The sequence below is a fragment of the Rana temporaria genome, chromosome 11 (genome assembly GCF_905171775.1).
Source record: "Rana temporaria chromosome 11, aRanTem1.1, whole genome shotgun sequence".
In the NCBI taxonomy this organism is placed as follows: Eukaryota; Metazoa; Chordata; class Amphibia; order Anura; family Ranidae; genus Rana; species Rana temporaria.
Window position 1 is genome coordinate 61,792,361 of NC_053499.1, and position 144,179 is coordinate 61,936,539.

The 144,179-nt window shown below is 44.9% G+C and overlaps 1 protein-coding gene across 5 annotated transcripts; it reads left to right on the forward strand.

The window, feature by feature from the left end:
* The first annotated feature begins 5,859 nt into the window (after positions 1-5,859).
* On the forward strand, positions 5,860-97,871 carry LOC120917390 (palmitoyltransferase ZDHHC1-like). Of its 5 annotated transcripts, none has more exons than XM_040328654.1 (13): positions 5,860-5,967; positions 23,705-24,027; positions 42,420-42,822; positions 44,694-44,912; positions 48,695-48,870; positions 53,053-53,154; positions 66,525-66,649; positions 68,723-68,881; positions 74,268-74,383; positions 80,520-80,602; positions 81,005-81,095; positions 89,109-89,205; positions 97,311-97,871. In XM_040328654.1, the coding sequence occupies exons 4-13, from the start codon at positions 44,694-44,696 to the stop codon at positions 97,802-97,804; spliced, it is 1,662 nt and encodes a 553-aa protein (XP_040184588.1). In that variant the 5' UTR covers positions 5,860-5,967; positions 23,705-24,027; positions 42,420-42,822; the 3' UTR covers positions 97,805-97,871. The 5 variants fall into 5 exon arrangements, with proteins under 5 accessions (XP_040184588.1, XP_040184592.1, XP_040184590.1 ...); XM_040328658.1 differs by having other exon boundaries at positions 89,112-89,205; XM_040328656.1 differs by having other exon boundaries at positions 23,705-23,933.
* Positions 97,872-144,179: the final 46,308 nt, after the last annotated feature.

Sequence of the window (144,179 nt, forward strand, 5' to 3'; positions counted from 1 at the left end):
TAATTTTTGCAATCCTCCACCTCACTCATTACTTTCTGCTCTCCAGCTAAATTGGTCGGGGCCCGGGGGAGGGGGGCAGGCTCAGAGAGGTCATACTGTTAGGTCCCATGGCTTAATGAGAATTTCTAAGGAGAGCACCTGTGTACTGCTCTGCCTGTGCGCGGCTCACCAGACTACTTTTCCCGAGCATGCACCTTCGCTCTTCGGCCACCAATCTCATCGGGACTCTAAGTGTAGGCACAGATTGGAGGGAGATTGGTCATGCAGCCCTGTCATCACTCGCCCCCAGCTTAAATCCACTCGCCAAATGCTAGTAGGCGAGTGGAAATTTTGAGGGCTGGGCCGCTTACCTAATAGGTAAAAATCATCCATGGGAGTTTACTTCCACTTTAATTAGATGAAGCTCTGCTGACTTCCCTCCCTTACATTTGCTAAGCTCTGAGGCAAATTCACTTGCAAAGTGAACAGCCACTTTGCCTTTAGTAAATGAACCCCAATGTGCAGATTTGTATAAGCAACCTTTTTTCAATGCTTGAGATGGATTGTTTACCATGGTACTGTAGCGCCTGGTTACTTCAAAGTACCGGTGCTATTTCAATTTAGGGGGAGATCAGAGTGTAGTTAAACTCTGATCTGTTTAAAATGTTTAAATTGGGTCACTGTCTCAGCTTGCCTGTGCTGTGGGCTCATTCTGTTGTACTGGGGTGTTCTTCCCACCCCAGTGCAGTAGGTGGCAGCAGTGGAGTCAAGGTTTGGGTGCTCTTCCCCATCAGGAGGGTTGAGCCTCGCTGTGCATGCTGGGGGAGGGTATTTATGGGACAGACGCCATTAGTTCTGGGTCGTCTTCAAGTGCGGCATTCCACCTTTAGGGTGTCTGCACCACGGCACCCCAGCGTTATAGCCTACCTAGGGTGACCACATTTCCAAACTACCATTCAGGGACACCCCCTTCCCAAAAATCAGCTTGTGCTATAACGAATCGCAGCACAGTGATTGGACACAAGAGGCGGGATTTATGATTTCTCCAATCACAAGCAGGGGGGCGGGGATTGTGCTCCTCCAGACATTCCCGGCCAGGGCAAGTACTGTCAGTGAGTAAAGCGGTGATGTGGCACCCTTTTTTGGGGGCATCAGATTGGCCCGGGGGGGTGGCTGTGTCAGTTTTATTCCGGGACACTGTATTGTCCTGGAATGAAGGTAACCGGGACAGACCTGCAAAATGCGGGACTGTCCCGGGCAATCTGGGACACGTGGTCACCCTAAGCCTACCTGGCCGGGGCGTACGTGCCACGCGGAGTTCCTGGTTCCGGGACTATATGGGTCTGGAACATTTGAGTCGTGGCGGGGAGCCCAGTGGTCGACTGGGTTCCCAATCCTGAAGATCCCAAGCGGTATAGCTGTTCGGTGGGGAGTCCATCTGAGGAGAGCCAATGAGAGGCTGACGATCCAATAGGGTCTCGTTAATCCACCGGGGATCGAGGTATCCGGACACTGGGAGGCTGGTCAGCTGTCAGTCGGTACCTGAAAGAAATTAGGAGATCCAGGCATAATTTCACTAAGGAGGTACATCTCTGTAACTATAGTCAGGAGGGCCTGTGGCAGAGGTTTCTTACTGAATTCATCCTAGAAGGGTCTGTGGCAGAGACTTCTTCTTAAAAGGTTTGAGCGATACTCTGGCTGCCAGGTCAGTGAGAGGCCTGTCCAGGTACGCTATTCCCACTCAGGCAGGAGTGGCGCAAAGAAGTATTACATGTGGGAGCAGGACTGTTTCCTATTACTACGCCTGAATTTGCTATTCTTCCTTCAACTTTACCTTCTTCACCACAAGTTTATTGTTTTTGCCTGGCTGAGTAATAAAGAGCACAGCAAAGAACACCTGTTGCGGACATTCCTTTACTTCTGCTATATGCACCATACACCCCTAGGAATTTGGAGAGCCATGAGGTAAATGTGCCACCAAAAACAAACCAGCAGCTCCTCCGAGGCTAGTGCTAAAGTACATAAATAGAGATGGCCTGGCGGTTCGCCCGGCGGTCATTTTGCGGTGAACTTTGCTCGTTTGCGGTCCGCCAAACCGGCGGACATCTGGTGGTGATCGCTGCGGTCCGCCATTTTACATGGAGAAAAACGTTGACCTAAGTCAGTCGCAAAATTGCAGACCTCAAATGCTGACTCGTATAGCAGCATCCTGCATCTCCTAAAAGTGATCCCAGGGACGCAAACTAGCACTGTCGGCATGCATCTGCTTCTGTGCTTGGCATGGTCAGTTTGTAAAAGGCCCCAGGGAGCTGGCAGAATCCCCAGGTACTTACCCAGGACAGATCAAATAAATATTAAGAACCTAATAACTAAATCATCATTGTTAGGGTAACATACAGTAAACTTTAATAATGAAACCATGTGGGCACTTTTGGGCTGAAGATCAATTGTTGGGCGAGTGCCTGCTAGAAGGCTGCTTAACCACTTCCAATACCGGGCTTTTATACCCACCTCAATACCGGGCCTATTCTGGCACTTCTCTCCTACATGTACAAATCATCATTATTTTGCTAGAAAATTACTCAGAACCCCAAACATTATATATGTTTTTTAGAAGACACCCTAGGGAATAAAATGACGGTCATTGCAACTTTTTATCTTGCACGGTATTTGCGCAATAATTTTTCAAATGCCTTTTTTTTTTTTTTTATTGTTTCATGAATTAAAAAATAACAAAACAGGAAAGTTAGCCCAATTTTTGGGTAAAATATGAAAGATGATGTTACGCCGAGTAAATAGATACCTAACCTGTCGCGCTTTAAAATTGCGCACACTCATTGAATGGTGCCAAACTTCGGTACTTAAAAATCTCCATAGGTGACGCTTTGAAATTTTCTACAGGTTACTAGTTTAGAGTTACAGAGGAGGTCTAGTGCTAGAATTGTTGCTGGCACTCTAACGCACATGGCGATACCTCACATATGTGGTGGTTTGAATGGCGTTTACATATGTGGGCGGGACTTGCGTGTGCATTTGCTTCTGAGCGCGAGTTACCGGGGACAGGGGCGTTTTAATTTTTTTTTTATTATTATTATTTTTTTTTACTTATTTTTATTTTGACACTTTTTTTCACGTTTTTTATTTTTTGTATCACTTTTATTCCTATTACAAGGAATGTAAACATCCCTTGTAATAGGAATGATGTGTGACAGGTCCTCTTTATGGAGAAATGCAGGGTCAATAAGACCCTGCATCTCTCCCCCAGGCTGGAAAGCATGAGATTGTGAAAAAAAATTCACCGATCTCATGCTTACTAGCCGCAATAGCGGCTTTGTTTACTTCTGGGTACACGGGCATGACGTCATCACATCGTGTCCAGGCCTCCGACGGTCATAGAGATGACCATCTGGTCACCAGTCATCTCTATGCTTCCCAGCCGGCGCCGGACGATTCTTTCTCCGGGCCCCACGATGGCACAGGAGAGCCCGGAGAAGCACCGGATGGCGGCGGGAGGGGGGGATGTCCCCCCAAATATAAACTCCCCCCAATATATACATTGCTCTGGTCGTGACAAAAATTGTCCTTAAGGCAGTGGTTCTCAACCTCGGTACCCCCTCGGGGGTCAAATGATGATTTGCAAGGGGTCAACAAATCCTGGGCTGTTCTTAAAGCCCGCACCGCTCTCCGAGCCTTTTTGCAGACGCCCAGCAGGGTTGTCCCTGGAGCCCACAGCCGCCCATTAAGTTCACGACATGCCTGGGGGGCAGAGACTAGCGGTCAGCTGACTGGTGAGGAATGTGAAGTGGGAGGGGCTGGAGGAGACCCTATCTCCTGATTTCGGCATAGGTGTCACTGCTACAAGACACCACAAAGTCGGAGACACAGTGAGTAACACTTCCAGTGATTATAGTTGCTATTAAAAGTCCACACTACAGTTCTCAGATCAGCAGATGACCTTGATCAAGAGCACCTAAGTTGGCTGATCAGAACCCCCCCAATGTCCATGGTTTAGGGGCGCAAATTACTTGTCTTGCCTTGTGTGCTGACACGCTACGAAAATAATTTTACTGTTAGGGGTCCCCACAACTTGGGAAATTTTATCAAGGGGTCACGGCACTAGAAAGGTTGAGAACTACTGCCTTAAGGGCTAGTTTAAACTTGCCTCAAAACATGGCTTTGGACAGGCTTTGTTAAAGCTCTCTAAATGCCAGTCAAAGCCTCTGTCACTATATAAAATGGAAAGCGTACAGTCCTGTTTACACCTTGCTTATGGGATTATAGGCTGGATGCCCGGACATACCAATAACTTGAGACCACACACTTTAACGTTTAAAATAAATTAATTTAATAATTATAGATAAAACACTCAACTTTATTTAAATAATTTACTATAACTATATATTTTTTTTTGGATAAAATTAGGCCGCGGCATAACCATTGGTTTATTTAAAATAATCATTAAAATATTGACATCACATATTTCACCTTACACAAATCAACTGTACCAAATAAAATGACAGCTCAGCCACTAAGACTCAAGCTGCATGAATTACCTTAAATTATTCCATAAACTATCCCTTTTTTCCAACCTGCAAAATGGACTTACCACATGGCTATAGTCGCGACAAGGGAAGGGGGGGTGGAGAGATCCGCTGTTGGTCCTCCCCTGGAATGGCTGGCCCCGATCCAATGGAACCAGCTATTTAAATAGGGATTTTCCCAAAGCTGGAAAGTTCTGGAAGGTCAGATGACCTTAACTGACCTATCCTGAACCCCTAAACCTCACAATCTTCCCCAGTAACTGAAATGCCTTAACCAATCCTAACCTTTCCCGCCTGACCCAAAATAATGACCTATCCCAGCCTCAACTCTTACCCCTAGCAACTCACTGGGCTTAACCAATCCAAAGGATTCCCGCCTAAACACCTAAGGGAACCTAAAAACTGCTCCCTAACATGAATCCCATGAGGAAAAGGGGGGCCTTGAAACAGCCTAATCCCCCTTTTCTCCATATGCTTGTTGCTTTGATGAGGCTTCGGTGGGATGTCGATGAGGCTTCCATGAGACTTCGGTGGGGCTTCAAGCGAGCTTTGCCATAGAGTTCTATGGAGGCTTTGAAGCATGTGGCATGTCAGGGGGCAAGGAGTGCTTAAAGCGGAAGTTCTACTTTTAGGTGGAACTTTGCTTTAATGGAGCCGGCGGTTCATACATCTCTGGGGCGGCCACGGAGCGCACAGCAGAAGGGTCCTGTGTGTCTTTAGCTCAGTTTCAGATCCGAATTCAGGCATAAATTTGGACCTGAAGCTGTGATTGGGTACACATTGGACCCCTTGCTGTGCCCCGCGCCCCACATAGTGTGAACCCAGCTTTAATGGTTCTATAGCTGGCAAGTGGCCCATAAGGGGTTAAACAGCTGTGAAAGCTGAGGGGGTTAATGACTCTTACATTCCGCTCTATCACATTTTCAGCCTCTCACTGCTCCAATTTAATGGCGGAATGTCACAAATTTCACACATTACATGTGTCCAGCATGTTTACATGGTAATTACACCGTGAAATACATCAGTCTGCTGCTGATTATTCCACAGAGGAGTCTGAGCTCCTCTGAGGAAAAGCAGTTTCACCATCTGCCTGTGTGATGATTATCAGCATCCATTCACAGCTTTCACAAGGCTCTAAGATGTGACGTGCTTTGTACAAACTGGAAAATAAAAGCAGGCCACCTTTGTTTTTTTACAATTACTTTATAAACATTGCTGCATGGGGAGGAAGGATTTGTTTTATTGTACAGGAGGAGGATAGATACAAACATAATAGACTCCCACCAGAGGAAGGCTGGAAAAGACACACAGAGGGAGGCTCTTGATTGGAAGCTGTGGGGTCACATGACTGGCAGCATCACTCGCAACCAGGAAGTGGAGGAGAAGGGTAAACACAAAGGAGAGGGTCTGTTTCTGTGGGATAATAAGGACGGTGATCATAGAGAAGGTATTGTATACTTTGGAGGGGATGGAATGTGATGTGTGTTATACTGCAAGCTGAGATATAAGACTGACTGGGATGAGTTAGACTGGTCACCATGGCAGCACTTCTATATAGTGATGTAAGAGGACTAGGCAGAATTCCATCCAGGAATACAGGTGAGCTATAAATAGGTGATGATCATCAGTGCCTGGGGGGGCTTGTACTCAACCTATGGCCCTCCAGCTGTTGTGGAACTACAAGTCCAATCATGCTTCTTCCTTTGGAGTCATGTATGTAACTCAGCCTTGCAATGCCTCATGAGACTTGTAGTCCCACAACAGCTGGAGAGCCACAGGTTAAAGGGATTGTAAAGGTAAATTTTTTTTTACCTTAATGCATCCTTGTAAATAAGTAAGTTTTCTCTTTCAATTACGGGCACTTATATGGCGGCACTGATGGGCACCGATGAGGCGGCACTGATGGGCACCGATGAGGCGGCACTGATGGGCACCGATAAGGTAGTACTGATGGGCACCGATGAGTGATAGGCGGCGCTGGTATGCGGCACTGATGGGCGCTGGTATGCGGCACTGATGGGCACTCATGGGCTGCATTGATTGGCACTCATAGGCGGCACTGAAGGACACTCATAGGCGGCACTGGGCACTCATAGGCGGCACATATGGGCACTCATGGGCGGCACATATGGGTGGCACTGATGGGTACTTATGGGTGGCACTGATGGGTGGCACAGATGGGCACTGATAGGTGGGCACTGGGCACGGGGTGGCACTGATGGACACTGTGGGGTGGCACTGATGGACACTGAGGGGTGGCACTGATGGATCCATGTTGCCAATCGGTGCCCATTTTTTTTTTGTATTTTCTCCGTGAGAGACACTTTACCTAGATCAGTGTTGCGGGGTGTCAGACTGACACCCCGCAACAACGATCGCCGCGATGCGCGCCCCCGGGGGCGTGCAGCGGCTCAATATCCTGAGGACGTCATATGACGTCCAGTCAGGATTAGACAACCACTTTGCCGCCGTCAATCTGTCATTGGCGGGCGGCAAGTGGTTAAATAGGTTACTAAAGTCCCGAAAATTCTTGTACCACAGAAAAAAAAAAAAAATCAGAAGTGATGTCATGTGTTGTAATGCATTTGTATTTGTATTTTTGGACAACAACTATACTGACTAAACGAAAATCGTACGATCTGGTATTGTCCGAGGAAAATTTTCATGCTTGTCCGTTTGAATAATATCGAATGAATTGTCGGGGTCGGCTCTGTACTAACGACCTGATTATCATACGATCGCGTTGAACGCAGTATTTTTCGTCCCATTTTTGGATCGTGTCTAGGGGCCATTAGGCTGCATTCACACCTGAGCGTTTTGTCGCCTGAAGCGCGACGCCCCAAAACGCTAGAGGGGAAAAAATCCATTATTCTCTATGGAGATGGTTCACATCTCCACTACAAAACGCCTGACGCCGAACGCCTGAAGCCTAAACAAGTTCTGGACCCTTTTTTGTCACTCAAATTTGGGCGTTTGGGCGTTTTACATTGGTGACCCTAGATCTGTAAAAAACACAGCGTTTTGTCGCGGCAAATCGCGGTAAAAAACGCTGCAAAACGCTACGCTCAGGTGTGAATGCAGCCTTAGGCCATTTTACCTAGGGTACTATTAGTCGGCAAAATCGGAAATCTGTGGCGCTTTTTTTAACTTGCCAGACAGCCCCGTCGCATTGTTGGGGCTGCTAAGAAGTGAATGGGGCCACGCTGCTACCATGTGCCAGAGTGCACATCCATACAGGCCCGATGTACAGATCAGAACTGCATCAGACCCGCATGAGGGTACACTCTGGGATGCAGATCGGTGCAATCGCTGATTTGAACAGGTTGGCTGCACAGAAAACATCTGGCCATATGTATTTTTTTCTGTTCAGCCAGAGATGGATGGAGGAGTCAATAGCTCTTGTCATGTAGTTTTAATTTGCTCCACATTTGCTTACATTTAGACCCCTTTCTGTGGGTATAGGATTGTGTATATGGGATTATATGCTTTTTTCTTTTTATTGGTTGAACTACTAGATGGACTTTGTTCTAACTATGTAACATTGTGGCCCAACACCTGCTAAAAAACTAAATAAAATACAGTTTGTATACAGATTTTGCAAAAGTTTCTCACATGCGTTCTTTTTTTTTTTTTTTTTTTTTTTTTTTTTATATATATAAGTGTAAATATATACGGGTATGTTTCCACTATCTGCTTAAGCATAACAGACTAAGGAAGACCTCGCAAGGTATATCCTTCTCAATTTTTACCCCCCCTTCCCCTCCCCCCCCCTCCCCCCCCGTCTCACCCTAGACGTGCTCGCAAACCTCTAATTCTTTCTGATTTCTTCTAGAAAATCTTTTAGGCTTCTTCCCTTAACTTTTCTGCGTAACTCCATGATCTCTTAAAGGTCCTCCAGTTATCCCATTTTATACTTTGTAGTATGTTATTTCCCTCTAAGCTTTCTTTCAGTTCTTCCATTTTGTATGTTTCTTCGACCGCATCGATCCATTCCCAGGTTTGGGGGCACTCTGTATCTTGCCATCTCCTTGGGATTAATCTCTTGGCGGCGTTTAAGAGATGCGGTGTAAGTGTTTCCCTATACCTTTTTATGCCTTCATCTCCCCCATGGAATAGGACCACCCATGGGTCTATCTTAATCTTTTTCATTGTAATCTCTTCCACACAACCCAGTATGTTTTCCCAGTACTTTTTTATCTTTGGGCATTCCCACCAAAGGTGAGCCATATTTCCTGGTGACCCACAACCCCTCCAGCATTCCCCTGTCTGCTCTTCGTCAAATTTTTTTAATTTGTCTGGTGTCATGTACCACCCCGCGATACATTTAAAGCTCATTTCAGCCGTACGGCTATCTACCGCGGAGGAGTGTGTCAGGGCCAACATTCTCTCTATTGTGGCCTTATCTCTCTGTGAGCCTAATTCCCTTTCCCACTTTTCAATGAAGGGGGGTATACTCCGCTCTCCTATTTTCAGTAGGATCTTGTATAGTGTAGAAATGGTTCCTTTGGTTCTTTCTATCGTACAAATTTTTTCCAATTCCGACAACTGATCCTCTGATCTCAATGGATGTGGGAGATCCTGAATGAAATGGTTTAGCTGCTGATACCTCCATTCATTAATTTCCATTAAATTTTTATTGAATTTTAACTCCTGCAGTGTTTTAATGTGATCCCCATTCATTATATCCCTTAATTGTGCCGTGTCTTTTTTGATCCAGTGCCCCCCTATTTGTGTCTTACCCGGTGCGAAGTAATCGTTATCTTTCAGTGCTAAAAGGGGTGAATTATATTCCTTCACCGTTTTTTTATAAACTATATCCCATATTTTGAGTGCATTTTTTGTTATCTCATGTGCATTAATATCTAGTGTCCTAAATTGGGGAGGGTTCCATATAATCTTATCCAACCTTACCTGTGTTATTTCGTTTTCTAAGCTTACCCACCTCTTTTCTGTGTTGACTCTGGCCCACTCCACCACTCTTGTTAACATAACCGCCTCGTAGTATCTCCTAACATCCGGAACAGCAAGCCCTCCCTTTTTTTTTGGTTGTCTTAATGTCTGAAGTGATATCCTATGTTTCCTATTTTTCCATATATAATTCATAATTAATTTGTTGAGGGCTGAGAGCAGCGTTCTTGGTAGGGCTATAGGGATCATCTGAAATTTGTATAAGATCTTGGGCATGATAACCATTTTACAGTAATTAATTCGTCCTATCCACGATATTGCTCTGTTTTCCACCCTTTTTGTTTCTTTCTTAACTTCATTTAACAATGGGATAAAGTTTATCGCATAGGTTTTTTTAATTGATTTAGCTAGTAGAATCCCTAGATACTTCAGTTTCCTTACCCAAGCAAAACGATAGTTCTCTTTCAAGAGTTTTTCTTCTGTCTTTCTTATATTTATACTCATGATCTCTGTTTTAGTGATATTTAATTTAAAGTTAGAGAGTTCCCCGTATTCATTGCATAGATTTAATAGGTTAGGGATTGATGTTTTGGGTTCAGTTAGATAGAAGAGGACATCGTCCGCGAAGGCTGCGAGCTTATGTTCCTCCGCTCCTATTTTAGTCCCTTTTATTTTTTGGCAATTTCGGACCTTAGCTAGAAATGGTTCCATTGAAATCACGAACAGTAGTGGTGACAAGGGACAACCCTGCCTCGTTCCATTTCTCATTTGGAATGCTTGCGAAAGGCTACCGTTTATTTTTATTTTGGCCCTAGGGGACTGATATAGGGTATCCACCCAATTTCTCATCTCCTGGCCAAACCCCATGTCCTTTAGGGTAGCTAGCATAAATCCCCAGTCTACCCTGTCGAACGCTTTCTCTGCGTCTATCGACAGGAGTAGACCTGGGGATCTCATTTCTCTCAGTCTCCGGATTATCAAAAGTGTTCTTACTCCGTTGTCTCTCCCCTCTCGCCCTTGAACAAAACCCGTCTGATCTGGGTGTACCAGTTTAGTCATTACCTCCCTGACTCTCCCGGCCAATACCCTTGCGAACAATTTTATGTCCGTATTAAGCAAGGATATCGGTCGGTAGCCCGAGCAGCTCTCAATGTCCTTGCCTTCTTTTGGGATCACAGTGATAGTTGCCTCAGAGGCCTCCTTACTTAGTTTGTATTTTTTCCCTAGGCCATTAAAGTACTGGCATATCCTTGGTAGTAATATCTCCTTACATTTTTTGTAATACATTATTGTAAAGCCATCTGGGCCTGGGCTTTTGCCTGAGGCTGAGCTTGTCAATGCTCTTTTAATTTCGTTTTCCGTGATTGGTCTATCTATCTCCTCGGCCTCTAATTGACTAATTTTTGGAAGTTTTGCCTCTTTTAAAAAAGTTTCAATCTTTTTTCCTTTCTCTCCTTTCTGCCAGTTCTTTTGTTTTACTGAGTATAGTTTTTCGTAATATAGTCTAAATGTTTCGGCGATATCTTTTGTTGTATGTAGTACCTCCCCTTTATTATTTTTAATTTTGTCAATATGGTTCCTTGATTTTTTTTTTTTTACCATCCGAGCCAGATGTTTGCTCGTTTTATTTCCCCATCTGTATCTCTCCCTTGCTATTAAATTGAATTCCTTTCTTGTTTCTTGATCTATGAGATCTTTAAGTTCGTTTCGTTTATTGACCAGGCGCAAGTATAGGTCTTGTTGCTTTCCATCTTTCTTATGTTTCTGCTCTAAGTTAAAGATCTCGTCTATTAGTTTTATTTTTTTGCTAATCGCTTCCTTTTTTCTCCTTGCTCCTTCCGAAATCAAGATCCCTCTGATCACTGCCTTGTGGGCATCCCATAGGGTTGCTGCCGAGATTTCTTCTGTCTCATTTATCTTAAAATATTCTTCAAGTTCTTTTTTAACCCTAGTTATACTTTTCTCTTCCATCAGCAGATCTTCATTTAATCTCCAGTTTTGGTAGGACCTATGATTGCATGCTATGTTTATTGATATACTAATGGGCGCGTGGTCAGAGATCGTCAAGGGTTCTATTCTCGTCTCGACCACATCCTCTAGCATTCTATGTTCAACCAAGATGTGGTCGATTCGGGAGTAGCTGCCATGTACCTGGGAAAAAAAGGTGTAGTCTCGCTGGCTTGGATTGAAGATCCTCCATGTGTCTACTAACTGACTTCTATGTAGACTTTCTTTAACTTTTCTTAATTGTGTACCCTGCGTTTCTAATGTTATATGTGACTTATCGACTTTCGGATCCATGCCGAAATTTAGGTCTCCTCCTAATATTATCTTTCCCCTACTGAAATCTTTTAATTTCTCCAATATTCCCAAGAAGTATTTCAGCGGGGAAGTGTTAGGCGCATAAACGTTTGCGAGGGTATACTCTTCCTCCTCCAACTTCCCCCTCAAGAAGAGGAATCTCCCATCCGGATCTGTTAGTCTATCTGTTGGTACGAATCTAGTTCCTTTAGCTAGCCCGATTGCTACTCCTCTAGCCCTCTTGGATATGGTATCTCCATAAAACCAGATGGGGAAGTCAGGTGAGTATATTCTTACATTAGATCCCAAAGTAAGATGGGTTTCTTGTAGGAAAGCAATATCTGTCCTATAGTATTTTAACTCCTTTAACACTTTATGTCTCTTGGAAGGGCTATTTAAACCTTTAACATTGTATGAGAGGCATTTTATTACTGGCATCTTCGTGGGTTATAATATCTCCTTCCAATGTCCCAAGAACTGAGTCTACAATTTTCTTTTCTATTAGTTACACTTTCTTCTGATTGTCTGGGTGAGACGGGGCCCTCCCCCCAACCCCCCCAACTCTCCCCCCTCCTTCCCGTCCCCTCCCCCCAACCCACCCAACCCTCCCCCCTTCCCTCCTTCCCCCCTCCTTCCCCCCCTATCTGGTCTACTAAAGACCTCTGAACCATCTTCCATATCATGGTTCAGATCATTCCAGGTGGGGTCTGGGACCACCTCCCCCCCACCGGTTTTTCAGCCGGGAGGGGGGGAGGAGGGGACCAAGCCCGAATTCAGAGGAGAGACACAAAAGAGAATCTCAAACCTAGCCCAAGGGAAAAAACACAAAAAGAGAAAAAAGAAGGAAAAAAGAGGTGAAACTAGAGAGAGGGCTGAGGATGTGAGGATGGGGGGGGAGTTTCCATTTTCTCCCCTCCTCCTCCTCCCACCTCCACCCTCCCTCCTACCCCCAGCCTGGTAGGCTTGGGACCTGAATGTCCAATTTCCTACAGAATTCATTTAGGTCTTCGGGGAATCTTAGTGTCGCAGATCTCCCCTCTTTTGTTCCAATTAGGCAGGCAGGAAAACCCCAGTTATACTTAATGTTCAGGTCTATCATCTGTTTTAAGAGTGGTTTTAACAACCATCTCCTTGCCAGGGTTTCTGGGGCCACGTCGGTGAATATCTGCAGCTCCGTCCCTTCGAACTCTATCGGGGGTTGTCCCCTCAGCTTCTTCCAAATTGCTTCTTTGTCTTCATAGAATCCGAACCTTATTATGACATCTCTTGTTCGCTCGGTGGTCACTCTTTTCGAATTTCCCACTCGATGTACCCTTTCGATCCTAATTGGGTTGTCTATTGTTCTTTCCAGTAGTGGATTAAATATCATCTGTGTTATTGTCCTGAGGTCCTCACCCCTCTTCTCCGGTATGAACCTTATCCTTAAGTTTTGTCTCCGGCTTCTGTTTTCCTGATCCTCCAATTTGTAGAGAATATGTCTCTGTTGCAGTTGAATCTGATCCATCTGGGTTTTTAGTGTATTTGATTCCTGCTCTTGTTTCTCTATTTGTTCCTCTACTGTTTCTAATCTGGAGAGCATATGGCCAAAGTCGGTCCTTAAGTTCTGTATTTCACTTTTTATCACATTTTCCAATCTCAAGAGCATCTCCGCCATTTCTCCCTTTGAGGGGGACCGAGTGTCCGTGCTTCGTTCATCCATACTGCTGCTTTCTAATACGTTTCCAGTGGGCCCCTCCTCTCTTAGTTCTATAGATGTTTCTCTGGAATTATCACTTTGGGGTTTCTTATTTTCAACCCTTTTTGCTTTATTCCCTTGTTGTTGCTTTGTTGCTCCCTGGGCTCCAGGAACACGCGGACTTTCCCCTCTAGTTACAAATGGTCTTATTGAGCTTGTTGCTGTTGTGTTACTTGGAGTAGTTGGGGGTCCCCTTTTTGTTGATCTACTCGTCATTCTACTCATGTTAGTCTCCCTCTTTCTGATTCTCTTCCCCAGCTTGACCTCTTGTTTCCCCAGTTGATAAAGAAATCAATATATAAAGGGAGCATCCGATAGCAAGTACTAAACTGGGTTGGGCCAGAGGTTTTTTTTTTTTTTTTTTTTTTTTTTTTTTTAAAGGGATTTACTATTTTTGTTTTATTTTCTCCCCCTCTACTCCCTTTTTGGCTCCTACCCGATTAATATTATTTCAGCTGTTCTGATAATTTAAGCGCTTATAGGTATACCGGTATATCCAGTATTTGCGTGCACAAAGGGCAAGAATAAGGTAAAGAGGATAAGAGGGTCTCCCTATGCTCCTCTATCTAAGGAGGCGTCAGGGAGAAACGAAATCTGAGCTTCCGATTTACCCCGAGTTCTATCTCCTCTTAATCCTCTATTTCCCTCTCTTTTCAGTCCAGGGGAGTCATATAGACAGTCGGTTCTTCTGATCGTCTGAGTGTCTAGGTATTTGAAGCCCTAGATAAGGAAAATGCTCTCGGGGTGCGCGTAGGCTATAGCCCCTTTTCGGAGCCAAGGGGTACCAGAGGACTCCCTAAGTATATGGTCTCCTCAATTCAGAGAGATAAATTCAATATTGATTCCAGTGTCCCCGCTTTGGATTGCACAGATCATATCATACCTTTGTGGGTAGATTTTAGCCCCGGGTCCCTTTTATTAAAAGATACCCAAAAGGACCTAGGGTCCAAAACCAGGGGCGCCTAGGGGTTCCCCAAGGGCAAGGGAGCATGTAGGTTCCCCCCATCAAAGGAAAGAAAACCAAGCCAAATAAATAAATAATTAATAAAAATATAAGTGGCCGGGCTCCAAGCAAAGCATGCAGATATAGTTTTTTAGATACCGAATGTATATGCCAGCTTTTACCTATTTTAGGCTTTTCATATCCAGCTTAAATAGTCTCCTCCAATCAAGTAGTATAGGAAAAGTGCTACAGCGATCAGTCATTTATAGAGCCACATCATATCCACCTCTTTATACAAGTTCACATAATTTATACAGCTGATTATCTCTGGGTTCCCGTTAGCTTCTCTTATTCCCTTGTTGATCTTTTATTCACATGTGATCAAGATGTATTAAAATGTTCTATGTCATAACCATGTAATGCAGTTCTGATGCAAGTTCTAATTAAACTTCTCACAATAGAAAATACCTCTCTCTTCTCCATAGATCTGCATTAAGTTGCTGTTGCTGTTGCTGTTTTTAAACATTGTTATTGTCTTTCAGAAATTAATTATTAGCAGCGAATGTACCTCTGGGTCTGGATCAGCTGAGAGGAGGAGTGCGGATGGTATCCCTCTAGGTTCAGCGTGCACGCTGTCTCGAGACACTCACCTCAGTGTGGGCTAAGGTTCCGGCTAGAGCCACTGCGGTCGGCGGGTCCCGTCCTCCCGCTACTTACCCCGCATCCTGTATCCGTTTCCCAGTGCCACGACGCGGCCCCAATACATCGCCGCCCGCAGCCCTCCCCACCGCCAGCACCGAGCGGGTCTGATGGTTCAATGCAGCCGATGGGCAGCGTGTGCAGCGGCAGCGTAAGGGAGCCGCTATCTCCCTCTCTCACTCAGGTCCGGTCCGTCCTTCCTCCTAGCGGTCCCATCGTTCTTCGCTCCCCCGCCTGTGAACGCCTCGCGTCATCACGTCCTCACGTGCTCACATGCGTTCTAAAAGTGATGGAGTATGCACCAAATTCGAGTACAAGTTTTAGACAGGTACGTAAATTTGGCACAGGCTGAGCTACAAAACCCATGCTCAAGACTAAGGATGAGCTCCGGCGTGTTCGCATAGAACACGTGCAGAGCCCGCCAGGAAGTGAGCACGGCGCTGTGCTAATCACAGCCAGGGAGACATTGTCCCGATGCTCGGCTGCAGGGATCGTGAAATGTCTCCCTGGCTGTTATTAGCGCAGTGCCGTGCACACTTCCTGGCGGGCTCTGCACGTGTTCTATGCGAACAAGCCAGAGCTCATCCTTACTCAAGACACGTTCACACAATCTGTCTGTGCCAGTCTTTATAGTTGATCTCCAGGTTTCCTGTCACTTTAGGCTCCATGTACACTAGCACAGATGAGCTCCAGCGTGTTCGCATAGTACACGTGCAGAGCCCGCCAGGAAGTCTGTAGATATTAAAGGGGTTGTAAAGGCAATTTTTTTTTTTTCATAATAAGCATCCTTTACCTGCAGACATTCCTCTTTTCACTTCCTCATTGTTAGTTTTTGCTCAGAAGTTGCTCTATTTCTTCTCTGTTCTGTTCTCTTCCTGCTTGTCTGATTGTTAGTCACCACAGTGAAGGAAGGCTTTACTGCGGTGGTCAGTGACGTGCTCGCCCCCTCCTGGCAACTACATCTGTGTGACAGGATGCTCTCTACGTGTTGGAGACTTCAAGCAGGTGTGAATTACTGGGCGTGCCGCATTGCATACTGGGAAATGTAGTTCTTACATGAACGAGCGATGCAAACCAGGAAGTGAATGAGAGAACAGGAACTAGAACGCCAGAGGTGATATAGATGAAGGAATTTAATAGGTATTTACTCGTTTTTTAACAGAATCATTACACTATTCTGTCTGTCTACCTTGCAGACATTAATTTTAGGCAAAAAAATGTTTTCCTTTACAACTCCTTTAATGTAGATATTAATTTTACCTACAGATAAGCCTTATTACCATATATACTCAAAGTATAAGCCAAGTTTTTCAGCCCCCCCCTTTTTTTTTTTAGGGCTGAAAATACCCCCCTCGGCTTATTCTCGAGTCAGTGTACCTGGATTCTTGACAGGCCTCCATTTTTTTTAAAAGTCGCGGCTTCTTCCTGGCGTTCCGTTATATGCATTTGACACTGTGTCCCGCCTATCACCAAGGAACTCTCATCCTCGGACTCAGTTTCCCAGCAGACACTGTGTTCAGTGTTCCGCCAATCATGGACATCCTCTTGTTCCGAGGATGAAAGAATGTCTGTGATTGGCGGAACACTGAACACAGTGTCTGCTGGGAAACTGAGTCCGAGGATGAGAGGACCTCCGTGATAGGCAGAACACAGTGTCAAATGCCTATCACGGAACGCCAGGAGGAAGCCGCGACTTTAAAACAATGGACGCCTGTCAAGAATTCAGGTACTCGGGCACAGTGAGACTGCAATGGGCACAGTGAGGTATGGCACAGTGAGGTTGCAATGGGCACAGTGAGGTTGCAATGGGCACAGTGAGGTATGGCACAGTGAGGTTGCAAATGGGCACAGTGAGGTGTGCAAATGGGCATTGTTGACCCTCTTTTTTCTGCTTACAGTAGCTGCTGCATTTTCTACCCTCGGCTTATACTCGAGTCAATAGGTTTTCCCAGTTTTTTGTGGTAAAATTAGGTCCTCGGCTTATACTCGGGTCGGCTTATACTCGAGTATATACGGTATAGGCTTACCTTTAGGTAAAAGTCTCAAATTTGGGTATACAACCGCTTTAGGCCTGTCTAATTTGATACATATTGAATGGATTGTTTAGGTTTATGCTCTTTTGATCATATTGTCTATCAATTTACTGTCCGAGAGAAAAATGTAAATGGAATATCAAAAAGATTGGCGCCATACACTTCATGATCCTATCATGATGTCACTGCCCTGCCTCTCCACGTTGTCCAATCGGATATCGCTTTGCATTTATTGAGAAAATGCAAGATATTTTTGCATTCAAGGACCTGGAAGACAGCAAGGATCAGTGCAGTGGCTACTACATTGATTCTCCACTTTCACAGAGATTGGCTAGGTATGGAATATGTACTCTTACATTGGTCCAAGGTGAGAAAAAAAAACATACCTAGAATTTTTCTTTAACATGCACTAAAATTTGTGTGAGGAATCAGTGAGCCATAATAAAGAGAATCTGCAAACTTGTTTTACTGGAACCCCAACAGAAATATTTTAGAGAGAGCACCTACACTACATTGACATAAGTATTGGGACGCACATGAACTTATAACATCCCAGTCTTTGTCTGTAGGTTTCAGTATTGAGCTGGCCCACCCTTTGCAGCTATAACAGCTTCAACTCTTCTGGGAAGGCTGTCCACAACAGGGTTTGACAAATTTGCTTGGAATCTAGGAGCCAGCTAAAAAAGTTAGGAGCCAGAAAACGTACCCCGTCCCGACGAGCTTGCGCGCAGAAGCGAACACATACGTGAGCAGCGCCCGCATATGTAAACGGTGTTTAAACCACACATGTGAGGTATCGCCGCGATTGGTAGAGCGAGAGCAATAATTCTAGCCCTAGACCTCCTCTGTAACTCAAAACATGCAACCTGTAGATTTTTTTAAACGTCGCCTATGAAGATTTTAAAGGGTAAAAGTTTGTCGGCATTCCACGAGCGGATGCAATTTTGAAGCGTGACATGTTGGGTATGAATTTACTCGGCGTAACATTATCTTTCATAATATTAAAAAAAATTGGGATAACTTTACCGTTTTATTTTTTAATTAAAAAAAAGTGTAATTTTTTCCCAAAAAAGTGCGCTTGTAAGACCGCTGCGCAAATACGGCGTGACAGAAAGTATTGCAACGATCGCCATTTTATTCTCTAGGGTGTTAGGATAAATAATATATATAATGTTTCGGGGTTCTAATTAGAGGGAAGAAGATGGCAGTGAAAATAGTGAAAAATTACATTAGAATTGCTGTTTAACTTGTAATGCTTAACTTGTAATACCAACGGCCACCACCAGATGGCGCCAGCTTACACATCTGGTGGTAATAACTTGTAATACCAACAGCTCACCACCAGATGGCGCCAGCTTACACATCTGGTGGTAATAACTTGTAATACCAACAGCTCACCACCAGATGGCACCAGCTTACACATCTGGTGGTAATAACTTGTAATACCAACAGCTCACCACCAGATGGCGCCAGCTCACACATCTGGTGGTAATAACTTGTAATACCAACAGCTCACCACCAGATGGCGCCAGCTCACACATCTGGTGGTAATAACTTGTAATACCAACAGCTCACCACCAGATGGCGCCAAGTCGCCAGGGTACTATTTCTAGTCGGCATGGCGACCGGGATTTGTCGAGCCCTGGTCCACAAGGTTTAGGAGTGTGTCTATGGGAATTTTTGACCATTCTTCCAAAAGCACATTTGTAAGGTCAGGCATTGATGTTGGACAAGAAGGCCTGGCTCGCAGTCTCCTATCTAATTCACCCCAAAGGTGTTCTATCAGGTTTAGGTCAGGACTCTGTGCAGGCCAGCCAAGTTCCTCTACTCCAAGCTTGCTCATCCATGTCTTTATGGACCTTGCTTTGTCCACTGGTCCAAATCATTTGGTGGAGGGGATTATGGTGTGGGGTTGTTTTTCAGAGGTTGGGCTTGCCTTAAAAGTTCCTTTCACTTACTAAGGGGCCATCGGCGTACCAAGACATTTTGCATAATTTCATGCTCCCAACTTTGTGGGAAGAGTTTGGGGATGGCCCCCTTCCTGTTCCAACATGACTGCACACCAATACACAAAGCAAGGTCCATAAAGAAATGGATGAGAGAGTTTTGGGTGGAGGAACTTGACTGGTCCTGACCTCAACCCGATAGAACACCTTTTGGGGTGAATTAGAGCAGAGACTGTGAGCCAGGCCTTCTCCTCCAACATCTGTGCCTGACTTCACAAATGCGCTTCAAAACCTTTTGGACCGCCTTCTCAGAAGTGTTGAAGCCATATACCTTTGACAATATAGTGTATATAGATGGTCTAAAAAAGAATGGGTCAGGGAGAGTAATTATCCTACCCTATTAATAGTAAGGAGAATGAGGATAAAGAGAGAAAGTAAATGAGGGAGGCTAAAATTTGCAGCTGAGCATTTTTTATTCAAAGTGACTGTATTCTTTATACGGGGACTGACTAATTCCCAAGGTGATTCTTTAAAGCACTGAAAAAAAATATATAGATGGATTCTTAACCACTTGCCACCCGCCAATGACAAATTGACGTCGGCAAAGTGGTTGTAGAATCCTGACTGGACGTCATATGACGTCCTCAGGATTCTGAGCCGCTGCGCGCCCCCGAGGGCGCGCATTGCGGCGATCATTGTTGCAGGGTGTCAGTCTGACACCCCGCAACACCGATCAAGGTAAAGAGTCTCTCACGGACACTCTTTACCACGTGATCAGCCGTGTCCAATCACGGCTGATCACGATGTAAACAGGAAAAGCCGGTAATCGGCTTTTCCTCACTCGCCTCTGACAGACGCGAGTGAGGAAAAGCCAATATCCGTGCCGCCTACCGGTGCCTATCCGTGCCGCCTATCTGTGCCACCTATCCGTGCCGCCCATCCATGCCGCCTATCAGTGCCGCCTATCAGTGCCCATCCGTGCCGCATATTAGTGCCCATTAATGCCTCCACATCAGTGCCACCTCATCGGTGCCCATCAGTGCCGCCTTATCAGTGCCCGTCAATGCATTACCATCAGTGCCCATCAGTGAAGGAGAAAACGTACTTATTTACAATGTTTTATAACAGAAACAAAAAAAAAGTATTTTTTTCTAAATTTTCGGTCATTTTTTATTTTTTTTTGCAGAAAATAAATATCCCAGAGGTGATCAAATACCACCAAAAGAAATCTCTATTTGTGGGAACAAAATGATAAAAATGTAGTTTGGGTACAGTGTAGCATGACCGCACAATTGTCATTCAAAGTGCAACAGCGCTGAAAGCTAAAAATTGGTCTGGGCGGGACGGTGTATAAGTGCCCTGTATGGGAGTGGTTAAAGTTTAAAGTGAATTTACAGGTAAAATATAAAATAGCCAGAAGTTGAGCACTGTCCGCAGAATTTAAAGTGGAGCTTCGCCGTAAAAAAATATTAAAAGCCAGCAGCTACAAATACTGCAGCTGCTGACTTTTAATATTCGGACACTTACCTTTCCTGGAGTCCAGCGACGTCAGCAGCAGAAGACGAGCGGTTGCTCGTCTCTCAGCTGCCCCCACCGCCATCATGGGTGAGGGGATCAGGAAGTGAAGCGTTGTGGCTTCACTTTCCGGTTCCCTAATGCGCATGCGCGAGCAGGGCTGCATGTCTTTCACTGGTCACCGTTGTGTTGTGGGAGCTGTGCGTTTCCCAGAGCACAACGGGGGGGGGGGGGGTGACGGCCTGAAAATGACGCAATACCCGCAGTCTACCCGCAGACTGTATAAGGTATTTGCACCCCCCTCGCTCTTCAAAAGGTTGGGCATCCCTGCTGTAGAATATGGGTGCAGAGGTGAGATGTAGTCAGGAGTTGGCTATGGCCAGGAGTGCAGAGGTGACTGTGGAAAGGGGCAAGTGTGTGAAGGTGATCAGCGGTCATGGAGGGGGTTTGTGCATATAAATCAATGATTAAAAAACAAATTAAATTCCCTTTTCCCTCCTCTTTTTTTCTTTCTGTTCTCGGCTGCATAAGAGCTGGGGGAGCAGAAATAGCAGCACACTGGGCTTCCTAATGAATGGGTGTGCAGGGAGGATGGGGTGTCAAGTCTGATCATTGGAGGAGAGAACACTGAGTTTCCAGCATAGCTGACCAATGTGTGTTCTAATTAGTGTGGTCAGTTTTTAATAGGAAAGCAGAGGGACTGGCAGAAACACCAGGAAATTCACACACACACAAAAAAAAAAAAAAAAACTTGCGGCAAAAACACAGTACTTGCACTTTGGATGCGGGAGTTGCCCGCCAGCCATGCCTGCCAGCCAGCCCAGAGTTGCCCACTAGCCATGCCCGCCAGCCAGCCCAGAGTTGCCCCGCCAGCCCAAGTTGCTGTCTAAACGTAAGTGGATTACTGTACAGTACTCTAAACTTTACGCCCTGACCCCACCACTACAGCCCATGGCACTCCTCTATAGGCCCCCTCCAGAAGTGATAAAAAGGGTATTGCTTCACTCTAAGTACATTTTCGTTTTACATACATGCTCTGGTCCCATTGTGTACTTAGAAGTGGGGTACGCCTGTATGTAAGGATTGGTGTAGAATGATGCATAAAACCCATTGCAGGACACATATAGGGTAACTCCTGGAGCCCCAGAATGGAAGATTAATCTTTGAGACATTATTTTGATTTATTTGCGTACAATGTTCAGTAGTATTTTACAAGCGCATGCAATTTTGTGGTTGGATATACAGTAAAACCTTGGTTTGAGAGTAACTTGGTTTGAGAGCGTTTTGCAAGACAAGCAAATTGTTTTAATACATTTTGCCTTGATATACAAGCAATGTTTTGATATAAGAGTAGCGTCATGTCACAACTGAGTATAAAAAAGAAGAGAGGAACTTCTAAGTGTAGCAATATGGTTACATTTAACCGATTAACGACCGCTGCATGTATATGTACGTCCACAAAATGGCACGTACAGGGCGTACATATGGGCGTACATGTACGTCCCCGCCTTTCCGCGGGTCAGGGGTCCGATCGGGACCCCCCCCCGGTACATGCAGCGGTTGGAAACCCGCGGGGAGCCATACGGGACGAGGGTGCGGCTATTCGTTTCTAGCCGCCCCCTCGCGATCGCTCCCCGGAGCTGAAGAACGGGGAGAGCCGTATGTAAGCACGGCTTCCCCGTGCTTCACTGTGGCGGCTGCACCGATCGAGACATCCCTTTTATAGGGAGACTCGATCGATGACGTCAAACCTACAGCCACACCCCCCTACATTGTAAACACACACTAGGTGAACCCTAACTCCTTCAGCGCCCCCTGTGGTTAACTCACAAACTGCAACTGTCATTTTCACAATAAACAATGCAATTTAAATGCATTTTTTGCTGTGAAAATGACAATGGTCCCAAAAATGTGTCAAAATTGTCCGATGTGTCCGTCATAATGTCGCAGTCACGAAAAAAATCGCTGATCGCCGCCATTAGTAGTAAAAAAAATAAAATAATAAAACTATCCCCTATTTTGTAAACGCTATAAATTTTGCGCAAACCAATCGATAAACGCTTATTGCGATTTTTTTTTTTTTTTTACCAGAAATAGGTAGAAGAATACGTATCGGCCTAAACTGAGGAATTTTTTTTTTTTATATGTATTTGGGGGATATTTATTATAGCAAAAAGTAAAAAATATTGCATTTTTTTCAAAATTGTCGCTATATTTTTGTTTATAGTGCAAAAAATAAAAACCGCAGAGGTGATCAAATACCACCAAAAGAAAGCTCTATTTGTGGGAAAAAAAGGACGTCAATTTTGTTTGGGAGCCACGTCGCACGACCGCGCAATTGTCTGTTAAAGCGACGCAGTCGCCGAATCGCAAAACCTGGCCTGGGCATTTAGCTGCCTAAAGGTCCGGGGCTTAAAGTGGAGGTTCCATCAAAAAAACAATTTTGCTTTAAACTCTAGCTTACGACTAAAAAATAAAAAATAAAAGAACATTTTTTTTTTACTCATCTGGAAATGCCTGTTGCTATGCGGTCCCACAAAATCTGCCTTTGAATCCACCTAGGATTCTGACATCATCTCCCTCTAATACTCCTGGGAAATGTGTGTCATCATTTCCCAGGATGCAGTGCGCTGTCCAATTATCACTCCCCATCCAAGACTTCCAGGAAGTAAGTGCCTGTAGGCTTCACAATGCCCACAAGCAAAATGACAACGGTGTAGATATAGTTTTATAAACTATCTTTTTTGAATATCTATGCGGATCGGCGGCGGATTGTAAAATAGTAAGTGACCGGATTTATATTATAAAAACGCAGGATGAAAGGACATACATTTAAAAATGCTAATTGTGGTTGGAACTCCGCTTTAAGTGGTTAATGAAGGTATAACATTTATCAACATATTGCTACACTTAGAGGTGCCTCTTCCCTTTCATACCCTGTAAAAAAAAAATGCTTTGATATACAAGTGCTTTGGATTACAAGCATGTTTCTGGAACCAATTATGCTCGCAAACCAAGGTTTTACTGTATGTTAAAACATACAGAGCATTTGCGCAAGGTTTCTATTTCTTAATAATTTTACAATGCCGTGGTTTTTTTTTTAGACCACCCAGCCACTCTTCTATCACACCCAGCTGAACATTTCTACGGAGACATGGAAGCAGACAAGCTTGGAAGAGACTGGACATGCAGAGGCACAGTGTGAGAATCCTGATTGGAAAAAGCATGGACACCTGACCAGCAGCATCACAAGCAGGAAGTGTGAGGCTGCGATGAACACAGAGGAGAGGAATTGCCAGGAGCTCAGGAATAATAAAGACATTTATAGATAAGGTATCTTGGGGTGGATGGACTGTGCTGTGTTTTATATTACAAGGAGCTCTGAAAAGAAATGGATTTATGAGGCGTGAACAGAGGAAGACGAATGGTATGGTTTGAATTCTATTTTAGTGCATAGTGCTGTTCTTCTGCTCTGTGTTTGTTGTAGTCATTGTTTTGGAGTTTTTTTTTTTGTTTTTTTGTTTTTTTTTACAGCAAGTACAAAGCAGCAATAATTTTTCTTTAAATGTTTTTAACCACTTCAATACAGGGCATTTTCACCCCCTTCCTGCCCAGACCAATTTTTAGTTTTCAGCGCTGTCGCACTTTGAATGACAATTGCGCGGTCATGAGACGTGGCTCCCAAACAAACATTGGCATCCTTTTTTTCCCACAAATAGAGCTTTCTTTTGGTGGTATTTGATCACCTCTGCGTTTTTGTTTTTGTTTTTTTTTGCGCTATAAATAAAAGAGGAGTGACAATTTTGAAAAAAAAAAATTTCTCCCCAATAATATATAAAAAAAACATTTTTTTTCCTCAGTTTTGGCCGATACGTATTCCTCTACTTATTTTGCAATAAGCGTATATTGATTGGTTTGCACAAAAGTTATAGCGGCTACAAAATAGGGGATAGATTTATAGCTTTTTTTTTTTACTAGTAATGGCGGCGATAAGCGATTTTTATCGTGACTGCGATATCGTGGCGGACACTTTTGACATTATTTTGGGACCGTTTGCATTTATACAGCGAACAGTGCTATAAATATGCACTGATTACTGTGTAAATGTGACTGGCAGGGAAGGGGTTAACACTAGGGGGTGATAAAGGGGTTAAATGTGTACCCTAGTGAGTGATTCTAACTAGAGGGAGGGGACTGACTGGGGGAGGTGACCGATCGGTGTCCCTATGTACAAGGGACACACCATCGGTCTCCTCTCCCTGACAGGATGTGGATCTCTGTGTTTACACACACAGATCTACGGTCCTGCTCAGTTACTGGGCAATCGCGGGTGCCCGGCAGACATCACGGCCCGCCGGGTTCCCAGTGACGCCCCCTAGTCCTCCCAGAACGAGAGGCTTATCGTCCCGCCGGGCGGTTGCCAAGTGGTTGATATCTTTATTTAACAGTTCCATCATTACAGATACTACATGCATTCTCAAATCACAACGAGAGACGCACAAAAAATTATATATAATATAAAGTAGATATTATCCTAATTTGACTGCAAATGTGGAAAAACACTTTAGAGATATTAAAGTGCAACTGCACTGTAACCATTCTAAGCCCTCCACCACCCGTCCTATACTTACCTGTCCCCGATCCAAAGAGATATTGGTTTTGCAGCTTCCTCAGAGCCGCACAGTCTCCGATAACAATCTTCTTTGGGCTTGTGTATAGGTGCTGCAATCTCCATTCATTCCTATGAAAAGTTTAGACTCCATACGCTAGTAGATTCCTGGCGCTACTTATGTCAGCTCTGCAGAGTCATGTACTGTAAAACTATAAAGTAAAAATAAACTTGAGGAGATAAGTGATCTGTGCTGTATACAGTTTATAAAATGGACAATAGGAAATTCTGCTTTTTTTCCCTTTTTTATGATTAGTACATACAGGTAGTTTAGGGTCAGTTTGAGATTGAATTAAAGCAAGCCTCTATTATGCTTAAAGTGGAAGTAAACTTCCATCTTTTGCTTTTACCTATAAGTAAGCCTATAATAAGGTTTACCTATAGCAGGGTTCGACAAACACCCGGGCGCCAGGTCGCAATTGCGACTAGAATTAGTGACCTGGTACCTGGGGCGGCATAGCTGGGGTATCCTGTGTCTCCGTGCGCTTCCCACCTTCCCCACCGCGCGATCGTGTCGGGCCACGCCGGCTGGTAATTGAGGCTGCGGCTTTGCGACCTTCTGCAGGCCTATGCTTCCTTCTGTGGTCTGGCACCATCTTGTGGTGGCCGTTGGTATGACAAGACAACCGGCAATGCTAATGGAGCTTCCCCTGTCTGTTTTCACTGCCATCTCCTTCCCTCTAATTAGAGCCCCCAAATAATATATATATTTTTTTATTCTAACACACTAGAGAATAAAATGTCGGTCGTTGCAATACTTTTTGTCACACCGTATTTGCGCAGCGGTCTTACAAGCGCACTTATTTGGGCAAAAATACCCTTTTTTTTTTTTATAAAAAAATAAGACACCAGTAAAGTTAGCCCATTTTTTTTTATACTGTGAAAGATAATTTTAGGCCTAGTAAATTGATACCCAACATGTCATGCTTCAAAATTGCACCCGCTCGTGGAATGGTGACAAACTTTTACCCTTTAAAATCTCTATAGGCGACGTTTAAAAAATTCTACAGGTTGCATGTTTTGAGTTACAGAGGAGGTCTAGGGCTAGAATTATTTCTCTCGCTCTACCAATCCCGGCGATACCTCACATGTGTGGTTTGAACACCGCTTTCATATGTGGGTGCTACTTGCGTATGCGTTCGCTTCTGCGCGCAAGCTCGGCGGGACGGGGCACGTTCCTGGCTCCTACGTTTTTTTTTTTGCTGTCTCCTAGATTCCAAGCAAATTTGTCAAGCCCTGACCTATAGGTAGTGTGTGTGTGTATATATATATATATATATATATATATATATACAGTACAGACCAAAAGTTTGGACACACCTTCTCATTCAAAGAGTTTTCTTTATTTTCATGACTATGAAAATTGTAGATTCACACTGAAGGCATCAAAACTATGAACTAACACATGTGGAATTATACATAACAAAAAAGTGTGAAACAACTGAAAATATATTTCATATTCTAGGTTCTTCAAAGTAGCCACCTTTTGCAGCAGACACATCTCTAGAACTGTTAAGAGGAGACTGTGTGAATCAGGCCTTCATGGTAGAATATCTGCTAGGAAACCACTGCTAGAGAAAGGCAACAAGCAGAAGAGACTTGTTTGGGCTAAAGAACACAAGGAATGGACATTAGACCAGTGGAAATCTGTGCTTTGGTCTGATGAGTCCAAATTTGAGATCTTTGGTTCCAACCCCGTGTCTTTGTGCGACGCAGAAAAGGTGAACGGATGGACTCTACATGCCTGGTTCCCACCGTGAAGCATGGAGGAGGAGGTGTGATGGTGTGGGGGTGCTTTGCTGGTGACACTGTTGGGGATTTAATCAAAATTGAAGGCATACTGAACCAGCATGGCTATCACAGCATCTTGCAGCCGCATGCTATTCCATCAGGTTTGCGTTTAGTTGGACCATCATTTATTTTTCAACAGGACAATGACCCCAAACACACCTCCAGGCTGTGTAAGGGCTATTTAACCAAGAAGGAGAGTGATGGGGTGCTGCGCCAGGTGACTACCTCTTGAAGCTTATCAAGAGAATGCCAAGAGTGTGCCAAGCAGTAATCAAAGCAAAAGGTGGCTACTTTGAAGAACCTAGAATATGAAATATATTTTATTTATTTTTATATTTAGTTTTGATGCCTTCAGTGTGAATCTACAATTTTCATAGTCATGAAAATAAAGAAAACTCTTTGAATGAGAAGGTGTGTCCAAACTTTTGGTCTGTACTGTATCTCCTAAACGTGCGATGTTTAGGAGATATTCAGTGTTCATGCAGCCAGTGACATCACTGGCGCATGCGATCTGAAGGTACGGCCACCCTTGCCGTTTCTTCATAGCCCTGTGCCGTAAGCGGCTGCTTCCTCGAGCATGTGATGTAATCGCGGCTCCGGCCAGTCACAGAGCCGGAGTCCGCAAACACGGAAGCAAGACGGCAGCACTGACATCTTGCCGCTGGAAGAGCTTTGTTTTGCAGTAAGTTTATCATAATGTGCTAGTATGCGATGCATACTAGCACAATATGCCTTTACTTTGCAGGTGTAATTTTTTTTTTTTTTTAAATGTCCAGCGTTTTACAACCTTTTCAGAAACAAATGAAAAAGTGAACTGCAGAGTGTAACTTCAGCTCTCCGCCCCCTTTTCTCTGAACTCTCTGACAAGCTTATGAATTTGAAACTTTAGATGAAGAGAAGACTGTAGATAAACAGGTACAACTTATGTAGGAGGATTTGTTTCATCTCTGTGCGTCACCTGAGACCAGTCACTTCACTAGGTATATGTATAGGTTTACAACCACTTTAGGCAGTGCAAATTAACGGGTTAAGTTTCATCCCTCCCCATCAATATACCTTCCCTTTTGGTTCTTTTAGATCAAATGGATGAACTTCGATCTGTAAATGAGGTCAGTTTACCCAATTAAAGCTGTGTTCCGCCCCCCCTCCAAAAATGTAAAGTCAGTAGCTACACATATTGGGACACGTATTTTTCTTGGAGTCCAGCATGTGTCGGCACTAGAGGTCGACCGATATGGGTTTTTCTCTGGCCGATGCCGATATTTAGAAATTGGGGAGGCCGATGGCCGATATATGATGCCGATTTTTGCGGCCGATATTTTGGGCCGATTTTTGCATTGGGATGCGTTGTGGAGGGGAGATGGATGGTGCTGGGCGTGGGTGGGAGATGTGTTGTGGAGGAGGGATGGATGGATGGTGCTGGCCGTGGAGGAGGGATGGATGGATGGTGCTGGCCGTGGAGGGGGGATGGATAGATGGTGCTGGCCGTGGAGGAGGGATGGATGGATGGTGCTGGCCGTGGAGGGGGGGATGGATAGATGGTGCTGGCCGTGGAGGAGGGATGGATGGATGGTGCTGGCCGTGGAGGGGGGATGGATAGATGGTGCTGGCCGTGGAGGAGGGGATGGATGGTGCTGGCCGTGGAGGATGGATGGATGGATGGTGCTGGCCGTGGAGGAGGGATGGATGGTGCTGGCCGTGGAGGGGGGATGGATAGATGGTGCTGGCCGTGGAGGGAGGATGGATAGATGGTGCTGGCCGTGGAGGGGGGATGGATAGATGGATGGTGCTGGCCATGTGTGCATTGTGGAGGGGGATGAAGATGATTGAGTTGCATTGTGAAGGTGGATGAGTATGAGAGTTACATTGTGAAGAGGCAGATATCCACCCAGAGTCATCATCCATTTTCACAATGCAACGCAATGCCTGCTTGTCAGTCTTAGCCAGGTGTCCCATTAAAGGAGATTAAAGTCTACAGGGGGCACAGCAGCACACAACATTTTTGACTTGCCCTTTTTTTTTTGATAGCTATAAGAAGCTACAATGCACTATAAAATAAATTGCATAGCTTGAATGTCTTTTGCTATCTGTAGCCTTACAACCTTCACCAGATAGAATTAACTTGTGTGACATGCTCTGATGCAGCAAAAAAAGATGTTGTAAAGCTAAAAACAATAATTCCTTGCAAGCTTTTTAAAAAATTACTGGTATGTAAGGAAAATACAGTAATGCTTGGTACCTTGCAGCTATCTAGACTCCATGCAGGGAAGGAAGAGGAGGTAGTGCTGGCCATGATCACCTCTCTGAGTTACTAGTCAGACAGGCAGCAGTGGCGGCAGCGGCACGGGCTTGTGACATGTTTGATCATCACGATGCTTTCTTCCTCTGCTACAGCCCGCCGAGGTAGGGGGGCGGGGCTGGGCGGTGCTACTGAAACTTGTTTGTTTCTCTCCTCTATAGGGGCCGGCACAGGCTATCAGCGGCGCGGGTAATGATTTCTCGTGCTGCTGTAGGTGGAGTGGGGCAAAGCAGCGTTTAGTGTAGCGGCCGAAAATCGGCCTAATTTTCACAATAATCGGCCGATGCCGATTTCTTAAAAACGGCCAAATATCGGCCGATATATCGGCCGGCCGATATATCGGTCGACCTCTAGTCGGCACCGCAGCCGATGTTTCACTGCCGCCATGCGCAAAGCAGGGGAGGGAGGAGGAGAGAGCTGAACTTCTGACGTAAAGAAAAATGAGCAAAAATGTCACTCTCTACATGTGCAAAGCTGGTAGAGACATCCCCAAAAAGACTTGCAGCTGAAATTGCAACAAAAGGAGGTTCTACAAAGTATTGACTCAGGGGAGCTGAATACAAATGCACCCCACACTTTTCACATATTTATTTGTAAAAAAAAAAAAAAATGTTGAAAAGCATTTATCATTTTCCTTCCACTTCACAATTATGTGCCACTTTGTGTTGTTCTATCCCAATAAAATAAATGTGGAAAATTTCAAGGGGTATGAATACTTTTTCAAGGCACTTTACACATCTCACAACTCGATGCTTTCATCACAGTATGGCAAAAATGATCCAGAATAGGACTGCAAACACCCCGTGACGTTGTGCACGGTGGTGAAGTGTTTCAAGGGTTAAAGGAGGCAGCGAGGAGGTGACATGCCACCTCCCCCAACCTATGTTAGCTGTGAATATAGCACATAATTATCCATGGAATGTTTGAAATGCCCTCACAAACATGCAATAGTAATGCCTATAAAACATTTTGAAATGTATTTGTAAAAACTATTTGCAGAGTTATTCATCCTCTGAAACTGCATGTATATCTGTTCTGTACAAATGCTGACAAAATCAAATGTTACAGGGTTCTTTTCCTACTGGATCGGATATTCTTCATTCATAAGTATACAGTGAATAATGTAATATGGTATTATGGCCCATAGATGTTGCTGACAATAATAGTAAATATAATTTACACACATACAGGGGTGGACTGACAACACTCCGGACCAAGCCCCCAGACCAAATAAACCCCCTGTCAGGACCCACCCATGGCCCTCCATTGATCCCACCCCTACATTTTGCACAAAGTACAACTTCTGCCTTTTTTTTTTATGGGACCTGGAGGGGGGGGTCTCTCTCTAACCGTGTCCATTAGAAAGCGTTAGGGTGTATCCCCATGGGTGGCTGGCTGGCACCCTGGCCCTGCTGTTGGTGGGTCACCGTGGGTGGCTAGCTGGCTCCTGTGGGTGGCTGGCTGGCACCCTGGCCCTGCTGTGGGTGGGTCACTGTGGCTGGCTCCTGTGGATGGCACCCTGGCCCTGTTGTGGGTAGGTCAATGTGGCTGGCTGGCTCCTGTGGGTGGCTGGCTTGCACCCTGTCCCTGCTGTGGGTGGGTCACAATGTGGCCAACTCCCTGCTGTGGGTTGGTCACCATGGGTGGCTGGCTTTCATGGGTTGCTGGCTGGCAATTTGGCCCTGTTGTGGGTAGGTCACTGGCTTGCTGGCACCCTGGTGTGTGTCGGTCATCATGGGTGGCTGGCTGGCACCCTGGCCCTGCTATGGGTGGCGGGCTCCTGTGGGTGGCTGGCTGGCACCCTGGCCCTGCTCTGGGTGGGTCACTGTGGCTGGCTCCGGTGGGTGGCTAGCTGGCTCCCTGGTGTGGGTGGGTGACAGTGGGTGGCTGGCTGGCACCCTGGCCTTGCTGTGGATAATGGGTGGGTCACTGTGGGTGGCTGGCTGGCACCATGGCCCTGCTGCGGGTCACTGTGGGTGGCTTGGGGGTCCCCTGACCCTTCTGTGGGTGGCTTGGGGGTGTCCTGGCCCTGCTGTGGCTGGCTGGTGGTGTGGTGCCTCTTCTTCCTTCAGTTCCCAGCGGTGGCGGCATATCCAGGTACTACAGGAAGGGTTTCAGCAGGTGCGCAAGCCCCGTGCGCGGAGCAACACATAATGACATTGCGTGCCTCTGTGCACTGGGCCTGCTTCAACGCTTCCTATTTCCTTCCCGGCCTAGTTTCTTCTACCGGGGCCGGGCCAGGGGCCCCCCCCTTTGATCATCCTGCGTGCTGGGACCCGGCCTGACCCGAAGAAGAGAGAGAGAGAGAGAGAGAGAGAGAGAGAGACTAGTTAAAAACAAAAATGATTACTTTTTTTGATTTGACCAATCACTTAGGTGTACCATAGCGTGTAGGTTTTAATATTGGACTGCACTGTAAAGCCTCGTACACACGATTGGACTTCCAGCTGACTTTTCATGCGTGTTTGTACTTTGGATTTTAGTTGGATGGGCTTGCTTACACACGATCGGATAAACCAACGTAACAGATTTATTGCCTAACAGTTGGTGAGCATGAACAGACAACATTTGTTATCGTTAATTCAGCCAACAATTGTCTGATGGAACATACACACGGTCGGATTATCCGACACAACACATCCGTCAGACAATTATGGCCATAAAATTGGATCGTGTGTACGGGCCTTTAGACTTCTTTTTTTTTTTATCAATGCTTTTACCTTGCTCATTTTGTGTATCACCTTACAACTTCCTTTAACATGTCATGACATGCTGCACAAAAATGCAGTCTCTTTAAATATTTGCCTTTGACTGGACACCAATAAAGTTCATTGGTATGAACTGAGACTAAAAAAAAATTCCCCATCCACACACTAATTGTGGATGAAGGAATCGCTTCTACTGAGTGATTGTATTCTGACAGCAGGGGGTATTCCCTACCATCATAATACGCTGACCATTAGGCTGGTTGTACACAAGTTAATTGGTAACTAGACTTCTGTACAACCAGCCTGCCCATACATGGATAGAAATTCTGTCAGTCCCTGCTGAACCAGACACATTTTTATCCATGTATAGGTGCCATAAGTAGTACATTTATTTATACAGATCAGTGCACCAAAGCTAAAAGATGGACATTTGAGGAGAAAAGAGGAAAAGGGGATTGGGTCCCATAAGAGGGACAATCCTTCCAAAGGAGGGACAGTTTGAGGCTGTGTCAGGATAGTCTCCTGGGACAACCATTGTGTACAGTGCAGGTTTTCAGGTGTCAGCTACTTTCTGCCAGGTAACTAAGAGACTGTACATAGAAACTGGCAGCTAACTAGTTGTGCAAGGAAAGATGGTAAATAATTAGAAGGGACGATCCCTCTACAGTCTGATGTCCATTCTGCAGGATGCCTCAACCTTCCGGATTATAAGGTAAAATAATCAGCTTCTTTAAAGCGACCATGATCAGGAAAATTCATAGAACGTTATGTAGAACTTTGTGTATCTTGGGCAGAATATAAAACAAATGCAGTCGTTTTACTCTTTTGATGTAAATAATACATTCTGGGGAATTTGCACTTTACTAAATTTACAGGAATGATGGCGGTGATTATAAATCGCACTCCAACATGATGAAAATGCTCTGCATCTAGTATAAGGCTTCATGCACTTAGGTGCATTATTTAAATTCTCCATTCTACGCTAGACCATTCTGCCAAGGATAGTGAAGAAATCAACTGTAAAAAAAAATAATGCTCATTTTGGCACATAATTACATGTGTTTACAGGCGTATAGCGCTTCAAAGCCTTTGCACAAAAATGTATTCTATTTGTATTAACTTCTTCTAGCCACTAGAATGAATTTACAGACCTATGGGCATGCTCACATGTTTACAAATTTGTTTACATTTTTTTTTTTTCTTTTATGCCAGAAAGCTCAACTCTAAGCCGGGGTTCACACTTGTGCAATGTAGACACTGCATGTGATTTGCACAGGAATCGCACGGCATTCCTGTGCACGTCACATGCGTTGTCTGTGCGGTGTGCTTTCAGCCATACAATTTGTGTGTCTGAAATCGCATTGCATCTGCACTATAAGGAGGAAGCAAGACGCTTTTTTTTTCTGAATCGCAAGGGGCGATCGCACTGCATTTTCTGTTTCGAGGTGTCCGTTGCGATAACATCCGCAGCAGATCGCATGGACGACGTGCGATTGCAATGCGGTGCGGAAACCGCACAGGATTCGCTGTGTATCCCTCGTCGCATAAGCGATAACCAGGGCTGAATACAAGTTTGTGGAATTTGTTTTTCTTTAGTTTTAGGCTTTGGTAACACAAGCATATGTGTATTTTATGCACTGATTGCAGGCTCATGCTGGAAAAGATAGCAGAAGATCTTGCGCAAAATATATGTCTAAAGTTCCTGCATTAAGTTGCATACAGCGTTTCGACAGCTCTTTTCAAGTTAAAATCATTATTTATTTATTTTTTGCTAGAAAATTACTTAGAACCCCCAAGCATTATAATATAAATATATATATATATATATATATATATATATATATATATATATATATATATATAAAATTATAAAACATGTTTTAGTAGAGACCCTAGAGCAGGGATATGCAATTAGCGGACCTCCAGCTGTTGCAAAACTACAAGTCCCATCATGCCTCTGTCTCTGGGAGTCATGCTTGTGGCTGTCAGAGTCTTGCTATGCCCTATGGGACTTGTAGTTCTGTAACAGCTGGAGGTCCGCTAATTGCATATCCCTGCTCTAGGGTCTCTACTAAAACATGCCCTAGAGAATAAAATGGCGGTTGTTGCAATATTTTATGTTGCACTGTATTTGCGCAGCAGTCTTTTTAAATGCAATTTTTTTGGGAAAAAATTAGTTTAATGAATTAAAAACAAACTAGCCAGTTAAGTTAGCGCAATTTTTTTTTTTGTAAAAATGTAAAAGATTTGACGTTGTGAGAATCGTGATCTTTATTATAAGCAAAAAAAAATGTGATTCTCATTTTGCCCAGAATCGTGCAGCTCTAGTATATATGCATTTACAGGTGTTTATACCCATTATTACATAAAATCTGCAGATATGTACAGCCCCAGAGGCAGCTGCATCCTACATGTTAGTTTGTAGATTGCTTACAAAACTATTCGCTGTATGCATCTAACGCAGCATTTCAGACGCCTGTTGAAAGAGTAGTTAAAAAAAAACATAGAAACAAATGAAAGATTCACAAGAGGGAGAGTCAAGCAAATGTTAAAATTCTTACAATTGTATAAAAAAACATTGGGGGGGGGGGGAGTGTATGGAAATCGCTCTTTTCTATATACTTGTGCATGTCCTGACACTTTGAAGATTATCATAGTTTGCGAGTGAAAAAGGGACATTAAATAAACAAAAATTGAATCTAAAAAGAAATTGCAATGAATTTGGGTTTTGGGACATCGTAGCAGTAGTAGTAGTATATATTATTGGCAAAACCTCAGCATTGGCACCATATGTATAGCAGTAGTTTAGCTATTTGTGAAACAAAACCTATTAAAATATTATACAGGCACTTTATAGGCCAGAAAACCACTCTAAAAATACTGAAGGGGGGACTGGGATGTGGGACTGATGCTATCTGCACCTGGAAGAGGCCCTTTGATTTGCATGACAACTGCGTCTTTTGTACATTTTTACCTTTAAAGGATAAGGAAACATTTAAAGGCTAATTCATCTTTTTTTTTTTTTTTCTAAATTCCAGTTCCCCTATGTATCAATATATCGCCGTGCGAGCTGTGAATTTGGACAGGAAACAGATTGCATGGGTGTGAAGTGAACACTAATGCGATCCGATTCTGATGCGGACTAAAAGAAGGGTCCTGCATGAGTTTGGTCCAAATGAGATGCAAATTTAGCCATACAGGCCCGGATTCTCGTACGAGTTACGCCGGCGTATCTCTAGATACGCCGTCGTAACTCTGAGCCCGAGCCGTCGTATCTATGTGCCTGATTCTTAGGCCCCGTACACACGAGGAGACGTCCGATGAAAACGGCCCGCGGACCGTTTTCATCGGACATGTCTCCTGGGAGCTTTTGGTCTGATGTGTGTACACACCATCAGACCAAAATCCCCGCGGACAGAGAACGAGGTGACGTAGAAGACACCGACGTTCTCAAACACGGAAGTGCAATGCTTCCACGCATGCGTCGAATCAATTCGACGCATGCGCGGGATTTCGGGACGCTGGTTACACGTCATAACCAGCGGACATGTCCGATTAGGTGTACTAACCATCGGACATGTTTCTTAGCTTGCTTAGAAACTTTTGTCCGCTGGAAACTTGTCCGCTAGGCCGTACGCACGGTCGGACATATCCGTGGAAACTGGTCCGCGGACCAGTTTCAGCGGACATGTTCGACCGTGTGTATGCGGCCTTAGAATCAGTTATGCAAAGATTTGTATGAGATCCGACCGGTGTAAGTCTCTTACGCCGTCGTATCTTAACTGCATATTTACGCTGGCCGCTAGGGGCGTGTACGCTGTTTTACGCCTAGAAATATGTAAATCAGCTAGATACGCGAATTCACAAACGTACGCCCGGCTGACGCAGTACAGATACGCCGTTTACATTAGGCTTTTCCCGGCGTAAAGTTACCCCTGCTATATGAGGCGTACCAATGTTAAGTATGGACGTCGTTCCCGCTTCGAATTTTGAAAATGTTACCTTGTTTGCGTAAGTCGTTCGCGAATAGGGCTGGGCGTCATTTATGTTCACGTCGAAAGCATTGGCTTCTTGCGGGTTAATTTGGAGCATGCGCACTGGGATACTTTCACAGACGGCACATGCGCCGTTCGTAAAAAGCGTAATTTACGTGGGGTCACATTAAATTTACATAACACACGCCCACATCTACCACATTTGAATTAGGCAGGCTTATGCCGACCTATTTACGCTACGCCGCCGCAACTTTGGTTTGAGAATACGGCACTTGCCTGTCAAAGTTGCGAAGGGTCGTAACGTAAATAGGATACCTTACGAACGCACAAAGATACGCGGTTCTACGTGAATCCGGGCCACAGTTTGTATGGCAGGATTTGCATCGCACAGACATCGCATGTGATCTGCACAGCAATGTGGTGTGAATCGAATCGCTGGCATCACTGGAATGTCTGGCATCGCACCAGTGTGAACTGTACTTCTCTGCAGAAATCAAATAACTTTCTATTTATTCTACACAGCCCTCGGTGTCCAGCTTGTATGAAATAAAACGTCATTACTTCCTGACACAACAAGGAGTTCACCAGATGATCTCATTAAAGGCTCATACACACTATAAGAAAATTGGGCGAACGTCTTCTTTCGACAGCCGATTCTGACTTTTCGTACGAAAATTCCCAAAGGGACAAACTCCAAAAAATGTTCTTGGACGGGAACAGAACAAACAATTTTCGTTTTTAATGTTTAACATTCTTGTATGATTTTCGTACAAGAAAAATCAGAAAAGAGAGCGCATGATCGGAAATTATAAACAACCAGTTTTCTTTCACCGGTTTCAATTTGCTGTGAAAGAATGGAGAAAATCGGACTATAGTTTGCCCGATTTTCTTCTAGTGTGTACCTCACATTACACATTAAGGCAGGCCATACATGGTTCGAATCTCAGCCAATTAAATTCGAACTATGTATGTGTAGGCTGAATCGATCAACTTGGGTACAACCAGCCTGCTGGATTTTACCTGTGATTATAGCTATTGGCTGCTGTAGCCACTATCAATAACCACTGTCTTCTCCTGCCCCCCTGCGAGAAAACAATGCCTCCGTCCAGAGAACTTGGGGGCCAAGTTAACACCTTGAACTTGTTGTGTTGTCCTCAAACCATTCTTGAATTCATCAGACAAGGTCACCTTCTTATATTGCTCCAGTTCTGAGGCCCATGTGCCCATTTTGGGTGCTTTTAGCTGAGGACATGGGTCAGTATGGGCACCCTGACTGGACTGTGGCTACATAGCCCCATACACAACACACTGCAATGTAGTGAGTGTTTTCACACCTTTCTATCAGAACCGTCACTAACTTTTCAGCAATTTGAGCTACAGTGGCTCTTCTACTGGATCAGACTTTATAGGCCAGCTGTTACTCCTCTCATACATCCATGACCACCCATGACCCTGTCCCCGGTTCTCTGGTTTTCCTTCCTTGGACTCATTTCGGTAGCTCATGATCACTACAGACTGGGAACACCCCACATGTACTGCAGTTTTGGAATTGCTCTGACCCAGTTGTCTAGTCATTACAAGTGGCCCTTGTCAAAGTCACTCAAATACTTGCACTTGCCCATTTTTTCTGGTTTCAATACATCAACTTCAGGGACAACATGTTCACTTAATACCTAGTATATGCAATGGATTTTCAGATGCTATTGTAATGAGATAATCAATGTTCTCTGTCAGTCTTCATAATGTTATGGCTGATCAGCATACTGTCCACACAGTATGTGTATAAATGACCTTTTGCAGTCCCCATTGTAGGCCCATGTGACAGGGTGGCAATGCAGAAGCACCATGGGCAAACCAAGGATAAAGATTTGTCGCCCAATCACAGGAAATGCTTGCCATAGGAGGATCACCAAGTAATATTTAATAAAAGCTTCAGATTTAAAAACATTGAAATTGCCTTTTGGGAAACTGCAGTGACGTTGGTTTTAGTTATTGTTTTTTTTTTTTTTAACATCAGGGTTCAGTACTGTGCATGATAATATTTGCACTAACATGTACAATTTCAGGATGGTCTACACTAGGAGTCTCCAAACTGGGGCCTGAGGGCCAGATATGGCCCTTTGCTATCCTTTATCCGGCCCTTGGGGCACTATTTCTCACATTGACACCAACAATGGGGCACTTTTTCTTCCACGATACCAATGTTAGGACACTGGGCCAGATTCAGGTAGATACGTTACACCGCCGCAAGTTTTCATCGCAAGTGCCTGATTCACAAAGCACCTGCGATGAAAACTACGCCGGCGTAAGCCCGCGTAATTCAAAGGGGCGTGTGCCATTTAAATTAGGCGCGCTCCCGCGCTGGACCTACTGCGCATGCTCCCTTTTGAATTACCCGCCGTGCTTTGCGCGACGTGACGTCATTTTTTCGAACGGCGACGTGCGTAGCGTATTTTCGTATTCCCGGACGTCTTACGCAAACGACGTGAATTTTTAAATTTCGACGCGGGAACGACGGCCATACTTTATACAGCACATACGTTTGCTGACTAAAGTTAGGGCACCCAAAACGACGACTAACTTTGCGACGGGAAACTAGACTAGTAGCGAACGCGAAAAACCGTTGTGGATCGCCGTAACTCCTAATTTGCATATCCGACGCTGGTTTACGACGCAAACTCCCCCCAGCGGCGGCCGCGGTACTGCATCCTAAGATCCGACAGTGTAAAACAATTACACCTGTCGGATCTAAGGGATATCTATGCGTAACTGATTCTATGAATCAGTCGCATAGATACTCTGAGAGATACGACGGAGTATCTGAGATACTCCGTCGTATCTCCTTTGTGAATCTGGGCCACTATTCCTCTTACTAATAGGGACACTACTCCTATTGACCACCAACCCTAAGGCCATATTTATTCTCACTCATGCCAGGTCCGTGACATTTTCTGCCCCTGCTGGCCACAATCTGGCCCTCCTCCAAGTCTGAAGGACAATAAACTGGCCCTTTGTTTGAAAAGTTTGGAGACCCCTGGTCTACACCCTTCTCAGTCTACGCAGTACTGATACACAGAGGCCTAGGAAGAGTTTGCCAAACATTTGTGTATGTGTGCTGTTTGGACCAAGAAGGGTGTAGACTCCCAAAAGACCTTCTCCTGAAATGTGAAATCCCGAGTCCCTGGTTCCCTCCTACTCCCTTATCAACATGCTAATGAACTTTTTAAATCCAAATCTTTCCATTTTTATTACATACTTTGGGCCAGATTCTCAGAAAAAGTACGCCGGAGTATCTGCTGATACTCTGGCGTACTTTCAAATTTGCCGCGTCGTATCTTTATTTTGAATTCACAAACAAAGATACAACGGCATTTGGCTAAGATCCGACAGGCATATGGCTTCGTACGCCTTCGGATCTTAGGATGCAATACTTCGGCGCCCGCTGGGTGGAGTTTGCGTTGTTTTCCGCGTCGGGTATGCTAATTGACTGTTTACCGCGATCCACGAAGGTACGCGCGTTCGTCGCATTCTCTTACGTCGCCGCTAGTCGGCTTTTCCCGTCATAAAGTTGCGATTGCTATTTAGGTGGTGTAAAATTAGACAGCCCATGTTAAAGTATGGCCGTCGTTCCCGCGTCGAATTTCAATTTTTTATTTTTTTTTGCGTAAGTCGTCCGTGAATTCGAAAGTACGTAACGCACGTCACCATTGAAAACATTACGTCGCTGCGACGTCATTTCGCGCAAAGCACGGCGGGAAATTTAAAAACGGAGCATGTGCAGTACGTTCGGCGCGGGAACGCGCCTAATTTAAATGATACACGCCCCATTTGAATTAGGCGGGCTTGCGCCGGACGGCTTTACGCTACGCCGCCGCAAGTTTACAGGCAAGTGCTTTGTGAATCAAGCACTTGCGCTGAAAACTTGCGGCGGTGTAACGTAAATGGGATACGTTACGCCGCCGGATTTCTACATGAATCTGGCCCTTTATTTTTAGAATCAGTGACAAAAAAAAGGCTGTTTTGTTTTCTTGAATTTAGGATGCCTATAGGTGAACAGAGTGGCAGAGGAACGCTTGGAAATTCCACGCAGAATCCACAGCACCCTCATTTGGAGGGACTGTTCCTCATTTTGAACCAAAATCCCTCTGTCCTCTTCATTTGTTTCTCTCTTTGATCTACTGTACAAACCTTTTTGCATTAATCTCTTTGCTCCAGCATAACTAATATTTGCTTGGCAGGTGAGACTTAATGCTTTGCTGTTTGCCGAGTGCGCTCCCAGCATACTTATCAAGCTGTCACTGTTTAGGATTGGAAGCGGGTGGAATAGGCTGCTGATTATGTGGCCATTGTTACAGTCGGTCCATGTGGTCACATGATCAGAAACTCCTCCTCAGCCTGTCATCATTAGGATACAAATAAAGGGTCTCTGGGAGGTGTTAGGAAGGGGTTAAACCGTGGCAGAGGTAAGTCCTTTGCCTACATACTTTGTGCTAGAAGGTGTCCCCTCTCACCTCTGAAGGTTTGGTGGTATATAGGCTCCTTACCACTCTGGTTAGGCAGTGAACATGTTATTGTGCCCAAAGGGTAAAGTCATGCCCTGTACACACGACCAGTTTTCCTGTCGGAAAAAGTCAGATGAAAGCTTTTGGCTGGGATCTTCCAACCGTGTGTATGCTCCATCGGACTTTTTCCAACAGGAAAACTGCCGGGGAAAAAAGAGAGCAGGTTCTCTATTTTCCCGTCAGGAAAAAGTTCTAGCGGGAAAACCGTTCATCTGTATCAATTTCCCACGCGCAAAAAAAACGTGCATGCTCTGAATCAAGTTGACACATGCTCAGAAGCATTGAACTTAATTTTCTTGGCTCTTTGTAGTGTTGTATGTCACTGTGTTCTTGGCAGTCAAAAGTTCACCGAACTTGAGGCTTGAGAGGAATTCATCGGGAAAACCATTGTTTTTTTTCCGACAGGAAAACCGCTCGTGTGTACGGGGCATAAGGGTTCGCTATGGCAGAACATGTGTTTCTCTGCATAATTTTTGTAGTTGGCGAACTACCAGGCATGTCCAAAGTCAGGCCCGGGGGCCAAATGCGGCCCCCCTGTTGATTTAATATGGCCCCCCTGGGAATTTGGATATATATATTGTTTGTGGCCCCCAGGGTCACAAAAGATATATACTGTATTTATCGGTGCTGCCTTGGAGGGGACAGGAAGGGAGCAGGACGAGCGCCGTCAGATTACATGAAGAGAATCTCCTGTTTACTCAGCAGCGTCTCTATTGGAAGTCCCGTCTTCTGGGATGCCATTGGGCGACTGTTCTGTCTATCATAAGAGGCAGGACTTTGTATTAAAGAGGCCACAGGGTAAACAAGACATTCTCCTGTTTGTAATCTGTCGGCACTCGTCCCGCCCCCTCCCTCTGCCCTCCGAGGCTGCAGATGGGCATCGTTCAGGCTGCACTGATGGCAATGGTAAGGCTGCATTTATGGCACATGTGAGGCTGCATTTATGGCACATGTGAGGCTGCATTTATGGCACATGTGAGGTTGCAATGGTAAGGCTGCATTCATGGCAATGGTGAGGCTGCATTCATGGCAATGGTGAGGCTGCATTCATGGCAATGGTGAGGCTGCATTCATGGCAATGGTGAGGCTGCATTCATGGCAATGGTGAGGCTGCATTCATGGCAATGGTGAGGCTGCATTCATGGCAATGGTGAGGCTGCATTCATGGCAATGGTAAGCCTGTGTGTGTTATACGCCAATAAATACGGTATATCCAAATAACACGCCCAAGCTCATCCCTAGTCCTAAGCAGCGCTCTGGGATTCGTTGGGGCCACAAATAAAATATATATAGTATATCCAAATAACACGCCCAAGCTCATCTCTTCACCACACACAGCCACAAAGGCAAGAGAATTCTTGTTGGGCCGTGTATTAGTGCTCAGACGAACACACTTAGACAGAATTTTAATGGTTCAAAGAATGACAGGCAAAATAGTCGGCCCTCACACATGTTTACTTAATCAAATCTGGCCCTCTTTGAAAAAAATTTGGACACCCCTGCCTTATACTAAATGTACTTGTGATTATTTATTTATTTTTTCCTGACTGAATAAGCAGAAGTCCTCTTGCTTGAGTTATTTGATGTCTTAGCAAAATAGCTGATAAAATATAAATTGTGTCTATTCATTTCACGTGCATGCTTTGTCCAGTTCAGACAAGTTGAGATAAAGTTTATGTATGTGCTTTGGAATGGTGTTAGTATTTATTTAAATATGGTGACATACTGCTTATTAGCCAGCCAGCTGTGTCACTGCAAAATTCCACACTGATTGCTGCTTTTTTCATTTCTGTAGTTTTCGTCAGAGTTCATGAGAATCACATTTCAGCAGCTGCAACCTGATGTAAGACTTTGGAAGATCTCAGTCCTGTACACAGGCCACACCAGGCCGAGATGGAGTAACGCCGGAGAATCTGACTTCTGCTGAGTATGGATGTGTTTTCTTGCCGGACTCTTCTCATTTGCAGTCACTTGACTGTGAAGACAGCAACCATGCTTTGTTATGTGGATTATTAACCTCTTCACATTCAATGTTGGACATACCACAACCGTTTATTATCTGCTCCATTCCTTCTGTAAGTTTACACCCCCAAGGATCCTTGAATGAGCAGAAACAGCCAATTCTGGAAAAAGTATCAATAACCATTCTCCAGATCCAGTGCTTCCAGCAGCTGGCCTGATTGGCCGATGATGTTCTGGTGAGTCCCTCTACTATCTGCACTGTGTTGTTTAGATTTACCTCGATGTACCTGAAAAGAAGTTATGTTAGAAAAAGATAAAGATATTTACTTTCCTTCTCAACCATCCCTATTTCCTGCATTGAGAGGATTTTTATAAGCGTGAGAGCCATAACGTATTTGCTAGTGTATAAGGCGACTGCGCGTATAAGACGACCCCCTAATTTTCCAGCTAAAAGGTTGGTTTTTGGGATATACCGTATTTATCGGCGTATACCACGCACTTTTTTGCCCTGAAATTCAGGGCAAAATCGTGGGTGCGCGATATATACGCCGATACCCGCTTCCTGCGCCGAGTTTGAACTACTGCGCCGGCATATACCGAACGCAGTACACTCGTGTATAGTCGGGCAGGCTCGGCTCCTCTCGCAGTCACCTCCTGGACGTACAGGACGTGACCGCGAGAGGAGCCGAGCCTGCCAGACTATACATGAGTGTACTGCGCTCGGTATATGCCGGCGCAGTAGTTCAAACTCAGCACGGGAAGAGGGGATCGAGCAGGGAGAACACCGCAGAAGGACGCCGGACCCGACGAGGAGGACACCACCTAAGCCGCAGACGGACGCCGGACCCGACGAGGCCGCCGCGCAAGACACCAAAACTGTAAGTACTAAAATGTTTTTTTTACAGGAATGCGGGTCCACTTTAGGGGTGCCCGCTATACGCAGGAGCGCGCAATACCCCGATAAATACGGTACTCACCTTATAAGATGATCCCCTTCTGACTCCCCTCACTGTGCCCATTGCATACCTCACTGTGCCGATCTCCATACCTTATCCCTGTATGCAGAATCAGACTTCGGACGTCCATTGTTCAATAGCCGCGCCTCCTACTCGTCCTGTTTTGTGATAGGCGGAACACTCAGTTTCCCAGTGTTCAGTGTTCCGCCTATCACTAACGTCCTCTCGTCTGAGGCCGAGGAACTGAACACAGGCTCTGCTGGGAAACTGAGTGTTCCGCCTATCGCGGAACAGGACGAGGAGGAGGCGTGGCTTTTGAACAATGGACGCCCGTAGTCTGACTCTGCATACAGATACCGGCGTATAAGATGACCCCCGATTTTTGGGGGATATTTTTAAGTACAAAAGGTTGTCCTATACGCCGGAAAATACAGTACTCTAGCTCTCCATCTGAAGGTGATCATGACCTATCAGATTTAATGGTGCTCTGCATGTCTGATCTCTCTATGAATGGAATATGTATCTATGACAAGGATTTGCCTATGATTCATAAGAGGGCTACCAGAGGCAAAGGACCAAAATTCTCTTCACGGTTTAATTGTTGCCAAAATACCTATTTGTTTGGAACAATTTATATAGAGTAACAAATAACTTGGAATTGGCTGACGGTGCTATGGCAGCACGAAAAGAGTAACCGCCGGCTTGCGCTACACTGTTAGTGTAGCACCAGTCTTATGGGGCGGACTGGGCAGAGAGGCAAATTAGTCTAGTGCCCCCATAAATCGGCCTCACTGCTTCCGGTATGCAGGCGGCCGGCATTTCGCAACTGTGGGGAGGGGGGGCGCGGAGCTTCTAATTTTGACTGTCCTATCATCCTGGACCACAAACCTTCCTCACTGTGCTATATGTTTTATGCTGCTTCCTCACTGTGCTATATGTTATCAGAATTCTGTGCCTAAAGTAGAACTATAGGAACACTTTTTTTTTTTCATTTTGGATAGAGTAAGGGAAGGGCGGGTCTTAAACGGCAAGGGGTGGGTCATATTTAAATTAGGGGGTGCACGAGTTTAGTCAGGCCTAGGGCAGCACAAAACCTAAATACACTACTGCTAACTATATAAAGCATAACAATGTTTCCTTCTTTTTTATAGATGACCATCTGCAGGAAGCCATCTGGGAAGACCGTGCCTGGAAAGGCGGGTGAGGATACCACAGTCGAGCCCCTTCAACATTTCCGAAGGAATGGCTGGAGTTGGCCTCCGCACCCTTTACAGTTTGTGGCCTGGATCACATACCTTCTGTTTACGATCATTGGATTTGGGGTCCTTGTTCCCCTGTTGCCCCGACACTGGGTGGCTGCTGGTTATACGGTATCCTTTTATTGGAGATGGGAGGCAATGCGGTTATCGCCATACCTGCAGTAAAGTAGAATGTTTAGACATTATTATTATTATTATTTAGGAACTTGTATAGCGCCGTCAATTTACGCAGCACTTTACATATACAATGTACATTCACATCATAAAGTGATACCATTTAGTGGCTAAATCTGGCCATACGTGGTTCAATTCCTCCATCCACACAATTGAGGTGGATAGGGGAATCGTCCTGCTGCGCTATTGTGTTTTGACAGGGGGGTAGGCTTCCCCTCTGTCGAAATACACAGATCAGCACTGCAGCCATTGGTTGCAGCTGCTGATTGGTAGATTGACTTCTGTTTAACTGCAGTTGCCATACATGGATGAAATTTCAACTAGTCCCTGCTGAATCGACTGAATTTCAATCCATCTACGGCCACCTTTACTCAGTAGATTGAAAGTTAAAGCTTGAATCACTGCAGGTTTCTTCATCATGCCTAATCTCACACCTGGAGATTTGAAAGTTTGTGTTTTTTTAGTTTATGCTTAGACATTAAATAGTTATTACTTTTATTTTTGTATGTATTTTTATCCGCTAAATTGATGTAAGGTATAAAATATTTTATTGCCAAAAAGTACTATTTTAGGAGCTACCCTTCTCTATAGATACAAATGGCCTAATATAGAGCAGAAATGTATGAGGGGTGTCGTCAATTGGATCCTTTAGTCTAGACCACAGGTGTCACACAAGGCCCGCAGGCCGAATCTGGCCCTCCAGGCCATTTGATGTGGCCCTCGCACCTCTCCTGCAGCTGCAGCCCTCCCCTGGTCCTCCTCCAAACCCTGTACTTTCTGCTTTCAAGCAATGCATCCATCTTCTTCCCAGCAGCAGCATAAGGCAAGGGGGGTGCATTGTGATGTAAGGGAGGGTGGGGGACTCGACTTCTGATGGTGGGGTGGCTCTTGACATCTAATGCATCAAGCTATACCCGCCGGAGGTGACCATTGTATTCTGGCAGCTAGGAAACCTCTCACTGTCAGAATATAATAGTGTAGTGTGAGGGATTCACCCATCAACACAGTGAGTTGAGCATTTTTCTTTCCTTTAACTCGTCGTTAAAGAAAAGAAAATGTGTATAATGTATGGCCTGCCTTTAAGAATTTTTGGGATACTGCATGTAACGAAACCCATAGAAGACTAAAGCTGTTATCGGTATGAATGTTCATGCTGATAACAAGATGTCACCACACAAAGGATCAAAGTGTACTCTTAAAGGGGTTGTAAAGACAAAAATATTTTCCTCTTAAATTAAAGTCTGACAGTAGCTGATAAAGTAAAAAGTAATGTTTTGCATTATAACTAGTTAGATACCTGTTGAAATCGAGCTTTTTTATTCACGTCCAGCACTCCTGAATCATTCTCACTGACTTCCTGGTTTGCGGTGCGCATTCATTCTTGCTACATCACGGCCTAATGGGAACTACAGTTCCCATTAGGCTTAGCCTCCATGCCTGTGAGGGATAAGAGAGCATCTTCACGCAGAGCTGTAGTCATAGGGAGGGGGTGAGCACATTCTGCTTTCCACCATGCAAAACGGCTCAGATGCTGGTGGAAAGCAAGAAGAGGAGAGACAGGAAATGGCATTTTCAAACCTGGATTACTGTATTTTGGAGGTCAAAAGGAAAAACGAGGTAAGTGATATTTAAATGCTCTAGCTTACAGCAATCAATTGATCTAATAAAAAACAAACCTTTAGTGTTCCTTTAAGGCCTCATGCACATTAAATGTTTGGTCATTCATTGATTCCATTGGTAGAGATTCACCGAAATTTTGGCTGTCGAAACATATCAGGCGAAAATGGTGCTTTGGTCATTTTGTCCATAAAGAAAAGGTGCTGATAATGACGCCAAAAAACACACACAGTTTTACCATGATTCTATCGTGCTTATGGTGCATTTTTCATAGGTCATATGACTCAAAAACCGCACCAAAAACTTAACACAGGTGTGTTATTAATGCGTTTTTGCTGCTCTTTAATGCATTTCAACAGGGACGTGGGTTTTTTTTTTCTGTCCAAAAATGCAGCAAGCAAGATTTTTAACATCACAATGGACCAGTGTGAAGACATAGAATTTTTAAAGGGATGCATTTTTTCTTGAGCTAAAGGTGGCAATAATGGCCGATAATAAATTCATAATAATTTTAAATGCAAGATATTAATTAAAAAGTCAAATATAATACATCTTTTATATCATATATAAAAATATACCAGTATATTTAAAAAAGAACTCCTTTTCGGTTGCGGTTTCGGCCAAGTGCATCCTGAATTTTCGGTTTCGATACCAAAATTTCTATTCGGTGCACCTCTATCCATTGGTCATTCTTGCTATTGGAATAAATTCTCAAGTGCTAACTGCACCTAGCGTTTAGGAGTATTTAGGTGTACTCAATGTTTTTCTGCCCAAAAGCTCCTCTCCTGAATGTGCAAGTGATTTTTTTTTCTGTGCCCTTTATAGCAGTTTAAAAAGCCAGCTTGTGCTGTCTAACCTGTCCCTCTGGAAGCTGACCACAGTTTGCGTGTCTACGCCATCTGCAGCTCTCCTATCTGCTCGCCCCCTGTCCTCTCCCCCCTCCCCTCCCTGCCTGTCAGCTAGGGAGTCTGTCTGAGCTGTCTCCACTCCGCCCCCCCCCCCCACCCCTGTTAGTAGAAAACAAATGTTTTAAACATTTTGCTGCCAGCCCCCATATTTTAAGCTGCCACCCTGCACAGTGTAATTTCTGTAATGTATCTTCAGACCGATCAGGTGACTCTGGCTGCTCTCCTTCTCTGATCCAGGGCTACAGCAGGAGGGGCTGAGTGGCCAGCATGGCGGTCAAATGACCTCCAGGCTGATGTCGCGCTATATCCCTGGAACTGAGTATTAGAGCGGCTGGGAGTCACATTTCTGGCCTGGAGATATTACAAAAAGGTATTTTAGAGACTTTGCTTTTACCATACAATTACACTGTGGATTATGGCAGCTTAAAATAGGGGAGGCTGGCAGTGAATGATAGTGTAGGGTTACAAACATTTTAAGCTCGGTGTGCATCAGGCCTTAAGACCCCATTCACACCTGAGCGTTTTGTAGCTTGAAGCCTGAAGCTACAAGACACTGGAGGGGAAAAAATCTATTATTCTCTAAGGAGATGGTTCACAACTCCACTCCAAAACGCCTGAAGCCAGATGTTCCAAAACGCCTGAAGCTCAAACAAGTTCTGGGACTTTTTTTTAGGCAGATTTGGGCGTTTTTCTGCTTTTACATTGGTGACCCTTAGACCTGTCCAAAATCGCGGTAAAAAATGCAGCAAAAATCGCTGCAAAATGTGGTAAAAAACGCCGCAAAAATTGCGGAAAACGATACGCTCAGGTGTGAATGCAGCCTAAATGTAAAATTGGCCAAACGCGCATCAAATTTTGCTCTGTGGGTAGCCCTCTCGGCAACATCCATCACCCGTCTGTTGTTTATGTCGAAGATGCTTGGTGATAAATTGTTGGCTGAATTGCACCTGCAGGCATTGTTCAGTTATTCAGAATGCAATGGCCTGCAGCGGGATATTTGTTCATCCGTTGCTGTCAGTGTCGGTGAAGGAACCTGTTAGATTTCAGCTTGTAGGCTGAACAAAAGAAATCTACTAGTGTATGACCAGCTTTAGAGGTATCAGAATGCAGATGGTTCTGTTCAAATATGCACAAGATGCCCATAATCTTGTTATTCTCTATTTTCTGCTATTGTTCCTTAACCCCCTTATGCAGTGTATGGGAGTGCTGTTTGCGTTACACCTCGTTGTCCATTTTTTGGCGGTAACCTTTGATCCAGCAGATGAGAATGTACGTGCCAAGAACGCTCCTGGCCCACTGCCTGTGTTCGATCGGACCAAGCATGCTCATGTCATTGAAAACATGCATTGTTACATCTGTGAGGTGGATGTGTAAGTAGAGATTTCTGTGTCTGTTTCATGGAGCAACCTTGGTTCTGGGAAATCAGATGAGGCAGTTAGAACATATTAAACAATAATGAACTTCTAGATTTTGTTTATATGTCCAACGATTTTGTCACTGGTGCTTGATAACTGAATATAGAAGCTCATAGTGGATATATTCAGAAAACAACAAACTTGATTTACGGCAGTGTCTGAAAACCTTGTCTGTGTTACTAGAGCAACCAGTCACAATAGTTCTTCTCTCATACAGTGCATGGTGAACGGTGCCCCATATTCAGATTTGGGTTACCCATTGTCTGCACCATCTTACTATGACAGAAGATTACAAAATATGTATTGGTCGTGTGAAAATAAAGCACACCAGGCTTTTTTCGACATAACAAATATATTTTTAAAGTCAAATTGTGCGCTAATGAGCAACCAAAATGGTTAACTTTGTTATTGAAAGAGACCATGTTTATGAACCAAGGTTGTTCCATTTGTGATCTATATTCTATGTAAGCCTTACCATATTGAAAACTAGATATCCTTCTGATTTGTTAGGGTCTAGGGTGTAGGTTTAGGATCTTCTTTAGCATTTAGGTGACCGAAGAACACTAGGCATTACCTGCACTGCTAAATGTGCCATGAGTATCTCCAGTAGAATGTACACTACAACACCAAACTGCTCACTTCCATTTACTTCTGTATCTGTAATACAAGACAAATCTATTTACACATCAAGGGAGATTTGCAGCAGAAGCTGGCTTCCAACTGAGCATCACTGAGAGGGACCCTGACAGGTCCGTCTCTGCACAGTGAGCAAAGACGGACCTGTCATCCGCCTGCTCAGCGGGGATCAGTGAAGCAATCCCCCCTGAACAAGTGGAGGCCGTCAAAACAGATCAGCCCTGTGTGAAAGGGACCTTACAGTACAACTATGGGTGCAAGGATTAAGGCTGGGTTCACACTATTGCGAATTGGTTTCCCTCGCATCTAATTCAGCCGAAAATTCAGATCCAAATCGGACCTGAAACAATGAACGGGGGCGCACCGGACCCCTGTTGTGAGTCGCTTAGTACGGCAGTATGAACCCAGCCTTAAACCCACGTTCACATCAGGCCGATTTAGCATGTGATTTGATATGTCAAATCGGCGGCTATTGCCAACAGAAGCACCATCCAAATCGTTGCAAATCATTGCAAAGCCCACTTTGCGATGCCAATTGCGGCCCCCCTGGTGATTTAATACGGCCCCCCTGGGGATTTGGATATATATATATGGTTTGTGGCCCCCAGGGCCACAAAAGATATATATATACCGTATTTATCGGCGCTGCCTCGGAGGGGACAGGGAGGGGGCGATACAAGTGCCATCAGATTACATGAAGAGAATCTCCTGTTTACTCAGTGGCATCTGTAATAGGAAGTTCATTCTCCTGGGATGCCATTGAATGACCGTTCTGTCTATCATAGGAGGCGAGACTTTGTATTAAACCTGTTTGTAATCTATCGGCACTCATCCCCCCCTCCCTGTTCCCTCCGAGGCTGCAGATGGGCATCAATCAGGCTGCACTGATGGCAATGGTAAGGCTGCATTCGTGGCACATGCAAGGCTGCATTCGTGGCACATGCGAGGCTGCATTCGTGGCACATGCGAGGCTGCATTCGTGGCACATGCGAGGCTGCATTCCTGGCACATGCGAGGCTGCATTCATGGCACATGTGAGGCGGCATTTATGGCACATGCGAGGCTGCATTCATGGCACATGTGAGGCGGCATTTATGGCAATGGTAAGCCTGTGCGTGTTATATGCCAATAAATACGTTATATCCAAATAACACACCCAAGCTCATCCTTATTCCTGAGCAGCGCTCAGGGATTCGTTGGGGCCCCAAGCTCATCTCTTCACCACACACAGCCACAAAGGCAAGAGAATTCTTGTTGGGCCGTGTATTAGTGCTCAGACGAACACACTTAGAATGAATTTTAATGGTTCAAAGAATGTCAGGCAAAATGGTCGGTCCTCACGCATGATCACTTCATCAAATCTGGCCCTCTTTGAAAAAAGTTTGGACACCCCTGAGTTAAGCTTTGGCAAGAACACCTGGAAGCCGATTGGTTTCTATGCAGAGCTGCACCCGATTTCACTCTCCAGTTTTAGTAAAAAACACTATACGATGATGGTGTGCTATTATTTGCTGGCATGCCAAATTGTTCCTGCCGTAAGCTGTATTTTGTTTACATTACATTATCCTGCTTACAGTGCAGTTATGTAATCATTATGCTTTCTGCTCAGATGCACCTGCTGATTGCTGACATTTACCCAACACCCTGCAGGGAAGTTCTGAAGGACCCGTGAGGCCCGTGAATTACAATGGGGTTCAGGTGCACAATGCTTGCAGGCCAATTACAGTCATCAGGAAGAATGGCTTATCTCTCCTCTGTTCTTTGAGGATTTGTTTTAAACCTGTGTTTTGTATACACGAGTAATGAAGACAATAGAAGAGATGTCCCAGGGACAGTTTAGAGATTGATGTCTGTAGAGGGGGAGTCCAATGCTGACCACATACAGTATATGTTTCAGTATTTCATTTAATCAGCCGTTTGGATATACAGTAGAAACAACAATGAAATATGCTGTGAAAAGCCCTATAACGCTGCCTTACTAAAATCTGCCAAGTTTGTTCAGTTATAAAATGGTTACATCTCGGAACTGATCACTTTTAAACTTCTCCAATGTTCCATTTAAAAACACAAGAGTTGTGGCTTTTTTTTTTTTATCAGTTACTGGCGGGTTTGACAGTTGGTCATCTGTCTTGTGTATTGGGCAAATCATTATGCAGATGGATTTAAGGTTTTAAGGCATGCTCAGAAGCAATGCTCACCATAACACTACATTAGCAGAAGTTGCCCAAAGGGTGGCGCTAAGTAACTGAAAAACAATGTCGTTTGGTGTTTATTGGGCAACAATTCTTTGCCGTTTTTATGCAAGACAAGTTCCCGGCCAACGCCCTTCAGACAAAAGTCCTACGCTTTGTCCACTGAAAATCTGATCTTGTGTATGAGGCTTTACTTGGTACTTGGCTTTACTTGGTTTGAGAGCGTTTTGAAAGACGAGCAGCATTTTTTTTATAAATTTGCGTCATGTCGCAACTGAGTATAAAAGAGAAGAGGCGCCTCTAAGTAAAGCAATATGGTTACATTTAATGTTGGTACAACATTTAGTAACTCACATGGTTGATGATTAAAGAATCCTGCAGGAGCTACAGAGTATAAAAGAGAAGAGGTGTCGCTAAGCGTCGCAACATGGTTACATTTAATAACGAAGGTACAACATTTAGCAACTCACATGGTTGATGATTAAAAGAGGCACATCTAAGTATGCAGGCATCCGGGGTAAATCTATCCACATGGACCATCTACGTCATCCTTTGCACGCTGCGCTCCACGAGCGGCTCATGCAGGGTAGTCTTCCCCGTCACGCAGACTGACAGCGGTGAGAGCGGGTGGTGCTGAGGATGGTCTATGTGGACAGCTTTACCCTGGATGCCTGCATACTTGGATGTGCCTCTTTTAATAATCAACCATGTGAGTTGCTAAATGTTGTACCTTCATTATTAAATGTAACCATATTACTACACTTGGCAACGCCTCTCTTCTCTTTTATACTCTGTAGCTCCTGCTGCATTTTGTTTCTACTCCCCTTGTGGAAGCTTCCATTTGTGGATGGACATTTTCTGGTTACACAACCTATCACATTGCTATAATATTTTTATAAGGACTATAAACTGAAGGACTAATGAATAAATGGTTGTGTAACTAATCATCTGAGTTCCATGTATTTTATATGGGGAAATTCACTTTGATATACAAGTGCTTTGGATTACAAGCATGTTTCCAGAACGAACTATGCTCACAATCCAAGGTTTTACTGTATGTTAGTTCCCCAAAAAAATGGGTTACAGTTGTGTTGGTATCAGCATGAGTAACAGGATTGTTCTCTTCAAATTCTTGTTAGTGTATGTGATGAGTATTGTTCTCTTTGTGAATGTGTAGAGGGAGGTTGTGTCCTGTTTTCCAGCACTGCTTCATTTTTATGTCCATGCATTGTTAGTGTAGTCATATTCTTACTGCCATTGTACTGCTACCTGTACTATACAAGCTTTAACACCTATTTTATCTTAACAGGGGGGACAAATCCAAACACTGCAGTTTATGCAATAAGTGTGTCAGTAATTTTGACCATCACTGCAAATGGCTGAATAACTGTGTGGGCGGCAAAAATTACTGGTAAGTGCCCCAATACATGTTATACACCGGCATACATTTTATATTTTATATATACATGCTCAGTGAACTACACTGCTCAAAAAAATTAACGGAACACTTTTGAATCAGAACTCCTGGGATATTGATCTGGTCAGTTAAGTAGCAGAGGGGGAGGGGTGTATACAGAGGGGGTTGTTAATCAGTTCCAGCTGCTTTGCTGTTAATTGAAATTAAAGGGTATGTAAAGTTAAAAAAAAAAAGTTTTAAATAACAAACATGTTATACTTCCACTGTGCAGCTAGTTTTGCACAGAGTTTCCCCGAACCTGGTCTTCTGGGATCCCTCGGCGACTGTCTCGGCTCCTCCACGCAAGAACTCGACACCTTCATGCGAGCAAGCTCACATCCTGCAGGTGTGCTCCCGTGATACAGCCGGCGGCTATTGCCGTTCACTGTATCACTCGGCCCCGCCCCTGGCGTGCCGCATCATTGGATGTGATTTGACAGCAGCGCAAGCCTATGGCTGCGCTGCTTTCAATCTACGGCCAGGCTCAGAAACGAGGAGGATGATGGGGGCGAGCGCAGGACATTTTCAAAGGGTCAGGTAAGTAAAACGGGGGGGCGCTGTATTGTCGGATGTTTTTTCACCTTAATGCATAGGATGCATTAAAGCGGTGGTTCACCCTTAGAGAGCACTTTTTAGCCTTAGATTCCTGCTCGTTTTGTCTAGGGGAATCGGCTATTTGTTTTAAAATATGAGCAGTACTTACCCATTTACGAGATGCATCCTCTCCGTCGCTTCCGGGTATGGGCTGCGGGAATGGGCGTTCCTTCTTGATTGACAGTCTTCCGAGAGGCTTCCGACGGTCGCATCCATCGCGTCACGATTTTCTGAAAGAAGCCGAACGTCGGTGCGCAGGCGCAGTATAGAGCCGCACTGACGTTCGGCTTCTTTCGGCTACGAGTGACGCGATGGATGCGACCGTCGGAAGCCTCTCGGAAGACTGTCAATCAAGAAGGAACGCCCACTCCCGAAGACCCATACCCGGAAGCGACGGAAGAAGATGCATCTCGAAAACGGTAAGTACTGCTCATATTTTAAAACAAATAGCCGATTCCCCTAGACCAAACGAGCAGGAATCTAAGGGGAAATTTTTTTTTTTTTAATAAATGGGTGAACTCCCGCTTTAAGGTGAAAAAACATTTACCTTTGCAACCCCTTTAACAACAGGTGCACTAGATGGGCAACAATGAGGCAACCTCCAAAACAGGAATGTTTTTTCAGGTGGAGGTGTCTGATATTTTTTTCCCCTACTCCTCTTTTCTGACTGTTGTTCACTAGTTTTGCATTTGGCTAGGGTCAGTGTCACTACTGGTAGCACGAGGCGATACTTGGACCCTATAAAGGTTGCACAGGCAGTCCAACTCCTCCAGGATGGCACATCAATACGTGCCATTGCCAGAAGGTTTGCTGTGTCTCCCAGCACAGTTTCAAGAGCATGGAGGAGATTCCAGGAAACAGGCAGTTACTCTAGGAGAGCTTGACAGAGCCGTAGAAGGTCCTTAACCCATCAGCAGGACTGGTATCTGCCTCTTTTGTACAAGGAGGAACAGGATGAGCACTGCCAGAGCCCTACAAAATGACCTCCAGCAGGCCACTGATGTGATTGTCTGACCAAACAATCAGAAACGGACTTCATGGGGGGTGGCCTGAGGGCCCGACATCCTTGAGTGTGCTCTATGCTAACTGCCGGACACTGGAGCTCGATTGGCATTTTCCATTGAACACCAGAATTGGCAGGTCCGCCACTGGTGCCCCATGCTTTTCATAGATGAGTGCAGGTTCACCCTGAGCATATGTGACAGGGTCTGGAGAAGCCGTGGAGAACTTTATGCTGCCTGTAACATCGTTCAGCATGACCGGTTTGGTGGCGGGTCAGTGATGGTCTGGGGAGGCATATCCATGGAGGGATGCACAGACCTCTACAGGCTACTGTGACAGGAAGTCAGGTAAATCTGGGGGTGTTGTCAGACGGGAGATACATTTCTGCCTTGTTTAGAAAATTCACCAATTACTATCAGGTGTCGGCTGCAGAGGTAGCCAGAAAGGGACGTTGGATAGCTTCAGCTGTTCAGAATGAGGAAATTAAGGCCTCTATAAGTTGTCCAGAAGATTACTGCTCAATGCTGCATCCTGAGGCTTGTTGAGTTAAGGAGAGCAGTGAGCTGAGGAAGCCTTCTGAAGGTGAAGTGGTTGTTGATACTTTTGCTCTGTGATAAGAAAAATCAAAAAGACTATTGTTTTCTGCTGGAAGACCAGCAGTGTCTGCCCAGCAGTAGGCTGTCCCAGACTCCATAGGTAGGTTCCTGTGTTGTGAAGGTAGATGGCCCAAGTGGCCAGGGTTTATTTTATGTTTTGTTTATGCTGTTTGGATGCTTGCACTTGTTTCCAGCAATATTGAAGAATAGACCATAACCCTTGTTTTTTCAACCACCCACGGCTGCCTCTCTGTATAATTCAGTGTGTAGTGTATCCACTCAGGAGGTCGCACACCCCCGCTACCGAGCTAACCCCTTACACTACACAATGGCACCCTGACTGCCAATAGGTATCGGGATGAAATCCTTGGACCCATTGTCAGACCCTACGCTGGTGCAGTGGGTCCTGGGTTCCTCCTGGTGCATGACAATTCCCGGCTTCGTGGTGAGCACATGCAGCCAGTTCCTGGAGGATGAAGAAATTGATACCATTGAATGTCCCCCACGCTCCCCTGACCTAAATCCAAAGAAACACCTCTGGGACATTATGTTTCGGTCCATCCGGTGCCGCCAGGTTGCACCTCAGTCTGTTCAGGAGCTCAGTGATGCTCTGGTCCAGATCTGGGAGGAAATACCCCAGGAGGTCGCACACCCCCGCTACCGAGCTAACCCCTTACACTACACAATGGCACCCTGACTGCCAATAGGTATCGGGATGAAATCCTTGGACCCATTGTCAGACCCTACGCTGGTGCAGTGGGTCCTGGGTTCCTCCTGGTGCATGACAATTCCCGGCTTCGTGGTGAGCACATGCAGCCAGTTCCTGGAGGATGAAGAAATTGATACCATTGAATGTCCCCCACGCTCCCCTGACCTAAATCCAAAGGAACACCTCAGGGACATTATGTTTCGGTCCATCCGGTGCCGCCAGGTTGCACCTCAGTCTGTTCAGGAGCTCAGTGATGCTCTGGTCCAGATCTGGGAGGAAATACCCCAGGACACCATCCGTCGTCTCATTAGGACCATGCCCTGATGTTGTCAGGCATGCATACAAGCACTTGGGGGCCATACAAACTACTGAGGATCATTTTTGAGTTGTTGCAATGAAATTTCAGCAAAATGGACTGGCTTGCTGCATCATTTTTGGGGGTGTGTCTTTGAATTCATCCCTCTGTAGGTGGATAATTTTTCATTTCCATCAAATGAGGTGCCATCCTTTCATTCCTAACACATTACCCAGTCCATATCAGTATAGATATCCAGCATGAGATTTTTGCTCGTTGAGATCTGATATGTTTTCAAAGTGTTTTTTTTTTTTTTTTTGAGCAGTGTATATAAATGCCCATAATCCTCAGGTTACATGTATATAGACCTGCACTTCCTAAATTGTTTAAACCTCAGGATTTAATAGAAATCTACAGTCAAAGGGGGCTCATAGTGTCTGGGCTACCCGGGGGTTTGCACATAGCTACCGTACGCCTTATATCTTCTTACATTAACATGACAATAAGCCTGTTTAATGTACATGGGAAACACGTTGTTCCTAATATGCTGTGGTGGACCAGGTGGGAAAAACATTTGACCAGTCATTTTAATTAGACACATATTTCAGATACAATGATAGCCTGGATCTTACGTTTCTCATTTTATATACTGGGGATGTTATTATCGTTCCACTTGTAACCTTTTATTTTGTTACGAAAAGGAGTTGTTTGACGCTATGTGTAATGTAATCTCTGTCTACTTTTTGTCCCTTTTCACGCGGGGCGTATCCGCTCAGCAGGCTCCACTAGCTCAGTGGGAGATCGCTCCGTTGATCCCCACTAAGTCGGCGGATGACGGGTCCGCTCTGCTCACTGAGTGGGGAGGGGCATGTCGGAGCCCCGCTTATTTCTATGGGGATATTGGACGAAAAACGGACAGCATGTCCCGTTTCATCAGATCCCGTCCGATCCACCAGACAGATGGTGAATGTATCGCTATATGTCTGTCTTGATCAGATGGCAGGCGGGTGTTATCGGCTACATGTCCGCTGACACCCGCCTGCTCATAGGAGTCAATGGGTGGCCCACTCGGATCTGCCTGAAAAATGGACAGGCGGATCCAATCCAAGCGGGGTTATCGTGTGAAAAGGGCCTTAAGATCTCTGAATAACCAATATTAAAGCAAAATAAGACGTTTAGTAAATTTTTTGTCAGAGGCACTCTTTAAAAGTGCCAACTATGCCCACCCTTTCTGCCCCGTGCTCCATTCATTGATGCTATACTACTAGGTCCTACAATGAAAAACACTCTATGAATGAAGGATAGCTGGACGAATGAAAGTTCAACCTCCTCCACTCATAGTGCAGTTTTGATTGTGGGAACTGATTGTACAGTGTTGGCACTCTTGACTAGTGTCTGTGACAGGTGAAGTTGCTAATATTAAGCATGATCGGTTGGATTACATAAAGGGAACTCCAATTATAAAAATTCAACTCTTATTTCTCTTATCGTCCATGGATGGACACAGCTCCTTAAATCTTGACACGTGGGTTATGTTCCTGTTCACAGAAGAGGACTAGGCAGAAACATGTTAGATAATTAAATACATGTTACTTTAACAGAGTTGAACAGCCCCGGGGCGGTCCCTCCAGACATAACCCTCCTCTCTACAGTATGCAGCCTCAGTTTTTTTTTCTGCTTAGCAAAGGAGAAGGACGTATGGCTCCCCTTGGGTCCAGTGCCCTGAGGAAATTTTTATTTTTATTTTATTCTTTGAGAATCTTCTATCAACTGTCGGCTGAGAGACAGGCTGGATATATAGATCCTTGTAGTCTCCTCAGTCCGGCCAGCGAGCGTGAGAACACCTTTGCAAAGAGGCTGGGTCTGCCACGACATACCCCATGACTCCTGGGGTGGTGAGCTTTTGCTCCAGGGTCCACATATGACTGGGCTGTGGTGTTGTCCCACTCACTGTGGACCAGGCCAACAGCTACTCCAACGCGGTTGTATGCCTGTCAGGAATGCGTCAGTGGGTCCTCGCATGGACGGGTAAGTACAGTCCTTCCCGCCTCAGCGGCTTGGTACGTCTGAGCATTTCTGGGGTTCGGGGGTCCTCCTATCCTCCCTTCCCTGCTCTCTGTCATTTCCCACTGCTGCTACCGGGGTGGATCTGTGGGGGGCTCCTTTTCCCACCAGGGGACTGTGGGGTGTCTGGGCCTGTGTATTTCTGTGGGGGTGTGTTTGACATTTTTTTTGTAGTCTGCTGTTATCATTGTGAAATCCCATTGGCGGCCATTTTTTTGTGGTCGCAATATGGCGCAGCTTACTATTGTGGTCGGCCATTTTACTGTGGCCATTCCCTGCTCTATCTGAGGCGTCCAGTGGCCATTTTGGAGGTGGTTTTGGCCTCTAGTGCTGGCTTCTACAGCATGCAGCACATATCTCCTCATGATTTTACATCACAGCTTTATCTCACAGCTTTTTTCCTCACACACTGTCTCAGGCCAGGACCTGGCTGTCAGGTCTCTGGTTCTGTGTTGTCTGTGGAAGTGGACCAGGACCTTACTTGTGACTCCTGACTTGGGTCAGTAACAGGGCACTTGTCAGTATGCTTATTAATGCTGTAAGGGACTCACTTAAGCTGGATAGTGCAGCTGAGGTATCCTCCTGAGGGCTCGTCTTTTTTTGGGTCACACAAATCAAACCGCTCTGTGAAGGTTTTTCCTTTTATGTCCTTTTTTTTGACAAGTTCATTGATAAGGAATGGGATAAGCCGCAGAAGTCCTTTTGTAGTTCCTTAGCGCCTGGCGGTTCGGTACCCCTTTGAGGAGAGCCTCTTGAAAAAATGGGTTTCTCCTCCGGCAGTGGCCCCCCGGTTGCCCGGTTAAAAAGGATGACCACTTTCCCTATAGAAGGGACCCCTGCCTTTAAGGACCATACTAATAAGAGGTCCGAGGCGCTGACCCGCTCCATGTTTACCATGCTGGGGTCTGCATTGCGGCCTATTGTGGCTGCAACCTTGGTGTCTCAGACACTCACCGAATGGGCAAAGGTTTAGCACCAACTCCCTCCCGAATTTGTTAGACTGACCGACCAGTTGGTCCAGGGCCTTGTATATGTCTGTGATGCTACACTGAAAGCAGCCCCCTTGATATCCAGAGCCTCTGATTTGTCTTGAATGCTGGTCTGCTGACCAAGCATCCAAACAAGCCTTGGCAGATTTACCCTTCAAAGGTGGGAGGCTTTTTGGTGTCTTGCTGGATGACATTTTCAAGGATGTCGCTGTTAGTCGGGTCCTTCTTTTCCCACTCAGAAGCGGTATTTTCCGTCGGTCCGGCAGCTAAAGCCCTCTCTGTTGGGTGACAGAAACGTCCCTGGATGCATAGGGCGAACAAGCCGGCACCAAAATCCGCCAATGCATGAAGTCTTGCCCCCACCCAACTCATGGGTGGGGGGACGGCTTCACAGGTTCACAGTTTGGTAGACCTCCCTGACCAGATTCTTTCCCTCAAGTCTCCCTCTCCCTCCGGCTCATCTGTCTTCCCTGTTAGGGGCAGTGCAGGATATGCTAAGTTGTGGGGTAATTTTACCCGTTCCGCAGGGTGAGAGGTTTTAGGGATTGTATTCGATTATGGTCCCGAAGAAGGACAGGTTCTATCCAAATTTGGACCTCACAGCCCTAATGTGAGAGTACGGAAGTTCCGATTGGAATCCATTCGTTTGGTGGTAGCTGCGCTCCGTGCGGGGGACTTTCCAGCGTCCTTGGACATCAAGGACGCATACTTGCATGTCCCAATGTGCGCAAGTCACCAGAGGTTTGTGCACTTCGCAATAGAGGATGACCACTATCAGTATGTGGCCCTTTCTTTTGGTCTAGCGTCGGCACCAAGAGTTTTTCACCAGGGTTCCTTGCACCGATCCTAGCTTTGCTGAGACATTGCCATTGTGGGCTACTTAGACAATCTTCTTCTGAGAGCAGCTTCTGGCTCAGAATTAGAGGTGGATGTTTCTATAGCCAGCCAGACCCTCCATGAATTTGGGTGGGTATTAAACATTCAGGAGTCGGTCGTGGTGCCGACTCAGCATTTGGAGTACCTGGGGTTGATTCTGGACTCCTTGGAAGTGAGGGTCTTCTTCCCCTGGAGAAGTGTCTGACTCTTCAGTCTGCAGTGAAGATGTTGGCATCTCGCAAATGGTCGTCTCTCCGTTTTTACATGCGAGTCCTGGGCCTGATGGTTGCCTCCTTCGAGGCAGTACCGTATGTCCAGTTCCACTCTCATTTTTCGGCAGGAGAAGATACTGTTCATGTGGAACAAATCTCCTTTGTCCCTGGATCGTCAGATTCAGGTTAGCCACCTTGTCGGAGTCTCTCTCAATTGGTGGCTGAGATCCCTGGCTCTTCGGTCCGGGAAGTCGTTTCTTCCCTTCCAGTGGAGGGTGTTTACGACGGACGCCAGCCTCACAGGTTGGGGGGCGTCTGGGGGGTCCAGTCGGCCTAGGGTCGATAGACTCTAGTAGAATCCCATCTGCGGTTTAATGTCCTAGAACTCCGGGCGGTCAGGCTACGCCTCTCCTCGTGAACGAGGAGGTTGCAATGTCGTCCGATCGGGTTTCAGTCAGACAACGCCACGGCAGTGACTTATGTCAATCAGGGGGGACCACGGAGCTCGGATGCAGCGTCCGAGGTCGCTCACATCCTAAGGTGGGCGGAAAGAAGCGTGCCGGCTCTGTCGGCCGTCTACATTCCGGGCGTGGAAAACTGGCAGGCGCACTACCTGAGTCGCCAGATGCTGGACCAGGGGGATCGGTCATTGCATCTGGAGGTGTTTAAACTCCTTTGCAGGAGATGGGGCACACCAGATATGGATCTTCTGGCCTCTCATCTCAACCGCAAGGTGTCGAGGTTCGTGGCCAGGTTCAGAGATCCCTGGGCATTCGCATCAGACGCGTTGGTGGCCCCATGGGGTCAGAGTGGAGGTTGAGGGGATCCCGATGATTCTAATCACTCCAGATTGGCCTTGGCGTCCTTGGTACTCCAATCTCGTGTGCCTAGTGGCGGATGCACCCTGGCGGCTGCCAATGTGGGAGGACCTTCTGTCTCAAACATACATCATCCTGCTTTACAGTCGCTGGCTTTAACGGCATGGCTATTGAAAGCCAGGTATTAAGGGACCGGGGTCTTTCCGACTCGGTCATCTCAACCATGCTAAGTGCAACAGAAGTCTTCTTCCAGGAAGATCTACCATTGCGCCTGGAAGGCCTACATCTTTGTGCGAAGAGATGGGGTGGCGTCCACAGACGTATTCGGTTTCCAGGGTCCTGCTGTTTTTACAGCGTGGCGTGGATCAGAAACTTGCCTTACGCACCATTAAGGGACAGATTTCAGCCTTGGCTGTGTTCTTTCAGCGGCCTTTGGCGGCCCACTCTCTGGTGGATACCTTTTGTGCAGGGGGTTCGTCATATACTTCCCCCTCTTAAACCACCTCTTCCCCCATGGGATTTGAATCTGGTGCTCTCAGTTCTTCAGAAACCTCCCTTTTTAAAACATCAGAGATTCCTCTCTTGACACTATCTCAGAAGGTGGCCTTTTTGGTGGCCATTACTTCTGTCAGACATGTTTCTGAGTTGACGGCCTTGTCCTGCAAGTCGCTATACTTGGTCCTCCATAAGGATAAGGCGGTGTTGCGCTCCCAACCTTCCTTTCTTCGGAAGGTTGTTTCGGCCTTTCACCTTAACGAGGACATTGTACTTCCTTCCTTGTGTTGCGCTTCATGTTTTAGGCATGGTATGCACTTTGCGGGTGTCCCTGCCTACTACGGCTCAGTTTTGGAGATCTGACGCACTTTTTGTGTCGGTGTCTGATCTACAAAAGGGCTTGGCGGTCTCGTCCGCCACCATTTCTCGATGGATCAGGCAGACCGTCATACAGGCATATGCTCTTAGGGGGCGGGCGCCCCCTTTCCGGTCACTGCACTTTCGACCAGGGCAATTGGTGCTTCCTGGGTTTTCCGACATCAATCGTGCGTCTCACAGGTGTACTTTTTCCAAATTTTTACAAGGTTGGTGTGAGTGCATCTTCTGATGCTTCCTTCGGGCCGCAAGGTTTTGCAGGTGGCTGGTTAAAGTTGCAACTCCTCCGTTTTAGGAGCTCTGCTTGTTTTGGGGTGAAGTTGAATTAGTTTTACTGATACTGTTCCCACCCCTCGTTTTTGACACGGCTTGGGGACGTCCCATTTGTCAAGATTTAAGGAGCTGTGTTTGTCCATGGACGATAAGAGAAAATAGGATTTTTTTGTACTCACCGTAAAATCGTTTTTTCTCTGTCGTCCAGGGACGGACGGACACAGCACCCACCCCTCTGTTTTAGGTTTGTACTGCTTGTTACGAACTGAGGCTGCATACTGCAGAGAGGAGGGTTATGTCTGGAAGAACCGCCCCTGGGCGGGGCTGTTTAACTCGGTTAATTTAAATACATGTTACTTTAACAAACATGTTTCTGCCTAGTCCTCTCCTGTGAACAGGAACATAACCTACTTGTGAAGATTTAAGGAGCTGTGTCCATCCATGGACGACAGAGAAAATGATTTTTACGATGAGTACAAAAAAAATATATTTTTTTTTCATATGATTTATAAAAGCATGTATAAAATTAGTAGTAAAACTAGGGTTTATTTTTTTTCTAAGTCATGTATATTTCAAATAGTGCTGCAAGTACTATATTCTCACAATATAGCAAGGTGGATAAAAATCAATGATTTAAAAAAAAAAAAAAAAAAAAAACATTTTTTTACTCCAAAAGCATTTTATTTAAAATAAATTTGATAAAAATCAAAAAAAATCTATCTAAAGATACATTTTTTATTCAGCATGAAATGGAGCTTGGTTATGTAGCATGAGGCTGTATATTCTGCAATATTTAAACATTTTGGTATACAATGAATGCATTCACACAATTTCACAGTAACCATGAGATAAAACAAAACAAATTTTAGGAATATTCCTTTATCCCATTGTTTTGCAAATCGCCACTACAAACTGTATGATTGAATTTGTTCTGATATTGCTGTTTTACTAACCTGACCGCTTATTATTCTAGGTAGGAAACCTTAATTTTGTTTGCAAATAATAAAAATTCTAACTACCTCCAAGAATAAGTCCTTACATTTAAAGAGCACCTGTCATTTCAAATCCATCATGGCAGTGCCTGTTAGCAGGCATCCATTCACCTGCTGCAGCCCTCTTGTTGTGTCACTGCCACATCACCAGCCATCCCATTAAAGTGAATGGGACTGTTGGTGAGTCAATAGCGGGTCAGAGGAGGAGTCGCTGTGGGACAGAGATGACGGTTGCTCTTAAAAAAAATAAGTTGATTTAAATCAAGCCTTTTTACTAGTTATTTAAATATGATTTAAATCAATTTTACCCTGCAATACAGGTAATAATGCAAAAAAAGGAAAAAACTGCGGAAATCTAGAAATATAAAGTGAGCAGCTACACAAGCAATGTGACAAAAATTGAATAGAAATAGTGAAGAAACATGTAGCGCTAGTGAAAAAAACACTTAAGGAAGTGCATAAAGAACCATGGATAAATGCAATTAAACCACAGTAATCTGTAAATAAGTGTCCATTAAATAATAGAAACACAGAAAAAAAGTCCATCAGTAGAAAACATATGACCACATCATCGTCATGGAGGGGACATTCTGCACGGTAAAACAGGAGTAGATGGAATACTCTTACCGGATAGCGTGGATCTGCTTGTCAGCGACAACAGATCATAAACGCATGGAAGGACTCCACTCGAGTCTGCTCGGCTGGACGAGGGCCCAATGGTAGACTTCCACACAGGATATCCAGATGAATGGCTGTAGTCCTGGACTGGAACCTCACCGTGGGTAAATTCGCTCAGACTCAGATTCCCAGTAGAAAAAGAAGATCGACTTATTCCAAAGCGACAATCGGTGGTGCAAAAAGTGGTATCCACTTAAAGGAGAGTAGGCACAATCATGGAGTATGAAAAAACTTTGTATCCAAACAGGTCATGCAGGAGAAAAGAAAAAACAATGCTCCGGATGGTGCAGATAAAAGAGGATACGGTTTTATTGTAGTAAAACCAAAATAACATAAAAGTGATCACTAGCATAAAAGTAGTAAAAGCAATATGGGGAGCAGGTATAGCAAGCCCGACGCGTTTCGTCCAAGTGGACTTCAACTGGGGCATCTACCTTCACCCCCATATTGCCACATATATATAATACAAATTCTTAATTAGACTGAATAAGCGAACCAATCAAGCAAGCCTAGCAGTAAGTGTGTGTGATTGGAAGAAACAAGTCACGTGACATACATGACCCATGACTCTCTTATGCAACCAATCGGATCAAGCAATACACCCTGACTTAAATGGTCACCAATCACAAATCGGAAAAAAAAACATATATTAGTAGACTTGTTTCTTCCAATCACACACACTTACTGCTAGGCTTGCTTGATTGGTTCGCTTATTCAGTCTAATTAAGAATTTGTATTATATATATGTGGCAATATGGGGGTGAAGGTAGATGCCCCAGTTGAAGTCCACTTGGACGAAACACGTCGGGCTTGCTATACCTGCTCCCCATATTGCTTTTACTACTTTTATGCTACAGTGATCACTTTTATGTTATTTGGTTTTACTACAATAAAACCGTATCCTCTTTTATCTGCACCATCCGGAGCATTGTTTTTTTCTTTTCTCCTGCATGACCTGTTTGGATACAAAGTTTTTTCATACTCCATGATTGTGCCTACTCTCCTTTAAGTGGATACCACTTTTTGCACCACCGATTGTCGCTTTGGAATAAGTCGATCTTCTTTTTCTACTGGGAATCTGAGTCTGAGCGAATTTACCCACGGTGAGGTTCCAGTCCAGGACTACAGCCATTCATCTGGATATCCTGTGTGGAAGTCTACCATTGGGCCCTCGTCCAGCCGAGCAGACTCGAGTGGAGTCCTTCCATGCGTTTATGATCTGTTGTCGCTGACAAGCAGATCCACGCTATCCGGTAAGAGTATTCCATCTACTCCTGTTTTACCGTGCAGAATGTCCCCTCCATGACGATGATGTGGTCATATGTTTTCTACTGATGGACTTTTTTTCTGTGTTTCTATTATTTAATGGACACTTATTTACAGATTACTGTGGTTTAATTGCATTTATCCATGGTTCTTTATGCACTTCCTTAAGTGTTTTTTTCACTAGCGCTACATGTTTCTTCACTATTTCAATACAGGTAATAAACTGTTGTGTTTTTTTTGTTTTGTTTTTTTTTTGCATACCAGCTGATATTTTAGATAAGGTAGATAACTAAATACAGAGAATATGCTATTGCTAGAATAAATGACAGAAGTAAAACTAATCAACTTTCTGTGGTTCTGCCACTTTCAAGTTTCATGCTTTGGGGTTTAAAGCGGAGTTCCACCCAAAAATGGAACTTCTGCTTTAAGCACTCCTCGCCCCCTTACATGCCACATTTGGCATGTACATTTTTATTTTTTTGGCGGAGGGGTGGTGCATGGTTTTGATAGGTACTTCCTGTCCTCTCACCGTTTAGGCCACTCCTGCACTCCCCCCTAGGCAGCCACTCCCTCTCTGCAATCTTCTGGGTCACATCACAGGTACAAGATTGCCTGGGCACTAAGAGCACAGCGCTAGTCGTGCATGCGCAGTGCGCACCCGGCTCCAAAGCCGCAAGTTGTCACAGCTGGGTGCCCACACTTGCAATGCTGGTGTTGCAGAGAGAAAGAGAGAAGCGAGGCTTTGGGCGGCCACATCGCTGGACCGTGGAGCAGGTAAGTGTCTGTTTATTAAAAGTCATCAGCTACACTTTTTGTACCTGCTGACTTTTAATAAACTTAAAAACGACTGGAACTCCGCTTTAAAGAAGAGTTCAGGCATTTATCAACTGGTAGAAAACAAACTATTTGGAGAGAAGAATGTGCTTTACATGAGCACTACAATCAAGCATTAAAATACAGAATAACATTTTAAAGGATGGACCTCACTACAGCTGTTTGAAACGTTGTACTTTAGGGTGTCTGTAATGTTATGTTCTCATTAGTTTCAATACAATGCATTTATTGAAGATGTATTTTATTCCTTTTTTTAGGCTGTTTTTTACCTGTCTTGTATCTGCATTTCTTGGCACTGTGTTGCTGAGTTCCATTTCATCCTTTGTGTTTCTTGAATACTTTGTCGATCCGTCTGTGTTGAGGAGTGACCAAAGCTTTGAAGGTACATATTTAATTTTTATGTAATGTCTTCATCCATTCTATATTTGTGGCAGGGAAACTAAAGACACGTTTAAGTAAATCTGTCAGAATAGAAATTAGGGGAGGTGCTGTTGGTGACGTATTTTTAAAGCTTCAGTCCCCATGGCCCGGTGTCCTGATTTTGGCTTCATTTCCTAGTGCAGCGTTTCTCAACCAGGGTTAGGTGGAACCGTTGGGTTCTTCTTGAGGTTAATACAGGGCTCGACAAATCCCGGGCGCCAGGTCGCCATGGCGACTAGAAATAGGGTCCTGGCGACTTGGCTTGGAAGGGGGGCAAAAAAAAATAAAAAACATTTTTTTTATTTATTTTTTTTGTGAGCTGGGGCCATCTGGTGGTGAGCCGTTGGTATTACAAGTTATTACCACCAGATGTGAGCTGGCGCCATCTGGTGGTGGCCGTTGGTATTACAAGTTAAGCATTACAAGTTAAACAGCAATTCTAATGTAATTTTTCACTATTTTCACTGCCATCTTCTTCCCTCTAATTAGAACCCCCAAACATGTATATATATTTTTTATCCTAACACCCTATAGAATAAAATGACGATCGTTGCAATACTTTCTGTCACGCCGTATTTGCGCAGCGGTCTTACAAGCGCACTTTTTTTGTGAAAAAATTACACTTTTTTAAATTAAAAAATAAGACAACAGTAAAGTTATCCCCATTTTTTTTTTTTTATATTATGAAAGATAATATTACGCAGAGTAAATTCATACCCAACATGTCACGCTTCAAAATTGCGTCCGCTCGTGGAATGCCGACAAACTTTTACCCTTTAAAATCTTCATAGGCGACGTTTAAAAAAAATCTACAGGTTGCATGTTTTGAGTTACAGAGGAGGTCTAGGAATATAATTATTGCTCTCGCTCTACCAATCTCGGCGATACCTCACATGTGTGGTTTGAACACCGTTTACATATGCGGGCGCTGCTCACGTATGTGTTCGCTTCTGCGCGCAAGCTCGTCGGGACGGGGCGCGTTTTCTGGCTCCTAACTTTTTTACCTGGCTCCTAGATTCGAAGCAAATTTGTCAACCCCTGGGTTAATATACAAGTAAAGATGCAGGGAACTGGAGCAATGGGTATCCCACAGTATTAAAATATATGGATTTATATAAATGTATGCACAAAAGCAAAAGTCCATAGTCCTAATATATACCGGTATGTAAAAAGTCCAAGGACCAAAGGGGGATGGTGATAAGGGGTCTCACACTCCGGGCTGCCATCAGGGGGGAACAGAATACGTGTTCCAATACTCTGAAAAGACCCAAGGGAAGAGGCGCCTCTGGGTGTAGACAGAATCACACTACAGTATGTCAAACCCAGCACCCTCTGGAATTTTCTGCATTGCCCCCAACCATCATCTGTAGTGCAATATCCACAAAACTTCCAAGTCAAGCCTTTCCAATGCATGCAGGATCGTGAAGTCGCAAAGCATTATCAAGCCGAGCTGCCTTTATTCAGCAAGATAATAAACAAAGCACTAATTATAGTCCTTGTACAGTAACCCATAGTCCCATGAGAACAGGTGTATGTACTGGTGTTACTGCACTTGTGTATATTGTAACAGGACAGTGTTTAAATCCTTACACTGTTAAAAACTGTAAGGCCCCTTTCACACTGGGGCGGTGGGGGCGTCGGCAGTAAAGCGCCGCTATTTTTAGCAGTGCTTTACCGTCGTATTTGTGGGGGTGTTCGGCTGCTAGCGGGGTGCTTTTAAACCCTGCTACTGGCCGAAAAAGGGTTAAAACCACTTGCAAAGCGCCCCTGCAGAGGCACTTTGCCATCGATATGGCTGTGCTGCCCATTTTTTTTACCGCTCCAGTGTGAAAGCCCTTGGGGCTTTTACACTGGAGAAACGGCAGCGGCTGTTTTAGGGCGCATTGCAGGCGCTATTTTTAGCGTTCTATCGCCTACAAAGCGCCCCAGTGTGAAAGGGGTCTAAAGAAAATAAGTAGTTCTTTCTACATTTTCTGTAATGTTCAACAGTGATACATCTAAATTGTGTAGTTATTTTGTGGTATTTGTTTTCTAGGTGTGAAGAACCTGTCAAATGTATGGTTTGTGTTCCTTCCAGCTAGTCCAGTGGAGACCCAAGCCTCTGTGATTTTGGGCCTGGCAGCTCTTGTTTCAGTAATGGGACTCATCACCATTTTCCTGATAGGACAACTGCTGTGCTTTCACATTTACCTCTGTAGGTGACAGAAAAGTGAAAGTGGAATGTGTTTAATTTATGTATATGTGGGGGGCTTGGGTTCTTTACAGAGAGGCTTGTACTTTTTCTCAAGTTATAATACTTTATATGATATGGCAATTGTAGATAAAAACGTACTTGGGTGGAGTTTTTATTTAACTAGGAATTCTTTATGCATGTTTTTTTTTTCCTTTATTCGTAAAGGGTAACTCCACCTTTGTGGGAAAAAAAATAATAATAATATACAACTGCGACACATGTCATATTGTAATTGAATGTTATTTAAAAAAAACCTTTCCTTTTCAATCTGCAGCTCTGCCATTTTCTGTAAAATGCAATACAATATGGCTACCTGGAGGTGTTCTGTAGCTAGAACGTCCCCCCAGGAAAAATAGGGCCAAATCCTCAAAAGGATACGCAGGGGGAACTGCTGTTCAGCCTGCGTATCCCTGTGCCTATCTTTGGAACTGATCCTCAGAAGCAGTTTTCCAAAGATGGGCAGAAGATCTGACATCTGTAAGACACTTACACTGTCAGATCTTAGGATGCAGTACCGCATCCGCCGCTGGGGGCATTTCGCATTGAAATGCCGCTTTGCGTATGCAAATGAGGACTTACGGAGATCCACAAAGCTTTTCAGCTTTGTTTTTTCTGCGTAAGTTTACGCTTGCATGCGTAAAATTAGGGCTGCTTTTACAAGGTGTAAACTGTTTACACCTTGTAAAAACAGACCTTTTTTTTGATCGCCCCGATTTTTTTTAAATTTTGAATTTTTTTTTTCGGCGTGTAACTTTTTTTTGACCCGATGCAACTTTATTGTCCCGTCGCAATCCACAAAGCCCGGCGTAACGTAATTTCGCGTGCTGCCCGTCGGGAAAATGACGTCACGAGCATGCGCAGTACGGCCGGCGCAGGAGCGCGCCTTATTTAAATTGTCATCGCCCCCTGCAGAAGAGGACCGCCTTGCGCCGGAGACATTTAAGTTACACGGCCGAAAATTTCTAGGTAAGTGCTTTGTGGATCGGGCACTTAGGTAGAAATTTTCCGCCAGTGTAACTTAAATGGTAAAAGTTAAGTTACTGTCATGAATATGCATCAAGTCTGTCCGCTTACCTGATCTCCATGTGTTGTTTAGAGGCAGATCCTGTTCTGGTTTCCCTTTTTATCACTTCCTCTTCCTGTATGGCTCCACCCTAGTCCATCCCAGGAAGCCTATATTAACTTTTGCTCTACAGGTCTGCAGTGCTGTTCAACAGTGTTCCTATGCTTAGTTCCTGTCTGCAGTGTAATCGCTAGTTCCTGTTTGCAGAGTGCTACGATCATCTTCCGTGTACCGTTTTGGCTTGTCCCCGACTTCCTTGTCTGCCTGTTGCCCTGACCTCGGCCTGTCCATCACCACTGTTTGTCCTGCTGACTGCTTCCCCCTTCTCCCTGCGGAGTGTGACTTGAGGAATCTCGGGGATGCGACCTGGACCCAGTTGCGGCCAAGACCATCCCTACCATCAAGGGCCCTGGTGAATACAAAACTGGGTCTTAGACTCCGCGCCCTGGGTGATCTTAGGTTCACGCTTCGTCTCTGCTAACAGCAGTCGGCCATAGGATTCACCACCCTGTGGTGCATCCCTGACCCCTACGGGGTGCACTTGTCACCTGGCTACGGGTGACCTGACAGTTTGAACAGCCATGAATCCGGCCGACATGCCGCTCCCCGCAGATGATCCATTACAGTGCATTGTTCGCAGACTCGAGACGCATGAAGCTAATCAGGATCAGGTGATGCGTTTCCTTCAGGATCTGGCTTCCCGCTTTGATCAGCTCCAGACCTCGTTGGGAGCCCCGAATCCGCAACCCCAAGTACAACCAGCAGCTGCACCTGTTGCACCAGTCGCAGAGTCGCATTCACTGAAGTTATCACCTCCAATCCGTTTTTCTGGAGACTCCAAAGCCTGCAGGGGATTCCTTAGCCAATGCACTATCCATTTTGAACTACAGCCTCAAAACTTCTTGTCTGATCGGGCAAAGGTAGCCTATATCATTTCTCTCCTCTCCGGGGAAGCCTTAGCCTGGGCTGCCCCTCTGTGGGAATTGAATGATCCAGTGGTTTCTAGCCTGCCTGTTTTCTTTTACGTCTCCGCCAAGAATCCCGTTCAGTGGGACAATATTCTCTTCAGTTCCGTATCCACTCAGCTGAACTGAGTTGGAACAATGAAGCCTTAGTCACAACCTTTTTGCATGGCCTATCTGATAGAGTGAAGGATAAACTAGCAGGAAGAACCATCCCCACTGATCTGGACGGAGTGATCTCCTTGTGTAATCAGATCGATATTCGCTTTCAGGAAAGGACCCTAGAAAAGCGACGCCAACATCCCTTGGCCCTTAGTCAGCCTGAGATCCCCTCTCTTCGACCCGTGGAGCATCCCTTGCCAACTGAGGAACCCATGCAGCTGGGTCGGACCAGGCTATCCCCTGAGGAACGTGCCAGGCGCAGAACTCTAGGCCTGTGTCTATATTGTGGGGGCAAAAGTCATTTTCGTGACACTTGCCCTCTTCGCCCCGAGAAACGCTCGGGTTCAATACATCTGGAAGGTGGAGTATTGGATCCAGAAATATCTCCTTCACCTTCTCGTCTTTTTCTTCCTGTGTCCCTTAATTTTGGTGCTTCTTCTCATTCGGTCTCGGCATATCTGGATTCCGGAGCCGCTGGCAATTTCATAGACTGGGAAATCGCATCGTCCATGAGACTTACCCTTTTGCCCCTCACCACACCATTGGTGGTCTCGGCGATTGATGGCGCTGTTCTCCCGGGGGGTCCTATTCGCTTCCAGACAGTCCCTGTTAAGATGTCAGTAGGCACACTTCACCAGGAGTGGATATCCTTCCTTGTTCTACCTAAGACCTCAGCTCCTATCGTTTTGGGTCTTCCTTGGTTAAGACTCCATTCTCCTCACATTGACTGGACTGCCGGACAGATCCTGGCTTGGGGTCCCTCCTGTTCCACGTCTTGCCTACCCAAGGTTGCCCCAAAAGAGAAACTTCCTGTTGCCACCATTCCAGAATCTTTTGCTCGTCCTACCACATGTAGTGGTGTCCGGAATGTGTCCTGCAATAGTCAGGCTGATGCACTTTCTAGCCAATGTAGCACTCTGGATGAGGAGCCCGTCTGTGAACCTGAGCCGATCATTCACTCCAGTTTACCGTTGACTGTCCCTAAAACGCACAGCCAGGCTAACTTGTCTGCGAGTTCTGCAGTCACTACGCCTTGTGATGCGATTCCGGTAATCACTACACCTGACTATGCTATTCAATCGGCCTCTGCATCAGCTATGCCAGGTCGGCCCATGCCCAGTGAGCCTCCTACCTTTTCTTGTTCAGGCCCTCCTGCAACCTGTCTAAGGGGCTCAATCCATCCTTTGGATAGATTGCCTCATTCGGCTAAATGGGGTTTTCTACCTTGTTTTCAGGGCTCTCTGCATTCTGCTGATTTCCCTGCTATCCAGCTTGACTCCTGTGCCCTGTCACCTTCTAACCAACCTGACTTCAGGGTTCCTCTGATCTCTGCCCAGTCTGATGGTCTTGTGCTTAATCCCCAGTTCATCTTTAAGGGTCTGCTTGATCCTCCTCGGATTCCTGTTGACCCTCTCATGCCCTTACTTATTCCTAAAAGGCCTTTGGTCCTCAATAAATCCTCTCCTCCTGTCCCTACTTCGGTTTTGGTCAATGAGGATACTCAAGTTCTGGATTCTCGTCTCTGCGGAGGCATTCTTCAGTACCTTGTGCTTTGGAGAGGATTTGGTCCTGAGGAGGCGTCTTGGATTTCTGCATCTGAGATCTTTGCGCCCCATTTGTCGAGGAGGTTTCTTCTGGGATTCCCCTTTAGCCCTGGCTCCAGGCTGGGGAGGGGGGGGGGGCCTTAAGAGGGAGGGTACTGTCATGAATATGCATCAAGTCTGTCCGCTTACCTGATCTCCATGTGTTGTTTAGAGGCAGATCCTGTTCTGGTTTCCCTTTTTATCACTTCCTCTTCCTGTATGGCTCCACCCTAGTCCATCCCAGGAAGCCTATATTAACCTTTGCTCTACAGGTCTGCAGTGCTGTTCAACAGTGTTCCTATGCTTAGTTCCTGTCTGCAGTGTAATCGCTAGTTCCTGTTTGCAGAGTGCTACGATCATCTTCCGTGTACCGTTTTGGCTTGTCCCCGACTTCCTTGTCTGCCTGTGCCCCTGACTATTTGCATGTTCCACGGTTATCCTTGTCTGCCTGTTGCCCTGACCTCGGCCTGTCCATCACCACTGTTTGTCCTGCTGACTGCTTCCCCCTTCTCCCTGCGGAGTGTGACTTGAGGAATCTCGGGGATGCGACCTGGACCCAGTTGCGGCCAAGACCATCCCTACCATCAAGGGCCCTGGTGAATACAAAACTGGGTCTTAGACTCCGCGCCCTGGGTGATCTTAGGTTCACGCTTCGTCTCTGCTAGCAGCAGTCGGCCATAGGATTCACCACCCTGTGGTGCATCCCTGACCCCTACGGGGTGCACTTGTCACCTGGCTACGGGTGACCTGACAGTTACGCCGCCTGGCTGAGGATTTGGCCCATAATTTCCTGCTGGTCTCATTGGCTCACTGATTTTCCCAGAAGTCTGCACTAAGATCCAAGTCAGATTTCAGGCATCCCCTGCAACACAAATGTCATTTTTGGTGAGATGCTCCCAATAGGAAATCACGTTTAAAGGGATACAGACCCTGCAATTTTCCTCATTAGAGACCTGCAGGTGCAGCATCTTGTTGATAATTATAAAACCACTCCCATTAGACTCACTTGGCATACGGCACAGAGAAACACCCAGGGATTTATTCAGAATAACAAAAGGTTGGAATCTGCTACAAAGTTTGTTAAAATCCTTACATTGTACATAGATCACCCAGAGGGAAATGATTTTTTTTTTGCAACAAAAGTGGAGTTACTCTTTAAAGCAATCCTGCATTTCAGCAAAGTGCTGTAAAGTAACAGGCTATACTCCTGTGGAAAAATATACTCCTACCTGCAATGTTTCTATATATGCATTCTTAGTTCTGCTGAGATGAGATAAGAAAGAAAACCTATGCAAATACAGACTTTCTGAAAGTCAACAATTGCATTAGACTTGCGCAGGACTCTAGCATCAGTTTACGTAAATGCTGCAGGTATGAATGTAGTGAATAGTGCATATTATACAGCCATAAAGTGGGCTCCTTGAAATATAGATAAAATTACCAGCAATTTATATCAGTATGTGGGACTGTTTATCGTTTTAGTAAAAAATGGTTTAACTACATTATTATTACAAACTAAACCGTATAAATTGTGTTTTTATGGTTAGATAACAATTGCTTCACCCCTTCATTTGTAGTGTGGAATAAGCTGAGCACTTATGAGTACATAATGCACCAGCGGCAGAAGCAGGAAATGAAATCTAATAGCAAGTGTCTAGACGAGGGGAAGACGCCACCCACAGGCCGTGCACAAGTAAGTCTGAACAGCAAGATTTTCAGGGTCTTCGGTGCAATCTACAAATCCAGAACAAGGTGCTGCCCATTATATTATGAAGTTAATGAGAAAACGTATAGCAGGCACTATAGGGCTCCACTATTATATACAAGAACCTACCCAATACAGCCGTGGCCAAAAGTTTTATGAATGACACAAATAATAATTTTCACAAAGTCTGCTGCTTCAGTGTTTTTAGCTCTTTTTGTAAGATTTTACTATGGTATAATTACAAGCGTTTCCGAAGTGTCAGAAGACCTTTATTGACAATTACATTAAGTTTATGCAAAGAGTTAATATTTGCAGTGTTTGTTTTCAAGACCTCTGCAATGCGCCCTGGCTTGCTGTCAATCAACTTCTGGGCCACATCCTCACTGATGGGAGCCCATTCATGCAGTTTCCTGGCCTTGGACTCAAACTTTTCGATGTTTTGTTCCTCAAGCCACTTAACCACTTAAGACCCAGACCATTATGCAGGTTAAGGACCTTGCCCCTTTTTGCGATTCGACACTGCATCGCTTTAACTGACAATTGCGACATGGCTCCCAAACAAAATTGGCGTCCTTTTTTTTTCCACAAATAGAGCTTTCTTTTGGTGGTATTTGATCACCTCTGCGTTTTGTTTTTTTTGCGCTATAAACAAAAATAGAGCGACAATTTTGAAAAAAATTCTGTATTTTTTACCTTTTGCTATAATAAATATCTCCAAAAAAGATATAAAAAAACGTTTTTTTTCCTCAGTTTAGGCCGATACGTATTCCTATTTTTGGTAAAAAAAAATCGCAATAAGCGTTTAATGATTGGTTTGCGCAAAATGTATAGCGTTTACAAAATAGGGGATAGTTTTATTGCATTTTTATTAATATTTTTTTTTACTACTAATGGCAGCGATCACCGATTTTTTTTTTTTTTTTTTTTTTTTTTTTTTATATATATATTTTTTTTTTCGTGACTGCGACATTATGGCGGACACATCGGACAATTTTAACACATTTTTGAGACCATTGTCATTTTCACAGCAAAAAGTGCTATAAAAATGCATTGTTTACTGTAAAAATGACAATTGCAGTTTAGACGTTAACCACTAGGGGGCGCTGTAGGGGTTAAGTGTGACCTCATGTGTGTTTCTAACTGTAGGGGGCGGGGCTGGACTTGTGACGTCATTGATCGTCTTTCGCTATATCAGGGAACAGACGATCAATGACAGTGCCACTGTAAAGAACGGGGAAGGTGTGTTTACACACAGCTCTCCACCTTCTTCAGCTCCTGTGACAGATCTCGGGACACCGGCGGCGATCGGGTCCTGCGGTCACGGAGCTTCGGACCGGGTCGTGCGCGCACGACCCACAACTGGGCTCATAAAGGTGACATACCTGTACGTGCCTGTGCCCAGCTGTGCCATTTTGCCAACGTATATGTGCAGGAGGCGGACCCTAAGTGGTTAATTATCACTTCTGCCCTATGGCAGGCTGCTCCATCATGCTGGAAATACATTGTTAGTCACCAAACTGTTCTTGGATGGTTGGGAGAAGTTGCTCTCTGAGGATGTTTTTGTATCATTCTTTATTCATGCCTCTGTTTTTAGGCAAAATTGTGAGAGTGCCCACCCCCTTGGCTGAAAAGCAACTCCGCACATGAATGGTCTCAGGATGCTTTACTATTGGCATTATACAGGGCTAATGGTAGCGCTCACTCAAGGTTTTTTCCAGATGCACTCACACCTACCTGCTGCCATTCCTGAGCAATCTCTGCACTGGTGGTGCCCCAAACCCGCAGCTGAATTAATTGTAGGAGACAGTCCTGGCACTTGCTGGAGATTTCTGGGGCGCCCTGAAGCATTCTTTACAAATGCAGTGGAAATGTTTTTCATGGGATGAAGTTCATTTTCATGGCAAAGAGGCACTTTGTAAACAATTGCAATTTATCTGATCACTCTTCATAACATTCTGGAGTATACAGTGGATATAGAAATCTACACACGCCTGTTAAAATGTCAGGTTTCTGTGATGTAAAAAAATAAGACAAAGATGAATAATTTCAGAACTTTTTCCACCTTCTTAATGTGACCTATGAACTGTCCAACTTGTCTTTTCATCAATTTTGGAGGGATGTCAAGTTCTTGGTACGTTCACTGTTGTGCCATATTTTCTCCACTTGATGACTATCTGTTCCATGTTATATCTAATGCCTTGCAAATTCTTTTGTACCCTTCTCCCAACTGATGCCTTTTAACATTGAGATCCCTCTAATGCTTTGGAAGCTCTCTGCGGACCATGGCTTTTTCTGTAGGATGCGACTAAGGCTGGCCATACATTATACAATTTTCTTGTACAACTTTCCTTTAGATTTACCAAAACCATATAATAGGAGGTCAAACCTAAACCCTTTTAATTTGTATGTAATCAGGCAGGCCCTTGTACTACATAGTTGAAGGTAAATCTAAATAAAATTGAATAAGAAAATTGTATGGTGTATGGTCAGCTTAAGAACATGCCAGAAAAGACCTACTAGAACAGCTGAACTTTATTTTGAGTTAAATGTGATTGCTTAAAGGGGTTGTAAAAGTTTGTTTTTTATTTTCTAAATGGGTTCCTTTAAGCTAGTGCATTGTTGGTTCACTTACCTTTTTCCTTTCATTTCCCTTCTAAATTTTTTTTTTCTTTGTCTGAATTTCTCACTTCCTGTTCCTCCTCAGTAAGCTGTTCAGTAAGCTGTTCTGGCTGACTAAACACAGCTCAGATGATCAGGGCAAGTTTACTGAGGAGAAACAGGAAGTGAGAAATTCAGACAAAGAAAGAAAACATTTAGAAGGGAAATCGAAGGAAAAGGTAAGTGAACCAACAATGCACTAGCTTAAAGGAACCTATTTAGAAAATAAAAAACTCTCCCTGTTTTTTTTCACCTTAATGCATCCTATGCATTAAGGTGGAAAAACTTCTGTCAGTTACCGGTCTCCCCCAGCCCCCCCCCCCCCCATTTTACTTACCTGAGCCCTGGAATGTCCCACGACAAGTGCGTGCCGTCTCTCTGGCTGGGCTTCTCGGCTCTTGTAACCCCCTGGGAAAGTGCTTCTCCTAGGGGGGTTATCTAATGTGGAGAGGAGCCACGAGACCCGCCGAGGGACCCCAGAAGAGGATGTTCGGGGGCCACTCTGTAAAAAACCAACTGCACAGGTAGTGGAGGTAAGTATGGTATGTTTGTTGTTTAAAAAATAAATAAAAATGTTGAACCTTTAGTATCACTTTAATTATGAACACAGCTACTTCCCTAGTTATAAGAGGGTATGCACACTTATGCAACCACATTATTATTTTTTAGTTTTTTTTTTACTTCTCCCCCCTAAAAAATTCCAGTTGTTTTTTCAATTGAGTGGTACAGTTTATTGGTCACATTAAAAGGTGGAAAAAGTTCTGAAATGATTTGTCTCATTTTTTAACATCACAGAAACCTGACATTTTGACAGGGGGTGTGTAGAATTTTTATATCCACTGTATGCAAATTGCTTTCCTAAAAACGGAGGCAGCAAACAAGCCAGATTTGATCTGTTAGACCAGCTAATGTGAACCGTATCTCTGCAGAGTAAGGCCAACCTATTGGATAATATGTCAGATCTGTTATTTAGGTTTGTTCTAAATGGTTGTTGGATTATTTTCCAGTTCTAGCAGATCAAATCTAAGGAAAATCTAACTGGCATCTGGCCAGGGAACTATGATGCCTACGAATAAACAGTGGGCTGTTTTGCATGCTTACATAAAGTTAAGATATGAGAAAAAAAACACCAAATTATGAGCTTGTGCTGGCATCTTTGTATTGTCCCGGGAACCACAGGGGGCATATGTGGATTTCTTTTTGCTGTTCATCCAGGTAACAAATTGCTTGCCTGTTACAACTACAAGTGCATAGTGAGAGGAAATATTCCAGTTAAACAAAACAAAAAAAATAGCTACTGTGCTATTTGCTAAACCAGTGGTCTCCAAACTGCAGCCCGGGGGCCAGATGCGGCCCTTTGCATGCTTTTATTTGGCCCTTGGGGCACTATTTCATGCACAGATACCAGCAATCAGGCTTAATTCCCCCCAACTAATGCCTATTTAGGAGTAAAATTCCTCCCAATGACATAATGATGGGGCACGATTCCTCCCAACAACGCCAAAAATGGAGCCTAATAAAACCAATGATGGGGTACAGTTCTTCCCACTGACACCAATAATGGGGCACAATTACTCCCACTGCATCAAATGATTGACCAATTTTTTCCCCCACTGACGCTGAGACGACTTCTACTCCCAATGGCCCCTGTCCGGCCCCCCTAAAGTCTGAAGGACAGTAAACTGGCCCTTTGCTTAGAAAGTTTGGAGACCCCTGTGCTAAACAATGTAGCAATGGTTCCTGTTTCATCAGAATGCTAAATAACTAAAGTAACCAGAACTATCCCTGAGATCATCTTACACAGTCTTAAAGTAGACTTTGCACTAAAATGCAATGTTGGTTCATTACAAATCTGCCCGTACCCTCTTGTTAGAAAACAATAAAATATGCTTTCCTTATAGACTTCCATCCTCCACATTTGTACAAGGGTGACGTCACAATCCACTGAGTGAGATGGTGAGAATGTTAAGGGTCCACTAAAAAGATATTCTAACCAAGTGTAGGAATATGTTATTGCAAGATTTGGGATTGTCCATGTGCCTGTTTTTTTTCGGATATATATATTATCCCGGTATGGGATGGGGCATGGGACTGTACGAATGCATTTGGGTAGTTCTGAGACCACAGGAACCGTACACCAGAAACAGTTTTACCGATAAAAAATATATTTTAATCTTACATATTATATACATACAAAAATAGAATAAAATCACATATTGTATTTAGTTTCACCAATAGTTGATTGTTGAGATATTATATACAGTAGACTGTCCAACACGTTTCGCCCATTCGGGCTTCCTCAGGGACGTATGTTTATGTATATATAAAGGATCTCAATCTGGAGTAAGAAATACAGATGGTGAACATATCTTGACTATTATATATAAATATTTACAAAACAAATTCATGTTGTTACTAAGGCGTTTGAAGTTTTACATGTGTATCTGATTTATTACAATAATAAAGACAACATATTAGCGATCAATCACCGTTTTTTTATTGTTCCATGGTGGCACCCCTGTTCATGCAGGGAATTACAAACTTGTGTAAATAATTACCTCCTTGGTGATTCATCTCACTGGCCACAGAGAGGGTGGGCACTATACAGCCCCAAAGGTTAAGCAGACAGATCAAGGACAGAAAGCACGTGGTGCTAATCAATCCTATTGGGAATATAAGGATATTGGGTTAATTGTCTACAGTGTTATTAATAAAGCTAAGATTAAATAATGAAAAATTAGAGAAATTAGATAAAAAGGGATTGAAAGAAATATAGCATAAAAATACAATTATGAAGTGTCTGTGCTGCATGCAAAGATCTAATGAAGATTGGGATAGTGTATTAGAGAATCTATATTACTGCCCTTGAATGCATCTGTATCGCATCCAAGTTAATTAATCAGGGGCTTATGCCTCCTTAAAAAATTATGATAAATACAGTTAATAATATAAGATATATATCACATAATTGGATGTCCATAACCATGGGTATCATCAAATGAATAAGTACTGTAATCAGTAAGTAAATTAGAAAAAAATATAGTAAATAATGTATTCAACATTAATGATAATATTGTGTTGGTATACATAGAGGACTATAAAAAAAGTATACAGTGTAATATTGAAAGGAGAGGTATTTTAGGGAGAGAAAATGAGATAATTGTATGTTTAATTGAACTCACATTTGTTGCTACATTTGCTGTTTTTTTTCGGAAGTATATTTTGTGCCCTTTCTCCACGGCTTTTTTTTTTTTTTTTTACAGGTATAATGCAGCATTTTGACATTTGGGGGTGGAGCAGGTGTGTGGGTACCAAACCTTGCATTTTCGGGCAAGGTCTACTTTAAATGCGCAAAGGCAGATCTAATGGCTCTTGACCTCCTGACATCCCATTTTTCACTAATAACCTAATCATACTTTTATGGGTATAATGGTTCTCTAAGTTCACATTTTGCTTTGTTCTTCAGGAGGAGAGTTATGGGGGAAGCCTCATATATACAAATCCTGAAGTACTGATTGAGGGTCCTTCATCGGGATCACTGAACACAGAGTGAGTAAAAATCAAACACTACATGTAATTTAAAAATGTTTTTTAAAAAAGTGTGTCTTTTGTATGCGTGTATGTATGTGTAATAAATATATAAAATGTATATGTGTGTGTTTTATTTATTTATATATATATATATTGCATGTTAACATAAGTGATTCTACTTTTTATACCTGAATATTAGTGATCAGTGACCTTTCTAGTAGAGAAAGTAGGCTAAAAAGGGTATGAAGACTTGCCACACAGATCTCCTTTTCAATTATTGTTTTTCTGAATATGTATAGATTGTTATAAGCAATGCTAATATGTTTTCTGAGTCCCTTCTGCATAAGGCCAGGTATTGGATAGCATGTGACAACATTTGAACCAACAACGTTACAATTTTGTGAAAATTCTATTTTCTAGCTCCCCGATGTCCTTAAATGCTGATATTGCAGATGGCAACCCCGACTCAGACCATAAGCTATCACCAGCTTTACAGCAGAAGCCAAAGAAGGTAATAATTGCATATCTTTTCAGTCCCAGCCTATATTCCTGATGTACCCTTCAACAGGGAGGATGGATAAAGGATTCCATGTTAAATGTATGTAGACATTATGTGGGGATGTGTGAGGATAAAGAGCAGGGAGGGGGCGCTTAATGGAGAGTCGTGATCCATACCCATCACTGACAGTGTTCATTCATACCTGAAACATAGTAAACTGGGAAGCTCAGTACAGAGCTATTCCTGTCTGTTCATTCAGTGCAGCTGCAGAGAACAAGATTGAGGGCTGTGTCCTTTGTCTCAAAGGTGAAACATCAGAGGTCTGATATCTCAGCAAAGCCCCCCAACAGGGCTCCAAAAACAAAAGGTAAAACCTAATTTAAAAAATACTGACACCACTGTCGCTGACACCAGTGGCAAAACTACTAGGGTCACAAAGGTTGCACTTGCAACCGGTCCCTGGCGTTCTGCCAATGGGGGCAGAGGGGGCCTTTTATGATTTCTTGCATTGGGGCCCTAAGGGTTCTAGTTATGTGTTTGTTATTACTAGATGCTTCTGAATATCTTTTATTGCAAAATGTTCTGTTGCATGCATTTGTTTGCACATAAGAGCACCTCCTATTATTCTGTACCAGTCTGCCTTAGGGGCTGAGCTATTCTGTCACACAGTGGCAGTGACAGAATCACCCACGCAAGGGAGCCAATTCCCTAATGGAATTGCACCCTCACTGTACTGGAATGGTGCAGAACTGACTTGCGAGGACCTAACTATATAGGAAAAGGCTTGCTGAGGATGATGGTGCTGAAAACTTGTCACTAACAGCCAGGGCCGGTGTTAGACTATTTTGCGCCCTAGGCGAGACCAGCTACTTTTTTTTTTAAATAAAACTTCTATACCGCTAAAATATAATTTCTATACCTCTATAAGGTATAGAAAGGGCGCAAAACAGTCTAGCACCGGCCCTGTTTATACCCCCATGTGATGTTTGTTGACCCTCATTGAACTGCCGTACACAGCAAGCATAGTTGCCAACAATTCAAATTTTTTTAGAGAGAGAACTGGGTGACAGCAGGGGACAGGGCGACAGCAGAGGGCTGGGTGACAGTATGGCGGAGGACTGGGTGACAGTATGGCGGAGGACTGGGTGACAGCAGGGCTGAGGACTGGGTGACAGCAGGGCAGAGGACTGGGTGACAGCAGGGCAGAGGACTGGGTGACAGCAGGGCAGAGGACTGGGTGACAGCAGGGCAGAGGACTGGGTGACAGCAGGGCAGAGGACTGGGTGACGGCAGGGCAGAGGACTGGGTGACGGCAGGGCTGAGGACTGGGCGACGGCATGGCTGAGGACTGGGCGACGGCATGGCTGAGGACTGGGCGACGGCATGGCTGAGGACTGGGCGACGGCATGGCTGAGGACTGGGCGACGGCATGGCTGAGGACTGGGCGACGGCATGGCTGAGGACTGGGCGACGGCATGGCTGAGGACTGGGCGACGGCATGGCTGAGGACTGGGCGACGGCATGGCTGAGGACTGGGCGACAGAAGGGCAGAGGACTGGGCGACAGCAGGGCTGAGGACTGGGCGACAGCAGGGCTGAGGACTGGGCGACAGCAGGGCAGAGGACTGGGCGACAGCAGGGCAGAGGACTGGGCGACAGCAGGGCAGAGGACTGGGCGACAGCAGGGCAGAGGACTGGGCGACAGCAGGGCAGAGGACTGGGCGACAGCAGGGCAGAGGACTGGGTGACAGCAGGGCAGAGGACTGGGTGACAGCAGGGCAGAGGACTGGGTGACAGAAGGGCAGAGGACTGGGTGACAGAAGGGCTGAGGACTGGGTGAAAACAAAACAGCATTTTTAGAACCTTTTTTTTTTTTTTACCTGCTGCTCTGCCCAGAAAGACCTGCTTTCATTCCTGAGGCCGCCCACTCCGCTCTCCGTCCCCCAGTGAAAGGCGGGATCATCTCTTGGCTGGCCACACCCACTCACGAGTCCCGACCATGAAGGAGGCGGCCCAGCTCCTCGGCATCAGAGCCCTGAACCGCCAAACAACTCTGCCGCTGTGGGAGCCGGGAGAGGGACCTGTCAGTGTGCTGCACGTGGATGTGATAGCTCCCTCCCCGCGCCTCTGCACTATCCCCGGCAGCAGACATTCCCTCTCCTCCGGAACTCCAGTACACACTCCCGAAGACACACCGCACAGGGACAGCAGCTCCAGAGGTTACATCCAGCGGTGATGAGTAGGTGACATGCCATGGCTGCGCCCTAGGCGGCAGTGCGCTCTAGGCGGCTGCCTAATCCGCCTAGTGGTAGCGCCGGCCCTGCTAACAGCAGGATGGCGTTTTGACATCCCTTTTAAGAGCAGACACTAAGGCGTTTGTGGTCAAATGTATTACCTAGTAAAACGTATTCTGCTCTTTTCTCTGGTTTAGTTTAATATTGTTACTGGGGCCTGACTTCTTTGATGTCAAAGCTGTGTCTTCCAGGTTCGTGGCTCCGGTGCTGTGAGTGACCCGGAGCTGTGATGTCGTCACTCCCGCGCATGCCCCCCTTCAGCTGGACCTTCACAGCGCATGTCCGCTGACGGTTTAGGAGATATTAATTTCTACCTACTGGTAAGCCTTATTATAGGCTTACCTGTAGGTAAATATATAAAAAAAAAAGGGTATACAACCACTTTAAAGAGAAAAAATGACCTTGTACAAATTTCAGTGATAGTTTCAGACCATATCATTTCTGTGCACTGCAAGTGAACAGTAACGACCCATAAATCTCTAGATGTGTGTTGCATCACTAAATACTACAGTATTGGAGGCATTCGTCTAAAATATTTATACATAAGCATTAAATCACATGTCCATAAACTTGTTATTTATAATAATTTTCCTATAGTAACTATTGTCAGTCCACGGTATGACTTCTCTTTGTGTAGAATCATCATAATAACTTATTGATTCGAATATCAGATGAGAAGAGAGAGCATTGTAAGACTTCTTCCATTTGTTAATTCACTCCCAGGCTCTGTGCATAATGGGGTGGGGGAAAAAAAAGAAACCCATATGGAGCACTTACCATTCTGTAGCCAAGAAGTTCCCATCCTCGTATAAGAGATAATTGTCTTTTAAAGACTGTCGTGTTCATTTATTATTTATGGTTTATTGGAAACCATATTTAACCTATTAAAGAGTTTATTAAATTGCCAGGGAAAACAAAAGGAGAGACTTTGGCTGGTCATACATTGATCAAAATTTGACTGGTCCAACAGGCGGGCTGTCCCCCGCTCAACAGAAATCAATCCTATGATTGACTTCTTTTGAAGGCAAATCCTGGAAATTTTTTCTCCATCAGCCAATGGGCTGCAGCCAGAGATCGGAGTATTCTGACAGCTGTCGGAATACAGTATCCCAGCAGGGTTTACCGTATTTCTCCATTTACTTCAATTGTGTGCATGGAGGAATGTTATTTTTCTTTTATTTCAGTCTGGTGGCTGAACGAAGAACTAAAGCCGCGTACACACGGTCTGACTTTTTCCGTCTGAATTTCCGACGGACTTAGAGAGCAGGTTCTCTGTTTTTGCATCGGAAATTCCAACTGAGTTTTGCCCGGTCAAAAATCAGACCGTGTGTAAGCGGCATAACAGGGTATGGCCAACTTTAGGTCACCAGATTTATTCAAAAAACTTCCTAACTCACTTTTATTTTTCTTGTGTCTTTTATTTATCTTTTTTTTTTTTTCTATTGAATAATTATTGGTTGACTGCGTTAACCAGATTTTTGTTAAGTTATTGCAACACCCTAAGTCTTCCCTTTTTGGTTTCCCTTGCCCATTTGTTTATTTGAGTTGTTTTTTCCATTGTATAGTGTGCTTCATTGTGGGAATGTCTCTTGTGGAGCCTTTGTTTAATATTAAAGTAATTGTAAAGTCTTTTATTTTCCTATAAAAATAACAAACATGTAATACTTAGGCCCCTTTCACACAGGCTTGTCCAAGTACGGGGCCCGCTCCGCAGATCCCCGCTGAGCAAGCGGATGACGGATGACGCTCACTGTGCGGAGATGGACCTGTCAAAGCCCCAATGTTCTCTATGAAGAGCGGATTAAAAAAGGACCAGCTGTCTTTATCCGCTCCTATCCGATTCTCCAGACGAATGGAAAACAGGTTTTCCATCCGTCTGGATTTCACAGACAGGATAGGATCGGATAGTGGTGGATGTCAGCGAACATGTCACCGCTGACATCCGCCGCACCATAGAGGTGCTTTGAGCGTCCGATCGGGTCCGCCTGAAAAACTGACAGGAGGACCTGATCAGAATACCTGTGTGGAAGGGGCCTTGGAGTGAGGGGGGGAAAAAGTATTTGATCCCCTGCTGATTTTGTACGTTTGTTCACTGACAAAGTAATGATCAGTCCTATAATTTTAATGGTAGGTTTATTTTAACAGTTAGAGACAAAATAACAAAAATATCCAGAAAAACGCATTTCAAAAAAGTTATAAATTGATCTGCATTTTAATGAGTGAAATACTGTAAGTATTTGACCCCTTTGTAAAACATGACTTGGTATTTGGTGGAGAAACTCTTGTTGGCAATCACAGAGGTGAGACGTTTCTTGTAGTTGGCCACCAGGTTTGCACACATCTCAGGAGGGATTTTGTCCCAGATCCTCTCCAAGTCATTAAGGTTTCGAGGAGCCCCAGACTGAGGGAGATTGACAGTTATTTTGTGTTTCTTCTGTTTGCGAATAATTGCACCAACTGTTGTCACCCTCTCACCAAGCTGCTTGGCAATGATCTTGTAGCCCATTCCAGCCTTGTGTAGGTCTAAAATCTTGTCTCTGACATCCTTGGACAGCTCTTTGGTCTGGGCCGTGGTGGAGAAATTGGAATCTGATTGATTGCTTCTGTGGACAGGTGTCTTTTATACAGGTAACAAGCTGAGATTAGAAGCGCTCCCTTTTAAGAGTGCCCCTAATCTCAGTTCTTTGCTTGTATTGAAGACACCTGGGGGCCAGAAATCTTGCTGATAGGGGATCAAATACTTATTTCACTCATTAAAATGCAAATCAATTTATAACTCTTTTAAAAAAACATTTTTATGAATATTTTTGTTGTTATTCTGTCTCTACCAATAAAACCTACCATTAAGATTATATACTGATCATTTCTTTGTCAGTGGGCAAATGTACAAAATCAGCAGGGAATCGAATCCTTTTTTTCTCTCTCTCTGTACCTGCTCTGTTGCAGTGGATTTGCACAGAGCAGCCCAGATCGTTAGTGTTATATGGTTGATTGAAGTGGGTATTGTTCTGTCGAATGCTTTCCCGGATTCCCTCAATTTTGTTGATGAAGAAATCCGACAATTCATCGCAGAATTCTTGGGAATCTGAATTGGGGGCTTCAAGACATCCTGGACTCATGGTCTGGGTGACCATCTTGAAGAGTTCGCGGGGGCGGTTTAAGGCGCTGTTGATAGCAATAGAAAAATGTTGTTTCTTGGCTTTGAAGATTTCTTTATGGTATTTTCTCGTTATTGCCTTGTAGATGAAGAGGTTTTCCTCTGAAGCGCTTCTTTTCCAGGCGGATTCCGCCCTTCTGCGCTCTTGCTTCAGTAGCGACAGCTGGTTGTTGAACCAGCCGGACTTGTTTTTCCGGGTGCGGGCTTTGCGTTTCGGTGCTACTAAGTCGGCTGACTGTAGTAGGGCTGCATTTATGGCATCCAGTGTATCTGAGGCTGTTTGATGTGGATGGATTGTTTTGATTTTGCTTCCCAAGGTAGATTTGAAAAACTCAGAATGGAGCTTCTTCTGAGATCTAGTCCAGTGTGTTGTCACTGGCTTGGGTGCTTTTATCAATGGGGGAGTTTTGGAAATTGTGAATTTAATTGCATGGTGATCTGTCCATGGCAATGGTTCATTTTCCAAAATGCTTATTTTCAGATTATGTCTGAAAATTAGGTCTAGCGTGTGACCTGAAGCATGTGTTGGCCCGCATATAAGTTGCTGTAGCCCTAACCCTTCCAGGTGGTCAATACAGGCGTCAGCAACGGGATCCTGTGAGGAGTTGGCCCAGAGATTGAAGTCCCCGAGCAGCAAGAGGTGTTTGCTGTTTAGGGTGTAAGTGGAGATAAACTCCATCAATGATGGTAGGAGCTGCGATTTTGGCCCAGGTGGCCTATAGCAGAGAAGAATGTGGACAGTCTCCTGGGGGTTAGTTTGAAGTTGAAGAGTAAGGGTTTCCATGAATGGAAGAGGATTTTGAAGGACCGGCTTAGTGATTGCAAGGTGAATCTTGTGGATCACCGCCAGGCCTCCTCCTCTTTGTCCTATTCTGTTTTCCGTTATAATCCGATAATTTTCTGGCACCAGTTCTCCGAGAATGGTGTTACAGTCGGCCGAGAGCCAGCTTTCTGTAATAAAGAGGCAGTCTAAATCGTATTGTAGTATGAAATCGTGGATTTCTAATCTGTGTTTTACTGCCGATCTTGTGTTGACCAGAGCACATGATATGTGCTTAGGCTGGGATGACTGGTTAGAATTTTTGATAGTCGATCAGTTCTCAAAAGTTGCTCTGTTATTAGGGCTTTTTTGGTGACGGTTGGTAATACTGTGGCGAAACGCCTCAGACCCCAAATAGTTTCTGCAGAGTATTGCTGATTGGCCATAGTCGCCAATCGCTGGGGGGAGGGGGGGTGCCGGTGTTTGAGTGATAATAGAGAGAAGATTCACTGAATCCTCTCTCTCGGCTTTTTGGTCCAGAGGAAGGCAAAAAAAACCTGGCCGTGCTGGGCCAATTGTGCTGCGGCAGGGAAAAAAATTCCTTCCTGATCCCTGGAAAGGCGATTGGACAATCCCTGGATCAAACACTATTGGATTGTGGAGGGGGGAAAGGGGGGGTGGGCAGTGTCTCTGTTTCTGGGGTGTACCAAGATGGCTGCCAGACGAGACACAGGACCCAGGCTTGGGGGGCTATCAGCTAGGTAAAAAGCTGGCTGTGCTGAGCTGGGTTGCTGATCGGGGGATGATGGAGTCCTCCAGGGATAAGGGGGGGATAATCCGGAGAAATTCTGCAGTTTGGTGGCATTTACAGGGCGTATGGACGGCGCCGGTAGGCCGCGGCTGAAGCCGCGGACTTTCCTAAGGCGCAGCGGCCGCGAAATGGCCTAGGCTGGCGCGGGCGTGTGAAAACGCCGAAACATGCCGAAAATTAAGCCAGGGGGGTGGCGGGGGGTATGCCTCAATCGTGGGTGGCCGTGTGGGGGCGATGCACGGTGAAACAGCGAGGCGGAGAGCCGCAGTGAGGGGCAGGTGCAACGGCTGTCCTGAGAAGGACGGCCGTCAATGGTTGCCCGAGATGGAAGGCCCTGAGAGGCAGGGTCTTACCTGCGGAGAAGAGGGGGTCCAAATGGAGAAAGGAGCTGGTCCTGGGTGCAGCGCGAGGTATGCAGAGCCTGCCTAGCTTCTGACTGTCAGGTCTCGGGTGAGAGCAGACTCGTAACTCTCTCTCTCCTGATAAGCTTACTGACTTTTACAGCAGCGAGAGCCAATGGCACTGCTGCTGATCCTCAGCCAATCAGGAGGGAGAGTCCCAGATAGCCAAAACACTTGTGGACAGCTGGACAGAGATGGAGCTCAGGTAAGTATTAGGGGGTTGGGCTGCTGCACACAGGAGGCTTTTTTTCTTAATGCATTAAGATTAAAAAAAACTTCTGACTTTACAACCCCTTTTAAAAGCGGAATCTTGCTCCACCAACACCCCCCATTTTTTCTCTCATACCTGTTATCCAGGGCTGTCCTCAGCTCACATACTCCCCTGCCCTGCTGCCAAGGTCCTGCAGCCCAGGTCCTGCATCATCATCTTTTGGTATGACAGGGGAAAGAGGAATGCAAGGAATTAAAGCAGCTCCCAGGAGTAAAGGCCTTTTGTTATTGGATGTTTAAATAGATGACAGAATTCTCTGTTGCTTTTCACTTTGCTTAACGTTATCTGTGCATAACTATTATGAGAGTAATTGATTTTTTTATTGCCTTTAGAAGAAGAAAAAGAAGAAAAGCAACAAAATATCACCAGAAGATGCTAACAAACATGCTGGTCATGACGTGCCTGGCCTTCCGATTCATGAGGAGAACGGTATGGCAGATAAGCAGTTAAGGGACTAATTTATCTGATACAACAGATGTGTTGCCATTAAAGTGGTTGTAAACCCACGTGTAAAAAAAAAAAAAAAACCTGCAAGACAAAGGCATAATGAGCTAGTATGCATACTAGCTCATTATGAAATACTTACCTTAGATCGAAGCCCCCCCGCAGCCGTCCGGCACACCGCTGTGACCGGCGACATGTCTCCCAGAGTTATTTCCGGCTATCGCGGTCTCCAGCGCTGTGATTGGCCAAAGCCGCGATGAGATCACTCCCATGCGAGAGCCGCCGGTAACGGCACAGCAGCTGAAGAAACGGCACGGGGCAAGTTTAGGAGATATTCACGGCACCTACAGGTAAGCCTTATTATAGGCTTGCCTGTAGGTTAAAGGGGTGTTGGTTGTATCCAAACTTGAAGTTTTATTGTAAAAGAAAACATGACACTGATTGCTATGTAGCCAAGGCACACAGATATATATTGCTATTTTGATGCACGGTGTGGCTAGTAGATTGCTCTTGAGTATATAGACAGAAGATTGCTCAAAGGTTATATTCCTTTTGAGATGATGTCCCTTGTGGTTGTTTTGTACATGGTTTCTCTGCAGGGCCTCTGTGTCCGTTCTTAAAGCCAAACTAAATTCTATTAAACTTGCCTCCCTCACTGTTGTCTATTGATTTTGCACGATCCAAGATGAATTCACTCCCATGTATACACACACAGGAGATATATTCATGCCAACAGTGTGCATGCACTGCTTAGTGCACATTTAGAAGAAACATTGCTGGCAGGCAGAGGACGAGCTTTTATGGCAAACCTACTTATCAGCAGTGTTTCACTCAAGTTCTACTTGAAGAAAGAGAACTTTATTGATCCAGTTGCAATTCACCCTCAAATTTCACAGCAGAAGAAGAGAAGCCATTCTCTCAGCAGTTCAGCTCTCTAATCTATCCTTCCCAGAGCACCTTTTCTGTATATACATTAGAGTTCAGATGCCTGAGAGGCTACTAAGTCAGCCTCCAAGGCAGTGGTGCCCAACCTTTTGAAGAGCGAGGGCCACTTAAGCGACTTGGTAACTGGTCACAGGCCACAATGAGTGGAGCGGGTGGATGGCAGCCCACTCAACTTTTTTTTTTCTTCTTTTTTTGTGGATCAGATTGGAGGTCGGCATTTGTAAACAAAGTCCATTTACATCTGCTACTCTTTAGAGGTAAATAGAGTCCCCAATTGGGTCGGACTGACCGTGTGAAAAGGGCCTATGGCTCAGTGCAGGTAACCCACGGGTGCACTGGATCAGTTTGAAAGCAGCCCAGTCCACTGCAGAACAGATATGCCCATATAAACACAGTGATTTTAGTAATAAACTTACCCTTAATAACAGTATTCTATTCTATTCCATCCCAGAGCAGGAGGTCGCGGACCACTGGTTGGGCACCGCTGCTCCAAGGAGACCATAGGAGTGATTGTCAGTTGTCAGCTAGTCAGTGGTGGAGTAGGGCGCTCCGGACCTTCCGCATCGAGTCTGCTCTCACCCAGGGACCAGACAGCTAGCTAGTCAGCTAACCAGACAGGCAGGCAGGCTCCTTCAAACCTTGCTGCCTAGGAAAGACCGCGGCCTAGCGGCGCGCCGCAGACTCCCTGACACAGGCCAACAAACACTCAAAATTCACCCAAAACTGCCCTGAAACACCCCCCCTATCCTTGGAGGACCCCATCCTCCCCCGGATTCAACTAACCCAACTTAATTACCCAGCTTTAGCCCCCTACCCTGAGGCCTGTGTCCCGATCAGCGGCCATCTTGGTACACCCCAGCAATAGTGACACTTCTCACCCCCCCCCTCAAAAACCAACAGCACTTGATCCAGGGTTTGTCCGATCGCCTTTTAGGGATCAGGAAGGAATTTTTTTCCCCGCCGCAGCATATTGGCTCAGCTCGGCCAGGGTTTTTTTGCCTTCCTCTGGACCAAGCCGAGGGAGAGGATTCAGAGAATCTTCCCTCCATCACCACTCCACACCTGCGCCCCCCCCCCCCCCCCCCCCCCCCGGTGACTGGCGACTATGGCTAATCGCCGTTACGCTGCAGAAACCATTCGGGGTCTGAGACGATTCGCCACAGCATTACCAGCCGTCGACGATCGATCATCAAAAATTTCAACCATTTACCCCAGGTTAAGCACATATCATGTGCTTTGATTAACACAAGATCGGCAGTAAAACACCGATCAGAAATCCACGATTTCATACTACAACACGATCTAGACTGCCTCTTTATTACAGAAAGCTGGCTCTCAGACGACTGCAACACCATTCTCTGAGAACTATCGAATTATAACGGAAAACAGAATAGGGCAAAGAGGAGGAGGCCTGGCGGTGATCCACAAGATTCACCTTGCATTCACTAAACCAGTCCTTCAAAATCCTCTTCCATTCATGGAAACCCTTAGGCCTTGTACTCACGGCAGGACATGTCCGATGAAAACGGTCTGCAGACCGTTTCCATCGGACATGTCTGGCCGGGGACTGCCCGGGAACTTCTGTTCGATGGCTATACACACCATCGAACAGAAGTCCGCGCGTAAACAATACGCGGGGCGTGTCCGCGGTGTCGACGCGTCGATGACGCAGTGTCGCCGCGACAATGACGCGGCGGCGTGGGCGGCCTGCCTTTAAAATGCTTCCACGCATGCGTCGAAGTCATTCGACGCATGCGAGGGATGGCGGGCGGCAGGACATGTACGGTAGGTCTGTACAGACGACCGTACATGTCCGGGCGGACAGGTTTCCAGCGGACTGTTTTAAAGCAAGTCCGGGAAACAGTTGTCTGCTCAGAAACGGTCTGTCAGACAATTGTTTGCTGGAATCCTGTCCGCGCGGCTGTACACACGACGGAACATGTCTGCTGAAACTGGTCTGCGGACCAGTTTCAGCAGACATGTTTGGTCGTGAGTACGGGGCCTAACTCTTCAACTACAAACAAACCCCCAGGAGACTGTCCACATTCTTCTCTGCTATAGGCCACCCGGGCCAAAATCGCAGCTTCTGCCATCATTAACAGAGTTTTTCTCCACTTATACCCTTAACAGCAAACGCCTCTTGCTGCTCGGAGATTTCAATCTCTGGGCCAACTCCTCACAAGACCCCATTGCTGACGCCTGTATTGACCACCTGGAAGGGTTAGGGCTACAGCAACTTATATGCGGGCCAACTCATGCTTCAGGACACATGCTCGACTTAATTTTCAGACAAAATCTGAAGATAAGCATTTCGGAAAATGAACCATTGCCATGGTCAGATCACCATGCAATTAAATTCATAATTTCCAAAATTCCCCCACAGATAAAAGCACCCAAGCCGGTGACTACACACTGAACTAGATCGCAGAAAAAGCTCCATTCGGAACTCTTCAAATCTACCTTGGGAATTAAAATCAAAACAATCCATCCACTTCAAACAGCCTCAGATACACTGGATGCCTTAAATGCAGCCCTACTACAGTCAGCCGACTTAGTAGCACCGAATCGCAAAGCCCGCACCCAGAAAAAAAAGTCCGGCTGGTTCAACAACCAGCTGTCACTACTGAGGCAAGAGCGCAGAAGGGCGGAAGCCGCCTGGAAAAGAAGCGCTTCAGAGGAAAACCTCATCACCTACGAGGCAATAACAAGAAAATATCATAAAGAAATCTTCAAAGCCAAGAAACAACATTTTTCTATGGCGATCAACAGTGCCCTAAACCGCCCCTGTGAACTTTTCAAGATGGTCACCCAGACCATGAATCCAGGATGCCTTGAAGCCCCCAATTCAGACACCCAAGAGTTTTGTAATGAATTATCGGATTTCTTTATCAATAAAATTGAGGGAATCCGGGAAAGCATTGCAAAACAATACCCCCCTCAGCCCACCACACAACACCCAGAGAAAATTTCTACAGGCAACAAAGTTCACTCTGAAACCCATCTCCATCGATGCTACAAAAAATATCATCGGTACTCTGCGAAACAGCACAGCGCCCAATGATATTATCCCCACTAAACTGCTGAAGGAATGTGTTGACATCCTGGCACCACCTATCACGCAGCTTATAAACCACTCATTTAAGGAAGGCATAGTGCCCTCCCTGCGGAAAGAGGGCACAATCCAGCCCATCTTGAAAAAACCGACCCTCGACCCCAAGGACCCAACTCACCGTCGCCCCATAACAGGCCTAAATGTCTTCTCCAAGGTAATGGAAAAAACAGTGGTACAACAGCTGCAACAGCATCTAGATACCCATAATCTACTGAAAACATTACAATCAGGCTTCCGTCCCGGACACAGGACAGAAACAGCTTTACTCAAAATATGGGACGACGCCCTTGAGGCCGCAGACGAAGGAGAATCTTGTCTCATGGTTCTGCTGGACCTAAGCGCAGCCTTTGACACGGTAGACCACAAACTGTTACTGAGGCGTCTGGCTGAGGTAGCCAGAGTCGCAGAAGGTGACATACCATGGTTTTCCTCCTTCCTGGAAAACCGATCACAAACAGTTAAACTGGGATCTTTCATATCTGAGAGGCGCACGGTGTCATGCGGAGTCCCCCAAGGATCCCCCCTGTCACCTGTGCTTTTCAACATCTATCTCCGCCCTCTCTTTGATATTATCAGTAGCCAAAAACGACTCTATCACTCATATGCAGACGATACGCAACTGTATTTTCGCATCTGCAACAAAAAGGATCATCATTCCAGTTTAGAGAAATGTCTCTCTTTGATAGAAAATTGGATGTCTAAGAGTTATCTTAAACTCAACAATTCCAAAACAGAACTTCTCCTGTTTCATGCCAGTCGCAAGAGTCAACTGGCAACAACCTGGACACCCCCGCCCATTCTGGGCCAAATCATCACCCCTAGCTCCAAAGTCAAAAGTCTTGGGGTCATTTTTGACACCTACATGACAATGGACGCACAAATAGGGTCAGTAGTCAGCAGTTCTCACCATCTGCTGCGCCTACTACGCAGACTTATCCCATTTATCCCTAAGGAAGACGTAGCAGTCATGGTGGGAACAATTGTGAACTCCAGATTGGATTACGCAAATGCTCTTTACCTCGGACTCCCAAAGTACCAAATCTCTCGTCTGCAAGTCGTTCAGAATACGGCCGCCAGACTTGTGACTGGGAAAAAAACATGGGAATCAATATCACCTTCGCTGAGAACCCTTCACTGGTTGCCAGTAAAAGATAGAATTGCTTTTAAAGCACTCTGCCTGACACATAAGTGCATCCATGGGAAGGCTCCGCAATATCTTTGCGACAAGATAGAACCCCACAATTCCAATCGCCTTCTGCGATCTACTGGCCAAAACCTGGTCAAGGTACCCAAAGCAAGATACAAGTCCAAAGGAGAAAGAAGGTTTGCATTCCAGGGTCCTAGACTATGGAATGCTTTACCAGCCAGCATTCGGTTGGAGGAAAACCACCTGGCCTTCAGAAGACAGATTAAAACTCTGCTCTTTTGATGTCAAGAGACAGGAACCATCAATCGCCCAGAAGCGATTCAGTTCGCATGTGTCGCGCTATATAAGTTTTTCATTCATTCATTCATTCATAGTCTGAAGACTTGAATGACTTTAGTGCCTTTGCTGTGTACTTGAAGGTTGAATTGCCTTACAGTGTCATCAGCTAAATAAGTCAGGCTTGTTTAAAGTTCAGATACTGCTTGTTAGGAATATATAAATATCTGAATGTCCATACCAGACCAGAGATTTAATTTAAGTCATTTAAACACGTTATATGCATGATAAATGGTTGCTGCACACATTGGCCGGGATTCACATACATCGGCGCAAAGTTATGCCGGCGTAGCGTGTCTTTTTTTTAGGCTACGCCGGCGTAGCGCAGAGCGGCAAGCACTGGATTCACAAAGCACTCGCCCCCACTTGCTGTTAAAGATACGCTGGGTTTCCTCGGCGTAAGCCAGCGTAGGAGGTAGTGGGTGTGAGCCATGCTAATGAGGCGTGACCCCATGCAAATGATGGGCCAAGCGTCATCGAAGTACTTAAAACGAACGGCGCATGCGCCGTCCGGTGGACGTATCCTAGTGCACATGCTCAGAATCGCGTCGAAACTACTCACTAAGATACGACAGATCACTGCCTGTGACGTGAACGTAACCTACGCCCAGCCCTATTCATGTACTACTACGTAAACGACGTAAAATACGACAGCTGTTCCCTGGTCCATACCTTTGCATGAGTTGCGCCTCATAGATGGGGAATAACTATACGCCGGACGTAAGCCTTACGCAAACCACGTATATAATGCGCCGGGCGCAACTACGTTCGTGAATCGACGTATCTCCCTCATTTGCATATTTGCAATGAGGCGGCCAGTGTAAATATGCGCCCACGATACGCCGGCGTAGGAAATTTACGTCGGTCGGGTGAAGCCTATTTTCAGGCGTATCTAGTTCTGTGGGCACGGCGCATAGATACGACGGCGCACACTTACGCTGCGTATCTCGAGATACGTCGGCGTAAGTGCTACGTGAATCCGGGCCTACGTGTATAATGTTAACATTTCTCAGGTGTATAATGTGAAGATCTCTCCTATTAAAGGCAATTATTTTTATATTACCCCCTTGCCACTGCCTGTATGTATAAATGCGGCTTTACTGAAGTGGGTCTTCTTCTGTGGGTCCCCAAATATGCGTACATTTGTTTGTACTGGGAGAGTGCTCCCTTCACAGAGACCAAGCTCTCACTGAGAGCTCTGTATCTTGTATGAACGATCGGAACCTTGGAGGCCCAGTTCCCAAATACCTGATTACTGCGATCGTCTTTAAGTGCCAGTTCACACTAGCGCGATGCCTGAACCAGCACGATTCCAGTGCAGGCAGTTACATAATATCGGTACCAAACATTCGCACGAGTAGCGGTACTCATGCAAATGCGCTGATGCCCAATTCGATACTAGTTGTATCAGACCAGGTGACGTCAAGCTCAGCAGGGGGGGGGGCAGCCTCACAGGTGATCAGTTCGGCAGTGGGGGCGTTACAAGCACCAATTTACCTGTTTAGCTTTTCTGACAGCCGCTTCTTCTCCCCCCCTTCTCTCCCGTGGCTGCTTTATTAAAAGTTATACATGGAGATTGGTGCTTGTACCGCCCCCCTCGGCCGCATCAATCATCCCTGACGGTCCCTGTGTGTCATCCTCTGGTGTCGCCCTCCCTCTCTCCAGGTCCTCCTTCCTCCATCCAATGTTCTCCTACCTCTCTGCTTCCCAGGTGCTTTGTGTCCTCCTCCGGTCCCGGATCTGTCAGGATGGAGAGCGAAGGAAGGAACAGGTAAATCTGCCATTTACCGGCTCCTTCCTTTTCTTAATGAATGGGAATCTGTGTCCTTTCTGTGTCAAAAAGGGTAGATGTTAGGGGTCTGACATCTCGCCAAAGCCTCCTCCAACAGGGCTGATACAGTTGAAGAAATAAAAATAAAAGAATTGTGCTAAATAATTATTTAAAGATGAAGTTGTAAAAATAATTAAAAAAAACACTGACACTGTCCACTCCTCTTCCCCAAAACAAGAAAGAATTGTAAAAAATATATATATATGTGTGTGTGTGTGTGTGTATGTGTGTATATATATATATATATATATATATATATATATATATATATATATATATATATATATATGTGTGTGTGTGTATATGTGTATATATATATATATATATATATATATATATATATATATATATATATATATATACTGATGGGGCGTGGACTGTGTCGGCAGTTTTTTTTCTTTTACAGTCTTATTTTTTAAAATGTATTCTTGTTATTGTTTTACAATATATATATATATATATATATATATATATATATATATATATATATATATATATATATATATATATATATATATATAACTAAAGCCAGCTTTCATTATGTAATTTGTCCCATACAAATGAGACAATTGTGTTTTTATATGCCACATACTGACCAAGAGTGCCTAACTGAGGAGGGTTTGGCCTTCGATGTACAGATAACCGTAGTGTTGCCATTTATAATGCAGTTGTGTAATCTCTTATAACCATAAACCTAATTTATTGATTTCTTTTTTCAGAACTTCCAGTCTCACCAGCACCTCCAAGCTTGGCCAGTAATTCCCCAAATTTCCCAGTGAGATCTTTACCAGTCTTGGCGCCCATCCATCCAATTCAGGCAGCAGGACCTCCTGCAGAATATCATTCTGACTCTGCCGAGTCTATGGAGGAAATTCCTGTTGCTCAAACTCATCTTGGCAGCTCCTCCATGACTGAAAACCTCTTTCTTACCCCGAGAAGCCCCAGAGACTTGGCAAACGAATGTGAGAATGGACTGAGGCAGAGCTGGCCTGTGACTGAACAGAAGTTTGAGCTTCTTCCAAAGGTTCCCACTGTGTTTGTCAGTGAGAGCAGCGGAGAACTTTTATCCAGTAGAACCATGGAGGAACCCAAAGCACAGGACACTCGCTGTACAGGGTACAATACCATGTGGATGGCAAAGGGAAAAGGAGGAGAGCAGGTTCTTTCCATCTCTAATGCTGAAGTTTCACCCTCCATCAATACTAACCGGTAGTTTAATCTTCTTTTATATGAAGATTTTTACTCATTTATTCTTAATAAATTCTTTTTGATACGTCGTATTTAGTAGTTGTAATTTATTAAAACAATTTACTAATACACCTTTTCTTTTTTGTTTACAAACTTTGTATTAAATGAAAATTTGTGGTACAAGAAAAAGGGCACATTTGTACAAATATACTGAAAAGGGCATTTCCAAAGATACGTCTAGATACAAATAGGGGTATAATAAAAGGATTCATAAAACCTTAACATAGAAGGCAAAGCAATGTTATGACTTGAATAAAAAATGCCAATATCCATATAGAGAGCTTATTGATGAAGTGAACTGTGAATGACTGATCATTTAGGAACAGTTAGACCCCTTTCACACTGAGGCGCTTTGCAGGCGCTATAACGCTAAAAATAGCGCCTGCAAAGCGTCCTTAACACGTTCCCTAAAGAGTCATTGTAAAATGATGTCAGCAGGGACCCTCCCTCCCTCCGAGTGGACGTCATGACGTCCTTGCATTCCTGGGCGGCTAGGGGGCGCATTGCTCGGGACCTGGTGCGCGTGCCCGCGATGTCCGCCGGGCACCCGCGATTGCCCGCAATCACGGCAGGACCATGAATCTGTGTGTGTAAACACACAGATCCATGTCCTGTCAGCGGTGAGGAGACCGATGTGTGTTACCAGTACACAGGAACACACATCGGTCTCCTCCCCTTGTGAGTCCCCTCCCCCTACAGTTAAAACACACTTTAGGGAACATATTAACCCCTTCAGCACCCCCTAGTGTTAACCCCTTCCCTGCCAGTCACATTTACACAGTAATCAGTGCAGTTTTATAGCAATAAAATTGCTGTATAAATGTAAACGGTCCCAAAAACGTGTCAAAAGTGTCCGATATGTCCGCCGCAATGTCACGGTCACAATAAAAACCGCAGATCGCTACCATTACTAGTAAAAAAATAAACATAATTCTATTCCCTATTTTGTGTTGAATCCTCTTGGAACATTTGACAGAAACTTGCACAGATGTCTCTTAAATCACGGCCGAAATCGCAGTAAAATCGCGATTTTACCGCAATTTTGAATTCGCATCAGTGTAAACCTAGCCTAATGGAATAAATCTCTGGGATAGGAGCAAAAAGTAAACAATTTCCTGTGATAAAGTGGATAGGGTTACCAATTAAAGTTGTAGAAAAAATGAATGCCAATACACATTTTCTAATGGAATCCACTCATAAATAAATATATTTTTGTAGTATTTTGTCATTACTTCAACATGGGATGAGGTTAAAGAGACACTAAAGGTTCCCTTTTTTTTTTTTTTTTTATAATAAACGTGTTATACTTGCCTCCTCTGTGCAGTTGGTTTTGGCTCTGATCCTCTTCTTCTGGGGTCCCTTTGTGGCGCTCCTGGCTCTTCCACGCATCGAGGGACCCATTGGAGATGTGATCTCCTTCAGGGCACCCATTTGGACGCGTTCCTGTGTCCTGCTGCTGCGTCCATAGACACAGACAGCACGACTCGGCACTGCGCCCCCCCGGGCATCCACATCATTGGGTTTGATTGACAGCAGTGGGAACCAATGGCTGCGCTGCTATCAATCTATCCAATCAAGAGCTGAGACACCAGCCAGAGAAGGTGTGCGTGTCTCCGACGTGGGAACGAACGGGCTCAGGTGATTAAAACGAGGGGGGGGCTGGTGCACTACAATAGGTTTTTGAACTCAATGCATTGAGGTGAAAAAACGGGAGAGTTTACAACCCCTTTTAAGTAGTTGTTCACTTCTTAGATTGGACTTTACTGCACAAATACAATCTTAAAGCGTTTGTTACCCCCTAAAAAAAAAAGATCCTGTTCCTTTAAAGCATGTTATACAGCACAGTGCTTGTGCTGTGTCATTTGGCCCTTTGTATCACCTGAAATACCTGGCTGATCCTGCCTGGTTCTGCCCTCCCGTTTGTAAATTGACCACGTTTATCATGGCACCATGTTCAGTTCACATGCCCCCGCAACTCCTGTTGCTCTGCTCAAATAAAATTGTTATTGTCATACTATCAGCGCTGTGTCCCCCTGTATTATACCTCATTTCACATCGCTTCTCAGCCGGTCACGTGATCGCATTGTAACTTTGCCTACTTCATTATGACTTAGACCCCATACACACTATTGGATTTTCTGCAGATTTTTGTCTTCGGGGGGCCATCCAAGCCAAAACCATATAATATGAGGTCAAATCTCAAGAGTTTCAATTTATATGCCATCAGGCAGGCCCTTGCACTACATGGTTTTGGTCAATCTGAAGACAAAAATCTGCAGAAAATCTAATAGTGTGTATGGGGCTTTTGGGTTTATTTACTCTTTCTTCGGGCTTAGCAGATGCCCTGTGTGTGTTGCTATCTCACACCTGCAATTTCTCCAAAACAAAGTAAAGCTAAAGCTGAATTAAAACCTTTCAAAAGCTGCAGGTGCTTTGCCTCAGACGACTTTGGAGGGTTTGAAGCACCACTAATATAATTTAATATAATATAATTTTTGAAGCAAAGCCAAAGCAAACCAAATGCAAGGTGTAAACGGGACTGTAAGCTAATCATTTTATTTAGTGACCGGGGCTTTGACTGGCATTCAGAGAGCTTTAACTTGCTTCAAAACATGGCTTCGGACATGCTTTGTTAAAGCTCTCTGAATGCCATTCAAAGCCCCGGTCACTAAATAAAATGGTTAGCTTATGCCCTGTACACACAATCGGTTCGTCTTATGAAAACGGACTGATGGACCGCTTTCATCGGACGAACCGATCGTGTGTGGGCCCCATCAGTTTTTTTTCCCATCGGTGGAAAAAAATAGAACCTGTTTTAAATTTTCTGTATGGTTAAAAAAACGATAGAAAAAAACGATAGTCTGTGGGGGAAATCCATCTGTTAAAAATCCATGCATGCTCAGAATCAACTCGACGCATGCTCGGAAGCACTAAACTTCATTTTTCTCTGCACGTCGTGTTTTACGTCACCGCGTTGGACACGATCGGATTTTTAACCAATGGTGTGTAGGCAAGACTGATGAAAGTCAGCTGCATCGGATATCTGATGAAAAAATCCATCGGTTTGTTTTCTTTAGACGAACCGATCGTGTGTACAGGGCATTACAGTCCGCTTAAAAAATTATACCCCATGTCACTTTAGTGGTGCTTTAAAGCCTCCATAGAAGTCTATGGCAAAGCTTGCTTGAAGCACCTGCAGCTTTTAGGAGGCTTTAATTCAGCTTTAGCCGTGCTTTGTTTTAGAGAAATTGCAGGTATGAGATATCAGCGCACACACACAGGGCATCTGCCAAGCTTCATTACAACTTCAAGGAAGCACCACCGAAGCTTTAAAAACACATAAAAAAAGCATGTTGAAGCGGTAGGCGATTTAATGTGCATTGAATTTTGAAGAAAGTGTAAATGAGCCCTAAAAGTGTTACTAAACCTAGGGTCCTGCATTCAATATATCTAGTCTCCCACAGTACACAGAACATGAAAATGCTATTATTTTAGTAAATATAAAATGGCAGTATCGGCAGTATATAACTGCGTGCTTTCTCATAAGCAGTCTTGTGATTTCTATCATTGTCTGATTAAAGCTTGTAGTAGGAGTTTTCATTCCACTCTGTTCTGTGAGGCTGCAGGACCCCCTGGCCCTCTGGACAGTGCTGATTGGCTCTGTAATGATCACTAGATCACTAGACATGTGCATTTGTTTTCGTCCAAATGCATTTTCGTCCAAATTTCGGGTATTTTCGTTATCGTTTTAACAAACGAACGCGCAGAATCCGAAAGATCCGACATAAAAAAATGCTTTATTTTCGTTGCTACAACAGTTTGCTATAGATAGGAGATTCGACATGCTGCTGACAATAACAATCGAATGTCGAATGTGCCTAAACTAACGCTATTAGTCCAAGATTATTCTACATGGAGAGAAAAGATTCGACATTATAGAGACAGTGTTGGGGTAGACCATTCGTCATGAACGACGAAAATTCGATGAAGCAGCAAAAAACATACAAAGTCGAATCTGTCATTGAAGGCTTATGGTGTCTGTCGAAAGTTCTAAGAAGATTCGACAAGCAGCTAAATAGTACGACGCCGCAATCGTACATTTCCGCACAAATGCTCGGCCCATAGCCTATAGAAGAATTTGAATGTTGGTTGACTAATAATAATAATGTATAAATATAATTATAACTAGTGTCATACAACATTAGAATTCTTCTTTAGCTTGTAGGTACTCGGGGAAATGCTTAGTATCGGTATCGGGACAACCCTAGTAAATAAGTACGTTTTCTCTTTCAATTATGGGCACTGATATGGTGGCACTGATGGGCACCGATGAGATGGCACTGATGGACATCGATGAGGTAGTACTGATGGGCACCGATGAGGTGACACTGATGGGCACTGATTGGTGGTGCTGGTATGCGGCACTGATGGGCACTCATAGGTGGCACAGATGGGCACTCATGGGCGGCACTTATGGGTGGCACTGATGGGTACTTATGGGTGGCACAGATGGGCACTGATAGGTGGGCACTGGGCATGGATGGGCACTGTGGGGTGGCACTCATGGACATTGTGGGGTGGCACTGATGGATCCATGTTGCCAGTCAGTGCCCATTTGTGGGCACTGATTGGCATCTTTTTTTTTTTTACTGACTTTTTTTTTTATTGCCCCTTTTTTTTTGCCCTTCCCTGGTGGTGCAGTGTGGGCTTCCCTGGTGGTCCAGTGTGGCGATCTGAGGGGGGGGGCTGTGCTGATAAACAATCAGCGCAAACCCCCCCTGTCAGGAGAGCCGCCAATCGGCTCTCCTCTACTCGTGTCTGTCAGACGCGAATGAGTAAGAGCCATCAACGGCTCTTCCTGTTTACATCGTGATCAGCCGTGATTGGACACGGCTGATCACGTGGTAAAGAGCCTCCGCCGGAGGCTCTTTACCGAGATCAGAGATGCAGGGTGTCAGACTGACACCCCGCATCACCAATCGCCCCCAATCGCCCCCGCGCACGGGCATTAAATCCTGCAGGACGTCAATAGATGTCCAGTCAGGATTTCAGAACCACTTCCCGGACGTCAATCTGTTATTGACCAGGCGGGAAGTGGTTAATTAAATAATGAAATAATACATGCCTAAAATGATACAGTATCAATGGCATTAATATAGGTCTGACTCACCAACTAGTGGTGTTATTGAAAAATGCTTTGCCCAGTCGTCCCAGGCCTAAAACACTGCAGCCAAGAAACAAACCCCACCTTGATGGGGATGATGGAACACCCAAACCACTGACTGGTTGGCTGCAGTGTTTTAGGCCTGGGACGGCTGGTCAAAGCATTTTTCAATATATATATATTAATGCCATTGATACTGATCCATAATAAATGCACTAGCTCCATGGCAACAAACCACCTTTCCCAGTTATTATTTTCCCAGTGTAAGGCTGGGTTCACACTACGGTTTTCCCGTCCGTCAGCCGCATACGATTTCAGTATTGAAAACGTACGGGCACGGACGGGAAAACGTATAGATAGAGAATGCATTGCAAATCGTATGCACTCAGATGCATCCGGGTGCGTACGATTTGCTGGCAAAACGTTTTTTAAACGTACGCAAAACCGTGTTCAACCACGGTTTTGCGGTCGTTTTTAAAACAGTATGGCAACCGCATACGTTTTCCTTTAACATTAATGTCAATGGAAAACGTACATATGTGCGGTTCCATACGTTCCCGTCCGTTTCAGCCGCATACATTTTTTCATATAAATCGTATGCGGCTGACGGACGGGAAAACCGTAGTGTGAACCCAGCCTAACTACAATAAAAGGAAATCTCCCACTGTCATCTCACTTTGTATTATCCTAGTAAAATGGTGGAATGTCCACAAGGTGGCACTGTGTGACAAATGATAACCACGCTAGATGTTCACTAAGACCGGGAGAAATCTTATGCTGATGAAAGGTGAGGAGGCATTTCCATAATATTTCATGAAACAACTTATATTCACTTATAGAAATTAATTCACTAGAAATAAAGTCCCCATTGATTGGTCAATTTCAGCATTTCTAATTAATCTGCTGAGATTCGAGCCAAGATTGGACCTGCAATTACCTCCCGAATTAAAAAAAAATGGACTGATGGTGGGAAATTATTGGCAGAACAGAGGCTGCAATTTAGAAGATGCAGATACTGCTTGGCAACACCAAAAACGTTACAATTTTCTTAAACAATTTCTGTACAATTTCCTTTACCTTCAACTATGTAGCGCAAGGGCTTGCCTGATTGGATATAAATTGAAAGTGTAGGTAGGTCTGACTTCATGGCAATTTAGTAAAGTCAAAAGAAAATTGTATAATGTATGGAAAGCCTTAGGCCCCTTGTGCACATACGGTTCGTTTCATCAGTTCAGTCACGTTTAGAAAAATAGAAATGGATGAAGCTTACATGAGTTCCTCAGCTCAGTTCATCAGCTGCTCATCGTTTTTTTACATCCACTGCCAATGCAAAAATGGACCGTTTGTCTGTTACATCCATTCTTCGTCCGTTTTTTTTTTTTTTACGGAAAAAAAATAGGGATTTGATCCGTTTCAAAAGACAGATGTTGGCGGATGTAAATGGATGATCCTCCGTTTTTACATAGAGATACATTGATGTCCTTTTTTTCCCCTGTCAACGGATGGTTAAAAAACGAACAAACGATCCACATGTATGAAAGGGGCCGTAGTGATATAGAAGATAAGGGATCACTCCAGGGGAAGAAAGGTTTCACATTACAGAATGATGTGTGGCCCAAGTACCAGTGTTTTTGTGTGTGTTTTTGGTGAATTAATACACATTGGGCTAGATTCATAAAGGAGTTACGTCGGCGTATCTCCAGATACGCCGTCGTAACTCCTAATGCGGGCCGTCGCATATCGGCACCTGATTCATAGAATCAGATACGCCTCAATGTTGCCTAGATACGAGCGGCGTAAGTCTCCTACGCCGTCATATCTTAGGGTGCATATTTACGCTGGCCGCTAGGTGGCGCTTCTGTTGATTTCCGCGTAGAATACGCAAATGAGCTAGATACGCCGATTCAGAAACGTACGTCCGCCCGGCGCATTGATTTACGTTGTTTACGTAAGGCTTTTTTTGGCGTAAAGTTACCCCTGCTATATGAGGCGTAGCCAATGTTAAGTATGGACGTTGGGACAGCGTCAAATTTTCCGTTGTTTGTGTAAGTCGTACGCGAATAGGGCTGTGTGCAAGTTATGTTCACGTCGAAAGCATTGCTATTTGCGTCGTAATTTGGAGCATGCGCACTGGGATACTTTCACAGACGGCACATGCGCAGTTCGTTAGTAACATCAATTACGTGGGGTCACGATTATTTAGCATACAACACGCCCCCTACCAGCCTATTTTGAATTAGGCGGGCTTACGCCGGCCCATATACGCTACACCGCTGTAACTTCGGGCGCAAGTTCTTTCTGAATATGGGACTTGCCTCTCAAAGTTACGGCGGCGTAGCGTATATGAGATACGATACGCCCGCCTAAAGATAGGCGATTCTCTCTGAATCTAGCCCACTATGTTTAACTAATTTATCAATTTTCTATGAGCCCCCTACATGTTGCCCATGGACTAATAATTTTTTTTTAGTTCTTGTTTGTTTTGAGCATGCACGAGAAGACATACTTAAAGCAGGCCATACAAGGATTGAAATTCAGTCAGTTCAGCAGGGACCGGCCACATTTTTAAACCATTTATGGGCTAGCCGTTTGTATGCAAGGCAAACTATTGATTGACTTGTGTACAACCAGCCTGTCAGATTTTCCAAGTGTAGGATAGGGGAATCGGTTCATTTTTATCATTCAACCCGGTGAATCATGTATGGCCAACCTAAAGCCCATGTATGGGCAGTCTCAATGTACAATCGATCAACTTGGGTACAACCAGCCTGCTGGATTTTGCGTGCAATTATTGCTAGCGGCTGTTATCAATAATCACTGTGTTCCCCAAGGGGGGACTGCATCTTACTGCTGGAAGAACACAATGGCTCAGTGGGAGGAATTCCCTCATCGACACTGGCTGACCCCCATCAACTCGTGGTTAAAGAAAAGGAAATCGCTCAGTCTATGACCGGCTTAAGCTTGCCTTACGCAGATCTATCTATCATCTATGGAAGGAGAGATCCGGTGTTCAACTTGGAGTCTGTGTCATTGAGAATCTGACAGCTGCCTAAAGGAGCCCCGTGATCAGCCTCATGCTCATTATGACGGCTCTTACCAGAAGGTCATAATGTTCTGGTAAACAGCTTTGGAGCTCTATCTTGTACATGTGGTGGATATATACAGCGTTCCTCTTCATCTTGGGAGACACGTTCTGTTTTCTTCTAACTGTATTGGGATATTTTCACCCTGCTATTATGTTCACAGTTCATTTATTATTTATTTTTGTGTAGGCACATTGCTTATATAGGATTTATGGACTTTAATCGCTATTATGAATTTTAAATAACTATATAGGACTGCACTATAACTGTCTATGTCCATATATTTTGGAAGAATTGTATCTTTTCTGTATGTGTTACATGTTTTCTATTTGCACATTATGGGCCAGATTCACAAAAGGGATACGACGGCGTATCTCCTGATACGTCGTCGTATCTCTGTTTCTATCTATGCGACTGATTCATAGAATCAGTTACGCATAGATATCCCTAAGATCCGACAGGTGTAATAGTTTTACACTGTCGGATCTTAGGATGCAGTACCGCGGCCGCCGCTGGGGGGATTTTGCGTCGTAAACCAGCGTCGGGTATGCAAATTAGCACTTACGGAGATCCACAAAAAATGTTCCCGTCGTTTGGTCGCCGCAAGTCTTAGTTTGCCGTCGCAAAGATAGGGTACCTTTTACAAAGTGTAAACTTAGTACACCATGTAAAAGTATACCCGTCTTTCCCGCGTCGCTTTCAAATTATTTTAAAATTTTTTATTTTTCCCGCGCAAGTCTTTTTTTCCCGTCGCGATTCACAAAACATCGGCGCGTCGTAACTTCACGCAAAGCACGTCGGGAAATTTGCGACGGGAGCATGCGCAGTACGTCCAGCGCGGGAGCGCGCGTAATTTAAATGGGACTCGCCCCATTCGATTGGGCCCGCCTTGCGCCGGACGGATTTAGGATACACCGCTGCAAATTTCCAGGTAAGTGCTTTGTGGATCGGGCACTTAGCCAGAAAATTTGCGGCGGTGTAACTTAAATCGGTTAAGTTACGTTGCGCCCGGGCTACGTGAATCTGGCCCTATGAATTTTACATTAGTTTGTATGTTTGTATAATTTATAGAAATACAGCACTGCCTATATACAGTATATATGTATTAATTTATGGCGTCTGTTATACCTGGTAAATAGGACAGCTCCTGATTGTTTCCTGATTTTTTATTGTTTTTGGTGGTGAGCATGGTTTTGTTTTTCCTTTTTTCGCATTCACAGAGCTCATTCTTGCTAAATCTGCTGAGCTGTGGATGGCCCTGTTGGCACCTCTGGGATCGACAAAAGTCTTTAAATATCAATTGAAGTGGGAGGATTAACAGCCAAATAGTAACTAAATCTTATTAGGTATTCAGGTAGTCGCAGGTCATGCAGCTGTTTGCATACAATAGGCGCCAGAGATGATTCCTTCATCCATGCTAATAAAGCTGGCAATAGATGGATCGAAATTTGTCCAGTTCAGCAGGAACCAGCAAAATTTCAATCCATGTATAGGCAGACAGGTTGTTCTGAAGTATATCTATCGATCAACTTCACGGCTGCCAGCCGTGTTTTTTTTTTTTGTTTTGTTTTTTAGGTCCATGGAAATTAACTATTAATTCCTTGATTAATCGTAAATTCTTTTGATCGGTACTCACCTCTCCGTCAGCTTCCGCGTCTTCAAGGAGTTCAGTCAGGGATCCGGCAGGGCTTCTCATGTCCATCTGAAGGTCTCCTTTGCTGTGCCTTTATATCTGCATTCTGGCGGGACCTTACTATATGCCACACGCAAGGGCTGTTACACTTCCCTCTATCAACCTGGGATTCTACAGCCATCCACTGGGAGTTGTGATGTTTTCCTTCACGGGACATCTACATGCCAACGGACTGATGTTAGCCCCTCCTCATCTGGATTCAGCAGTGGTATCGTTGTACACATTTTGATACCAGTATCATACTTAGCTACATGTTTTTATGACTGCTTTTGCTACCGTTTGGTATTACTCGCACCATTTTTATAGTTTATGTCGCTACATCAATTTTATCTCCAGTGAAATATTTATTTTGTTACCTACTTGAAGACTATAAAAGATTTAATGCTATTCCCATCGAGCGCGGCCTTTGTGTGTTTTTTGTATCCTGCTATCCATTTTTCCAGTGGTTGGTAGCTGCACTGAGAATCGGCCTGCAAGGAGATTAGCTAAAAGTAGTTGGATCTGTATGTGCGTTATAATTAATCGAAATTAGTCGATTAATCAATTTCAAAAAATCGATTAATCGAACATGAAAACTTTAACAGCCCTAGTTTTTTTGTACAATCACCGCTGGCAGCTATAACTGCCTGCAGTGATCATTGTATTCTGACAGATGGAGGTTTCCCAGCTGTCAGGATACAAATATCATTGTCGGCAGCTATAGTGCAGCAGGAGGGATTCCCCTATCACCACAGTCATTGAGCAATTTTCTTTCCCTCAACCTATGGTTTCCTTCAACCTGTGGTTGCATAATGTATGGCCTGCCTTAGGGTGGATGGATCAAGTGATTTCTTTTGTTCAGCTCGTGAGACTGATCCTGATGAATCTAATGGTATATGCCAGCCCATAGATGAGTCACCAGTAGGTTGAATGAAAACAAATGACTCGATTCCCCCATCCACGCACTCAAGGTAGATGGGAGAGTCCTCTCCGCTGAGCTATTGTATTCTGACAGCAGGTAGTTTTTCCCATTATCAGAATACACTGATTAACACTGCCGGCTATAGCTGGCGGCACTGATCGAGCAGGGAAAATCTAATAGGGTGAGTGCACAGAAGTCAGTCAGTAAATCAACTTCTGTGCAACCTCCCTGCCCTTACATGGATCGAAATTCGGCTGGTCTCTGCTGAACTTGCAGAATTTCAATCCATGCATGGTCGGCATAAGTCTCTTCTACCAAAAAACGTTATCTCCTAACAAGTTATTGTTGAAAGTTTAGTTTTGTTTTAAATCCAAATTCCAGGGTTTCAGCTAAATACACCATTGAAATACGTAAATAGGAATTGTTTTACCTGTTAATAATTCTGTAATTTTGCACAGTTTTGTGAGTTAGTTTCCATTGTAGTAGCAACACTCTGTATAAAAAGAGCTCTGACGGACAGTGACGAAGCTACAGTACACTGAGGTCATCCATGTAACCATTCCTTCTTTCAGCTCCTGCAACATAATCTGATTGGCTCCTACTGCTTTTCCTCTCACTTTCATCTGACTGCTGAAAGGAGGCTGGAAATATGATATATGTAGCATCCTCCTAGATAGGTTGCTGGGATGTTAGGTAAATTTAGTTCTTTTTGGCTCCTCTGTAATCATTGGAGCAGCTATTGATTGCTTTGGACTGTTCTTGATTTCACAGGCTGCAGGTTTGATTGTTTCCCACTGCTTTCTAGATGTTTCTAGATCATGTTTATTATGTTTCAGCCAATCCATAATGGGGAGGTGTGCCCAGCAGGTGGTTGGAGATGCATATAAATGGGCTGAGCTTTAGAACAGCAGTGCCTTCCTGTTAAGTGGATTAACCCCCCCCCCCCCCCAGGGATTCTACAGTCGACAGTCATTGGGGACACAGCTGGCGGGCCTATTTCTGAATCTTCTTGGAGCCAAATATCTGGTCTGGAGAACTCACTGAAGAGTGCCCAGTGGAGGCTGGTAATGGTCTAGTTGTTCTGGGGCATTGTGGGCATTACCTTTTCCCTCAATGGAGTGTTCTTTGGATACTGGAAAGAGAGGCATCTGGCTGCCCTGTTAAACTACAACGGCTCCTTCAGGGGTAGCGCTACATATATGTATTCGTTTTTTTTTAAAACATACATTTAACACTTATTTTCACCCTAATGAACATGTGTATGATTTTTTTTTTATATCTTCCTGTAGTTCAGATTTAAATAGTGTTTTGTTGCATATGCACTTTCAGATACAGGCAGACATTTGCTCAGTCCAGTTTTATGAAATTAGAAACACTCAACATCTGGTAGTGCTTGTGAATTTGTATGGTTATTGTACTCATTACAGTGTTTGCTTTGAATTAGCATAAAAAAAACACAAGAAAGATATATAGAGTAGAAAAAATCAGCTTCCTAGCAATTTGCTCTGTCTGCCCCTTTTATCCATTTAATGGAAACATTTTGCTGAGGGTACCAGGCTGTTTTTTAAGTTGGTTTCAGCCTAGTGGGATGAATGAAAAAAAAAACTGAAAGGTCACTGTACTAACAAAAGCGATGTTAGTGTGGCGATCTCTCTGGCTGCCCCCCTGCCAGAACATACTGATCAGAGTTTGCAAACACACTAATCGGATGCTAGTCAGATGCTGGGTTTCCAGCATGCCTGTTAGACAGAAGACGATTGCCATATCATTTCTGCCAGCATCTTATAATGATCACTAGGAATTAATACCTATATAGCCAAGTGCATTGAAGTTGTTATCTGAATAATTATAAGAGACTCACAAATTTTGAAACAAACAGAAGAAATTGATTTATTCAAAATCCTATGCATAAATAAATTAAATAATCTCAGCAACAAACAGTATTTGATTAGAAAGTTATACCAAACCAATCTGATGAAATGCCAGGACATCTAACAGTGCATAAGGCACACCTTGGAATGCCTAAGGCCCCATACACACCAGCGGATCTGTCCGATGAAAACGGTCCGCGGACCGTTTTCATCGGACATGTCCGCTGCCGGATTTTGGTCTGATGGCTGTACACACCATCAGACCAAAATCCCAGCGGAAAACAAACGCGCCGTCGCCGCGACGATGACGTGCGCGACCCTGGAAGGTCAATGCTTCCACGCATGCGTCAAATCACTTCGACGCATGCGAGGGATGGCGGCCGATCGGACGTGTCCGGTGAGTCTGTACAGACGACTGAACATGTCCGACGGACAGGCTTCCAGCGGACATGTTTCTTAGCATGCTAAGAAACATTTGTCCGCTGGAAAAAGTCCGCTCGGCCGGGAATCCGGTCCGGTCGGCTGTACACACGACCAAACATGTCTGTTGAAGCTGGTCAGCGGACCAGTTTCAGCAGACATGTTCGGTCGTGTGTGCGAGGCCTAAGAGGTATTGGAGAAGAAATAAAAGCTTTTTATGTCTGGATTACCAGAAAGATATGAAACGCTTGTCACAGCACTTGATGCATGCCCAGATGATGAACTGATAGTGGAATATGTTAAGGGCAAGCTTGTGGATGAATGTAAGTGTAAAACAAAAGGCATTAATAGTGACAGTGCTTCTGTCGCAGAACCTGCTTTAAAGACGAAAAATATGAATGTGAAAAATGCCCTCTGTCTCTGCTTTTGAAACTAATCTTTTGTCAGTGAAGAAGCAAAAAAAAAAAAAAGGCAATGTAGTGACCTTCCAAGTTGTGCCATCACAAAGGGAGATGTCTTACTTTAGCAAAGGCCAAAATTACAGATGAACTGTATCAGCTGAACGGCAATGAGTGCCAAGGAGGAAAAACATTCAAACTGCATTCACACATGGCACAGACAACTTGGGCGCATAAGTCCTGACATAATAAAGAAATTAACTGAGTGACAATGCAAATGGAATAAAAATTAGTCCATGTGATCAAACAATGAAATGTACCAGCTGTATAAAGGGAACCTTTCTGAAGCAGAATAACAGCACAGCTAAGAAACCTCTGGACTTAAATCATTCAGATCTTTGTGGTCCAGTGAAAAAACTGACTCCAGGGAAGAACAGGTATTTTATCACTTATATAGATGATTACTCCAACTATACTACACTATAGTGAAGTACCAGAAAAAACAGGATTTGGCCCAAGCAAGCAACAAATTTGGCAAAATGCCAGGTGTATTGAGCACAGACAGCGGAACTGAATATACAAAAGATAACACCCAGGTGATTCTCTGAAAGCATGGCATATTATTTCAAGCTACTGTACCATTCAACCCAGAACAAAACAGGGTTGTAGAAAAAATGAACCGTGTGAGAGGAGAAGAACCATGTTGTTTGATGCAGATATCCCAATCACACACTGCGGGGAGGCAATTATGACCGCATACTATCTCTAAAATTTACTACTAGGAAAATCAACTGAGAAAACTCCATAGGAACTGTGGAATGGAAGGGCGCTAAATTTGAACCATGTAAAAAAAATTGGAAGCTAAGATTATGCACACATCCCAAAAGAAAAATGTACAAAATGGGATGCTTGCACAAAGAAAGATATGTGTACTTGTGGGGTACAGTGAATCTCAAAAGGGATACAGAATTCTACACCAAGATGCAAACAAGGTAACCATCATTAGAAGTGTAATTGTTGATGAAACTTCAGTGTTTATAAACTAACACAAACACATGAAGATAAGCAATAAAGTGGCAAAGAATTGTCATAATAACAAGTTATTTCTCACACACAGCATATGCATACTTCCAGTTACACCCCAAAATGCATTCTGCTACTCGTCCCGAATATGTCGATACCACATGTTTTTCACAGCCTGGCCACATAGAGAGGCCTAACATGCAGGGAGCACCAGCAGGTGTTCTAGAAGAATAAATATCCTAACAACCTATAAGGCCCCATACACACGAGAGGATTTTTCCGCGAATACGGTCCAGCGGACCGTTTCCGTGGATAAATCCTCTCGAGGATTTCTGCGGATTTTCATGCGATGGAGTGTACTCACCATCGCATTGAAATCCACGCCGAAATCCTCTGGCGATGACGTGTCGCGCCGTCGCCGCGATTATGACGCGGCGACGTGCGCGACGCTGTCATATAAGGAATTCCACGCATGCGTCGAATCATTACGATGCATGCGGGGGATCCCTTCGGACGGATGGATCCGGTGAGTCTATATAGACCAGCGGATCCATCCGTTGGGATGGATTCCAGCGGATAGATTTGTTTAGCATGTCAGCAAATATTTATCTGCTGGAATCCATCCCAGGGGATAAATATCCGCGGAAAAAGATCCGCTGGAGTGTACACACCATAGGATCTATCCGCTGAAACCCATTCGCTGGGATTTTTCAGCGGATGGATTCTATCGTGTGTATGGGGCCTTTACAGTTTTGAAGGTCCTGGAGCACTAGGACAATGGAATTACCCACAAAATAAGACAATTTTGGATAGGAAACACCCCAATATATATTCGTTGAGGCATTCTGAGTCTATTGAACATGTAATTTTTTTTCGAAAGAAACGTTAAAACGTTAAAAGAAAATTAAAACTTATTTTTTATTTTTTTTTGCACAGAGTTGTCAATTTATACGATTTTTCTAACACATAGCAAAAAGTACCCCCCAAAATACATTCTGCTACCTCTTTCTGAGTATGGCATGACCACATATGTGAGACTTTTACACATCCTGGCCACATACAGAGGTTCAACATGCAGGGAGCACCGTCAGGCGTTCTAGGAGCATAAATTACACATTTAGTTTCCTGACTACGGATCACACATTTGAAGGTAATAAAGAAGGATTGCTGTTCTAAACCCAAGTCCTCTAAAGCACACGCCCTTTTAGGATCTTACAGGTGCTGGCTCTGCAATGAACTAGGAAGGAAGAAAAAATCCTGGATGGCTGCACACGTCGGGTACTCTTATGGGCTGGTCACTGGTGACAGGTACTCTGATGCTGGTGACAGGTACTCTGGAGCTGGTGACAGGTACTCAGATGGGTTGTGACAGGATGGGAGAGTGTTCCTACGGGCATCATATGGCTATAGGTTGGTTTGGAAGTGGTTAAAACCAGAGCCAGATTCATGGGATGAGATGCAAAGACTTCCAACTCATGAGAAACCAAAGTGGATCAGAGCTGCTGGTGAAGATTGCAGATGCTTTGACAAAACCGCTTAAAAGAAACAGATTTATAGAACTGAGATTCAAAATGGGACTTATATAAGGAGTAGTTGTTGAGTGAGGGTGTTCGAATGCATTGTTCGTGTATTTTGTGAAACAACTACATAAGCCACTAGGTGGCAGTGTTTATTAGTTTCTAGCTGCTCTATGGTTAACTCTATGTATTTTCTCTATATAATAAAGTTCCTGTTTGCATTTAAGAAACAAAGCCCATGTAGTCTGTGCACTGTTTGTTCGGTTGGTCTATATACAGAATTTCTAATGAAGCCATAACTTGTACCAGGATGTAAAGCCATAGGGACACTGGCTAAGTCCCTCTTTCGCCCAAATTGTAATGCAAAGCGGCTCTACCGACACAACACGTAAGTGGTTTGCCACAACTAACTCTCTATGACATATAGAGAAATTATTATTATATTAATCACTAATCCTTAGTATAGGATTAAAACAATGTAGTAGACACAAATTGGCATAACTCCCAGTAAGCACTATAAAGAGAACCTTAAAGCAGTAGTAAAGGCTAATAATAACTATTTTTAACCACTTAAGGATCAGGCCTATTTTTCAAACTTATTGTTTTATTTTGTTGCTAGAAAATTACTTAGAACCCCCAAACATTTTATATATATATATATATATATATATATATATATATATATATATATATATATATATATATATATATATATATATATATATATATATATATATATTTCTAACACCCTAGAGAATAAAATTGCAATACTTTTTTTCACACCGTATTTGCTCAGCGATCTTTTTTATTTAAAAATAAGACAACAGTAAAGTTAGCTCAATTTTTCTTATCTTGTGAAAGATGATGTAACTTGATACCCAACATGTTACGCTTCAAAGTTGCACCCACTTGTGGAATGGCGACAAACTTTTATCCTTAAAAATCTCCATATGCGATATTTAAAAAATTCTGCAGGTTTTAAGTTTAAGAGGAGGTCTATTGCTCGAATTATTAGTGATACCTCTTTTTTCTCATTTACTTTGCATTTTATTTTTTATTTTTACACTGTCCTTTACAAAATTGTGTCACTTTTATTCCTTTTACAAGAAATGTAAACATCCCTTGTAATATAAAAAGGCATGACGGGACCTCTTAAATATGAGATCCGGGGTCAAAAATAGATCTCATATCTACACTACAATGCAATAATAAAAAAAATGTTGTTTTAAAAAAAAAAAATGTTGCTTTTAGAGCTATGGGCGGAAGTGACGTTTTGACGTCGCTTCCGCCCTGCAATGGTATGGAGCCGGGTGGGGCCCATCTTCCCCTCCGGTAAGTGGTGGAGGGCACCGAAGCATGGCGGGGGGGGGGGCGCTCTACGGCTGCTGATAAAAGTGATCCTGCGGTGAATCTGCCACTAAGTCCACTTTTAGTTGAAAGCAGGTTAAAAATGTTCCTTCCCCTCCTATTACCTTTCCTGCATCCCCTATATAAAAAAAGATCTGTGAATCTACCTATTTTTAATTGGCTTTGGTCCAGTAATATACTGCCCCACCCTGCTCTGCACATGCTAATTTGCTATCTAATTTCAGCACTGTGCCAATAATCAGAGCCTCTAGAGGGCGATCAGCTGACAGCTTTAAGAATTACTGTTGCTGAAGGGGGGAGAAGGCAACAGGAATAATACAGGCTGTGCTAAGGGAACACAGATTGGGGAGGGAGAAAAGAAACGCAGGATAGGTGACAGAATAAACTCTGCAGGGAAACATAAGTAAGTGAGGCAGGCCATAGATGGTGCAACTTCTTTCCTGCAACCATGGGTCAGTGCTGACAGGGGAATATTTAACGCTGTGATTTACTGCATTGAGCTGGTTGCTAAGGAGCAGGCCTGTGCATGCTGGGTCCCTTATGTCACAAGGGGGGTGGTGTCACCAGGTGGCCCCCCCTTAACTATATAAGAGCTGTCAAACAGCTGAGACTACTGTAGGTGGTCAGCCTTCATGGATGGGGGGAGCCTTTTTTTGGGGCGTTATTGACAATGGATTTACATCGGGGGACACATTTTTATTTTTGAATAAAGGAATTGTCAAAAACTGTCTGTTTTTTTACCTTTAACTTTTTTGGTGAATGGGCCCATACTCATAAATATGGGGGGCGGCATATGGGGGGCCCCCTTGTTAAAGGGAGCTTCCAGATTCCAATAAGTCCCCTGCCTGCAGACCCCCACAACCACTGGCCAGGGTTGTGGGGATGGGGCCCTTGTCCCCATCAGCACCCACCCCCACCATGTTAAGGGCATGTGGCCTGGTATAGTTCAGGAGGAGGGGTGCGCTCGCTCATCCCCCCGCTTTCCTGCATCCTCAGATAAGGGTCTGGTATGGATTTTGGGGGACCCCACACTGTTTTTTTCATCATTTTTAATTGTCAGCATTTTTTTTACATTCAGCTGTCAGCGGGGAACACTTGAGCGAATGTTACTGTTCCTCAAGAGATTTTATTTTCTTCCACCCATGGAAGAAGGAAAGAAAATCGTATAATCTGTGGCCAGCCTATGTTATGTAGCATGGAAAAAAATGGGGTGGAAACTGTGCTAAGAAAATATTGGTCTCAGATCCCAAAGTGAATAATATGGATGGGATGAAAATGTTGGAAAGCTGCAAACCTTCTGAAAACAAAACAGTGAACAAAATGTAGAAAAAATATGGTTGCGCTAACTCCGTAAAGGTGGCACAACTAGGTGCATGTAATACAAAACATTATAAACATCAACAGTTGATGTGAATGTGAATAAAGAAAACACACTAAATTATATAGCTATTACAATTGGAATAACTAGGTGAGTAAAAGCAACACCTCAAACCTATCAATACTGAGTGGTATAGTGGGAATACAAATTTCCACATGTACCACGTGAATAGATCAGAAATTCAAAAAATGAATCCAAAATTTCTGACCCTGATCAAAGGGATTAAAAGTTCATATAATGAAACAAACACAAATTAATTAATAACTCAAAGTTCATGTGTTAAAAAATTGATACACCCGTGCAAAAAAGTCTATAAGTATAATTCATCCATGGATTTGAATCCTCTCATTATGAAGAAAGAAAATTTGTGAGATCCACCACAGAACTGAAAGAAATGCCTGCTTACCAGAGCGCCATGATCTCCCACCACAGAGGATCAGGAGAATCTTATAATAAAAAGCATGATCTGCTCCAGATAAAACCAAGGTGGATGCAATCCCAGTCAGCGTATTCCAAGACTATTCAATGAATCCCAGACTCATGTGCCATGCCATGTAAAAAACATATACAGTGAGGAAAATAAGTATTTGAACACCCTGCTATTTTGCAAGTTCTCCCACTTGGAAATCATGGAGGGGTCTGAAATTGTCATCGTAGGTGCATGTCCACTGTGAGAGACATAATCAAAGATTATTTTTCCAGAAATCACAATTTATGATTTTTTAACTATTTATTTGTATGATACAGTTGCAAATAAGTATTTGAACACCTGTCTATCAGCTAGAATTCTGACCCTCAAAGACCTGTTAGTCTGCCTTTAAAATGTCCACCTCCACTCCATTTATTATCCTAAATTAGATGCACCTGTTTGAGGTCATTAGCTGCATAAAGACACCTGTCCACCCCATACAATCAGTAAGAATCGAACTACTAACATGGCCAAGACCAAAGAGCTGTCCAAAGACACTAGAGACAAAATTGTACACCTCCACAAGGCTGGAAAGGGCTACGGGGAAATTGCCAAGCAGCTTGGTGAAAAAAGGTCCACTGTTGGAGCAATCATTAGAAAATGGAAGAAGCTAAACATGACTGTCAATCTCCCTCGGACTGGGGCTCCATGCAAAATCTCACCTCGTGGGGTCTCAATGATCCTAAGAAAGGTGAGAAATCAGCCCAGGACTACACGGGAGGAGCTGGTCAATGACCTGAAAAGAGCTGGGACCACCGTTTCCAAGGTTACTGTTGGTAATACACTAAGATGTCATGGTTTGAAATCATGCATGGCACGGAAGGTTCCCCTGCTTAAACCAGCACATGTCAAGGCCCGTCTTAAGTTTGCCAATGACCATTTGGATGATCCAGAGGAGTCATGGGAGAAAGTCATGTGGTCAGATGAGACCAAAATAGAACTTTTTGGTCATAATTCCACTAACCGTGTTTGGAGGAAGAAGAATGATGAGTACCATCCCAAGAACACCACCCCTACTGTGAAGCATGGGGGTGGTAGCATCATGCTTTGGGGGTGTTTTTTTGCACATGGGACAGGGCGACTGCACTGTATTGTATTAAGGAGAGGATAACCAGGGCCATGTATTGCGAGATTTTGGGCAACAACCTCCTTCCCTCAGTTAGAGCTTTGAAGATGGGTCGAGGCTGGGTCTTCCAACATGACAATTACCCGAAGCACACAGCCAGGATAACCAAGGAGTGGCTCTGTAAGAAGCATATCAAGGTTCTGGCCTAGCCAGTCTCCAGACCTAAACCCAATAGAGAATCTTTGGAGGGAGCTCAAACTCCGTCTTTCTCAGCGACAGCCCAGAAACCTGACTGATCTAGAGAAGATCTGTGTGGAGGAGTGGGCCAAAACCCCTCCTCCAGTGTGTGCAAACCTGGTGAAAAACTACAAGAAACGTTTGACCTCGGCTACTGTACCAAATATTAACATTGTTTTTCTCAGGTGTTCAAATACTTATTTGCAGCTGTATCATACAAATAAATAGTTTAAAAAAATCATACATAGTTTAAAAAAGTTTCAAATTTATTGGAAAAATAAAGTAAAATAATCACACTTACAATATAAGCAGTATAAATACAGCCTTAAACCTGTGGTGGTGGCTGGAAACACACAGGTAAACCTGTTCCTACTGGATGGTGAGTATGGTGGGTGGTGACATTGATGCGCTGCTACGCTCCGCCCTACGCCGTTTCGCAATAGAATTGCGTCTTCCAGGGGCATGGGCGGTGCCTCACGTCACACCCTAAATACAAAGTAATATGACCAGACCCCGCCTAGAACCACAGTGTGCGTGCACACTAACCCTACAACCAAGCTTCCTTCTGAGCCGCTGTCCACAAGCTTACAAGGCATTAGCAACATCACAGTCATGTGGAAGTGAATGGTCATAAACCCACTCTCATCCTTTCGAAACTACTGCCATAGTGCTAATCTATAAGGATATAGATGTCTCCTGCATGTATCCTTACCTGTCAAATGTTTCCCCTCTGTCTGTTAAAAGAACTGAAAAACTGCAGATTCTGTGGGTGGGTCTGTTGTCTGGAGCTCGGTGGCTGGAGTCATGATGTCAGAAGACTCCCCACCCTCCTCTACACTCCCCTTGTCAACATGCATTTTTTCCTATGTATTCCTTACACTAAATTCTGCTATGATCACTAACATCCAGTCAAAATCTTTGTCTTGACATGCTTGACAACATCTGAACCAATTACGTTTATCTTGGCCTCATCAGACCACAAGACAGGTTCCAGTAATCCATGTCCATAGCCTGTTTGCAGGCTTTCTTGTGCATCATCTTTAGAAAAGGCTCCCTTTGGGAACTACAGCCACGCAGACCAATGTGATGCCGTGTGTGGCGTCTGGTCTGAGCACTGGCAGGCTGACCCCCCCCCCCCCCACCCCTTCAACCTTGGCAGCAATGCGGAAGCACTCATACGTCTATTTCCCAAAGACAATATCTGCATATGACGCTGAGCACGTGCACCCAACTTCTTTGGTCGACCATGGCGAGGCCTGTTCTGAGTGGAACCTGTCCTGTGTCATGTCTTCAGTGTTGTCACATGAAAATATATCATAAAATATTTACAAAAATGTGAGGGGTGTACTCACCTGTGTGAGATACTGTATATATACACATATATATATATATATATATATATATATATATATATATATATATATACTGTATATTATATATATATGTAGCACTTACCCCCGAAGGAGCTGCTGGTAATTGATTGGGCCTGTACTCTGCTTTTCTACCCCAAATAATTTGTCTCAACCCGCTTGACACAGCTGTGTAACAGTGTGGATGTGAAACCTTCACTAAACGGAACAACCCCACATAACAGTGTGTATATAGTGTACCTTTATCGCTATCTGGGCATCCGTTGTTCCACCTGTTAGAATAATGAACAAGCCTCACACCAATTGTGATCAACCAAAATGTAAGTTTACTGGAACTAGTATAAAGACAGTAGTTATAATAACTGCATCAACATACAACTTACTATAATAGTGCAATGAGTGTACACAAATTATTAACACTTAAAGGTCCCTTGAGCCTCTACTGCGGCGCGTCTTCAAGTGGGACTAGTGCTCAGAGTGACAATGCCTTGACACTGGTCACCTTCCCACTTCCAGTACGGCCGCACCAAACATACCAATGCAAAGATATCAACACAGCACAATACAGTTTCTCAAGAGCTTCCCCTGAGGTATAAGGCAGCCTTTTGTCTTACTGTATCCACAGCACAAACCCTCCCAATGAGAAGTGTAGTCTCTGGTCTTCTTTTTCTTCGGCTAGCGATTATACTGCAGTGTTTGTAATCCAATGGTTTAACAAGTAATGAAGTAACATATCTGAAGAGGGATAACAATTCCTGCTATACAACACACTTGTAGATGCCTTCGGAGTAGGTATAACTTAATCATCAGTCAGCCCTCAATGAAGCATAGGCTTTTAAACCTGATTGAACTCAGTCTATTTGAATGAGACCTCCCCGTAGGACTACAGGTCCCAGCAACACTGTGAAATGAGTCTAAGTGTGTTACGGGTGTTAAATAACTTCTGGGCGACAGCCCTCTCACCACTCCAGGTCTGGAAAGTTGTGAACCTCCGCTCCGGCTGTCTCAGTCCTGCTGCCAGTCAGCACTGTCACACTGCTCCGCTCCGCAAGCAAACCGGACATCCACTTTGCTCCTTCAAGGGTCCTGGGTCCTCAGACCCGATCACACTGCCTCTCCAGCACACTGTGGTAAGGCAGAGTCAATGGATGTTGTTCTGCTCTGCACGATGTAGGCCCTCTTCTGAACACTCCTTCACAGATCCTTGCAGGCAGACCATGCATCCAGAAGAGACAGAAAATGGCTGCATTCTGCCTTTTATTTCCCACCCAGCATGCAGTTCAGCCATTTAGTGTTCATGGGTAAGTGAGTGAGCATTATGGGTAAGTGAGTCACTTCACAGTCAATAAACATTTTCTGCTCTGCATGTGTAAGTTAAAGTTCACATTGGCATTTGGCTCCCTCTAGTGGTATGCAATCTTTAGCATTACATGACAAAAATACCAGTGCTACATACTCCCCCTGCTTTAAGTCTTTGGTCCCCAAAGATATTCAAACTCTTAGCTCTATTACACATTTTTGCCTCTAGGCGATTGCACAATACTGACAGAGGAGCCTCCCACCAGTTCTCATGTGATGGGAGACTGTTCTGTGCACTCACAGCTGACACCGTAGTGTCTGGTACAGATGTGTCAAGGGGTGAGTTGGGGTTCTCTCTTTCTGAATTGACAGTAGAGAGACCAGGCATTTCAGAATTTCTTTTGGCAGTAAACCGAGTCTGGTTGGAGCATTCACCCAGCACATCATAAGTTAATCTTTTGGGTGCATGAATCTCTCTTTTAACTCTTTGTCTCTTGGGTGTAGGCACTATCTTCGAGCAGGTACTATCCTCTCCCACTTCAGACTCTTGTACTTCAATGTCATTAAAGGACGAGTGATCCTCAGAATGTCCATTTTGTGGCACAAATTCTGGGGCTTCTGGTCTAAGAATTCCATTGTCCTTCCTTCATCTGTGGGGTGAACAGTTTGCATCAACTCCTGGCATTTCAGGTGACCACAACCAGCTTATCTCCATCTCCTCCTCCTCACTACCTTCTGTGGCAAGGGATCCAGATTGAGACCTAGTTACAGGTCGAGGTACAGCAGTAGATGTGGATGGTAGTTCCTGTCGTGAAGTTATTCGGACTGCTTCTGTTAGAGGTAGGAGGTGATTCCAGTGACACATTTTTAATGGTCCTGTACTCCCTTCTGGTTTGATCTGATATACCGGCAGTCCTGGGAGTCGTTTGCATACAATGTACGGCTGTGACTTCCAGCGATCAGCCAGCTTGTGTTTCCCTGGTATGCCCAGGTTTCTCAACAAGACTCGGTCACCAGGTTGTAGATCTTGAATCCGTACCTTGAGGTCAAAGTTCCTCTTGTTTCTACTTCCTCTTGTGTCCGATGTGGCTTGGGCTTTTTCATATGCGGCCTTCAAACTTCTCCGCAATCTGTCTACATACCCTCGGTGAGAAGTCTGAGGTGTGGTCCAGAGAAGTGCCAAAAGCCAAATCCACCGGTAGTCTGGCTTCTCGTCCAAACATCAGACGATAAGGCGAATACCCTGTAGCATCACTTACGGTGCTATTGTAGGCATGTACGATGGCTGTGATGTGTTTACTCCACTGTTGTTTTTGTTCAGAGGCCAGAGTCCCCAACATGTTGAGAAGGGTTCGGTTAAACCTCTCTGGTTGAGGGTCCCCTTGTGGATGGTAGGGAGTAGTCCTGGATTTTTTTATGCCTAGTAGATCCAACAGTCGTCTAATAAGGGTACTCTCGAAGTCTCTTCCCTGATCTGAGTGGATCCGTTGAGGCAAGCCATAGTGAATGAAGAATTTTTCCACTAAGGTCTTCGCCACTGTAGATGCCTGCTGATCCCTGGTGGGAAATGCCTGAGCGTATCGGGTGAAGTGATCAGTGACTACCAGGATGTTTCCTTGCCCACTCAGGTCAGATTCCAAACATAGGAAATCTATGCATACTAGATCCATTGGCCCTTGACTCTCTAAATGGCCCATTGGGGCGGCTCTCTGGGGTAAGGTCTTCCTTTGTATGCACCTGAGACAGGAATGACAGTAGCTCTCCACTTCAGTCCTCAAGTATGGCCAATAGAACCTGTCCCTCACCAGTTGGAGAGTCCTTTCTGATCCCAGGTGGCCATGGTGATCATGCAGGGCAATTAATACTTTCTCTCTATGCTTCTCTGGCAAAAACAACTGCCACTTCTCTTCAGAATCTTCAGAGGGGCGAGCTTCCTTCTGAGCGCTCTGGAGAAGTAGATCAGGGTGTTGGCTCTCCAAAGCCTTCAATACCAGGCCACAAAGGGGATCTTCCTGTTGGTCTCTCCGGAGGTCCTTCCTAGATAGCTTAGGTAGACCCTCCTCCACAATTTGAGTGACATTACAATAGCACTTAGGCACCCCCACAGCGGACACTCCGACTTCTTCAGCCCTGGCTCCACCTTTCACTTGTTGTTCCGCCCCCTCACAAAGGGCTCTCACACTCTCAGGGGTAAGCTGGGTCCATCCTCCTGAGTGGTCCTGGGAACAGTGGGGCCTTCTGGACAGTGCATCAGCGTCTCGATTCCCAACTCCTGGTCGATATTTCAGGCTGAAAGTAAATGCAGAGAGGGCAGCCAACCATCTATGGCCTGTGGCGTCCAATTTTGCTGTAGTGAGCAAGTATGTGAGAGGATTGTTGTCCGTCTTAATCACGAACTCTGCGCCATATAGATAGTCTTTTAATTTGTCTAGTAACCGCCCACTTCAAGGCCAGAAACTCAAGCTTGTGAGTTGGGTAATTCCTCTCAGCAGGTGTCAGACTCCGGCTCACATAAGCAATAGGTCGTAAATGTCTGTCGTACTCCTGATAAAGCACTCCACCTAGTCCATCTCGGCTGGCATCCACGTGCAGTTCGTAGGGTCTGGTAGGGTCTGCATAGGCCAAGACCGGGGCAGTGGTAAGGCTCCACTTCAGCTGTCTAAAGGTCTCTTCACATTGCGGAGTCCACTGGTCTTCAATGGACTCTTTCTTCTTCCTAGGTCCCTCTTTTGGTTTTCCAGGTTTGTCCGAGTCTAAACCAGCTTCCTCTTGGTTCTTCAACAGCTCAGTGAGTGGATGAGCTATCTTGGCAAACCCTTCTACGAACCTACGGTAGTATGAACAGAACCCTAAAAATGACCTAAGCTCGGTCACATTCGTGGGTCTGGGCCAAGAGGTGACAGCTTCCAGCTTCTGAGGGTCTGTGGCCACTCCTTCAGCGGACACAATGTGGCCCAGGTAACTCACTGAAGGTTGATAGAATTGGCACTTCTCCATGGAGAGCTTCAGGCCTTCATCATGGAGTCTCCTCAAGACTTTCTCCAGGCGCTCTTCGTGCTCCTCCAATGTTCTGCCAAACACTATGACGTCATCCAAATATACCAGCACTTCAATCAGGTTCATGTCACCTACAGTCTTCTCCATCAACCTCTGGAAAGTGGCTGGGGCTCCAGACAGACCCTGTGGCATGCGATTGAATTTAAAGAATCCTACAGGAGTAATGAAAGCGGTCTTCTCCCTATCTTCGGGGTGCATGGGGATCTGGTAGTACCCACTTTTTAAATCCAGCACACTGAACCACTTTGCCCCCGACAGGCTCTGTAAAGCATCTTCTATTCGGGGTGTGGTGTATTGGTCGGGAATGGTCCTTCGGTTCAGTGTCCTATAATCAATGCACAGTCGTAAAGACCCATTCTTCTTCCTCACTACCACTATTGGGGAAGCATACGGACTCCGAGACTCTCGGATGATTCCTGTCTTCTTCAGCTCAGCCAGCTGTTCCCGCAAATCTTCCAAGTCTCCCAATGGAATCCGCCTGACCCTCTCTCTGAAGGGTTTATCTTCCTCCAATCTAATCTTGTGTTCAGCACTTTTTGCAAGCCCCACATCAAACTCACTTTTTGAAAACGCAGTTCTCCATCTCAGGAGCTGAGTTTTTGCTCTCTCCATCCAATCAGGTGTTAGGGGGGGGTTTTTCGGGTAGAACTCTTCCATAGGAATCTCTCCCTCTTGTCCACCCACGATAACATACGATAAGACTGGGGTTGCTTGATTCACCTGCCCCAGCAACACTCTAGCTGGCATCTTCACAGGTGAGGTTGTGGTGTTCCGGACACTGACTGAGACCTTCCCTCCGCTCCGCTTCAGCGCCTTGGTCGATAACAATTCTGGGATTATTTCCAACTCCTTATCTTCCTTCTCTCTGTCCGTCTCAAGGACGATGAAAGGGCCAGGTTGTCTCCAAGTCAGTTTGATAGAAGCTTTCAAACAGACTACTTCACCTGGTTGCACAATCTTCTCACTTCTGTCTAGGCGCCAGATTTTTCCCACTCCTTCCGCCGGGGCTTTCTGCTCATGCAATAGATTCTGGTACACTTGTGCTAGCATTGGGTGTACCTTCGTGGCTGGAGTGCTCTGTACTTGGACAAGCGGTGTCAAAAGTCTTCGGACCAGGTCGGTATTTGTCCCAATGATGAGAGAACTTCTATCAGCCCCTGGGGGGCGGGGACACACCACTGCATCGAAGGTTTCGGTCTTTCCTGCCACACTCGGGTCGAAGGTGAGCTTAATGGGTAGGTAGCCGTCATAAGGGAAATTCTGGGTCCCTAGGCCCCATATCTCCAATTCCTCCAGCTTCTGCAGTGGCAAGTGTCTGAGATGTTTTTCATAAAAGTCACTGTAAAGTAAAGTCACTTGGGCTCCAGTATCCAACAGGGCTTTAGTATAAATCCCTTCCACTTGGATGGGGACAATTGGAGAAGGTCCCACTAGCTCAGGAGGGAATCCATGGGGAGTGGCAGGTTTAGCCTGTTTGGTAGTTTGCACTTTTACGCCTCGCTTCTGTGGGCTCTTGACCGGATTCGGCCTAAGTGTGTCCCCAGGGACCTGGTGTGTATGAGGTTGTTTGGAGCTGGCTGTTGTAACAGGGCGCCCAGCTGGCTCCTTCACTGGGGCCCTCTGAAGTTTTTCCGCCGGCTTTTGACGTTTTGTTTCAGGCTTTGCCGGGCTTGGGCATACTTGACGGTAGTGTCCAACTCCCCCGCAGTTGAAACAGGTCTTTGGCTTCGCCGGTTTCTCAGTCTGAGCGGCTGTAGGATCCATCGGGGTCTTAGGTGCCAGGACTTCCTCCCTCTGTGGTCCAACCAGCTTAACAGTCAACAGGGCCATCATTTCCAACATCTCTTTCTGCATTTGAAACAGTTTTCCAAATTCAGACTGGGGCAGATGTTGTACAGGTAAGGACCAGGGCATTTGATCAGTGTTCACCGTCAGGACACTGGGTTCCTGGGGGCCCTGTAGAATTTCAGATTGATGCCCTTTGGTTCTTACTGTGGCGCTGGACTGAATTTTACTTTGTTTCTTCTCCCTTTCCATCTCCATCTTGGCTGCTTCATTAGTCTCTTCAATGAGCACCTCATCTGTAGTGAAAGGATCGTCCAAGTACTGCCTTAACTGGAACTTGATATAGTCACTTCTCAGTCCTGTAGCTACAGACCTCAGGAATTTCTTCTGGATCAGTTCAGCCCCAAAGTGTTCATCTGAATCTTCTCCTTTCGAGACAGACAACAGGCGGTCTTTCAACTCAATGGCCCTGAATAAGAAATTCTGGGGGGTCTCCTGACTGCTCTGTGCCATATTTATCAGTTGATGATATAGCTCAGCAGCATCTTCCTCTTTGTAGTAGCTCTTTAGTATTCTCCTGAGTTGTACTAAAGTCAGTCCATTTTTCATTTCCAGCATGCCTTTGATACTTAGACCTGGGCTAATGGCGTTGACTACAGCCTCTACAATTTCGGATTCAAGATATCCTCTTTGGAGTCCCAGTTCAATCTGATGCAGAAGATTTGTATAGGACAGGTTGCCTTTGTGTTCCTTCTCTCCTATCTGACCTTCAATCTTGAAATCTTTCCGGATCGTCACCTCTGGCAAGTGGCTATGAGTGCGTCTCTGGATGACTGAAGCAGGTCTTTGCCTTTGCTTACCACCACTCGAGTCCTTGCACGGGACACTTAACTCTTCAATGTGTCCTGCGATCATGCCGGAGGTCTCCTTGAACCTTTCTTGTATATTGTGGTACTGCCGTTTTAGGTCAGCTAGTTGTCGTTCCGACTGGGAACCTCTCCTGTGCGTGTCAACCACGGCCTCTTCCTTCTCCAAAGGGGGCCTTGTACTGATTTTGATTGGAGTTGACCCAAAACTAACTCCCAGCATTGTTGGCTTAACATGTCTAGAGTTGGCAGAGCTCCCTCCGAGCCCTTCTGGGTGCGTCAGGTAAAACTTGGTTTTGCCAGCTAGCTGCACACTCGAGCCTCTAAAGTTCTCCGGAATTCCCTTTCTCCATTCCAATAGGGCGTAGGTGTGAGAGGTCCCACAATCTGGTCTGATGGCAATCACCCAGGCCTTTCTATCTGGGGACAATGCCTTTACAATCTGGCTGACCTGTTCTTCCTCCCAAGCTCCTCCTGGGAGTGCGATTGCCACGCTCGCTTCTGAGCGAGCGCCTTCTGCTTCACACCACCGCTCCACTGTGATGGGGTCCATACTGGTGCCAAGAGGGTGGGCTTAATTTCAGAGTAACAGGATCCCGGACGAGCCCCCACTTGTAGCACTTACCCCCGAAGGAGCTGCTGGTAATTGATTGGGCCTGTACTCTGCTTTTCTACCCCAAATAATTTGTCTCAACCCGCTTGACACAGCTGTGTAACAGTGTGGATGTGAAACCTTCACTAAACGGAACAACCCCACATAACAGTGTGTATATAGTGTACCTTTATCGCTATCTGGGCATCCGTTGTTCCACCTGTTAGAATAATGAACAAGCCTCACACCAATTGTGATCAACCAAAATGTAAGTTTACTGGAACTAGTATAAAGACAGTAGTTATAATAACTGCATCAACATACAACTTACTATAATAGTGCAATGAGTGTACACAAATTATTAACACTTAAAGGTCCCTTGAGCCTCTACTGCGGCGCGTCTCCAAGTGGGACTAGTGCTCAGAGTGGCAATGCCTTGACACTGGTCACCTTCCCACTTCCAGTACGGCCGCACCAAACATACCAATGCAAAGATATCAACACAGCACAATACAGTTTCTCAAGAGCTTCCCCTGAGGTATAAGGCAGCCTTTTGTCTTACTGTATCCACAGCACAAACCCTCCCAATGAGAAGTGTAGTCTCTGGTCTTCTTTTTCTTCGGCTAGCGATTATACTGCAGTGTTTGTAATCCAATGGTTTAACAAGTAATGAAGTAACATATCTGAAGAGGGATAACTAGGGATGAGCCGAACATACCCGGGTTCGGTTCGCATCAGAACGTTCGAACAGACCGCGGGTTCGCGCGAACATTTAGAACCCCATTGAAGTCTATGGGACTCGAACGTTCGAATTCAAAAACGATCATTTTAAAGACCAATATTCAATTTAATGTTGGTAAACGTCTTTCAGAACCCGGGTCTTGCCCCAGGGAACATGTATCAATCGAAAAAAATATTTTAAAAACGGACGTTTTTGCGGAGCAGCGATTTTAATGATGTTTAAAGTGAAAAAAAAAAAATGAAAAATTACTTCAAATATCACACCTGCTGTGTGTCTCTAGTAGTGGCACATGTTTAGAAATGTCCCTGCACAACATTAAATTATTATAAGAACAAAGTAATTTAATACTGGTTGCGCACGTGCTGTGTGGGAACAATATCTCGATTATTTTAGGGGTGGTGGGGGGGTGGCATTATCTTTTTGGGAAAGCAAAATTGTAGAAAAAAGGGCACCCCTCAAACATACTGTAATTGTAGCGCAACAAAGAGCCACGTGCAAAGTATTGCATCAAAAATTGTTATTAGGCGCCCTTGTTACACAGGGGCATAAAAATGTGTCCGTAGGCGCAACATAACACTGCAACCCCTCCCAATATCTGTAATTGGAGCGCAACAAGGAGCCACGTGCAAAGTATTGCATCAAAAATTGTTATTAGGCGCCCTTGTTACACAGGGGCATAAAAATGTGTCCGTAGGCGCAACATAACACTGCAACCCCTCCCAATATCTGTAATTGGAGCGCAACAAGGAGCCACGTGCAAAGTATTGCATCAAAAATTGTTATTAGACGCCCCTGTTACACAGGGGCACAAAAATTAGGCCTTAGGCCACGTGCAAAGTATTGCATCAAAAATTGTTATTAGACGCCCCTGTTACACAGGGGCACAAAAATTAGGCCTTAGGCCACGTGCAAAGTATTGCATCAAAAATTGTTATTAGACGCCCCTGTTACACAGGGGCACAAAAATTAGGCCTTAGGCCACGTGCAAAGTATTGCATCAAAAATTGTTATTAGACGCCCCTGTTACACAGGGGCACAAAAATTAGGCCTTAGGCCACGTGCAAAGTATTGCATCAAAAATTGTTATTAGACGCCCCTGTTACACAGGGGCACAAAAATTAGGCCTTAGGCCACGTGCAAAGTATTGCATCAAAAATTGTTATTAGACGCCCCTGTTACACAGGGGCACAAAAATTAGGCCTTAGGCCACGTGCGAAGTATTGCATCAAAAATTGTTATTAGACGCCCCTGTTACACAGGGGCACAAAAATTAGGCCTTAGGCCACGTGCAAAGTATTGCATCAAAAATTGTTATTAGACGCCCCTGTTACACAGGGGCACAAAAATTAGGCCTTAGGCCACGTGCAAAGTATTGCATCAAAAATTGTTATTAGACGCCCCTGTTACACAGGGGCACAAAAATTAGGCCTTAGGCCACGTGCAAAGTATTGCATCAAAAATTGTTATTAGACGCCCCTGTTACACAGGGGCACAAAAATTAGGCCTTAGGCCACGTGCAAAGTATTGCATCAAAAATTGTTATTAGACGCCCCTGTTACACAGGGGCACAAAAATTAGGCCTTAGGCCACGTGCAAAGTATTGCATCAAAAATTGTTATTAGGCGCCCCTGTTAAACAGGGGCAGAAAAATTAGGCCTTAGGCACTGGTGGCGGAGCACAGAAAAACAAAATTTCTTACTAGCTAACAGCATGAAAAGTGAGGAGGAGAAGGATATTCCATCAGCAGCACAACAGGACAGTCACTCAGCATCAGCAGTCTCAAAGGGATCTGATATTTCAACACAAAATTCTTATTCAGTAACATCAGCATCAGGTGCTTGGTAGCCGGTGTTGATCCAAGCCTGATTCATTTTGATGAAGGTCAGTCGATCAACAGAGTCGGTGGAGAGGCGTACCCTGTGATCGGTCACAAAGCCTCCAGCAGCACTGAATGTACGTTCTGAAAGAACACTGGATGCAGGGCAAGCCAGTAGCTCAATTGCGTACTGTGCAAGCTCTGGCCAGTGATCCATCCTCAAGACCCAGTAAGCCAGAGGATTTTCCGTGGGGAAGGTGTCCAAGTCGGATCTTGCCGCTAGGTATTCCCGGACCATGTAAACCAGACGCTGGCGATGGTTGCTGGAACCGGTCAGACCTTGGGGCTGCGGATTAAAAAATTGTCTGAACGCATCGGTCAGACGGCCACCTTCTCCACCGCTCCTTCTCTGACTCACCGAAGCCTCAGCAAGACGTTGTCCAGGGCCAGGTTTTGGTAATCCCCCCGGTTCTGGGAACGCATTGCACAGACCCTTCTGCAAGGCCTCCCGCAGTAGTTTCATCTTCTGCTCCCTCTGCGATGGCAACATAAGATCCGTTACCTTACTCTTGTAACGTGGATCAAGGAGAGTTGCCAGCCAGTAATGATCCCTCTCCTTGATAGCACGTACACGAGGATCCTTACGCAGGCTTTGCAGAATCAGGGAGGCCATGCAGCATAGGTTTGCAGAGGCATTCGGGGCACAGTCCTCTGGGTCACTGAGGACGACAGGATCCTCAGCCACCTCATCCCAGCCACGTAAAAGTCCACGTGTTCCTTGGGACTGTAAATGATCCCTTGAAGACTGCTGCTGTTGATGCTGAGTGCTAGGCTCCACCTCCATGCTGCTGATACAATCCTCCTCCTCCTCCTCTTCCTCATCCTCCTCTTCCTGTGTTCCAGGTGGGCAAGCAGGAACAGTGTCTGGATAAAGGGGGCCTTGAGAGGTAAGGAAGTCCTCCTCTTCCTCCCTCTGTTCTGCCTCAAGGGCCCTGTCCATTATTCCACGTAGGGTGTGCTCCAACATGTGAATAAGCGGGACAGTCTCACTGATGCATGCACTGTCACTGCTCACCATCCTCGTGGCCTCCTCAAATGGTGACAGGACAGTGCATGCATCCCTGATCAAGGCCCACTGGCGTGGTGAAAAAAACCCAAGCTCCCCTGAGCCAGTTCTGCTGCCATATTGGCACAGGTACTCATTGATGGCCCTCTGCTGCGTGTGCAGCCGCTGCAGCATGGCCAACGTAGAGTTCCATCTGGTGGGCATGTCACAGATTAGGCGGTTCTTGGGTAGGTTGTATTCCCTCTGGAGGTCTGTCAGCCGAGCAGTGGCATTATATGACCTCCGGAAATGCACACAGACTTTCCTGGCCTGCCTCAGGACATCCTGTAAGCCAGGGTACCTGCCCAAGAACCGCTGCACCACCAAATTGAGAACATGCGCAAAACAGGGCACATGGGTGAGTTTTCCACGTCGCAGGGCAGAGAGGAGGTTGGTGCCATTATCGCTGACCACCATTCCAGGCTTCAGCTGGCGTGGCGTCAACCACCTCTGAGCCTGCCCCTGCAGAGCTGAAAGAACCTCTTCCCCAGTGTGGCTCCTGTCTCCCAAGCACACCAGCTCTAGGACCGCATGGCATCTCTTGGCCTGCATTCCTGCGTAGCCCGTCGTACGCCTACGGAGCACGGCTGGTTCTGAGCCAACATCACCACAGGAAGAGGCCACAGAGGAAGAAGAAGAGGAGGGGGTGGAGGAGTGAGGTGTGTCACAAGCAGTTGTAGTGTTTTGGAGGCGTGGTGGTGGAACAACCTCCAAAACTACTGTGCCTTGACCTGCGCCCTTCCCAGCTGCCAGCAGAGTCACCCAATGGGCCGTAAAAGACAGGTAACGTCCCTGTCCATGCCTGCTGGACCATGAGTCAGCGGTAAGATGCACCTTACCACTGACCGCCCTGTCCAGCGAGGTATGGACATTGCCTTCCACATGCCGGTAGAGAGCCGGAATCGCCTTCCGTGAAAAAAAGTGGCGTTTGGGTACTTGCCACTGAGGTACTGCACATTCCACAAACTCACGGAAGGGGGCAGAATCTACCAACTGAAAAGGTAGCAGTTGAAGTGCTAGCAATTTTGCTAAGCTAGCATTCAACCGCTGGGCATGTGGATGGCTGGGAGCGTACTTCTTTCGGCGCTGCAGCAGCTGGGGCAGGGAAATTTGTCTGGTAATATCAGTAGATTGGCCGGATGTACTACCACTACTACGTTGTGACACACCTATTTCTACACCTTCGGTGCAGGCTGCAGAGAGGACTAGGGGTCTAGTGGGGTTTGAGGTCACAGAAGGGCAAGGGGAGGACCGCTTTGGTCTTTGGTGTGGGTCTTTCTGGTATGCCTGCCAACGAGCTGCATGGCAGGTCGACATATGTCTGGACAAGCATGTGGTGCCCAAGCGGGTGATGTTTTGGCCACGCGAGATACGCTTGAGACATATGTTGCAAACAGCAAAGGTAGCATCTGATGGACAGGTTTCAAAAAAGGCCCACACCAAAGAACTTTTGCTGTACCGTTGAGACACAGCAGCGCCACGTAATGCAGTTGGTGTACTGCCCTTAAGCTGACCCCTGGAGGGCTTCCTGCCTCTTTGAAGATGTGCCTGTGCCTCGTCCTCTTCCTCCTCCTCCTCTCTCCTACCAGGCACCCAGGTAGAGTCAATGACCTCATCATCCCCTCCCTCCTCATCATCACTGGGGACAACCTGGCAGTATGCTCCAGCTGGGGGAACATCACTCCCAGATTGTTGTCCCTCTCGGCCACCCCCTCTCCCTGGGCTCACATCAATGCCTTCCTCTATCAGTGTTCCGTCATCGGAGTCTTCAAAACGCTGTGCATCTTCAGCTAGCATGTACCCAACACTGTGTTGAAACAGTTCGGGGGACTCCTCAGGAGGACACGGTGGGACTAGGGAAGGATTGTGTGATCCCATTGTGCAGAGGGTAGAGGACGCCTTGGCAGCTGCTTTGCCAGACAAACTATAATCAGTCTGTGTGAGAGAGGATGAGGAGGATGAGGACGGCTTGGTCATCCACTCAACTAATTTCTCAGCATGTTGAGGCTCAACACGGCCAGCTCCCGAAAAGAAGGACGAGCGGCCACGGCCACGTGCTGAAGAGGATGCACCACATCCATCACCAGCGTTACCTCTAGATGCAGAGCCTGCTTGCCCTCGTGACTCTCTGCCTCTCTTTGTCCTTCCAGCCATAGTTATGCGTTCAGGTGTTATGTAACAAAATAGTCGCTGTCACACCGACTGCGTTCAGATGGTATTAAACAGCAATCACACAGTAAGAGCGACTTGGTTCAAGTGTAAAGTAACAAAATAGTCGCTGTCACACCAACTGCGTTCAGATGGTATTAAACAGCAACCACACAGTAAGAGCGACTTGGCTCAAGTGTAAAGTAACAAAATAGTCGCTGTCACACCAACTGCGTTCAGATGGTATTAAACAGCAACCACACAGTAAGAGCGACTTGGCTCAAGTGTAAAGTAACAAAATAGTCGCTGTCACACCGACTGCGTTCAGATGGTATTAAACAGCAATCACACAGTAAGAGCGACTTGGTTCAAGTGTAAAGTAACAAAATAGTCGCTGTCACACCAACTGCTTTCAGATGGTATTAAACAGCAACCACACAGTAAGAGCGACTTGGCTCAAGTGTAAAGTAACAAAATAGCCGCAGTGACACCAACTGCCTTTAGTTGCTATTAAACAGCACGCACGCAGTAATAGCGACTGCGGTCAAATGCGATTTAACAGCACGCACGCAGTGACACCATCTGCCTTTAGTTGCTATTAAACAGCACGCACGCAGTAATAGCGACTGCGGTCAAATGCGATTTAACAGCACGCAGTGACACCAACTGCCTTTAGTTGCTATTAAACAGCACGCACGCAGTAATAGCGACTGCGGTCAAATGCGATTTAACAGCACGCACGCAGTGACACCAACTGCCTTTAGTTGCTATTAAACAGCACGCACGCAGTAATAGCGACTGCGGTCAAATGCGATTTAACACCACGCACGCAGTGACACCAACTGCCTTTAGTTGCTATTAAACAGCACGCACGCAGTAATAGCGACTGCGGTCAAATGCGATTTAACACCACGCACGCAGTGACACCAACTGCCTTTAGTTGCTATTAAACAGCACGCACGCAGTAATAGCGACTGCGGTCAAATGCGATTTAACACCACGCACGCAGTGACACCAACTGCCTTTAGTTGCTATTAAACAGCACGCACGCAGTAATAGCGACTGCGGTCAAATGCGATTTAACACCACGCACGCAGTGACACCAACTGCCTTTAGTTGCTATTAAACAGCACGCACGCAGTAATAGCGACTGCGGTCAAATGCGATTTAACAGCACGCACGCAGTGACACCAACTGCCTTTAGTTGCTATTAAACAGCACGCACGCAGTAATAGCGACTGCGGTCAAATGCGATTTAACAGCACGCACGCAGTGACACCAACTGCCTTTAGTTGCTATTAAACAGCACGCACGCAGTAATAGCGACTGCGGTCAAATGCGATTTAACACCACGCACGCAGTGACACCAACTGCCTTTAGTTGCTATTAAACAGCACGCACGCAGTAATAGCGACTGCGGTCAAATGCGATTTAACACCACACACGCAGTGACACCAACTGCCTTTAGTTGCTATTAAACAGCACGCACGCAGTAATAGCGACTGCGGTCAAATGCGATTTAACAGCACGCACGCAGTGACACCAACTGCCTTTAGTTGCTATTAAACAGCACGCACGCAGTAATAGCGACTGCGGTCAAATGCGATTTAACAGCACGCACGCAGTGACACCAACTGCCTTTAGTTGCTATTAAACAGCACGCACGCAGTAATAGCGACTGCGGTCAAATGCGATTTAACACCACGCACGCAGTGACACCAACTGCCTTTAGTTGCTATTAAACAGCACGCACGCAGTAATAGCGACTGCGGTCAAATGCGATTTAACACCACGCACGCAGTGACACCAACTGCCTTTAGTTGCTATTAAACAGCACGCACGCAGTAATAGCGACTGCGGTCAAATGCGATTTAACAGCACGCACGCAGTGACACCAACTGCCTTTAGTTGCTATTAAACAGCACGCACGCAGTAATAGCGACTGCGGTCAAATGCGATTTAACAGCACGCACGCAGTGACACCAACTGCCTTTAGTTGCTATTAAACAGCACGCACGCAGTAATAGCGACTGCGGTCAAATGCGATTTAACACCACACACGCAGTAACACCAACTGCCTTTAGTTGCTATTAAACAGCACGCACGCAGTAATAGCGACTGCGGTCAAATGCGATTTAACAGCACGCACGCACGCAGTGACACCAACTGCCTTTAGTTGCTATTAAACAGCATGCACGCAGTAATAGCGACTGCGGTCAAATGCGATTTAACAGCACGCACGCAGTGACACCAACTGCCTTTAGTTGCTATTAAACAGCACGCACGCAGTAATAGCGACTGCGGTCAAATGCGATTTAACAGCACGCACGCAGTGACACCAACTGCCTTTAGTTGCTATTAAACAGCACGCACGCAGTAATAGCGACTGCGGTCAAATGCGATTTAACAGCACGCACGCAGTGACACCAACTGCCTTTAGTTGCTATTAAACAGCACGCACGCAGTAATAGCGACTGCGGTCAAATGCGATTTAACAGCACGCACGCAGTGACACCAACTGCCTTTAGTTGCTATTAAACAGCACGCACGCAGTAATAGCGACTGCGGTCAAATGCGATTTAACAGCACGCACGCAGTGACACCAACTGCCTTTAGTTGCTATTAAACAGCACGCACGCAGTAATAGCGACTGCGGTCAAATGCGATTTAACAGCACGCACGCAGTGACACCAACTGCCTTTAGTTGCTATTAAACAGCACGCACGCAGTAATAGCGACTGCGGTCAAATGCGATTTAACAGCACGCACGCAGTGACACCAACTGCCTTTAGTTGCTATTAAACAGCACGCACGCAGTAATAGCGACTGCGTTTCTGTGCAATTCAATAGCCCAGTTGCATTAACAGCGACTGCGCTTCTGTGCAAATAAATTGCACACGTGCAGTAACAGGTAATGCGTCTGTGTGTGCAATTAACTAGCACACGTTAAATAACACAGAATAATTATATTTAAAGTAAATCCCTAATGCAGGCAATACAACACGTTAGAGCGCTGCATGTAGAACAATCTCCTGCCTGATAGATAAACTAGCTGAGCTGTACAGTTTATAAATATATTGACAACGCCTAAGGATGTGAATATATTCTCTACAAACTGTACTTTTAACTATACTGACTACACTTCCTACTCTATCTATCTATCTATCTGGTTAAGACACTGTGTCTCTATCTCTCTATCTCTCTCTGTCTGACTGACTGATCTTCTCTAGAACCGCCAACACACTACACTAGGCAGCCGTGCAGGCTGCCTTTTATAGTGGGGGGCGTGTACTAATCCCCCTGAGCCATAATTGGCCAAAGCCACCCTGGCTTTGGCCAATTATGGCTCTTCGTTTTTTGAGCGCTGTGATTGGCCAAGCATGCGGGACATACAGCATGCTTGGCCAATCATCAGCGCTCAACGCCCCAGTGAATTATGGGACGTTTTGCGTCACTCGAATTTGGCGCGAACGACCCGTTTTGTTCGAGTTTCGACGAACGATCGAACGACCGATGTTCGAGTCGAACATACGTTCGAATCGAACGCGGAGCTCATCCCTAGGGATAACAATTCCTGCTATACAACACACTTGTAGATGCCTTCGGAGTAGGTATAACTTAATCATCAGTCAGCCCTCAATGAAGCATAAGCTTTTAAACCTGATTAAACTCAGTCTATTTGAATGAAACCTCCATGTAGGACTACAGGTCCCAGCAACGCTGTGAAATGAGTCTAAGTGTGTTACGGGTGTTAAATAACTTCTGGGCGACAGCCCTCTCACCACTCCAGGTCTGGAAAGTTGTGAACCTCCGCTCCGGCTGTCTCAGTCCTGCTGCCAGTCAGCACTGTCACACTGCTCCGCTCCGCAAGCAAACCGGACATCCACTTTGCTCCTTCAAGGGTCCTGGGTCCTCAGACCCGATCACACTGCCTCTCCAGCACACTGTGGTAAGGCAGAGTCAATGGATGTTGTTCTGCTCTGCACGATGTAGGCCCTCTTCTGAACACTCCTTCACAGATCCTTGCAGGCAGACCATGCATCCAGAAGAGACAGAAAATGGCTGCACTCTGCCTTTTATTTCCCACCCAGCATGCAGTTCAGCCATTTAGTGTTCATGGGTAAGTGCGTGAGCATTATGGGTAAGTGAGTCACTTCACAGTCAATAAACATTTTCTGCTCTGCATGTGTAAGTTAAAGTTCACATTGGCATTTGGCTCCCTCTAGTGGTATGCAATCTTTAGCATTACATGACAAAAATACCAGTGCTACATATATATATATATATATATATATATATATATATATATATATATATATATATATATACTGTATATCATATACAGCTTAATCTGAGGACCTTTTTTTTTGGCCTTTGCTTTATCCTTTATATTAAAATGTCTTTGTAAGGTAAGGTTACAGATGTATTGATTTAGAAGGGCTGATGTAGGGAAGTTATGACATTCTACTAAAATAGTTTTTTTGAAGCACATAGTCAGACATATTAAAGTTCTTATAATACTATGTTGATCATTCATGAACATGATTTCTTTCCTTAATTTTTTGATGGACCTTCCTCCCTTCTCTGGTACCACTCCATCTATGTGATCTCACTTATAATTTACTCTAACCCTTGGGCTCCTGACTAGCTATAAAAAGGCTGTACACCCCAAATAACAGCTCCCTTCTCCACACATGGTATTTGGGGTCAAGCACCTGCTTTGGTACAGCAAGTATTTGTTTCCTGCAAGGTGAACTTACACTTTGAGGCCCCGTACACACGACAGAGTTTCTCGGCAGAATTCACCGAGAAACTCGGTCAAAACCCGGATTCTGCCGAGAAACTCTGTCGTCTGTACAGTTTTGGCTCGATGGAGCCGCCGAGGAACTCGACGAGAAAATAGAGAACATGTTCTCTATTTTCTCGTTGTTCTATGGGAGAAGGCGGCCCGCCGAGCTCCTCGGCGGCTTCATCCCAAAACTCGACGAGGAACTCGACGTGCCAAGCACGTCGAGTTCCTCTGTCGTGTGTACGGGGCCTCACAGCTTTAAGCAAGCCATAAATTATACAGTTTTCTTTTCTCCAACCATAGATTGAAGGATAGAACATTGCTCAATTCCCCCATCAACACAGCATGAGGTTTCCCAGACATCAGAATACAATGATCACAGCAGGCAGCTATAGACATTGCAGCGATTGCCCCAAAACGGGCTGGTTATACTGAAGTTGTTTAATGGATTGACTTATGTACAACCAGTCTGCCCAAAGACGGATCGAAAATTCAGCTGATTCCTGCTGAACTGGCCAAATTTTGATCCATCTATGGCTGGCCTTAAAGCGATTGTAAAGGTAAAACTTTTTTAACTGCTTGCCGACCAGCCATCGCAGTTCTATGGTGGCAGGTCGGCTCTGCTGGGTGAGAGCACGTAGCTATACATTACCTCGTCCAGCAGCCAATAGGCGCACGCGCGCCCCCCCCCGCTGGCCCCTGACTCCCGTGCGCGTGCCCGGTGGGCGCGATCGCTGCCGGGCACACGCAATTGCTCGTTACAGAACGAGGACTGGGAGCTGTGTGTGTAAAAAACACAGCTCCCGGTCCTGTCAGGGAGAGAAATGCTGATCTTCTGTTCATACAATGTATGAACAGAAGATCATTCATTTCCCCATGTCAGTCCACCCCCCCTACAGTTAGAACACACCCAGGGAACATACTTAACCACTTCCCCGCCCCCTAGTGTTAACCCCTTCACTGCCAGTTGCATTTTTATAGTAATCCAAAGCATTTTTATAGCACTGATCGCTATAAAAATGCCAATGGTCCCAAAAATATGTCAAAAGTGTCCGAAGTGTCCGCCATAATGTCGCAGTACCGGAAAAAAAAATCGCTGATCACCGCCATTACTAGTAAAAAAAAAAAAAATGCCATAAAAATACCCCCTATTTTGTAAACGCTATAACTTTTGCGCAAACCAATCAATAAACGCTTATTGCGTTTTTTTTTTTTAGAAAAATATGTAGTAGAATACGAATCGGCCTAAACTGAGGAAAAAAATTATTTTTTAGATATTTTTGGGGGATATTTATTATAGCAAAAAGTAAAAAATATTAATTTTTTTCAAAATTGTCGCTCTATTTTTGTTTATAGCGCAAAAACTAAAAACCGCAGAGGTGATCAAATACCACCAAAAGAAAGCTATATTTGTGGGGAAAAAAGGACGCCAATTTTGTTTGGGAGCCACGTCGTTCGACCGTGTAATTGTCAGTTAAAGCGACGCAGTGCCGAATCGCAAAAAGTGCTCTGGTCTTTGACCAGCAATATGGTCCGGGGGTTAAGTGGTTAATAACAAACATACTGTATGTATACTTACCTGCTCTTTGCAATGGAGTTCTGCAGTAGTTTGGCCATAGAGGATTGACTAACAGTGCTCTCTAGGTTGGTAAATCCTCATTTGGGACCTGGAATTTGGAGACTTGTAGAGACTTTTTGGTGAGAAAGAGTCTCCAACCCTGATTACAGAGACTTTGGTCCTGAAAGCATTAACCCATCTGCAGAGGAGTCCAGATTTCTGTGATGTAAAATGAAGTGGTTCACAACAGTGAGCCAGTGTGGACTGTCTTGCAACTGAGGCACCGTTGTGATACCCTAAGGCAGATGGAAAACCTAACCCCTGATTGGTTTATTGGTGGTGCTATTTTTACATTAATCATCGTTATTGGACCATTTTGTGTTTGCTGAAGAAAGCTATTTTGTTTTCTGGACGTATTTGAGAGTATACAGTATTCATTAAATTGAAACAATCAATTTGCCCTGCCCTTCTGACACCACCCACTGCCCTACTGACACCATCCACCGCTCTACTGACTGATATTGTCCACTGCTCCACTGACTGACACCATCCACTGCTTTACTGACTGATATTGTCCACTGTTCCACTGACTGACACCATCCACTGCTCTACTGTCTCTCACTGTCTACTGCTGTACTGACACTCTCCAGTGCCCAACTGACACTGTCCACTGCTCTACTGACACAATCCTCTGCTCTACTGACACTGTCTGCATACCATCCACTGCCCAACTAATACTATCCACACAACGTCCATTGCCCTATTGACTCTGTCCACTGCCCTACTGTGTTTCCCCGAAAATAAGACCTACCCCGAAAATAAGACCTAGCGTTATTTTCCAGGAGGGCTGAAATATAAGCCCTACCCTGAAAATAATCCCTAGTTTAAAATGTTTGGAACATCCTATAATCCACTCTATTACAGTAGTATATAATGTACAATGTGTGTGTTTCTGTAATATAATTGTGGGGAAAAGAGCTCCGGCGGGTCACAGAAGTGCTATAACGAAGGTATTTGGCACAATTATATTACAGAAACACAGACATTGTACATTATATACTACTGTAATAGAATGGATTATAGGATTTTACAAGCATTTTAACTCCGTTTACACTGGGGATTCCTGTCAGGCAGGGAGAGAGAGGGGGAGAGAAGACAGCACATTACATGGTAAGACCTACCCCAACAATAAGCCCTACTGTGTCTTTTGTTGCCAAAATTAATATAAGACCCGGGCTTATTTTCGGGAAACACGGTATAACATGCTTTAAATGAGCAGGATCAATTTTTTATTTATTTTTTGGGTTAACAAACGCTTTAAATAAGAAATGTTGCTTCCCACTCTATTTGGCAAAACTCAATGAACCCTAAAATCAGTGGGTGTGAGAGTTACTCCAGAGCAGCAAAATGCAGATGGGCTAGGAAGGTACCCACAATCCTGCATACACCTAAAACTGTATGGCCTTGGCTATGGCATACTGGTACATTCAGTTCTACAAAATTCCAAAAATGGTTAAAAAGGTCAGTTCTAAATGCCAGAGAAAGTAATTTACAGCTCTGAAATTTTGTGAAGGCCATATTGTTCATATTATCCACTTCAGTTATAGACCAGTAGCTTTTTTGCAATCATTCAAATAACACAGTGTTCAGAGCCTGAGTATGATTTTTTGTGTGCAAAAACTGAAATATAATGCTCAGTTATATACACATGGGAGCAGAAATATGCTTGTTAAAATGTCTAAACTCGGCTATATCTTGAGAAGCATTAGACTGCTGGCTTACTTCTAATCCCACTTAGCAACCAGATACAAACATAGTGAAAATATACAGAACTGGGCACGATGACTGCATTGAAATATGATGATTGCTTGCCTTTAATCTTCACCTTAAAGTCCTAAATGACTGAAGGAAACCACACGCGATTCACAGGCGTCTTCTGAATATTGTACAGAGTCAGCATGAGTACAACAGCCATTGAGTAAAGGAGACAGTTTACGGAACTCAGCTGGATAAAAAATCCCCCTAGTACTACTGAGACAGATGTTGCATTGAATCTGTTACAAAAATAGCACCAAAGCAAAGAGTTCTAAAGGTGGACATTACAGCAGCTGAGAATTTTCATGTCCTGTTTTTCTAGTCAACCTCTGTGCATAGATCTGGAATAGACAGTGTTCTGATTCCACAATCTTAGCGCTGAAAGTGTGTTCTCTATAACTGTCCCAGTTGTGGTGAGATCACACTCCCAGTGCTTGGATTGCGGAAGCAGAACAGTCAAAAATTCTTAGTGTGTCTATTCAGATCAGAATACAGTGCATATGGTGAATGGAGGCTAAAGCATGAATAATAAGGGTGGGTCTAACTACATAGAGCATCCCCTAGCTACAAAGTGAGGAAGGACAAATTATTAAAGGAAAACAGACAATGCATATGAAACATGATAGGCAGCATTTAGCTGCTTCTTTGTTTGGCAATTCAATATGGAAAGACAACTATCGCGTAATTTTATGCCCATGATTGGGAATGTAGACATATTATTTAGGGTCATTGGAAGGTTTACAAAACACCTTACACAGCGACCTGATAAGTGATTTGCAGATGGAATCTGTGAACGGACCTCATGAAACCTAGGAGCAGGATAAGAAGTGGAATGTGGTAGTCTGTATGTTGAACCCCCCAAAAAAGGGAACCTGCTCTTTTAAAGCATGTTATATCACACAGTGCTTGTCCTGTGTCATTTGGCTCCCTGTAACACCTAAAAAACCTGTCTGATCCTGCCAGTTTCTCCCCATCCCTCTGTAAACTGACCACGGTATATCATGGCTGCTGATCCCTGACACTGTGGTCAGTTTACGTGCCTCTGTCATCAGCAGCCTGCTATCTGCTCTCCTCTGCTCCTGTGATCCCCGCCCCCCCCTCTCTGTCTGTGTTTGTTTGGCGCCCCTTCTGCTGCTCTCATAACACTAACCTCTGAGCCGGTTCACACTGGGGGTGATCTGCTATCCGACTTCAGGTCGCCTCAAGTCTCCCCAAGTCGCACTGTCCAGAAAAGCAATGGAAGTGAATGGGATCCGTCTTAATACACACTACTGAAGTCGCTCTGACTTCAGAAAAGGTTCCTGTACTACTTCAATCAGACTTCTAGGCGACTTGTACCCATTGATTTCTGCTGTAAATGCAGTGCTGATGGTGTATACAGGTTAGAGTGGCTTAATAACCACTTTAAAGAGACCTGCAGAGTGCTGAGGCTCAGGTTATTTATAAAGCATTAAACAACTGGACCCATTCTCCCCTTCCAAAAATGACCAGCCTTTTTTATTACAAAAGAAATGAAATACAGTACAATAATAAAGAGAAACAAGCTTAATGTATATAATACAGTCAATGCATAACACATAAACAAACCTCAGATTAATCCTGCTAGGTCTAAGGTCTTTGGAGGCTGATATACTCACAACAAACCGGCTGTATCTGCCACCCAATAAAATGCCCCCAGCCGCCACTGCACCACCTCAGGGACAATTAACTACTTTCTTACTACCAGATACCCCGATGTTACCAACTTATTGTTTGGAAGGAACATCCATACCTCAGATGGGCCCAACCCATAATTCTCCACATTTTTGAACCAGCACCTCCTTCAATCGACCCCCTGCTAGCTGCTATGACAAAGAAATCAAAGAACCAATACAACTGAATGCCAAGCTAAAACATAAGTACCGAGAACCCACTACAAATACACCAGCACCTTGAAAAAAGGCAGGGAGCTCCCACAAACCAAAAACAAACAAGGGTGGGATGGTGGGAGAAACCTGTCTGACGCTGGCACAAGCTCTGACTGAGCTCCGACAAGAACCCCCCTCCTCTCTACCCACTACAGAACACACCCTATGCCCCCAACCCTCCAATCTGGTAAACGCAATACATCTTTCAAAAATTACCCCACTAATACCCTGCCTCATCTGTACACCCCTGCCATGCTGGTCCTCTTCCTGGTTTCACTCAGCTCCATGCCATACATCAATAAAATATAATATCTGCTTATGTTTCCATTGCATAATAATAAGCATGAGTCTGGGAGGAGCTAAAGTCATTGGTGATGCCCACAAAACCTAAATATCAATATTGTCCAGTGAACTTCAAAAAAATGGAGACTGGAGCCCATGAATTATGGACATTTTTGTTAAACTAAATGGAATTCATTTGAAATGTTACAACATGAGGTTGCATATTAAAAAATTGGAATGTTACGGCTTTTTACTATAATTTATTTAACTGTAGAGCTTTGATAATCTACTGTGAGACATTTAAAGGCACCATTTGAAAAGGCACAAAATAAAGAAGGAGGTAGAATAAAGGAGAGGCGAGGCAGAACGATAAAAGTATTTAGCAACTCTGACCCTGACTATTGACTCTGACCTTTGGTGCTTGCTGACTACTCCTGACAACTGACTCCAACACCTGACAACTAACACCTTAATCCGATACATCCGATACATAACAAGTGACTATGGCCTCTGACCTTGCCACCTAATAAATGACTCTGACAAGTGACTATGACACCTGATAAATGATTCTGACAGTGGTTTGATAAATTATTGATGGGATGAACCATGGTTTGTCAGATA

Excerpts from the sequence above, each read along its gene's own strand:
- LOC120917390 (XM_040328654.1), top strand. The coding sequence starts at position 44,694 with ATGACCATCTGCAGGAAGCCATCTGGGAAGACCGTGCCTGGAAAGGCG. Across the intron at positions 48,871-53,052 it reads TACATCTGTGAGGTGGATGT|GGGGGACAAATCCAAACACT; the intron begins GTAAGTAGAGAT and ends TTATCTTAACAG. Across the intron at positions 53,155-66,524 it reads GTGGGCGGCAAAAATTACTG|GCTGTTTTTTACCTGTCTTG; the intron begins GTAAGTGCCCCA and ends TCCTTTTTTTAG.